At 39.4% G+C, this 112,320-nt stretch overlaps 4 protein-coding genes across 6 annotated transcripts; all 4 read left to right on the top strand.

Moving 5' to 3' along the window:
• The first annotated feature begins 20,961 nt into the window (after positions 1-20,961).
• Positions 20,962-75,334, top strand: LOC115026489 (ephrin type-A receptor 6-like). Its single transcript, XM_029459339.1, is given in 21 exon segments — positions 20,962-21,203; positions 27,795-27,859; positions 40,752-40,880; positions 41,517-41,666; positions 41,761-41,922; positions 42,011-42,239; positions 52,622-52,777; positions 53,840-54,190; positions 62,767-62,891; positions 63,145-63,261; positions 63,263-63,308; positions 64,742-64,847; positions 67,788-67,858; positions 70,805-70,930; positions 71,768-71,953; positions 72,070-72,131; positions 72,304-72,513; positions 72,617-72,766; positions 72,856-73,049; positions 74,030-74,179; positions 74,532-75,334. Coding segments are annotated over 21 exon segments (2,979 nt in total). The 5' UTR covers positions 20,962-21,124; the 3' UTR covers positions 74,647-75,334.
• Positions 75,335-76,796: 1,462 nt separating this feature from the next.
• arl6 (ARF like GTPase 6) lies at positions 76,797-83,772 on the top strand. Its single transcript, XM_029428698.1, has 8 exons — positions 76,797-76,986; positions 77,998-78,151; positions 78,521-78,582; positions 78,717-78,785; positions 78,874-78,968; positions 79,232-79,361; positions 79,469-79,524; positions 81,350-83,772. The coding sequence occupies exons 2-8, from the start codon at positions 78,032-78,034 to the stop codon at positions 81,373-81,375; spliced, it is 558 nt and encodes a 185-aa protein (XP_029284558.1). The 5' UTR covers positions 76,797-76,986; positions 77,998-78,031; the 3' UTR covers positions 81,376-83,772.
• A 1,934-nt stretch (positions 83,773-85,706) lies between these two features.
• On the top strand, positions 85,707-91,931 carry slc5a7a (solute carrier family 5 member 7a). Of its 3 annotated transcripts, XM_029461891.1 has the most exons (10): positions 85,707-85,829; positions 86,610-86,835; positions 87,145-87,258; positions 87,599-87,754; positions 87,862-88,010; positions 88,308-88,451; positions 88,850-89,003; positions 89,647-89,864; positions 89,982-90,680; positions 91,638-91,931. In XM_029461891.1, exons 2-9 carry the CDS (start codon positions 86,652-86,654, stop codon positions 90,651-90,653), a joined length of 1,791 nt encoding a protein of 596 aa, XP_029317751.1. In that variant the 5' UTR covers positions 85,707-85,829; positions 86,610-86,651; the 3' UTR covers positions 90,654-90,680; positions 91,638-91,931. The 3 variants fall into 3 exon arrangements, with proteins under 3 accessions (XP_029317751.1, XP_029317734.1, XP_029317743.1); XM_029461874.1 differs by having other exon boundaries at positions 89,982-91,931; XM_029461883.1 differs by having other exon boundaries at positions 85,744-85,829; positions 86,607-86,835; positions 89,982-91,931.
• A 10,324-nt stretch (positions 91,932-102,255) lies between these two features.
• Positions 102,256-103,971, top strand: LOC115023516 (BTB/POZ domain-containing protein KCTD12-like). The gene has a single exon (XM_029454553.1). It carries the CDS (start codon positions 102,371-102,373, stop codon positions 103,178-103,180), a length of 810 nt encoding a protein of 269 aa, XP_029310413.1. The 5' UTR covers positions 102,256-102,370; the 3' UTR covers positions 103,181-103,971.
• The last annotated feature ends 8,349 nt before the right edge of the window (positions 103,972-112,320 follow it).

The following is a 112,320-nucleotide window of genomic DNA, read 5'->3' as shown; positions in this document are numbered from 1 at the left end:
AAAGGTAGTTATGTGTGAAAACCCTTATATCTTCCTCCCAAATACATAACGCTGGTGAGTCTGTCAAGGATGTGATTGCTGAAATAGGAAAGCTACAATAACCTTGCACCGGATTTAACCAACTGCTCTGCCTGGCCATAGACACAAGCCGTATTAGGGTGCATTTGTATGGCTGTTTCTATTGGCTGTCCTACTTTCGCTCCACGTCTTTGAAAAGTAGGTTCAGTCTCTGATACGAGTGCAAATCATTACTCCACCATCAACACAACCTAAAAGTAGCGAGATGTGTAGAGGAAGTGTGGGGCTTCATTGAGGTTAGCCATGTTGCTGACCTTTGTGTGAACTCTGGTTTGTTGCCGTTCCCCCATATTGCAGTGTTTCCTCAAGGGGAGAATCTCTAAGCAGCTTTTTCTCCACTTCAAAGGCAGAGAATGTAGGCCTGCTTTGCATAATCAGGTGGGGAACAGCTTTTTGCCAGAGAGGCAGGAATTAATTTGTGGCACCACCAGATGTAATCATTAAAACCCTAGTCATTGACAATAATGGGAGGTGGAGGAAATGGAGGTTTGGAATTGAGAATGAGAAAGAGATACGGGGCATTGGATGGCCCCGAAAGCCAGAGGATACTATAGCTAAGCAGCCTAATCTGGCCTGAGCTCTGCTGAACCCGAATGGCATTTGTTTTTAGTCTGGCAACATTCAGCTCTGTCACTTGGTTTTTTATTTCGTATGTGCATTACAATTTTAGCGGTGTGCAGTGACAGAGACACATCATTAGAGCCCATATTATGCAGCATTAAACAGTATGTCAGTCATTCTGAGAGCCATTTAACAGTATGTGTAGGCTTTAAAACTCCACTCACAGCTTGTAAATGTACTGTAGGGCTCAGTCGCACTGCTGTCATTAACCCCGTTTCCAGCAGCTGGCAGCTGTTTTCAGAAAAAAAGAAAGAAGAAGAAGCTCTCAAACCCACTGTCCTCTAGTCAGTCAGTGACTAAGTTAGTGAGTTCGTTGGTGACTTTTTGCAATATTATACACATGATATGTTCGTACACAGGATACTCCATAGAGCATCACTGACTTAGAAAAACGTATTCATTATTTGTGCAGCTTAAATCAGATTCAGATTCAACCCACAATTATCATACTGTAACTCGGATCATTTCCCCCTTGTGACAAACGTTTGACTTGAAGCGTTTGACACTGCATATGACTGACAGTTAACAAGTGGGTTTATAGATTTAGTCATTTTAGGGGTATCCATCACTCATTTCAAAAGTCATCATTTGTCAATATTCCATCAGAAGAAAAGAGAGACCAGGATCGCTGCTCTTGATTGATTGGCACACCACTAATCTCTGAGGGAAAAACACGTCAGAGAAAGAAAGTACAATTAAAGTGTAAGTTTCTCTGTTATCCAAATGCAATATATTACAGAGGTTTTGAGGACAGACTGAAAGAAAAGAGAAGAGAATATTTAATGGGAGGGGAAGTGAGAGGGTAACAGAAACAACTTGAAACATTTGCATCCTTTTATCTACTGTTTGTCTGGCATAAACACTGACTGCAAATGCAAAAGAAACTACAACGAGTGTTTTGTTTTGTTTTGTTTGTTGAGAGATTTAGCGGAGAGGGCAGTGATCCCGTCTATTTCAGAGGATTCCGACAAATTGTACTTAATATAATTGTATATAATATTTAAAATAGTTAAAGGCAAGGTGGCTATTGTTTGTATGACCTAGTTTTTTATATGTTTTTTTTTTTACTGCATATCTAATTTTATTATTATTTCAAAACTAGACTCATGGGTAAAACAAAAAGCACTCAAGCATCAAGAGCACTTCCAGATTAACCGCTGTGCGGTCCCCGATGAGCTGCACCGAGAAGATGCGTGTATTTGTTCCTCCCGTAGTCTGCGAGCCTCAGCAGCTGCGAGGAAGGACACATCCATAACAGCTGCACCAGAAGACAAAGCACAGGCTCAAGTGTATGGGGGGAGTTTTCTCTAAATTCCTTTTCGCCCAATACTAGATTCTGCTTCTTAAAGAAAATCAGTTTTTGTCTCATTGTGCACATGCAACATGGAAGAACAGGAAGAACAATCTAAAGCTTACACTTTTTTCCTTGAGGCCATATACATTGTTAATTGATTTTGCTTTATTCTAAATGAAGTCTCAATTCGGTACTTCACGTGTTAACCAGCTCCATAGCGGCAGTTCATGCAAATGTGTTCCCACCTTACCACTGAAGCCCTGTATTAACACTGATCTGACCCCTGCATGGATCCCTGCATGGTGTTCCCCAAGACTAAAATGTTCATCCAGAAATGTAGTTGCCTCATCTTAGTTTTTACTTCACTTCTGTTAAACTTCCCGACTTCAAACCTTGTTGGAGTGGACACTCCCCGAGTGAAGGAAAAGCATGAATAATAGATTTTTAACCCAAAGGGGAAAAAAAAAATGGAAAGAAAGTCAGAGAGGGGGCTGAGCTGAGGGGGGATTTAAACTGATAGATTTCATACCAATACTTTCAGTTTAAAACTTTAACATTAACGCAAAACACATTAGGGGGGGGTGTTGTACAAAGGATCAAATAGGTGGCGCTTCCTCAAATTAAGAACATGTTCGCAGAGTGGTTTGAGGTAATTCAGAAATAATGGAGTCCTCCTGGAGCCTACCTTTAAAATGCTTAGATTGGATATTCAATAGTCTATTCATCACATTTTATGTAAGCACTTAAGCACTTATACATAATATATTTATTATTCAAATTCAGCCGGTCGTATTGGAATGTGTGAAGCAGGATGCCATCTTCATCCTCCCTAATATTTCACAGTATTTATTTGTATTTGTATTTGTATTTTCTTTTCAGTTTGCCTTTGAAATCTGGCACTGATAAAATCACACTGATTGCCAGTGCTACATTAAAAAACTGTGCTACTTTGGGAAGGTTGATGAAATGCCAGAGGATCACCAAAGTTATTAAAATTCATCATGAGGGGAACATGCAGGTCTAGACCACATTTATTGACAATTTATCCAAAAGATGTTGAGGTATTTCAGTCCGGACCAAAGTGGTGAATTGACGGACCGTCCAACAGACTGAGATTGCCATTGATATTGAATTAGCCTGATCAAGTATTCAGTGTGCTGACCAGGTTGAATGCCTGCCTTGTTTAAGGGTTTCATAAGGCATACTGAAGGTGACACCGAGGTCAATGCAGCGCATAATCTGAAGTCAGCAATAAGGCAGGTGGCAGAAGGGAAATGCCTCCTATTTATCCTCCCTGTTGAATTTTTTTTTTACCTGCCTCCCTGTCCCTTCTGTGCTTTCAGAACTTGCTATTCTCTCGGTCTCCTTGTCGCCCGATGACTTTTTCTCTCCCATCCTCTGCGTCTATGTATCTGGCTGTCTTTCTCTACCCCCCTACCCTCTCTCTCCCTCTGTCCCTCCCAGAGTAAGCCTTTGATCTTGCCAGCCCTAGCACAGAGGTAGACAGTGATGCTGTATAGCTTTTCTCTGCCTATTAATGTCTTAACTCTTGCTCTGCCTCTTGCAGGAGGTCTACTGAGACATAATTTCCCACACCGCACACTCTAATGACAGGCCTGGACATCCTTTATCAAGCATACTGTGTGTGTGTGTGTGTGTGTGTGTGTGTGTGTGTGTGTGTGTGTGTGTGTGTGTGTGTGTTTACGTATATTTCCACAGGTCTTGGACTTCGAGCGTGAGAGTGAGTACATCCTCGTGCTCAGTGCTCAGTGCTGTGTGTGTGTGTGTGTGTGTGTGTGTGTGTGTGTGTGTGTGTGTGTGTGTGTGTGTGTGTGTGTGTGTGTGTGTGTCCTTGAGAAGAAATAAAGTAAATTCAAATGAAGTGAGGAACAGGTTTATAATTCATATAAGCTGAAATGAATAAGGTGACAGCAACAACAGCTCTCCAGTGTCCTTCTGAGAAACAAACCAAAACATACAGCACACACTGGCCTGATTTTTCTGGCATAATATAGGTAAATAATACATACAATATAATGACGCTGAAATAAAAAAAACATTGAGGGACATATTATAACTTTAAACATTAAATATGATCAGGATAGATATTTTATATGAAGGTATCAGAAAGATCTTGGACTGAAGTCTTTCAGATCATCATTCTGTTTTCCTAAATTCTCAATCATTATTGCTCCAGGAAAATGGGAAGAAACTAATTTCTCCGTGGCAATAAAGTAAACTGGTAAATTAAGATAAATATCCATTGTGCTGGAAGTCAAAATTGCTTTCCAAGTGTCACACAAAAATAATGATGTCAAGAGAGCACAATCTTCACAGTTAGAGGGTTGGAGATGAAACAGCTTTGAAAATGATGCTCAGCCACACTGAGACGTTTACTTTGACACTTTGCGGTGGCTATACAAAGAAGACTCGTTGACTAATTGTTTCCGCTCTAGTTTGAGGTAAACAGCATTGAGCATTTTAAAGATCCCACAGTAGACATGGGCAGCGAAGGAAGTCTCTAAATGAATCACAATAAAACTCCTTATGCATAATAATTGAAACCCCTAACTGTGTCTAATCTTACTCTAAACCTAACAATTTACAACTTCTACATTTGAATTGAATCATCTCAAGGAATTTGCCTACACATAACTATTTGTAATCAATACAACCCAACCTCACCACCAGCATTGTTAATATTTCAACATGAAGAAAGTACAAATATAGTTGATAGATACGCTTGCTTTGCTCTCATCTCTCTCTGTGAACCAGTCACTCATTGTTCCCTCCACTTGTCTCTCCCCCAAATGTCTATTCATCTTTCTCTCTTTTCTGGAGTGATGGCTCAATTACCATTCCTCACACTCAGGCTTCAAAAGGGAGAAAAATGGAGAAGGATTTCTTGACCATGGAAAAAAAAAAAACTTTTATTTCCCTCTCTGTCTGTCAGAGTTCACTTTGCTTAGTGGCTAATAGTGACACCTGTATTTTAAGAGGTTTCTGTTCTGCAGATGCGTTTTGGATTGATTCAGTGAACTTAGTACTTAACAACGGAGGAGGGTAAAACCTATTGAATGAATGTATGAGAGAATCAATAAGTCATAATCTGATATGGACAAAGCAATATCATGCAATCTAGCTTTTGTATTAAAATATCTTATCAGCTGGTTTCAACAGTATGAAATGATTGAAAGTGATTTATCGCAACCTTTCCATGCATCTGCTGCATATTCTTCTTCTGCTCCCCTCCCCATTTCTGAAGTCCATTTTTCTCTCCCCCCCTTAATCCTTCTCTTTCCCTAAGTGCTAGCTCCCAGCCTCAAGCCTTGGGGATCCACACAACTTGATTGTGTTTTGATGTTCTTGTGAAACGTACAAGTGCACTCAGCACTCAAGACCCATAACATACATTTTGAAGACCGTTCACCCAGAGGAAAAGAGATGGAGGAGAAAGGAAGAGTATTTACGATTACCCCTGTCAGTAAAGTGTACACACTTCGCAGTTGCATATATATATATATATATATATATATATATATATATATATTCACACACAAAACCATGCATTGCCATACATGTGAGGGCAAAAAAAACATGTTGTTGGATTTTGTAAGAATTTGTAAATCTTGTGAATCCTTGACTCTTCTTGTGCTGTGTCATGACCAAAGTGCCCTGGACTGACTGACCTGTGTGGCAATTGTCTCATTTTTACTTCTTTTTCCTGTCTTGTCATTTTAGCTGTTGTTTTGGTTTGGTCTGTTTTACTTCATTGTTTTACTGTATACAATTATCAATTATTGTAATTGTACACAAAAAAAGGTTCTAACAAACACAATTGGTGGTTGGAATACTTTGGTTGATGTTGGGAGAGTTTACCAAACTTTAGGTGATAGTCAGATTCACACAGGTGCAGGAGCAAAACAAGAGAGGAGGGAGGTGTCAATCAAGAGCAGTTGGTACACGCCCACACAGTCCCGAGAGGAGCTCCAATCAGGCAACATAAGTGAAAACACCTGTGTGAGTGGGTTAAATCTATGTAGGGCCTTTAATCTTAATATCACTGACAAAAAACATTAACACTGCCCCAAATATAAAACCCAACTAATGAACACAATGTAATTAATAGTAAACAATAACAATACATCATTAATAACTCCAATCATGAACTAATTAAATGTTGAGTTCAATATTAAAACTGTACAATATATTATTGGATTATTACAACTGGGGTTATATTCTTGTAGATTTGTGATAACAATGTCACCAAAATAAAAGACATTTTACACAGCAGATATTTAGGCTAGTCTTAATAGGAAAATCACAGGTGATGCTAATTACATTATATGTCTTCTACTCAAGTGTCCCAGTAAGCCATAACAAAGCTAAATTGAATTGAGCCATCATTCGTTTTATTATTTATAGGCTACCTGTACCGCAACATGCTGCCCAATTAGCAACCATTAGTAGCATTGCTAACCATAAGCATTAACACTGCCTTAAATGTTAAACCCTAAGTGTTCGTGGAACTTAATAGTAAGTATTATTATATAACATTGATACAACTTAAAAACTGCCACACATTTGAAGGATAGGTTCACATTTATTCAGGACTATCTTAGGTTTAATGACTCGTATAAGTACAGTATGTTGAAAGGTTTATTAGTCGCTGTGATCTCTCCTCAGTTCACATTCCTTGCTCTGTTTAAAAATGACTTCTTAAGTTCTGCTGAATCTAAAATTAGACTTCAGCAGACTGAGTTAGACAAATCGATCGAGTACCTTCCAAAGCTGTCCACTATAGTGATTGGGGGTCTATAGTGTATGCTGAGAAGACAGAAAGGTGGTGTTTGTGTTTTCATATTTCTCTTTCCTGGAGGTGGATCACATCGATGTGACAGGTGGCTATTGGCCAGAATATCAAAGCTGGACTGAATGAGGTCTTCTTCTCTCTCCCTGAAATCAATAAGTACTACATTTGAGGAATAAAGCTTTGGGAATTCAATATACTGAAGTTATATTTAATAAATCTTGTAAAATAGCTACTTTACATTAATCTTTTGGAATTCAATAAAGCTATTAACATTGTGCATTTTTCTATGTAAATCACACTGTAGATAATGAGTGATTGGAAAAGCAAAATAGCTGATTTGTGCACTTGTTTCCTTGTTAACAAGCACCAGGAGACTCTAACTGGTTGAGCCAATAAGGAGAATCATGACTGAACATTTAACTGAACTACAGACCGTGGACCAGAAATGAATGTTTAATTTCCTCATGTCTCAGAGGGTCTTTTTCTTGGAATTATTGTGTGCGTGTGTAGCATGAGATTAGACAAACCACAAATTACGCACGCACGCACGCACGCACGCACACACGCACACACACATGCACCTTTGCTTGTTTTTCTTTAACATTTTAGTTACCATCCTTTTGTATTACTTCCTAAACAGATACATAAAAAAGAATGACAGATCATTATTTGAATTAATACCAGTTGAAATATGCCAAAAGCAAATAAACATAAATGTCAAAGTGTGAAAACATAAACAGTCTTTTGTGTTTTTGCTGCTTTTCCACATTCATTATGCAACGCTAGTTTAAATGAATAATGCAGGTGACTAAATGGTTCTACAGAAGTAGTTCAATTATAATCATGAATTATAAATGTATTATTAAAAGGTGCTTAGAGATGTTAGTCACACAGTGAGGCGATGCATAATCACTTTGCAAGATTTGTGTGTCAAAAAAAACTCCTCTTCAACGCGACCTAATCGAAGAAAAAAAATCAGTTGTCAGTCAGAGCGGAACACTTTCACAATAGCGATATCAAGTGTTTACTTTGTACAAAAAATGCAATCCCACTTGATCAAGGTATGCATCTTGAGTTGTTTACAGTCAGAAGCAGCTCAAATGAGCTCAGGAACAAAATGTGAAACACAACTGAAGAAACTGAGTCATTAGCATTTCTGAGGCAAACAAAACATCTCATATCTCACGTCTTTCCACTTGTGAGAAATTATCATATTTTCCTCTCCTAATTTAATAGTCACATAAAAACTTTAATCTTCTCCTTCCACTTCACCCCTTTTTCCCGGCCACATTTCGTCCACTTGCCTGTCCATCACTCAGTTTGAGGAAACGGACAGGAGTACAGGCAGTTAGCTTAGCAATGTACTGATGTGGATGGTGCAGCAGCAAAACTAATTTTTAGCCACCTAAAAAAAATCAATATCTGTTTAAGTGGGCACTATATTTGGAATATTTTTCACTTGCTTTACCTCGCTGTTTGACAGCCCTTTCCGACTGGGAAAAATATATTACCTCGCAGAACATAGAAATTATACAAGGAAATTAGAGGTAATTTGAATTATTAATGGGCTTTAAGATCCAAATGAAGCTTTAATAGATGCACTTCCATCTATCCATATTGCATACTGTACATGATAGTGCATTCAGTGTTAGGGCTGCAATGAAGCCTTTCCCATCATTTGGTAAAAGGAAGGGGAAAACCCTTGTCAGGCTATCGCCAAGTCAAATTCCAAACACGTTTTTCTGTTTCAGCTAAATCCACGAGAAACTACCAGAGTGCACCTGCTCAGACTACAAGGTGCAGGGGAAGAGAAATCTGGTGTGAAAATGTCTGTGAGACAAAATAAATTCAGCTAATACAAAGCTAAACCAATATTTGCTGTTTTGTTATCTTACATTTACCTTTAAGGACAATTAACAGATAAACCAGACTGATGTATTAAACAAATATAAAAAAAAGTCTAAAAGAGAAGTGCAAGAAGTTTCTTTTTTGCTTTGTTTCATTTAGGTAAATGGAATCCAGTAGGTAACATACTAAATAAACAATTGGATGTCTTTACAAAAGTGCTATTTTGATACATATTCTCATTCCGACATGGCACTACGTATGACACTTGTTGAAGAACATTGTAATTATGTTAACTGACGGGTAATGAGGTGGAAGATCTAGTGGAGATAACTGGCAGGAAGTAGAAAGACACAGCCGGTCAAATGAGGCTTGAACCTTTAATATAGGTATGATACTGATGGGATACGAATTGGTGATATATAATCGATAGATACAATGTGCTGGATGGATATGGTAGATACGTTCCATACAGCAGATACGATATGGCAGATGGATATAATACGGTAAATACATTTGTAGTGTCTTTCTTAAAAGGTAGACCATATCAACCATTATTACCTCATTGCAGATATATATATATATATATATATATATATATATATATATATGTCAGAAATTGCAGTACAGAAAAGCCAAACCTCTGTAGATTTGAGGACATTTAGAAACATATTCCGACAGCTCATCTCTTGTATCTACCAGGTACAGAACTGATATATAAAATCTTTATACCTCACTGTGTAGCATGAGGCCAGAGATTACTGTGGCAAGAAAAACAATGTGAGTGGCCCGCCATGAATGAAATACAACTGAATGTGCAGTATTATATTGGTTTATCTTTAGTAGATGGTTGGGTAACAGAAAATCAATCGGCAGCTAATTGACTATTTATTACTAATTTATTTCAGAAATTTCAAGCAGAAATGCCAAACTGCTTCCAGCCTCTAACACCTGAGGAATTAATGCTTTTCTTCGTCAAATATTAAATTAAACTGAATATATTTGGGATTTAGACTGTTTGTACGATAAAACAAGCAATTAGAAGACATCGACTAAGGCTCTGGGCATTTTTCACTATTTTCTGTAATTTTATTGAAAAAACTACTTATCGATTTTTGAGAAAAATGCTTTGCAGATTAATCAACGATAAATTCAATATAAGAAAAAACATTTGATAATACAGGGTTAGTTGGATTCAGTATTTATTATTATTATTATTATTATTATTATTATTATTATTATTATTATTATTATGTATTTCTAAAGAAATAAAAGCATTTTCCCTGGAAATGTTAAGTCAGGTTTTCTTTATCATATTAAATATGTTTAAGTATAAAATCATATTAGACGTCCGCCTGATATCCAATAGACAATATTCTCATTTTAAGTTGAGTAGGAACACAGAATCTATAAATAATTCATGATATATAATAAATAGAGTATTAACCAAAAAGACATTTCTGCGAGCAAAGAGGTGTGTTACCCTTGAGAAAATAAAATAAAATATCCACACTGTGTATCTGTAGAGTATTTAAAGCAAATACATTTATTCTGCTTATGAATAAACTTAAGTTCAAGTTCACCAAGAACCTGGAGGACAAGTTCTCCAAGCACCTGGCTGAGACACACCACAGCTGGAAGACCAAAATCAAGCTGATGGAGGTTGAGAACAAAGACCGGGAGAACAAGTTCTCCAAGAACCTGGAGGACAAGTTCTCCAAGAACCTGGAGGACAAGTTCTCCAAGGACCTGGCTGAAAAACAGCTCAGCTGGGAGACCAAAATCGAGCTGATGGAGGTCGAGAAGAAAGACCTGAAGAAAAGGTTTTTCAAAAACCTGGCTGAAAAACAAGACAGCTGGGAAACACAACTCTCGGAGGCAGAATTAAAAGAGGTGGAGGACGAGAGGAAGGTCCTGGCTGACAACCACCACAGCTGCAAGACATCAAAAGATCTGATGGAGAAGAAAGCTAGACAGACGGAACACGATCTCGCCAACCTGGCCAATGAAAAACAGAGCTGGCAGGCGGAAGCCAAACAGGTGGAGAAGGAAAAAGACGAGATGATGGAGAAGTTCTGCACAGACCTGGCTGAGAGACACCACAGCTGGGAGAGATCAATAGATCTGATGGAGAAGAAAGCTCAACAGATGGAGGACGACCTCGCCAACCATGCAGAGGAAAAACAGAGGTGGGAGGTTAAAGAAACTTAATGGGATAAATCCAAATAAAATGCACTTAATGGTAACCAAGTAACACACGGATTGACTATCTGTTTGCCAAACTCCCTTAACAAATCAGACATTTTAATGCTGGTATTCTTGCCAAAAAAATAATGCTCATGGTAAAACATACATTTTAAACCTGATTGCATTTAATGGGATCAATGAGCTATAAGGGGAAGGATGGCAGGTGAGAAGCTGGTATCAAATTAGACTACACATGGACAGAAATGAAGAGAGCGTGAAGGAAACGAAGAAAAAATGTTGGAACAAGGAACAAGGCTAAGAGTCTAAGAGCCTCTGTGAGGCTGTACTTTGGCACATCGTTTCTCCGAACTAAATGCTAATGCTAGCAGAGGGAAAGTGCTAACATGCCGATGTTTGGCAGGTATATGTTCTGCATCTTACACTTAGGTCGCATACTACTGTTTGCTGATTTGCACTAAACACAAAGTGAAGCTGATAGAAATACTTTAAGTTTTGCTTGTATTTTGTCTTAAATTAAAGCATTGGACACATTTAAATCATCAATGTCTTATAAATGATTCTGAGGCTGTCATGATCGGGATTTTTTGTATATCCTGTTTAATTTTGAAGTGTTCACTCCCCCTTATGTCATGTCTAGTTGTACTTCCTGTCTGTGTGCTTTCCCTCTGTGATTGTTGATTTGTTCCTCCTGTGTCCATTCACCTTGCCCTTGTGTTTTAGCTTCTCTCCCCAGCTGCATCTCGTTCCCCTCGTTTAGTGTCTGTGTATATCCCTGTCTGTTCCAGTGTTCCTTGTGAGATCGTCATCTAAGTGTCACCCTTACAGATGTCTCCTCGTGCTTCCTGTGTCATCCTGGTTTGTCTTTTCAGTTTACTTTTTACCTTTTGTATTTTGTAAGCTTTTTGGAATAAAGCCCTCTTTTTGTTAATCTCCTCGTCTGCCGTCTTGCATTTGAGTCCTCACCTTTTCCCCACCGTGACAGAGGCTGATGTGTCATATACATGTATGCCACATTTCATGACAACCCTCCAATAGTTCAAATAATTTCAATAAAAACCACAAATGTCAACCTCATGATTGCATAGATTACTTAATTAAAACTTTCCACACCAACAGAGTGAAAGTATGTGCATCACCCAAGTCTGTAGGGTTCATCCTGTGCCTTTTGTACACACATTGAATGTCTGTATACAATTTCAAAGCAATCTGAGTTGTTGAATGACAGACGGACATTGCCATTCATAGAGCCATGGCTCTAGCTTCATGGTTAAAAATAAAAGACCTGCAAGCTAGAACACAAGGATTAAGGAAAGTAATATGCAAGCTGAAATGTAATAACCAAATGTTCAACAAAAGTGTGATAATTTCACGTAGCCACAGGCAATAATATGAAGGTTTGCTTAATTCGGATTGGGACACTTATTTTTAAAGATGATAAAAACTGTAATGTGCAAATAATTCACAAATCAGACATTATCAGCTATGTATCACCAGGCCTGAGGAAAGTATTCTTGGATGGATTAAATTGTAAAGTCCATTGCTCGAGCACTTCGTGGGAGGATGTAGTTGCCGAGAGTATGTTGTGCTGGTTGTCTTTGTAGTCAGCGAGAGGGCAGCGGCCTAGTGCCACCTCTTTAAAATCTCCCCTGGTGGAGTGATACATGGGTCTCACTGACTCATTTGATCAAACTGGGCCTGAACGTAATCCTCATCAGGACACTTTGCTTCAGAGAGAGAGTGAAAAAGAGAGAAAGCTGCTACAGGACCTTTTTTTTTTTTTTTATACGTGTCAACTTTTCTTTTGCTGTTCTTCCTGGTGCAGCTTTGGGCTTGAATAAACATACTTGCATTATTATACAAGAATATGCAGGCTGCTGATCCTAGAACACTACCTTTAATACAAACATTTTAACACAGACCACTTCTTTTATCTGTTTGAAGTGCGGTTTTGTCTTCACAGTGTTATGTCATGGATTAATTTAGAAGTGCCTATAGTTCTTTCGAATAATAGTGTGTGCAGACCAGTAGTTATAAAACACTTTTGAAGGGCATGAAGCCTTTCACATCCCTTAATCACAGAGAGGATTCAACATCCCACAGGGCCATTTATATGCAGCCTCAATCGAATACCTAAACCACAAACCTGGGCTTCCCCTGCTACCACTGAGATCGATCTTATAACAACAGTTGTTCACAGGTGTTCAAATTTGGTCATGCATCGACGGAAAGCCTTTCTCAACTGTAGAACAAAGGAAATCAGGGAGGGGGGGTCGCAGTTTATGTGATGTCCTCTAGATGTTTGTTATGTCAGCTTCTCTTTAAACTGGAGATATAGGGTTGAATACCTAAAAGGTCCTCTGACTTGAAGTAACATATAGCGGATTTACTTTTAAATTGAAAGATGGTAGTCTTTACAGTGACTCTTGTGTTCCCTACCAAAGAGCGCCTTCATTTCAATTGTTTGAACTTCCAAACACTCCAGACCTTTTCTTTTTGAAAACAATTTCATTGGATATCTTAAGAGTAAAGTCACACTTAGAGCATGACTAGACTCGTTTACACCCTTCTGCTTAAACTTTGATTTATTTATTTTTTGGCAATGTAATGATGATATTGACTCGTCAATGATTGTTTTGTCTTCGAAGAGATTTGAATGTTTGTTATCCGGATTGTTTAGTGTGTATCTTTTCGGTCCCCTTTATTTATTTCACGGTTCATGGGGATTAAAAGAAAAAAACACTTACATTAACAAAATGTTAATTGTGACCTTTTTGCTTTTGAATAAAATGAAACTTCCCTGAGGGAAAATAAAGTTTAACAATCAAACACTACACGCCTGCAAAAGGGCAGAACGAGCCTAGAATGGATATTAAACTTAACATACGCACAACTTAATTTTCATATGGCCCATTTTCCCGTTCAATGCACACTGTTCCATTTAATAGCAATGAAGTTGTGGTTAATAGTCACAGTGGAGGTGGGCTTAGTCCACTGGACTGTAATGTTAAAGTTAGCAGTTCCTGCTGACTTCACAGCTTTGAAGCTGTTGTGTCTTTAGATAGATTATGTTCTCATTTTTACAATACAGCTACTTGAAAGTTCAAATCCAGGTTTTTCAAGCATATCAATTATAATGCATTGTGAAAGGAATGAATGCTAATAGTAAATCTTAACTTGTAATATGCTGTTGTGACTCAAAATGAACACAATTTTGTCCCCCACAAAATGTGATCGGTGTGCTAGGTGTGATACGATGGTACGATGGTATCACACCTGGCAACCTCAAGATCATAAGACTTGGGTGGCTATGCAAAGTCAGTGAGCGCGGCTAGTATTTGCCAAGATATTGTTCTAAAACGGATTAAACAACTAAAGGATTGTCTTAATTAGTGAGTTTAAGAGCTGTTTTGCCCATGACATATTTGTTCCACTTTGGGGTTAGCCAGGCTAGCTATTTCCCAACGCTAACACTCTTGTTGCCTCTCAGCTCCTACTTTATGTTTTTCAAGCTAAACGCTGTTCGACATCTTAGTTTAGTGCATGGTTAGCATACTAACATCTGCTAATTAGCACTTCATGCTAAGTACAGCTGCAAATATCATTAGACCAATGCTGTGGACGGGGCAATGGACACAGGGACTGAAATAGGGAGAACCCACATAATTATTTTTTTGACTTACAGCCACTCCTCACAATCTGTCAGAAATTGATGGTTGTGTCTGCACACTTCAAACAAGTCCATGCATAGTACATTTCAGAATTAGTTGAAAATTAAATGAGCCTCTTTAAATGCATTATAATTCCTATACATAAGAAATGATTCCATGTGATGAACAAGCTTAACCTATTCCCATTCACACACATACACACAATTCCCTGCCCACTTTTCCTCTAATCGTAGTCAATAAAATACAATTAAGTGTCTGTGTTTCTCTGTCTGCTTCCCGAATATCTTACTTTCGTGTCCTCTCTTTACCGAGCTGTCCTCCTTCCTCTAGCTCCACATCTTCCCCTCGCTCTTCTGCATGACCAGTTCCATGTCAGCACTTAATTGTGTTTTGATGTTCCTCCAGACCTGCAATTGAGCTCCATTCTCGCCAACCAAAACAGAACAGACATTTGTCAATGCACAGGCACCGTGAGAGTTCCCGCTCTCCCCACATTTTCAGCTGTTTCGGCTCCATTTCATCTGATTTCTCCTTCCTTTCTTCTGTCCTACTTCTATCCAGAGCCCCCTTATGTTTTTCCTGTCTGTCTCTCTGTCTGTCTGCCTCTCTCTGTCTGTCTGTCCTAGAAGACTTCAGAGACTGTGCAATAGAGCAGTAACATCAATGTAGGAAGAGACCAAAGACCTCGTTTCCCCTCTGGGGCCCATGCCACATGAAATCACTGTTACTTATAAGACAAACACACACACTGTTAGTCTGTCCTAACACTGAACTAAGCTCAGCTCAGAGAGTAAATATTTGTGGTGTGCAAGCTCTAGACAGAGGAAGGCTTCTCACCTCAGCACTGTGCCACCAAATCATGAAATATTCACAGAAAGAGAGAGATGGGAGGAGGGGAGAAAGAACGAGAGAGTGAGATGACTAGAGAGAGAGAGAGAGAGAGAGAGAGAGACAGAGGTCACACATAGCAGAATAAGATGGACGGAGGGAAAAAAGTGCGTGGGTAGGTGGCTCGGTGTTATAGCAGAAGATCTGAAGGAGAGGTATTGGTTGTTTGCGGAGAGTAAGAGGAGAAAGGGAAGAAAATGCAGAGGATGTGTTGAGCATGGCCGAGGGAAGGAACGACAAGGTTGAAGAGAGAGAGAGAGAGAGAGAGAGAGAGAGAGAGAGAGAGAGAGAGAGAGAGAGAGAGAGAGAGAGAGACAAAGCGCAGTAGAGAGGTTGAAGAGTGTGACAGGACAGAAAGGAGCAGAGAGGGAGAGGAGGGATTGGTGCTGTAAATGTGGAGGACAAATAAAGATGTAGACTGACAGGCAGACCAAATCAGGAATAATCAGGCAGCACAATGTGTAGTGTCCTACAGCAGAGGAGATGTGTAAGAGTTAATGGTTTGCGGGAAATGATGCTCTAAAGCTCTTTACGGTCCCAGTCAGTCTGCAGCTGAAGAGTGATTATCCCTATCCAGCACTTAATGAGGGTTTATTCTTTCACAGGTCATTCTGTCCTGGTTTCTTGAAAGACTTCTCACAGGTGGAGTTGCTCTTTATCACTTCCACTTACTTTGCAGCTTTAAAGGATTATTTCACGGTTTCTTGTTAATGTAATTGGGGGGAGTTTACTATGAGTTCCAAAGCCCATCTTTGCTATATTTAAAAGCTTTCTGTTTTTATCTGCAATTTTATTGACTTTTATAAACATGCTAGAGCATTGCAATGGGTGGCGATGTCGGTACAGAGTGATCGTGACAACTTTATAACGGAAAGCCGAAGAATTTTGTTTCCCAGATGATATGCCAATGACTTCAGTGATCTTCTGGTTGACAGTTTTGGTTCCGAGTGGCACAGCTACTGGAGCTATTGTAAGGATTGCCATGAAACGTGGTGCATGCATTCATGTTCCCCACAGAATGAACTGTAATAACTTTTTAAATGATATCTTACCATACTGATCTTCCTGCTTGCATCATCCCCAAACAATTTATCTAACTTTCTGATACTGACACTGTGAATTCTCTAACAAAAAGTAAATGTGCACTGTTATCCCCATTTGAATGATCATCGTGTCTTTCCCCTCTCCGTGACAGCAGGTTTTTCGTCCCAGCTTTGAGTGAGGCCATTTGGAACAGCTATAAACACTTTTGCTTTCAGACGTGATCAGATCTCACGCTGTTCATTGTTCATTGTGTTTGTTTCCAGCATACCTCTGCCTTTAATTTTGGTTTTTCTGACGGTCCATTTCGCATATAGAGACATCTCACATAGGTGCGGCATTATAGTAAACAATCACGTTTCACACAATGGCGTATGTGGAAAATTCCATCTATAGTAAAGTGTAAGAACAAGAGTGGCTTTTGGGGGCTTTTGTAGCCTTTGTAAATAATATGTGCAAATGGAAAATCAGCCTTAAGTCACACAGGGGAATCAGCCTCTGTGTTTCAGTATCTGGAGCAGCAAGATGTATCAATTTTCAATACAAAGATGCACGAGAACTGTGTTCTGGTGGGTGGATTTAAAGTGATTGTTGACTGGAAAGAAGGATAATCGATCTGGCAGTGCTGAGATATTGCCGGTTGTGAAAAGAGCATTTGCACTCTATACATCTGATGTGTTGCAGTTCTTTTGTTTGTGTCTTTGTGAGATTTCTGTGACAAAGGCACTTTCTTAAATGTATCATTAAACTGATTTGCATGTTTCAGGTATTGATGTTGATACAGGTGTAAAGATTTAAATAAGTGCAACTCACAAGTGACGTAGGAGCACATGTTGAGAAATTACAGAATCAAATTGTGGATAAAAGATTAATGTTAAAAAGTTTTATGTTAATGCAAATACTCCCACGCATGCTGATATTATTCCGTTTATTTAGTTCTGTTCATTTGCTGCAAGATCTTCCCTTTGAAGTGTTTTTCGACCTTTCTGCATTGCATGTATTGTGACACTAATTAATTTCAATATAAAATAAAAATGTGGAAATAATTTAGAAATTTCTGTGATTATTCACCTTCATGTTTTATTTTGTTACAGCTCTATGACATTCCAAATATAATTTTAGACCTTGATTGAAAGACAGTAAAGGCCAAAGCCCTGTACCCACCGTCATTCATGAGCATAATTAGTGGGTAGTCCAGGCATGATGCAGCTGCTGTGCACCATCCCTCTTAACCTTCTCTCTCCGTGGCCCCTCAGCAGGAGTCCATGACATCCTTTTACATTATGGATACATAGATATTATAGATACATTAGTGTATAGAAATATCTGAAATAGCCATTACTGTACGTTCAAAAATACAGCCAAGAGTTGCGTGTCATGTTTTAACACTTGGCAGACGCTTTTGTCCAAAGATGTACTGCAGTCTTTTTGGCTTTAAGTTGAATGGTTGTATGTTCAATGCTTTGTCTTTAAAGCATGAATGTACTGGTCAAATGTTGATGGTAATCTGTTGCTTAACCTTTTTAGATACCATGTGTGGTAATCTGACAAGTTGTACTGTAAGTAGCTCGTTGTCAAAATGTTAATGAGTAATCCTCTGGGGAGCCCAAATGCACTCAGTATATTTCATGGAAATATGTTGATGAGAAAGCCAAAAAAGGCTTTACACAACTTTTTTACTCACCAAGAAGGGAAACAAACTTTGAGATGTAAAATCAGTGGAGTTCCTCTTTAAATTCAAGTGGAACGTTTGGCCTGAAAGTGGGGCTAGGACAAAAGGTCAGATGGTCACCTTGAACATTAGGATCAGAACCTTCTGTTGAAAATGAATATCCACAACAGTGTTCGTTGAAATTCAGCCACTGATTTTGACACTAAACAAATTAAAAATCATCTTCCAGGAAATCATGAATATTCACACCAACATCCATGGAACAGGCCAACTTTGTTGAGATATCATGCTCAAATGTGTTACATGGACAGATGGACAAACAAATTAAATTGCCATGCTTCGGACTAATGCTTGTAGGACAAAAGTAGAATTATGAAACTATAGAAAGCTGTTATGCTCCATTTACTCTGCAGGAAGTAAATGGCTTAAAATTGACCATTATAATCAATAACCACATAGTCTTTCAAACAGCAGGTAGAAAGGGCGGAATCAGCCGAGAGTAAGACAAAACTGAAAACAAAAATTCATAAAACAAAAAGGGGTTTGTGGTCAGTTTATAGTGAGAACAGTCTGGACATGGGCATTATCAGTGATCCAAAATATCTAGTTCTGCTTTTTATCTTCATCATATCCTGCCAATTTTAGCAGAGGGCGGAAACACTGATGGAAGAATGGAAAGTGTCCATGGACTCATGAAGCAGCAACACCAGAACACTTTGATTTAGTTAGCTAAATTAAATATTTGGAAGTAGAGAAAACACATTTATAGTAATTATGTCTCTGCGATACAGATGGCACACATATACCCACAATTGAATTAAATGTCTGATCACTAAGACTTTATTTTAAATTAAGCACGGCAAAAGGCAAACTCCTCTGCAGTCCGGTGTCCCTGTCCATGGTGCTCAAATGCTGTAATATGCTAGGTGCCAACTGAGGTGTATTGATAGAAGAGATGAGCCCTGTTTCCTTCATTGGTAGAGGCCTTTATCTTTTTAGGCCCTAAAGAAGAGAATATTGAAAATTAAAATGACTACAGTGGTGTTTGGGACACCCTGACACCGCCCTTCTGAGAGAACTGGCAACAAAAAGCTTCTACTAACATTTGCCGTCTACTCAAAAAACGACTGAATTATCTACAACCTGGATTAAAAAGGTGAATGCAGCCTCAGAAACACAACTAAGAATGTAATGAAAGACACATCTTTGCACATGGGCGGCCCTGGAAGACAGCGAGGCCTCAGGCTGCCTATTTTGCCCATGTTACACGTCAGCCTCGACAACCTGGAAGATGTTAGTTCGACAATAATGTTAAAACTGTTGCAGACGAAGAAGGCAACAAAGTTAGGTTTAGGGATCATCTTGGTGACTCACTGTGACAAGTTCACTCTGAGTATCTGCAAATCCATTTATTTTCTGTTCAAGTCCATAAATAACATACAGGAGAGAGCATTTCTTGTCAGCAACCACATGCTAACATTGTTGAACTGCATGCCCTACCTAATTGTTGCAATTCCATTGTCAATGCAGCCAGCAATTACTTGAGCTATCACTCAAACAGTCAATGAGTGACTGATCCCATCAGTCCAAGCAGCACCTTTATCTTCCAACTGCCGAGCTGTGACCCTGGAGGCAAAACGGTCAATCTCTCTTCTCCTTGTGCACTATAAACAATCATCTTCACTATTGTGTTACAGATTAAAGCTCACAGGCCATTAGTCCGGACAAGGGAAAGTGTTTGAATCAAAGATGAAGCTCTACAGGAGGTGCTTTAAACAAAGCTCAGGTTCGTCTCTAACGAGCAGGTACCCAATGCCGAAACATCTCAGCCATTATCTGACATAAATATGGAATAAGGAAACAATTTTTAGTTTAATTCCCTGTTTTCTGTACTGAGTTCTTCAAACAAACTGCTGTTGCTAGAATCACATGCATCACAGTATGTGCATGAACACAAACACTGGCTGTTTGGACAATATAAGAGAATGTTCACTCACGAGAATGAAGTGACTCATATGAGCATGTAAATTAATATGTGTGTGTGCACCTTCAACCCACCATGCCCCATATCAACTTATACTCTATTTGTCTGCTCGCCTTCCTCCCCTGCCACCATAAATAGAAACTGGCCCAGACACATTACTATTCTTACAACATAATCCAATGCAGGTATAACCTACATCATGGCACAGATGGGATACACCGACTTTAATAATGGCTTCTTATTTCCTTCCATCTCCCCAGTGTCTCCCCCTGAATCAATAACAGAGAAGCACATTCCATCTGATGGAAACGTCTGACACGCATTTCATATGATGCAAAGTGAGAAATTTCACATAGACCAAGTTAAATGTGCATTCATGGATTTGTGATTTAAACATCGGGTCCTCTGCTTGCGCCAGATTATTCCCTCCTCTCGTGAAGAGAGAGAGAGAGAGAGAGAGAGAGAGAGAGAGAGAGAGAGAGAGAGAGAGAGAGAGAGAGAGAGAGACGCAGGGTTACAGAGACACAGTGAGGGATGCACTGGTTGAAAGTGAGGTGCGAAGTCTGGGATTTTCCCTTCTTTCTCTCTTTCAGGGATAAAAACATTAAATGTCAAACTAACTGACAAACACTCATCGGGGAAGTTCGCTTTAGGACACTTTTGGGATAGTCTGCACCTGCCGATCTGTCCGTGTTTGAGGTTTCCAGACAACTACTCCTCCATGTATTTTTTATTTTGGTTTTAACTCGCTAAATCACAAGCCGTCGGGGTCTTTGTGCGCAATGGCTGGGTGTTTATATCGTCTGTCTGCCCGTCTTCACACAGCGGGGTTCGGAATGGCTGAAGAATAAATAAATACGAAATCCTATGGATCCGAGAGTGACATTCTGAGTCTGGATACCGGGACGATTTCAGTAGCCTATCACATGAAACCTCTTACCTTTTCCTTTTTGGGATCTATTTAGGAGTCTGTGCAGCGTTTTAGTTGAGCGCACTTGTGTCTGACTCAACGATGTGCTCCGGTGGGAAATACTGTGTGTTTTTGTTCTTGCTTAGAAGTATCCTGTCGGACCCGGGAACCACAAACCAAGGTGAGTACAAAGAGCATCTAAAACACAGACTTTAGAACAAGGATGGATGCACCAAATTTGACACATTTAAGTATTTTCCAACACCACGGATCCTCTGCCCTCTCCATTGCGCACATGCACGCTCTCACGCAAAACATAAGGAAAGTTAATGTTTTGCGGTGTAGTCTCATTTACTGTCTGCAACCATACAAGTGTGTAACACCATTTGCGTAACAACATAGGAATAGTTGAAGAATGTAATGTATTCACTTATTTTACATGGGTCGCATCGTTTCACAGCTGATATATAGTATATTAATTGTATCAATAATACTATAATCACACTGTGTTGTACTTCAGGTGTGTTGCCGTTTCCCTGCAATGTCAATTTATTGGACACAGATATATCAGTCTCTTGGTTTCAGCATGAGATGACAGCCTTTGCTTCAGTATCTTACCTAACCATACTGTATAGCTTACACGACACCTCTTTGAAAGACTTAACATGGCAGTAATAATCATTTCTTTGTTGCTTTTTCCCCACCTACTCTCTTTTAGAATAGACTAATCTGGCTCTAAATGTATAGAACACAATGCACATTTATACATGCGAAGCCTCAAAATGCATCTGTTGTCCTGATAACTGATGATGTCAAGACACACATCTCTAAAATAATGAACATGGCAGTATTAATAATGGCATTTTTAGATGTTTTTGGTTCTGAAGTTTACAAAGAATACACATTGAAAGATTTACAGCCCCAACATGTATGTGAAATCAGCAAATTGCTGGTTGAAACACAGATGTCAGTCTTTTGGTTTTAGTAGGAGCTCACAGTATCATGTGATTATCAGTAATCATGTGTTGGTTACTCTTTTGGAGATTCTGTCTCAAAATATATCAATCTGTGAATTTATCAAAAAGTCTTGGTTCTGGTATCTAATCTAATCCAATCGTTGGTACCGTATGTCTTAAAACACACATCTTTGAAATACTGAACATGGCAATGTTTTAGCAACTTTTTCAACCCACTTCATCTGAAAATAATATTTATTTAGCTTTGAATCTGACAAAAAATACACATTTAAAACAGATTTACCTAGAAATGCAATTTGTTGGCAGTTTTCTGTGCATATAGGTTGTCTGTAGTCCAAAATCATTGATACTGTACAACCAAAAGCACCAATCTTTTAAAGACTAAACATGTCCATGGAATGTGACAGTACATACGCACTGGAATAAACTATATGTAATATTGTAAAATAAAATAATTTGCAAAATGCAAAATGTCATACCTAGGTTATTTGTGCTGTTCCAGACTAGGAGATCCATCACCAAATGATGGAAGAGGCTCTTATACTTCACCTTCAGAGTGCACAGACACATTGCCAGGGCTAGGGATCACAGTGTTACAGCAAATGTCAGCCTCTGGCCGACACTGTCAGCTATCGTGATACTTTTGAGATTCCAGTTTGTACACTCAGGGCTGAAAATATAACATATTTTGGCCCATACAGGATTCCTCACAGACACTTGTGTTATACTTACTTTAAAACATTACATACTTATTGTGTTGGACCAGTGGTTGTTACAGAATCATTTCCCACTTTTCTAAATTAATTTTCCAGTCACATGAGCAGTGTGTGCAATGGCTTATTTATGAGAAACGGGAACATTTTATTTTATCTCCCGCCAGTCGTTATCATAAGTCACATGGGAAATGGTTACCATAATGTAATCTGTTCTTGACATCTTCCACTTCGCACATTTGCAGGGGTCAGTTTAATATTCCTTCCTGAATGTTTAATGTTTAGGGTACACATTTTCAAAGACTACAGGAGCCAAATGTCAAAGTCGTCTTCACTTCATTTTATGTGTGTGTGTGCGTGTGTGTGTGTGTGTGTGTGTGTGTGTGTGTGTGTGTGTGTGTGTGTGTGTGTGTGTGTGTCTATGTGTGTGTAGTGTGCTCAGATTTCCCCACAGTATGCCTGTCTGCCTGTGGTGGTGACAGGTTTGAAGGGGAGGGGATAACACAGGGGAAACTTGAAAAACAACAACGTGAGGAGTTTAAAATGTAGTGAGAGCAAGCTTTTAATATGTTAGCCGGGTGTAATTTATCTGAGTGAGTTTTCTAATCACTTGTGAATGTTATCTCAGCCGGAGAAAGTGAGAGCAATGAGATGGAGTTTGAATATAACAGGATATTTATTGCTCTTTTAGCTGCTGTGACTGCAGTCAATATAAAGATCATTTGGTACAAATTGTGTCAAAAATAATGGTATATTTCTTTCTAAACTTACCTTTACTATGTGATTTCTTAATATCGACAGCTATCTGAGCTCCCGAACCCCTTAGTTACTGTTGCTATGTTCAGTCAAGCATGTAACACATATATAGTCTCCAATGATAACGGGGACGTACAACTCAGAATTGTTAGTTATTTCTTAAACACTGTGTCCTTCATTTCAGACATATTCCAGCCAGCCAGACATTTTACTGGCTGGCGCTAGGTAGCTAGCTAATTAGGCTAACGTTAGCTCCATCAATTGTTTGAAAAAGCCGTCACTGGTTTCCTGATGACTTGTTTCACAAGGAGAATCTTTTAAATAGGGTCAGGTGGAGTCAGCAACTCTGGAGAAAGACTGTATTTGAACTCAACACCCAAACAAATAATACATTTACCGTCCCTCTCGCTCCCGCTGCCTTGTCTTTATACTTCGATGGCCTTTCTCCTGTCTTGTGCACAAACATGAACTGATTGGCTGTCATAGTGTCGTGTGTCTCGGTTCGAGTCACTTTGTTGGTTTCCCATTTACAGAGCCAGCTCTGAGAGAAAAGATTAACCAATGTGTTTGGCAAAATGTTATCTCGCTGGTTGGAGTGTAAACGTCCCTGTAAACTCCTAGTTATGGTTGTTACGATCTAAATACGATCTACGATTGGACAAGTGTGGTTTGGGGGAGGGGTTTAATAAAGGGCAATTTGGGTATTTTGTCTGAAAGTTATTCAGTTCACGAGCAAGCAAATGCTCACATCTGAGAAGCTGTGCCTAGCAAATACTCGGTGTGTTCTCAAATGGCTCACACAAGAATCAACTATCAGAACTGTCATTAGTCAATCATCTAATCACTTAATCGACTAAATACTTAAACATTTCTTTGTTATCCTGTGTGCATTTTAAAAAGAGAGGTCTGGCATCCCGGTCACAATTCATTGCGACACAGCAGTAACATTGAGGCAGACGCTGCACTGTTCCCTTATTTGAATACATCATCTGTATCATGATCAGGTGAATCTAATATAGAAAACAAGGATTCTTGCTCTCCCAGTGGCCTTCTGAAACCACACTCTCTCTCTCTGGAGATTCTCAATCAAGTGCTGTCTACTTGAATAGCCTCAGACAAATAAGAACCTAATGTCTAGCGTTTGAGTGTTCATGAGCCTTTTGTAAGGAAGATATAAATGAAACCTTTCCCATTCAGCTCAAGGGCAGATGTCACCCACAGCAATTACCTAAAAACTACTGCTCAATTCATTGTGTACTGAAGTGATCTGTGTAGTCATCGTGAATGTACAGTAGTGGTTGTGGTGAGAATCATAGGTCAAAGAAGTCTTTAACAATATGAAGGAACAACAATAGACATATACCAAACTGTATCATAATATCTCTGTAGGATGAAACCTTTCTTTAAAAGAAATAGTTTGACATTTAAGGAAATGCTTTGTTGGTTTCATCGTGAGTTAGGTGAGAAAATGTTTACCACAGCTCTGCTGAGTCTCTCCAATGTTCATCTTTCTAGAAGCCCCTCTAACGCTCACTAATGAACAAGGTACACGTCTTTGTTTAATCTGTACACGAACAGAAATGCAAAAAGCAACAAGTCTGTTGTGACATTGAAGTCGAAACCATGCCTATACAATCACTTAAGCACTTAAGATTAATAGCTCAGCATCCACCTATGTACAGCCAAATTCTCACATCGTGATTGTTTCTGTGTTTCAGGGAGCTTTTAAACAGGTAGCAACAAACTGCATGTCACGGCTGAGCTGAAAACGAGGATTTTAATAATGGGAGCCTCAATGCTGAAAGCAACTGAACACTGTCTGCTCAGCTTCAGGATTCAATGTTAAACATTTGTGGACGTACTGAACAACCGGCAATATTAATGCAAGTGTATTAATGAGCTATCACATGAGAACATGTAGCAATTTACTGCTAAAGATTAGCCCACCTTCCTCTCTGAAATGTGATCATTTTCCGATGGTCCTATAGAAATGATCGTTGTAGATTATTATACTTCCAGACACAATACCCAGACAAGAGTAATACGATTTGTTTCCTCCTGAGTGATACAATCTGTGTATCAAATTCAGCACCATGGTCTTGGGTCATCTATTATTTCCTGGCTGCAAAGACAGTTGCAGGAATTTAATTATTGTTTGACTACGTTACTGTGTATGTATGTTTGTGTGTGTGTGTGTGTGTGTGTGTGTGTGTGTGTGTGTGTGTGTGTGTGTGTGTGTGTGTGCATGTGCGTGCGTGCGTGCATGTGTTTGTATGTTTGTAAGAAATGGCCAGACAGATAGTGAGGGTAGTCGATGGGAAAAGTTTGCTGCTGTCCAACATGGTATTGAACATCGCTCATTATTATGAAAGATTGTTTTTTCTAATTTAGTCATAAATCAGTATCTCTCTGTCTGTCTTTCTATTTCTCTCTCTCTCTGTCTGTTTCTCTCTCTGTCCTCCTTTTGAACAGAAGGCCATCTTATTATAATTCAGCCCTTAATTACCAGCAGGGGATCAAGGCTAAATGAAGTCTGGGTAAATACTGCAGCGGTTCATTTAGTCTCACCAAAGTGTATCTTCTCTTGTTATCTGACTTGTTCTCAAAACAGTAGCAACCCCATTAAATTAGTCCAGATTTGGCAAGTCCACCGTACACTGGAGTGACAGGTCGTCTGAAGGTGCGACTCTTTCATCTACAGTGTCGACCTCTTAAGTGGTACGCACTTTATTGATAGAGATTGTAATTAACTGGATTTGTGGAGACAAAGGAAATTGCACATTCATCCTATCAAATTGGCTCAGGGGGCTTAGCGAGGGCCAGATAATGGCTCTCTTCATGCCTGAGCCGTGATCAGAGTGCAGACAGCTTGAGAATGTTACACTCGTATGTACACAACGTGGTCACACCAAGAAACAAAGCTGTTAACGTGCTCACGCAAAAACACCACCGAACACTAATGCTGAGATTAGATTACACTGTATTTCTATTTTTGGAAAGGATCCCTGTGTCAGATTACCTATTAAAGTCATAACTTCTTGACGTGACCTGCCGTGTTTTACTCTTGATGCACAGAGGTGACCTTGTGTAGATTGTGAGAGAAGGCAAAAGAAATTGGAACATGGTAGTCTTTTTGTCGGGGGTATAACAAGGGGTCCCAGATGCTGCGTCATTATGAAATCATGAGATTCCTCCGTCTCCATCTTTCTATCCATCCACCTGTCTGTCCCACTAATAAAGTGGTCACATTGGCAACATGTGTTTCCTTGTTTACGTTCGGGGGAATAATCTTCCCACTGCGAATTTGCATTTTCAGAACAATGAGGCCAAGATCATCTCAGGCATGTGTTCACTAATCCATACTTTGTTCCTACACAACACCACTGTCCCGATTTGACAAATGGTGTTTACACATCTCATTGCTGCTCTCCAACCACATCGCCAGACAACAACGTTAATATTGGATGATTCAGCAAAATCCCAGATTACATTCAGTGAAAACATTTTGTGTCCGTCTCACTGTGTTCTTTAAAATGTATTCACTATAACATCTAGGCACGTCAACTATGGTATGGTTAAGGTTAGATTTTGTTTATGATTTTTAGAGTCAGTCTGTGAAGGGAGGCAAATTCTGGTCCAGCATGAAAGATGTGCCACACGCTCATCCAACATCCCAACCTCCACACCGTTACTTATGTCCTCCCTATATATAGGGTACACTACTTCCTGCATTGGGACTTATAATTGGAAATAGACAAAAGTGACACAATGATATAAATTGGTTCAAGGGGAAACTTCAGTTAACAAATGATATGATATTTTTACTGAAAGGGTCATCACCATTCATAAAGGTTAGCTGTATTTGCCCTAAATGAGTTTTAACAAAGTAATATTTTGTTTTGTTGAATATTTAAAGTTTCCATAGTCCTTCCGTCTTTCCCCTTTATTCATCTTTGGCTCAGGAAACTCATGACCTTTGAGGAGGAGAGTACTAATCTTCCACACTTCCAGATGGAGGGCGGATCTGTGTTAGTGTTGTCCCGGACTTTCCTAAGAGCTGTTATTTCATAGGTGGTTGACTCTGATAAGGGCTTTACAGCTCTGTCTGTTCCTCATTGACAGCTTGATAACTATTGTCTGCTCTCTTCCTATTTTGTCACCTCCATCTCTCTTCTTTTTAAATTCACCGTCCAACCTCTCTCTCTCTCTCTCTCTCTTCTCCTCTCCTGTCACTCCTTGTGCAAACACTGTCGTTCTTTCACTTTTCCAACTGTTCGTCTCCATTTTACATGACTTTCTTCATCACCACCCCGCTCTCTTTTTTAGTGGTTCTTTTGGACACTACGACAGTGCTAGGAGAACTGGACTGGAAGACCTATCCTGTCAATGGGGTGAGTGACTCTAGTATGTTTCAAGACTATTCCCTGATTTTTTACAAACTTGCCTACATTTACCAGTCAAACAAGTGAGCAACATTAATAATAAAATAAAATATTTTAGTATTGAATAGCTCAGACCTAAACATCCAAGCTGTTATTAACCTTACCTACAACTCTCTCTTTTTAAAACTGAGAGTAAAAGTAAAAGTCAGATACAGACAGGAGACAGGACCTTGGGAAATATACAGGCAGCAGGTTACATATTTTCCATGACAGTGGTCAGACCAAGGATGTCATCCAGTGAGCAATGATTTAGTGATCTACGAATAAAACCTGTGAATATATAACCTCTATATTTCAAGGTTAAAACTGGGATCAAAATGGTTTGAAATGGGACATTTTTTTAAAGGTGTTCAAGTTACATGTAATGGTTTCAACAGTATTTCAATGCTTTACTTCAACATGTGCTTCTCATTGAAATATAGCTCAGTCAGCCAAGTCGCGTGGAATGGATGATTATGTAAATGAATATCTACAGCATTGATGTCTTGTTTCTGACCTCGCCAACACAAGGAAGCACCGAGCATAACACAACAGGTGGATGCTGGGGTGGAGGTGGGGTTTTAGAAATGCTGAACAGCGGCAGTAGGAGCAGCAAGTGACAGCTTAGCTTTCAGGTGAGCAGTGTGGCAGCTGCCACGCAGAATGTGCAGAGCTTTGATGGCTTTAATACACCTCCATGATTAAACGTGTGTGTTGGATATACAGTATGTTGCAGTGATTGAAAAGTAATGAAAAGCTGTCTAAACAATAGCTAATATGTAACATCAACATCTTAAATAATTCACCTTTTAACACATTCAGCCCAGTTTTAACCTTAGATGTGACGTCATCAAAAATGTGCAGGTGTTGTACATGAATTCAATACAATTTAACAGATAATATTGCAGCAAATGCAGCTTTTTAAAATCCTGTTTATATGTTTGTGCTGGAAAATATGTCCTTGTTACAGAAATCCAGATACATCATTATCTTACTTTTGAGAAACCAGAATGTGTCAACCTGCTTTCTCAAAGAGAAAAAAGGGAATACTGTGGCATGTAAATACTCAATCCAGCGCCAGCTTTTCTGATGGCTTTCTGAACATGCTCGTCTTTGACTCAAGTGGCAAAATAATTAGCCAGAGAAACAAACAATATGATGATTAACAATATCATGGTCTACTAAAAGCCGAAAAATTGTAAGATGAGGACACACAGAATTTCATGTGTCACCCATATCATATATACAGTCCCCTCCAAAACTATTGGAACAGCGAGGTCAATTCCTTTATTTTTGCTGTACACTGAAAACAATTGATATTGAAATGATGAATATGAGAAAAAAAGATCAGTCTTTCAGCTTCTATTTCCAGGTATTTACATCTAGATCAGTTAAACAACTTAGGAGATAGCACCTTTTGTTTGAACACACCCATTTTTCAAGTGAGCAAAAGTATTGGAACATGTGACTGACAGGTGTTTTTTGTTGCCCAGGTGTGTCCTGTACATTGATAATTCAAACAATAAATAGTACTGAATGTCTACTCTCAGTTTCAGCTTTGGGTTTTGCCTGTACATACTGCATTTATAGCTTTAAAGGTGTAACCAACATGAAGACCAGAGAGCTGTCTATGGGAGAAAAGCAAGCAATTTTGAAACTGAGATGGAAAATCAATCAGAGCCATTGCACAAACATTGGCCATAACCAGTACAACCATTTTAAATGTCCTGAAGAAGAAAGAAACCACTGGTGTACTGAGCAACAGACGTCAAACTGGTAGACCAAGGAAAACATCAGCAGTTGATGACAGAAACATTGTGAGAACTGTAAAGAAAAACTCTCAAACAACTGTCAAGTGACATCCTCAACAACCTCCAGAGGGCAGGAGTGAAGGTTTCACAATCCACCGAAGATATTGGGAACCAAAGTACAGAGGCTACACCAGAAGATGCAAACCACTCATTAGCATTAAGAACAGGAAGGCCAGATTAGAATTTTCCCAAAAGTACAGAGACGAGGCTCAAAAGTTCTGGGACAAAGTTGTATGGACTGATGAGACAAAGATGAACCTTTTTCCAAAGTGATGGAAAGGCTAACGTGTGGAGAAAGAAGGGATCTGCTCATGATCCCAAACACAAGGTCATCAGTGAAACACGATGGAGTTCATGTCATGGCTGGGGCTTGCATGGCTTCTTCTGGGATGGGCTTATTGATCTTCTTTGATGATGCAACACATGTGTGGCAGCAGCAAAATGAACTCAGAAGTCTACAGAAACATTTTGTCTGCCAACTTAAAGAGAGATGCAACCAAACTGATCGGGAGATCCTTCATCATGCAGCAAGACAACTGACCCAAAACACACTGCTAAAACAACCAAGGATCACCAGGGGAAAGAAGTGGAAGGTTTAATCCAATCTCCAGACTTAAATCCTAATGAGCATGTATTTTACCTGCTAAAGAGAAGACTGAAGGGAGAAACCCCCTGAAAAAAACAACAAGTGAAAGAGGCTGCAAAAGAAGAAGAAGAATGCATATGTTTGTTGACGTCAATGGGAGGCAGGCTTGAGGCAGTTATTAAATATTAAGTATTATTCACTTTTCACACTATTTTAAGTCTCTGTTCCTATACCTTTTCTCACCTAAAAACGTGGTGATCCGTTAAAAACAATGCTATCTTCTAACTTTTTTATCAGATCTAGATGTAAATACCTGGAAATAGAAGCTGAAAGACTGATCTTTTTTTCTCACATTCATCTTTTGATGTCAAACTCAATTGTTTTCATTGTACAGCAAAAATAACAAAACAGCGTCTGGTTGAGTCACCTTGCATGTGAGCTGTTTGCAGTTTCCACCTGAGAGACATTTGCCCTCTAAACTTCACATATTAATTTAGAGGTATAATTATTCAATATCCCCCAAAAAATAAACACAAATTTGTGTAGAAGAATTTAGTTGTTCCTTCTTTCAACCCCAATAATCATCTAATCTCAGATTGAACTGATCTGACTGTATCTATAGTAGATCAATTAGCTCCAGCTACAACCAGCTACAAAAGTAAACTGCTGCTTACACAGGATTGCATCAGTGGTAGAAATGTAATATTGTTATACTTGATCAGTCACAGGGGACATTTTGATAATACTTCTGTACTTTTACTAAAGTAGGATTTTGAATTCAGGACTTTTACTTGTAACGGAGTATTTTTGCATTGTTGCATTGGTACTTTTACTTAAGTAAAGTATCCGAGATTAAGTGGGTTTAACCTGAGTTGAGTACACGCCTCCGCACACAGTGATCAGAAACTTGGATAATGTTCAGGGATACGGACAACTGTGTTCCTATATGTCCTATATACAGTAAACATCATAAGGACTAAAGTGACTCATAACAAATGTGTTCATGTAAACACTCCAGTCCTGAAAGACTGGATTTCCAAAAGCATCGTGTTATGCTATTTAAATGTCAGGTTCTTCATCCTGTTCTCCCACTTAACTTGAATCAGGAATAACTTTATCGCAATTAAAATGTGAATAAGAATTCACAAACAACACTTTGAGAGAACATTTCTGAAACATAAAGGCAGAATAAAACACAAACATCTTAACTCAATAGTCTCTGGTTGTCTACGCTGGTAGTTTTTTTATTAAACAATACGACAATGTTAACGTGCCATGAATACAGATTTGAACAAGCCTTTAGAATATCCAGATGCTAAACTAATTTAATTGTAGCATATCATTCTTACAGGGCTAAGCGTGAAGTTTAAATGCTGTATATTTCATTCTTGCACATATTTCAGCTGGGACTCAGCAACCATCAGCCACAGCAATAATGTTTCCATGATGTTGTGCCTAATTCGGGACACGAGGTGGTAGCGGGACTTCCAGGCTATTATTAAAAGTGTAATAAATCCTCTGGAGCAAAACCAATAAATATAAACAAAATACTGAGATATTTTCAGGGCCAAATACCAATATTGCAACAGCCTCTCCCTTGCACACAATCTTCACAGATTTTTGCTTTGGGGAGCAACAACGCCATTAATTGGTTGAACAAAAACACAACGCCACCATCCAGATTCACATCAAATCAATAATTCATTACAACTACAGAGATTTAATGATATTTTCATAACACCTCTCTCTCTCTCTTCCCCTTAGTCTGACAATGACAAATTGTGTTGTTTTAATCAAAACTTCACACTTCTTAGCCTCCACTATTGTTGCTCATGCAACAGTATCTGTCTGTAACAGTCTGTGTGTGTGTGTGTGTGTGTGTGTGTGTGTGTGTGTGTGTTTAACGGCCTAATGATTTTTTCAACACCTAGTGACAAGAAACGTTAATACTCAGATTGTAATTTCACTTTGTAGGAACTCCACATTATTATTTTGTTCCCCCGCTGTACAAAAAGGGACTTGTTGGCGTGTTATGTAAATACAGGTGAACACTGGCTAACCTCCTCTTTTCCACTGAGAATATAATGATAGTTGTCGGGGTAGCCAATACCAAAAAAGGGTTTTTTAAAGTGAGTTGAACTGTAAATGGACTTAAGTGATTCACTGGTCTATCATCCCCTAAGCTAACGAAACACAAGGCCAACAGTGGCTTCAGGTCCAGGAGGCACAAGCTCGGCTGTAGGTTTAAACAGGTAACACACAGGGACCTCCTTCAATGGTGAAAGTGTACTTAGAGATGTCGCTTTTATGCTAAAATGTTATATAGCAGCCATGATAATGAAGCAAACACGGATTCAAAATGTAAGTTAAATATTAGGTCGGTCAATAAGAACAATTGTACAGTGCTTTTCCAAATCATTCAAGTGTTCTAATATGTTCTGGATGTACACAGAGCGGCATTGTAAAGTCTGAAAACACCCGTGCAGGAATGATCTCCTGTAGCGCTCCTGAATATTAAGAATAAGTCTGTTGCTGAAGGTGCTCTTTAGCTTCGCTGTCATGCCGCTTAGGGGGTGGGAGGTGTTATCTATGATCACTGGCAGTTTTGCCAGCATTCTGTCCTCCGCCACCTCCTCCATTGTGAACAGCTTGGATATTAAGACAGAGCCAGCATTCTTTAGGACTTTATCTGTTTGCCTGTTGTCATTCAAAAGACTGCAACATGACTCTCTACATGTTTTATCAGACATTGAAGGACCTGAGTCTTCTCAGGGAGTAAATCCGCTTAGGCCCTTCTTGTAGATGTCTCTCCAGTGTGTCGTTCCGTTGGACGCCCAGGTGCCGGTGATCAATGTGTCAAATGTGTCTCTGTCCAGCCAGCCTCATGTGGTGATACTGCTTTATTTGTTCTCATATGAGCTGACACTGGTTGATCAGATTTGAGTTAATACTGATTGGTGTTTATATTGAGTTTTGTTTTTCTTTGCTGAAGCTGACATAAGTAAATGTTTGTTTGTATTATCTGTATTTGTGGTTGTGAATGACTAGAATGGATACTCTACCAAAATGACAGAGAGACTGACCTATAGATACATCTACTACCTGTTTGTGTAGTATTATTAATGTAGCTTTATATGTTACCAGAAGTCTAGTGAAAGGTGTAGTGCTTGTTTCCCCTAGGCAGAGAGTGGGTGGTTAAATGTTAATGAACCTGTCTTGGCATTGGCTGGTATTTAACATCTGTGTCTCACAGATTTTGTGAGATTGAGACAAGTAATTGTCCAGTGTCAGTGTGTGAGTGTGAGTTATTAAAATGATCACATACTGTAGTTTATAGGTTGAGGCCAAATTCAAAAGCTCTCCTGAAGGGTGTAAGTATTGTTCAGCCTTAAAAGCACTGAATTAGCATTAAATGATCGCATTAAACTGCACCACTTTGCTCCCTTTCTCTTGCTCGCTCTCCTTTCTCACAGTTCTTCCTTTGCCACCCCTGCCAGTGTAGTTAGTTTAATAACATACATTAGCCATTAGTAGCCTTGGAAAGGCAACTGGCTGGGGAGAGCAGTCGAGTGAGGCAAAAGTAGAACGTACTACAGCCGACTTTTGTCGAGCTCAGAAATGAAGCTAAAGTTCAAGTCATACTTTCTCACCTAACTCTACTTCCAGCAAAGTTGTCAGAGAAATAAATTGTCAAGAAATATTTAATGATGGCGCTAAATTAAGTACTAAACAACTTAATTTAATGTTGGCTTTAAAAACTGACACATGCATTAGGAATTATATTATTATTATGAAGGTGATGTTCAGTTGAAGTCAGGTCAAACCCCGCTAGTGAAAGCAGAGGCTTCTGCTCGTGTTAGTGAGCCTGGTCTCTATAAAGATCACTGATTTGGAAGATGGTGTCTTTTTCTACAAGGAAAAAAGTTTTATCTCTTTACCTCTATTCAGTGAACAACTTTCCACTGACTAACTTCAGTGGCTGTCAAAGATTCCTGTCAGGAGCTGAGTGCAGACCTTGAGCTGCCGGGAGCCAAGGTGCAAAAACAACCCAGAAAACATCCTAACAAGAAGAGTTAGAAACGTTAGAAAAAGTTGGAAAGTTTTCAATGTCTGCACGTCTCTACACAATTGATAAGGCTGTGCAATTGCTTCTGAGAGTCATAGACAAGGCTAGCGTGTGTCTCTGTGAAGTCAGTGAGGGACTCAGCTAGCATCATCAATTTTCAAAGCAGGATGCAGAACGCTACTTCACCTAAGAGGAAGCAGTCCTCTCTGAAGCCCAGTCCAGAATAAACATATTGGGATTTATATGCACAGGTTGCAGCTTTTCTGTCCAGGGACAAAAACTGTAAGCAATTAGAGAAAACAGGCTGGACTGTGCTCCAAAAGCTTCCAAGCCACACATTGGACATCATCGTTTCTTTTAAACTGGTAAAGGCAAACTATCAATTTAAATCAATAACATGACAAAAGGGATTCTAAAACATTAGTTCTGAGCGTGTCGTAGAGGATCACAGAGCAGTTGACGCACACACCTTCGAAATAATAACATGTTGTGCAGCGCTGCATATCAAACAAGCTGATTGGTTCATAGCGCTTCCTGTCACAAGGCATGTTCAAAGCAGAAAGAAACAATGTTCAGCTACGCAAATGTCTCTGAACAGCACAAGTGTACAGTATGTATGTTTGCCTACCTGCAGCCCAGATAAGCATTTTCCACTCTTGCGGATGCTACATATGAGAACTGATGTAAACTGGGCAGCTGCTATGTGTCTGCCCACTTCAAGTCTGAAGAGGGACGGAGACTCTTAAAGTACATTTTCATCCACAAAGCAATAATTATGAAGCATTCCATGATTCTCCCACTCTCTTCTTCATCTGTATGCAAACAGCGTAGTCATTAATTGCTTGTGTTGGCTGCAAACTTTGTTAAAATCCCTTTGGACAGGTTAAAGTACAACCTGAACAAGCACAAGTCATTAGGACACTTTGTATGGGCAGGTCTAATTGTAGTGCAAGTGTCATTGTGTTTTTTAATTGCTTAATGAATTAAGTGAAGACATTTTTTAACAAACTCAAGGGTCGTGATGCCACACTAACAAATTAGGCCCCAAATTGTTTTTTGCATCACTTGTAGTTTTCCAAATCATTAGTATTTCATCAAAGTCAACCTCCACACAAAGTTAACAGTGGGACTTTTATACGGGCCAGTTTTAGAAAACCTGGTATTGCATTCTCATATCACAATATTAGTGTCAGTCCAATACAATCGTTTTTTATACACCTTGTAGTCAAAACCTGGTTGCTGTCTGCTACAGTCTGCTTAGCTTGGGGCTAACAGGCAGAGCGATTAGCAGGTGCATATCTCATTGCCTCAGAGAGCGTGGGCTGCAGCTCATCTTTCAAACTCTGGGTTTGCATTAGTTGTGTCTGCTCTGAACCATGCCACATCCCAACGGGGCATTTTAGAACACTGAGGCACAAAAAGTGACAAATTACCATTTTCACTTGTTTGTATGCGTAATGGAACTTCAATTACTTAATGCTGATCTTATGCAAACCAGAAAGCCTGCATTCTTTAACGACACTGAGTTTCTGTTTCTGCTCTGTAAGAAGGACACTGAAGAAACCGAATATATGAATGAAGAGAGTGAATATGTTGAAGGAACTTCTCCCAAGAGTCTTGCTTGAACTTACAATTCCTTTCCATGACTTCTACAGCATGTCCAACTTTATACACTTGCAGAACAATTCAGAAATGACAGGCTGACTGGCATGTGACAATGCACTGCAGGGGCCTTGCAGTCTTATAAAACACACTTCTCACTTTAGTGAACACAGAATGAACGTTTGAATTTTAGATTTTCAGCTATGCTAGCGGCACGGCGCCAGGGATGGCAATGGCAGTTTGTCAGTCGGTCAAACACTTTGGTCCAGTCTGAAATATCTCAATAACTAGCGGATATATTGCCATGGGATATGCTACAGATATCCAAGTTGCTCTTAATGGGCGCCTTGGTAGTTCCATGATAGAGCGGGTGCCCCGTGTCCCCAGGCTGAGTCCTTACTGCAGCAGCCCGGGTTCAATCCGACCCGCGGCCCCTTGCCTCATGTCGTCCCCAATCTTAATCTTAATGACTTTGGTAATTCTCTGACCTCAAGCACCACCGGCAGGCGGCCAGATGATATGTTACAACTTGGACCCCCTGACTTTTCATGTAGGTCAAAGTGTAGGTCAAAGTTTCCATTTATGCAATGCTTTGGTTTATGACCAAATACTGTACATGCAAAACAAATGACATTCCCATCAGCCTTGCCTGTACAGTATGTTGTGTTTATGCTAAAAAGCAAGTGTAAGCATTGTGACACGCTAAACTAAGATAGTAAACACTAAACATCGACTTGCTAGCATTATAATCGTAAGCCTGTCAGCATGCTAGCATGAGCATTTAGCTCAAAGCACCACTGTGCTGAAAAAGGATATGTTCACATTTCTTCAAGTCTGTCCATGTGAACAGTCTGTCCATGTCTGTCACTTGAACATGTCTGTTCAAGTGACCATGTGAACATAAAACAGTTGTTTGCTGTAATAATTCCTCCTGTTCATACTGGCCATAAAGAGAGCACTTCCACTAATACTATAATGACAGAAGTCTCTCTCTCTCTGTGTGTCTGTGTGTCTGTGTGTGTGTGTATGTGTGTGTGCGTGTGTGTGTGCGCGTGTGTGTGTTTTGATTATCTCGGTTACTGACGCGCTGGCGGGACGCTGTTTTAGCAATAAACAAATGTCACTATGTGATACTAACAGAAATGTTTTAAATTGCAATTTTCTTTCTCTCTGGGGGACGACCCCCAGACACCTCCAATATGTATCTTTCCAAGTTTGCTCCCCTATTTTAAAACTCAACCAGGCGATCTTTCTTATCCTATGTTTTGACAAAATATGTGTAATATCTGGAGTGTAAAGTGCTATCCAATAAACGCAAATTAACAAAAGAAAAAGTGGTCATAAGGCCAAGGAGAGTTTAAGTGGGTCAATTTACCCCCCGAGAATAACAGCTCAGGAAAATGTCCGGCTCCCGGGCACTTTCTTAAAATGTGGCCCCCTGAACAATATAGTTGAATAGCCCTGGTCTATGGTGTCGGCTAATCTGAACTTCGACTTTCTTGATCAAACCTGGGGCATGTAATTGGGCTTTGACTTTATTGAGGCCATGCAACTTTCATAGAAGCTTTTGCACTGCGTAGACTCTGGCGTTGCTACCGTAAACGCATGCACAGACTCACTCCGAAACCCAACAAGCAGCAGCACGAGCAAATCTCGACACTGCACTAGTGCTTCTATCCAGTTTTCATTCAGTGCAAAATTGTATTCCAAAGTTTATTTGAAGGTTTTTGAAAATATGGTGCTTCAAATGAAGTGGGTATCTTCCACAGTTACAGCCTTTCTAGTACACAAAAATCCCTCTTTTTGTTTCCACAGTGTCGCTCTGCTGAGCCGCACTGGAGGGATAGCAACACAAAGAGGACATTTTGTACTAAGAAGACTGTAACTTTGAAAGACACCCGATTGATTTTTATAAACTAAAACTGCAAACTTTAGCTTCAGCTAAAATTCAGAATGAGTTTTTGCACAGAATGAAGACTTTCTCATTTCTCACATTAAATGCATTTCTATGTTCATATGAGTATCTGGCTATTGTCTTAAGACACTCTCTTTGCAGCCTCACAGACCAGCTAGCATGGCTGTGGAGGCTAAAACATACGAGTATAGTTAAATGGTAATAATGTAATTAATCATATTATATTCATACGCCAATGGAAGCCATGTTTACATATACTAATTATATTAAAACAATAATTATATTAATTATGAACATACAACTAAATCCTATACCACAATGTGTTCTCCATTTGTAGCTTTTGCTCATTTATTCCCCACAGCAATGATATATGGATGATTACATTCTACCTTAGAGACTACTTAACATCATAAAGGCACGACACAGCGTTACTGTCTGGCTGGAGTTCCAAATGAAGGAGGATGTGATTATGATTGATTTATTATTTAGCCTGTGGCTGTCACATAGAGCTAATTTAGATAGCTTAATTAATATTAGATTAATTACTTTTGCACGCTCCAGTCAAGGTTAAAGTGTTATTTAATCATTTATATTTGAGAACACTCTACCTTAGTTGTTTGAATTTCCTCTACGACTCAACTCTGTCTGTCATCCACCATCATTGGTCCTGTGTGTAGCACGTATAACATACTTATCATTAAGGACTGTGCAGCCGCTGTGTGTATGTGTTCACAAATTCAAATGTATGCATATCACATTCAACACAGTAGCTTTGAATAATGTTATTCTATTGAACACCACATTTTGCAGATATCACAGGTACATAATTACATAATGTAGGAACCAACTTGGTGGAAAAGTCAAATCAATAAGCAGTCGCAGAGTGCTTTCCATTTAGCTACTTATGCTTTCTCACGTCCTCCATGCTCTAGTCTACTGAAAATTATAGTCTGCAATCATGCAGGAAGCTTCAGTCTCCTGCGTCTTGTAGTAGACTGGGAGAGAAAAGGCTTCCAAAGGAAAATTACATCCAATGTGATTTGTAATGTCAAGAAAGGTCACATAACAACATTGTATTTATCCCGAAGTTGCTCTTTTTCACTGGTCTAGTTCATGTAATAGAAACATCAGATGAAATAGACCAATGAAAAGGGCAAATGCTGTGAATAATGGAGGACAGGCATAAATGATTCTGTTTGTTCTTCTCTGCAGCTTGGATATATTGTAAATCACAGTGCTGTCGAGTGCAACTTCTCTCTGGCACTCTAGTGATAAATATGGCCATAGGAAATTGTGGCCTTGCTGATGAGCAAGACACAAATGCACCATTAGGTTTGGTCTACTGGAACATGTCTCAGCAGGACAAAAGGCCTCCCTCTGTGGGTCATATGAATATAAACTTGCAGCTGTTCAGAGTCTAAAGAGAGAGCTGGTGTGAAACTGCTAAAGGGTACCTCTGGAATTAAAAATATGCTGAAAGGTTATTTTGGAACTTTTGTCCAATGATGCCAAAAAATACTGCCCAGCCCAGCTTTCATATGACTGCAATACTGTAGACTAGAGACAAAAAGCAGGGACTTGAAATCTTCCGATGGTTGGTTTAACCTTGGCTTTGATTATAAAAGGTAATGTCCAGGAAATTCATTCTCCATCAGTTCCCAATGAAACAGATGGAACTAAAGGCATTAAACAAATAGAAAGCACTCAACAATTATCACATGTATGTCATGTTCTTGAGATATACGTATGTGCAGCTTGGTATCGACCAACCGTCTCGCTGCTCCCTCACTGCGAGTGGGACCCAGATACCCCTCAAATAAAACCCGCCTGTTTGCTATCCTGGCTCCAAAATGGTCGAACAAGCTCCCCATTGATATTATGTCGGCGGAAAGTCTTCACACCTTCGCAGACTGATCACCCACCTGTTTCAACAGCACCTTGGCCAATAATGAACATTTAAAAAAATCTTATTTCTGCATGTAGCACTTGGTTAGCTTATTTAAAGCTATTGTACTGCACTTAAAATGATTTCACTTATTTGAAGCTAATGCACTTGTAAGATTCTTGTTGTTCGGAGTTGTATCCTCATGATCGTTTGCACTTATTGTAAGTCGCTTTGGACAAAAGCGTCAGCTAAATGTAATGTGTAACTGACACAATCTCAGCTGCCCATTTGTTGTCACAGGAGTTGTGAGAAAGAAGTTCAGTAAATACTCGGTAGGGCTTTTGAAGCTCTGATCATCACACCTTTAAAGCGAAGCAGGCAAATGAGAGAATCTGGCTGATGTAACAGCTTGAAAACATTGGTGAGACTAACTCTCAAACATCATGTGTCTATAGAAATTCCACTACAAGTAATAGAAGGTGCACAGGTTAAACATTTTATGGAAACACTCTGAAACCAGATCATTCTTGAGTACTTGTTTTGTAATCTAAACATAGTTTTCATATGAATATTTTTGCTACTAATCTGCAGCCTTTAAATTACTGTCTTAAAGGGTCAGTTCAGCCAAATGACAAAAATGATAATGGCATCAAGTAATGCCGGTAGGACTGTCCTATAATTGCACACAGGCCAGACATATTTAGCAAACTAAACTGTCTACATTTTTGTCATGAAAATCTTACAAACTGTAGGATAGACGTCATAACCTTTCTGCGCAAAAATACACTGTAGGTTAAAACTACTCGTGAGCTGGCTAACAAATAAAATTGTTCAATGATATTCATTATCTGTTTGTCTCTTTTCGGATGCCATGTTGTGAGTGATGGAGCCAAATACATTTTTTTCAGATTGTAGGCAATAAAGTAACTGACTAAATACTCTGCTTGCTATATGGCAAATGCGCCCATACAGTACTTTCTTCCTTTATTGTTTCCAGTGGGACGCTATCACAGAGATGGATGAGCAGAACAGACCTATTCACACCTTCCAGGTTTGCCACGTAATGGAGCCAAACCAAAACAACTGGCTGCGGTCTGGTTGGATCCAGCGGCAAGCAGCACAGAGGGTCTGGAACACATCACAACATTTCCACAGACACACTGTACTTTGTCAGAAAATTTGAATAAAATGAAGTAGTCTTGAAGCATAGCTTGGATGTCACATTTTCTCAAGGTTTGGAAAGAACCGGAGGGAACATAACATGAGGGGAAAGAAATGACAGGCTGTACTGTCAAGTAACAAAAAACTTGACTTCCCTCTGACGGAGAGGTTTCCTCAAAGTCAACACTGAACAGTCCATGATAAGTCAAAGCTGGTGCAGGATTTCTTCCTGCACTTTGCCTGGAGTGCAGCTCAGTTAGTCTAAAACAGAACTGTATCACCAACTGCTGAAGACCCTCCGAGTCTGGCTGGGCTGATGCCACCATATATGATTTTCAAATAGTTTTGCACAAATTTGATCAAACAGTTTTCATAAGTTGCCTTTTATCCGTTTGACTATTTCTTATTTGTAATTGTATACTTTCTCTTTTGCCTATTATAATTACTTTCTATTAATTAAGGCATTGCTCTGATGTTTGCCCTTAGTTGATTCTTGAATAATATGTAAACTAAAAGCCTGCCATAGAGCGGACTGCAAAATGTATTTGTAATGTCTAATGAGCTTGTGATCATTTATTTATTTATCTATATTTTAACTCAGGTATACGTGGAACTGCGTTTCACACTGAGAGACTGCAACTCCATTCCTTGGGTGTCTGGTACCTGCAAGGAAACATTCAACCTCTTTTACCTGCAGACAGAAGAGCCGCTCTCTGCAGCGACACGGTTCAGGCCTACTGACTATGCCAAGGTTGGTTATCGGAGCCGTATCATGAAAAAGAGTTCTCTGCTATGATCCAATAACAATGAACTTTGCTTATAAAATGTTTGTTGTTGGCTTTAAGGTGGACACCATAGCAGCAGATGAGAGTTTTACACAGACAGATCTTGGAGATCGTGTTCTTCGCCTCAATACTGAGGTCAGGGAGGTGGGGCCAGTGACACAGAGGGGCTTCTACTTGGCCTTCCAGGATGTGGGAGCGTGTATCGCTCTCGTGTCTGTCAAGGTCAGTGAACAAATGTGGTGCGACCTATATTTGACTTATATAAGACTGGCAGTACTTCAACTTCCTTACTTTTTCTCTTTCACATAAGGTGTTCTACAAACGCTGCCCAGCGACTTTAAGGAACCTGGCAGCCTTTCCTGACACGGTGCCACACATGGACTCATCCTCTCTGGTGGAAGTAAGGGGTGCGTGTGTGGAGAATGCAGAAGAGAGGGACACACCCAAATTGTACTGCGGTGCTGATGGAGACTGGCTGGTACCACTGGGCCGCTGTGTCTGTAGTATCGGCCACGAGGAGATGGATGGCCAATGCCGGGGTAAGAGCAGAACACTAACTATGTACTAAAGCTGGAAATAGAGAGAACAAATCAAATATAAATATATATATATATATATATATATATATATATATATATATATATACATAGAGAGAGAGAAACAGGGAGAAGGGGAGATAAGAAAAGACATTGCATTACATTAACAGATCTCTAGGGCCTCTCCAGTCAATGCAGCCGTTTGAGTTTAGAGAACTGCTATTTTTCTCCTCTCTCTCTAAGATCCTGCATCCTTGTCTGATTCTCTCCATTCACATCTCTCTTCATCTCTTCACAGCTCCACCTCCCCCTCATCATTTTCTCTGCTCTCTTGTCCACAGTGTTTACACTTTACTTACATCCTCCCCGTCCCCTTCTTGCTCCTCCATGTCACTTTTGTTTTTGCTCTATTTTCATTCTTCCCTTTTAAGTCTGACTCTTGCTATCTCTCATAACCACCCTTTTCTGCTATGAAAAATATGAAGAGATTAGTGTAGGTCACCAAGGATTTCTTTGACTTTTCAAAATCATTACTTCTGCTCTCACGAGGGACTCTCTGGACTCTTTCAATTATTTGGTTCAAATGGGAAAGTCATTTCCTGTAATATCAAGATGTTTTGTCTGTAAATATCTTTCTGTGGTCGATCAATGCAAACGTTCGCTCACATAACATTTATACAAACACTCTCAAATCTAAGAACTTTGATAAATACTTATCTGTAAAAGGCTTTTATTGGGGGATGCCTCCTCTCTAATTAGTTTAGCCAAACACATTGGGAAAAAGTTAAAGAAACTGTTGAGTTTTTCCAGAAATAGTCTTTGGCCTGGTTTCTCACTCAGACTGCGGACAGACTGGAGGCTAGCTGTCTAATTGCCTTCATGTGTTAGTTTCACAGCTGATTTAGCTCACACCTAGTATTTTTTAAAACTCCCCCAACCCTCTCTTTCATTGACGAAGCTCAGACTGACTGTTGTAATTAAGGCCGGTTCTGAATGGAGCCACGCTTCTCGATTACAAGTGAAGAGAACCTCAAGTTACTTTTTGCAGACTTACAGAAGACTCAGCTGGTTGGGGTGATATTCATGTAGTACCCCTGTGGTGAGGTGGTTACTCAGGTTATTACAGAGAGAACTCCAACAGTCATTAGTGCAGCTGATATGTAGGCCAGGCTGTAAAATCTCTTACATTTGCTCTGCGGGGGTAATTTTTCTTTTTATCTTCTGCTCTTTTATGTTCTTCTTATTTATCCTTTCTCTCTCTCTCTCGCCCTTAATCATCTCAGAGATGTAGTTAAACAACACAGAAGCCTGTCACGAGAGATTACTGATGAGGCGGCAGCTTAGGAGCAGCACTCTCACAGTATCCCTTGTAAATGTCCTACATCTATATTCTCCCTGTTCCTCCCCTTTGGCTGAGAGTAGTTGCTTCTCTTGACTGTACTGTAGCTGCAACAGTGTCGAGGGGATCTTGGCATCCGCTGCAATGAATGGGTCAGTAACTCATGTAGCAGTAACCCACTTGGCACGTGGAAAACACTGTGCGTTTGCATATTTATTCATACGCGTACTGCATGTGCTTACAATGTGCTTCACACGTACAAACCTAAGTTGTCAGACGCCTCAAGTTGACAGTCGGTGTTATGTCATTTTAAATTGCAATATTGATACATATTGTGATATTATATTTCCTCAAAAATGAATTTAGAAACGGCACATGGATTAAATAACCACGCAGTGATGTCCGTTTTCACTTTGATGTAAAAATCAGTAATATTGCACAATAATACTGTATGTGATTACACATACTAGGGATGCATCATACACCAGATCAGTGTCGATGCTTTATTCATCATGTCACTATAACATTAGGTGTTTCCACTACCAGCTGTATTCATTCAAATCAAATCAAATCAAATTTATTTGTATAGCCCAATATCACAAATTATACATTTGTCTCAGTGTGCTTTACAGACTGTACAGGTTACAACATCCTCATTCATTCAGTTAAGACAATCTGTGCCACAGAAATCTCTGGTATTATAATGAAAATACTTCCATTGAGTTATACAGATATAAAATATGCAGGGCATCAGGATTGCCCTCTTGCCCGGGGTAAGTAAAATGCCACGTCAGGCTAGGTAATCTAGAAACTCACATCAGGCAGGTGGTAAAAAATAATTATAATCGTTTTTTCCCTGAGCTGATGATGGAGTGAGCCATCTCGATTCCTTCTCATCTCTGTTGAAGGTTGCAAATGCCCCCTACCGATCAAAAAATTTGTGATCGGGTAAAGTCAAAGTAAACGAGCTGAAGCGCAAGCAAGCATTTCAATTATCCTGGAAACAGGAGATTAGTTGGGTGGCTTTCAAGGATGGGAGTGAAACTCCAGATTAATTAATTTAAATAAAGATTAAACATGACAATTAACTTTCGTCTTTGTTGGTATTTTATAACCGCTAATAGATAAAAACAACTTGTAAAAGGTGCAAAGTAAAAATTTGACTCCAGCCAAGCAGATTCCTGACCCAGTTGCCTGACCGTGCAAGTGGAAGAAAACATTAGCGTTGAACCCTGAAATGCGGTGATCCGAACTCGATATCGGCACACACCGACAGAGGTATCAGAATCAGTGTGTGGAGAGAAAGATCAGAGCATCTCTAACACATACTGTATAGTAGCGTTTAGTTTGAAATGAATTACAAACAGATACATGTAATCAACCACTATAATGATGTTGTTCACATCATCACTTGTGCACAGGCAACAGTCATACTGTGCTGTATTACGATCTATTAATGAGAATGCTGAGGGTTGTGAGTTGTAAACAATTACCTATTTGATTGTTGTAGCCAGTTACTACATAGAATACAGTCTCTGTAACTGTAATAACTGAATTACTTATACATACTCACTGCTTCTACAATGTCAACAAAATACAAAAGAAATGTTATGAGGCCTACAGTATATTTTCACTTTTGACAGAGCTAGACTAGCAGCTTCCCTTTGTGTTCAGTCTTTGTGTCTGCTAAACATTTCCCAGAGAACTTATCATTTCACTGTGTCCGAAAGAAAACGAGCGTATTTCCCAAAATGGCTGTTCCTTTTGGAGTCACCCTCTGAAATATTGTTGTAGCATCCTGGGGAAAGGAAACCAGAGATACTGCTATGCTCTCTTGTTTTGCTGTACACGAGTTATAGTCGGCTTCAGACATGTCAGGTAACATCTATCGAGTTTTATCTGCTGTGCATTTCTCAAAACAGCATCTTTGAACTCATTGACATTAGGGTAGAAGAGGTTATCGATAGTAAAGACACATTATTGACTCGCAATTAATGATTGATGGCTTTCCATAGGCAATGCAGAGCTTGAGCTGTGATGAAGATGTACACTTGGCAAGTAGTTGCAGGAAGTTTAGGCATGAACTTTCGTTGACTTCTGCTTTCTCCTCGTTTTCATTTTGGAACACTGCTTCAAAGGGTGCTGTGATCAAAGCTGTCTGAGAGGCAGCATGGGGAAAGAGCAAAAGAGTGAGAGAGAGAGAGAGAGAGAGAGAGAGAGAGAGAGAGAGAGAGAGAGAGAGAGAGAGAGAGAGAGAGAGAGAGAGAGAGAAAGAATAGGGAAAACCCCAGAGCTCCCAAATATAAGCAGAGCTCTGCGCTAACACGTCCTTCTCTCCCTCCCAGCTGCCTAAACAAAGGCATCAGCGCTTATCAAACCCTGCTTTCCACCCCGATAGCATTCTGCCAGACTGTTTTGACATCTCAATCGAGTGCTTTATTATTCCATTCCTTTCATTCAGTGTCAGCCACAAGAGGATTACTCAGAGATAGGTTGGTTATATCATGACCTAGATAAGGCTACATCATAGTGCTAATGCTATTTGTTCCACATCCTTTCGTCACACCATCATATTTAAAAGGACGCAGTGTATTGTGGGGGAAGCTAATAGAGACGTCTTTTTGAATTTCATTTTAATCAGAATAAATATGCAGACGAGACCAAAAACCCATCAGTAAGCTAATTGATTACTCGAGAGATGCAAAATCTTTTATATTCTATTATTTTGGTTATAACATTACCTTTTGAATGATAATGTTCTCCTGTCCTCTTCTGACTGAAAATATGAATTATGAGGAAGGAAATGAACAGATTTTTCAGAATCACACATCTCTTTTCTCTTTTCCCCTGTGATCGATCCGTGCCAGAGTTCTATAGAAATCAAACCAAATAAAACACGGCTTGTTCATTGATAACCTCTGCTGTCTGAAGACACAGGAATGATCAGGCAGGAAAAGTACTAATGTGTGACCTTGAATTCAGGTAAAGTGGAATAGGCAATGAGGAAATCAATACATTCTCTTAGTTGTATCGGAGCCAGTGCCCCTCTCCTGTCCATTAAAGACTGTGTTTACTCTGGCCTCTATCGCAGCTCAGCCAGACTAAAGCATCACTCATTCTCTGTGAACTTTCCATCTGCATATCAAAGCTGAGAGTCCAGAGTAAACATAGTCTCTGGCTCCATCTGGTTATGACAACATAAAGCCAAGAGGAAACTTCCAGCTCTTCACACCAAAACAAATCAAAATCTCTTAAGGCCCTGTCACACATATCCGTATGACAGAAACGTATGCCGGCGCATAAGAAATATCGGCAATAGGTTGATATAAATTAAGGGTAAGTTGTGATCGTTTGAAGGATGCAGACGATACGCCGAACACGCCAGACATACACAGTTCCGTATGGCAGAAACATATGCCGGCGCATATGAAAATTAATGTGTCAAAATGTGTCAGAGTCCAAATACGTCCAACTTTTCCACAGCGGTGTTGTAGCTGATGCATACATAACAAATACATAACAAATTATTATACGAATGTCAAACATTGATAGCGTATCACTTACTTATTTAAAACGTATCAGAGCGTCTGGCCAACGGAGCTGGAAAAGTGCTATTTGGTTCACGTCATGCGGCTAGAATGCTGAATGCTAGCTTGACTGTAGAAACACGTTTAATAAGTTACCCCAGTGTTTCCCCCACCAACGGAGCCCAGCACCCTGCCTGAAATTCAAGTATATATATTTTTTTATTCACAACTCACTTTCACATTGACAGGTGCTCTTTTATTAAATAAACTAAACGCGTATGCTATTGATCTAATTTATGTGCACGTTTCAATTTGTGCTGTCTACATTGCGCATTCACATTCTCTCCTTCGCTCCGTTTTGCGAAGGGCGGGGCTTCGCAGCTGACACACACACGTGCGCACACACCTACAGAGCGGAAGAAAGGAGAGGGAAGAACTAAATAGAAACCGCGCCACGCACGTGCACGCAATCTCCCGCGCCACGCACGCACAGCTTGTATTTTTTACCCACAAGTGGCCAAAAAGGTCTTTATTGCAGGTTTATAAGAGTGCACATTTAATAACAACGAGACACTTTACCGCCGAGTTCCTCTCAGCTCCGCCAAGAGCTGATCTGCCCTCAGCGCCTCCACAAGCATCTCTCTCTGTCACTCATCCACACACTCATTACTAGTAATGGAACGGACCGTTGTTACTGCCAATCCTTATCGTCTGATATTCAGTTATAAACAAATGCGATCTGGAGATCTGTATTAATGCTCATCGCCGATCCCTAATGCTACATTGTTAACAACAAATCCATAATAAATCGGCAGGATAAGAGCTAGTTTACATTAATGGCTCAAGTGTAGCTGTATCAGCAGCAGCAGGATGTGCCATTCACTTATATGATGATACGTTCTGGCTCTATTCAGTAAAAGTGATGATTGGGCGAAGGTCAATTATAACGTTATCATGAGGCGTTCAAATGTAATCTTGTAAAATTGTTTTGGGGAACTTGAATAATTACAGCTGTTTGAAGGAGATGTTTTCATAGCAATATAAAATAGATATAAGAGAGAAAATTATGACCTGTTTAACTTTCTACCACTAGCTCTAAGCAACTTAAAATAAATAATTAAAACTATTAATGCCAAGATTTTTTTTAATTAAAATACAATCTCTCATTTCTTTATAATTTGAATTGTGTGTTTTGTATGCAAATAACCACTATAGACAAAATAACAAAATTAAAGAGTAACATTTAGACTTTTTGACGGTTTACACTGACTTGATTCGTCAAAAAACACAGATATTATCGGGTGCCTCCTTAAGTTCCCTGGGACCTACTCAAATGACCAGCTGTGGTTCTTGGAGACTCACATCAACATCACTGGTACAGCAGTATTTGCTCTGAATGGAAATATGTATTTGTGCCAATAATCTTCCTTTCATGAATAAGAATGAGTTTCATGACAAAAAGCCAAACAACTGACACTGATAGTGTACAAACAGGATATCATTATTAACTGATGTGTGTGCATATGTGTGTAGGGGATGTTTTCAAACCTTTTCATAGAAATAGTGGTATGAGAATTGTAATTGCTTTTTGGTGGTGATCTTGCCAGCGACTACCAGAGAGCAGGGAACAGCTGGAAATTCAAATGAATCTGTGTGTTTGTTGCCTTTGGCAGGAGCTCAGCATCGCAGTAAAATAATATCCAAGTGACTGAGGTGCCTCAAAAATTGGAAGCTAGGTGACAAATTACTCTTCCCATTAGGAGCTAGCAATGTCATTTTGGCAAGGATTTCTGTCTGTGAGTCAATCTTTTACATATCTTTATACTAAATTATGTCCACCTGTTTATGCAGATTGTTTTTTCCTTGAATCTCTTTCCTTCTTGCATATTCCATTTTCGCTCTACCTTGAATGTCACATACCTCTCATTTAAAACCACGGACCATAGCTAGTTAAATAAATATACTGTAGTGACCTTTGACCACTATGTTTCAAGAAAGTATAGCTGTGTAAAATAGAACAGAATAGAATAGAAATAAAAAATTAATTGCCAATTAATTTTATTATCCAATACTTGTTGAAGTGATTTACTCAGGCAATAATTTCAATGTTAGGATTTGCTTATTTTCTCTGTTTTATAACATTTAAATTCAATATATTTAAGTTTTGGACTGTTTGTTGGACAAAATAAGCTATTTTAAGATGTCAGCTCAGGCTTTAAGAACTTCACATTTGTATCAAAAGAATTATTGACAGATTAATCTGTCGCAAAAATGATTGTTAGCTGTAGCACTAAATCTGATGGCAAGGTGAAGCCAGATTTGGCAGTAAAACGTATTGTGGTGAAAAGTAGTCAAAAGGAGAAGTTTTGCTTTGAAGTCATAACTAATAAAGGTTAGAATTCCAAAAGTTCATAAATCTTTTAATACAACAAGAATAAAACAGGTTGGACATTTTTGAATTATAATTGATAATAAGGTTGTGCTTGAGGTGTCTTTATATACAATTTAGGAACGCCTGAAAGCCAATCAAAACTGAGTATTTTTCATGGCCTCTGACATGATAAAATGATATCATTTTAGATTGCTGGGCGCAAGAGATGAGTTTCTTTCCACTCGCTCATATTGGTTATATCATTGATGAAACATTTTGAAGGACAAAGCTCAGCGAGATAAATCTCTGTGGGAGGGGAACGAGGGGAGACATATTCAAAACAGTCCTTTTTGTATTTTTATCAAAATAATTGTCCAGGCTGGTGTGACAGACTGCACTTCTACAGGTCTCGACACAATGAATTGTATTATCAGTCGAATGAACAACGGAACTGTTGATGGTATACAACTGAAAATATATACTCCAACAAGTTTCTAGCCTCGGGTTGTCTCACAAAACAACAATCTAGCCTGAGGTAGGAAATATTATCCTCATTCAACCAGTACTCTCCCGAGGGTCTCCCAACCTGACAAACATGTAGATGCTAGAAATACTGCATCAGTTGAGCCACGTTATAATCTGAGGGATTTAGTCGTGTATCTACATCTACTGAATGTATTGAATCTGAATCTCCATTACTGCATGACTATAAGTACCCGGAGCCATTTAAATCAATTTACTATATTTCAGCAGGACAATCCACTTAGTAACAATAATGTTTTACAAGGAGTCCTGTGTGCAGTACCAGATGCTGGGTAGCAGCTGGACATCATTCATGAGACGCAGTATGAAACTTATTACTGTATAATAACAAAAGGGCTAATATCAAAAGAAGGATTACAGTGGTAATGTCTCTCAATGGAGGCAATAATGCATCTGACAATAACAGATTTATGTAATATTTGATGTCACTGAGGAAATTAGAAGAACAGTAAATAAATGTGGCTCCCTACTTATAATTGTGGGAAAATAAATTATCTTTTTTTCTATCATTAAATTGTCTGTCTTATAGCTGGCATATTTATTTGATCATTTTTAAATTTTCCCACCCCACCCACACACATATATTCTCATAGAAATCACCCTGCAATAAAATTATCCCCTAGTTCCCAGAATATTATATAATCACAAGTTTAGTGCTTTATTTCTTCTCTGCTGCGATAAGTCTGGGGAGAAGGAGGCAATCTGCAAGGGTTTTGCCATCTTCTGATCAGCCTAAGGGAAAGAGCGAAGGAGAGAACAGTAGGAGAGATGGGAAAAGGAAAATATTGGAAGAAAGATGGAAACAATCAAGAACAGGTGAGAATTGTGGCAGAGCAAAACAGTAAAAATAAAATTGGAGAGATAAGAAAAGAAGAGTTGGTTGAATTGATTTAGGAAAAAATGAAAAGGTCAAACAGAAGAGAACTGGAGGACGTAATGAGGTAGGAGGGTGAACCGGGGTAAGGACAGAAAAGTGGAGAATACTTAGGTCAGCAGAATGGACCAGGTAAGTGGATGGAGTATTGTACTGAAAGCACGCTTTGCATTTTCACGATACATTATTTGTATGTTAATAGCCTTTTTAAACCACAAACAATACAAGCTTTCCTCCCTCTGTTTTCAAGGGAATCTGGGAGTGGTGACTTTATTAAACCTGCTGATTAACTAGCTTAATGTATAGTATCCTTACGCCCCACAATTTCAGAAATCCCGAAAATGTTGGCAAATGCAGAATTACTTTCAGCATCAGCTAGCTCAGGACAGTTTCCATGCTAACGTTAGCTAGCTAACAAGCTACTGCCAATTAACGCTAACATGACGTGACCTGCGAAACATCAATATGTTAACATCCAGTACTTGCTAATTGTGTAAGGTTGTACGTTAATGTGATTACTGCAAATGTGTAATATAATGTTATGTTTGTAGTTTGAAAACTCACTTATTGCAGTGTTCACTCAACATTACTTCAACATTACTTCAACATTTTTGGAGGGTGGCTTGATAAGCTCTCTTACCGGGAGTTGGGTGCACTCATCGGAGAGACTGGTCCAGAGGGGCATAGCATGGAGAGAGGACTTCGATGGTAGACACCTATTCTCTGCCAAAAGAGGAGGAATATTAATATAGAATAATGCATTGAAATATTTGTCGCTTTCCCCGGATAGTTTTTTTCATTTGAGTTACTGATCCGGGAAGTTTGAATCTGTCAAAATCTTTCAAAATGTACCTAAATTAGTTTTTTTTGCTTGTAGTTTCTCCTTAGCTAGCTAGTTTCTATCCAGTAACCTCTCGGGTTAGCCTAATTATGGGTCTGAATAGTGTGCGAATCCCGGCGGCTGAGGTGAAGACGGCACTGGGGTCACCGCCGGTGCTACGTTAGCCGTTAATGGTCCATTAACAGCTCCAGTGCCTTTCGTGTGCTCCATAAACCCTATGAATAAACCGCAACGTCTTCGTTTTATATGTTGAAACTGAAGATATGACTCTGGCTTTGGCAATTTTAGAAGAAACCTGTTGTGTAGCTGTAACGAAACTGTTGCAAGTAAAGTCAGACTAATTTACCTCCTGTTAAGTACATTTTTAAACTAACGTGTTAATGTGATCGGATACTTTTTGATTAACGCTTCAGTTTTCAGGTAACGTTTCTAACAATCTTGACTTTTGGATCTTAACAGGAAACCTAACATGAGCAACCATCTGCTGATCAACCTCTTTACCATATAATACATCAAGGAAAAGCCTTTCTAGACCGCAATGAAAACAACTAACTTCATAATGTGGTGCTTTGGAAGTCTGCCAGCACACACCTATCCGATGTTTGCAATGTTTTTATTTCAAAACATATTTGTGTGTTGTGTAAGAAAAGGTGCATTACAGGTGTGTGCCATTTGTTAGACTGGATAATGCACAGCACCATAAGCATGTGGTTTAATGAGCTATTAGGTGACAATAATCCATAGTACCTCAATAAATAAGGTCAGACCACAAGGGAGGAGAGAAGCAACTCAAAATGTAATTAAATGTATGTGTGCTGATGGAAATGCAATCAAATGAGGATCATTAACCTCGTGTAACTGGTTCTTCCTCCCCCTCTCATTTTATCCAGCTTGTAAACCTGGCTTCTTCAAGGCATATGCTGGGAACACTCAATGCTCCAAGTGTCCACAACATAGCTCCAGCCATGACCAGGCCGCCACCATCTGTCACTGCGAAAAAGGCTTCTACAGAGCTATCAAAGACTCCTCCATCATGCCTTGTACAAGTAAGTAAAGTAATTACAAAAACCCTCGCTTTCACCTTCGACTTTCGTAGTTTCTGTTTGCCTGTCCTGTTATTCCATCTTTCCCCCATCCATCTGCTCTTTTTTATTTTAGCATTATGATTGAGCTAAATTTAAACATATGTCTCCATAACTTTGTTTCTCTATATCTCAACTTTTTTATCATAATAATAATAATAATAATAATAATAATTATAATAATAATAATAAATTGAATTTATATAGCGCTTTTCGAGACCTCATAGGGTTATGCTGTACGTCATTCATGGCAATGATAAATTCTGACAGGAGCATCCATGAAATTGTCAAGAAAGATGCTTAAATTAAACACTTAGGGCACTTTTAAAGCTTACCACTCTCACGCCTACACACAGATATTTAAAGACACATTCGTAACTTCAGTACTGATGATCACAAACCAGACATTGTAGGGTTTTGAAAATTGGAAAAAAATCTAAATCTGTGTAATATCCAGGAAATTGGCACATCAGTTGTTGGAATAAAATACTGCAGACTAAGTTGAAAGCCAACCACCCACCCACACACCTACCTACGCACGCACACACGCACGTGCGCACACACACACACTCACACACACACACGCACACACACTATAGATTCAAATTATGTTCACTTGCTACTAAAGGTCCTTCAATTGACAGCTTTTGGTAATCATGTGTGCACTTAAGCTTCATCCTCAAGGTCAAATGAGTGGTGTATTTGCTGATATACTTAATACTGATATTTGCATACAGACCTGCATTATTGCATAGTAGTATGCCACAAGCAAGATGCTATTGCTGCTCATTTCATCATTTTATGACAAACTGTAGACTCATAGTGGCTGCAGAGCCTGAAATGGTACCAAATGATCATTGATAACGTGTGTTGCCCAATTTTGTAGTCAATCGGACAATAACCATACCCTTATGTGTTATGCTATATTGATTCAAGGGTATTTTGTTTTTTAAAACATCCCTGACAAAGTGATCAATGAGTTTTCAATGAGCAATCTCCCTCTAAATACCCTTCCTCTCTCTTCAGGGACTCCGTCAGCTCCCAGGAACCTGGTCTCATTGATCAATGACACGGCTCTCTTCTTGCAGTGGATGCCTCCTAGCGACACAGGAGGCAGGAAGGATGTCACTTACAACATCCTGTGCCAGCGCTGTGATGAAAGAGACAGCGACAGTGGCGTGACACAGTGTGAACCATGTGAACCAGACCTGCGGTTCATCCCGCGGCCACTTGGTCTGACTGGCACCTCTGTGGCAATTCTAGATTTTGCGATGCACGCCAACTACACCTTCCATGTTGAGGCAGTGAATGGCGTCTCTGGACTGGGGGTGTCTGCACGCCCACTGGCGAATATTACCGTCAACACACACCAAGCTGGTGAGTTCCAGAGTTCTTGTTCACTTCAGTGCAACGTTCTGTTTGATTTACTGTCTTCAGAACCAACTGTGGCAATGATGACAAGCCTCCCACAGAATTATAGGATTGATTTGTATTGATATTCGTGAGTTGAGTTTACAATAATAAAACAGATAGGGATTGATTAATCCATCGACAGACAATTAATTGCAAACATTTAAGATAATTAATTATTCGTTAAAGTAATTTATTAAGCAAAAGTTTCATCATTTGCCAGTTTCTGGTTCTAGCTTCTCAAATGTGAAGATTTGCTAATGTTCTATGTTTCTCATCACTGTAATTAAATAACTTTGGGTTTTGGACTGCAAAAAAAGCAAATCAGAGACTTCCCATTAGATCCTCGGGATTTTATTCGAACACCTAGCTTCTGATTAACCTATGGCTTTAAAAAATATTTTAAACATTATCAATGAAAACAAATGTTAGTTGTAGCCATGAATTTTATAATTACAGAAATACATTTTTAAACATTTTGCAGGGCTGAAATAGTACATAGGCTACAAGGAAATTGCAACACATTCATCATTTTAATCCTGCTGGCACGAGCAAAATGTCCAATCTGGAACGGTGGGATTTTCCCCTGTGGACCATTCAGCCCGTGGGATGGCAGGGAGCCAAGCAACACCGGTAAAAATGGTGTACAAAATTGTAAACGAGCATGTTGCAAAAACTACCACAATTAGCCAAAAAATGCACCGAAATAACATGAGCATTAACAAAAAACGATGTGGAAAAATAGCCTGCGTTTCTTGTAGTGCTCTGCTTCTGCATTGGTTGGAGTATCTGTGGACTGGATTTGAGGGAAAAGTTTAGATTGAATGCTTCTAGTCACTTATAGTGATTACCAGTAATATAACTGTCCACTGTATTTAATTAATTAAACTGTATATCAATACATTGAGTTGATTTATTCCATAACTCTGGTGCATAGTGGCTGTAGGACGCTGTGGACCTCAAAATGACAGATTTTAGTTTACAATACATTTGCAGTTTATATCCTTTGTGTGGACACATTGTTGAGGGTAACGTTCAACTAGCTATATTTAGCTCTAAAATATGAATTATTAAAAATTTGATTTACATGCTTATGCTTGACATATGCATATACTGTAGTTACATACCTCATAAATATTGTATTTGCATGGGAACAGGTTGAGATATTTATGCTACAATAACTTATTATTATTCTGCAGCTAGATTTGCCTTTCTCCCCCCTGATCACCCTCTGTCTTATTCCACAGTCTCTGTCTCTCCGTCCATCTTAATGTGTGAGTAGGTGAAGCACATCTCTGATCCTTCAGTAGCTGACAGAGCCATTGTGACCTTAACGTAGTCCTAATTAGCAGTATCCGGATGACCTGAGATCAACTACACAGAGACGTCCTCAAGGCAGCACTGTCTTGGGCTTGAATTGGGACATTAAGACATCTGAGTTCTAGAGACTACTGAAACCTGAACCTGATATTTTAAGGGCAGGAATATTGATGGAATAATTGATAGAGAAGGTTGAAATGAAGGAAGGAGAGGAAGTGGATAAATAATAAATCATACTGGTATGTATGTGCACATTTTCTCTGCTTGCAGCAAGTGCAGCAAACCAGTATTGAGATGAAATTCTGATGAGTACAAGAAAGACGCTCATCAGTGGCTCAGTTATAAATAAAATAGGGATTTGAGTATATCTGTGCTGAATTGTCTTTGTGTGGAATAATAGGCTGCCATAATTGTAACAGTAAAGATTGTCACAGTTCATCTTTTGTATTTGAGTTTATCAGAAAGAAATCTGAGAAATACTTTTGGTTGATAATGAAACTGAGGCGACTGAAAGGTCGCGCAAAATACAATAGTTTATCATATTTTTCACTTTTTAAACCAAAAAACAGAAATGACAATTACAGCAAATATGTGGGCTTACTGATGGCTATTTCTTGAATTAGATGTACAATACACGGCGGGAGCAAAGTCTCTTAGATAACAGTCTCGGTTTTGTGGTATCTTGATCAGAATGACGCCGTGTGATATTTTACCACCACTAAGAGTTTTGACAATGCTTACATGCTTATGTTTAGCAAATATAACGTTGACCATGTTCACCATTTTAGTTTAGCGTGTTAGCATGCTAATATTAGCTAATTAGCACTAAACACAAAGTACAGCTGAGGATGAATGTCCTTAGTTTGCACTTATTTGGAAGTATTAGACAAAATGATGGTGGCACTAGAATAAAAGCCAGGAGATCACCAAGGTCAGCAAGATTCATCCTGAGGGTGATATGTCTGTACCAAAAGACATGGCAATCCTTCACATATTTCATTCTGTGGATGTGGTTCAAGCTCCAACTTTGAATTGATCATATTCTTAATAAATAATTATATTTTTTTTACTTACCGCTCTGTGTTTATTGTCTGTCTGTAAAGATTTAGTTTAGTTGTTTTTGTGCTTCTCTCAGTTTTTAGGCAATAAGGCTCGCATGGTTAGTGGGGAAAATGGTCCTAATCATCATATCACCGTCAGAGATGTCTTGAATCAAGCTCCTTCTCAATCAAGAATAATGAATACCTTTTGATCGAGTCTAATTCTCCCCTAGCATACACAGACAGAATATTGTATCAAAGTATTATTTTTAGAAATGCTTTGCTCATAGGCTGACATCAAACCATGGAAACCAGATGTCAGGTGTGCATGTGTCACTTCATACCCATCTCTCTGGCAAAGGCAGCTAGACTGACAGGAGGAAGTTGGAATGCAGAATAATCTGTGCAGAGGGAGAGAAGCAGCCTGCGGTGATGTTTCCATTAGGATGTTTATAATGGATTAACTTGTCAAACTGCCTTTCCTCAGTAGACGCACTGCACTGTATGCACACACAGCCAGGCACGCATGCAAACAATCAGGCAATATAATCCATACACATATGACATTTGCACAAACTTTTGTTTCACCTATGAATCAGACTTGCATATGGTCTGTCAGCTATTCCCTGTGCTCGCTCTTGCTTTCTCTCTCCCCCCCTCCACACACACACACACACACACACACACACTTATACATACAGGATAAATATAAAGGAAAGTATTCTATAAGTTTGCACACTATACACCGTTCATACTGTCTGAATGTTTTCTGTGGCCCATTATCTGCAGTTCATAGGACTGAAATGTTCACTACACATAGGTATCATGCAAATGCTTAATAAATAACTCACAAATGTAAGTGAACAAGTGGCATTTAATATATCATTTAGCTGTACATAGATGGAAAAATCATTCGGGAAACTTCTTGATGATGCCTTCCAATGTTTTAAAACATAGTTCAAGTCTTCAGAGCACCATATGTCTTTTGTTAAATGCAAAACATTTGTCAAGCGATCAAAAACATACTTTACATTCAAATGAGGTGGCACAGTCCCTGAGTTGAGAGAGAAAGGCTTGTTGTAAATCTGTGCTTGTCTTAACTTGTGTTTGGATGGACTTGGGATGGAGCGGCTCATTTCCAATCAACGCAGATGCTGCAAGGTGATTCATGTAATTGATTGTGATATTATGTCAATGATGGAATAATAACCAATCAAAGGCGGAATTAGCAATTAACTGGATTTTTCATTGAGAAGAAGGGGGGGGGGGCCGATTTATTTTCTGTTGGCATGCTATCTGTTTGTAAATTGCATATTAATGCCTCATTATGCTTTTAATTATGCTAAACCTATTAATCAGGCATACTTATCATTTCTCTTCCCTATCGCCTATGTGCTTGTTTAACCTTGATAAGTTATAACGCCCAGTTCAGCATCATCACTCTGTCTTTGAACAGGGTGAAGTGTTTTCTTGCCTTGGATCAGATATACTGGAGTTGCCATTCTGTTTGGTAGCTGTAAGAGCTGAGCAGTATTTGTTTAGTCATAGATTCTCAGAGGACACATTTGATCGTCTTGAATGCCTCTTTGTGCACACTCTCCTCCACACTTATTTTCATTTCTTAAAGCAGCATGCTGGTGTTCTACTTGTTGAAGCTGATGAAGGTTAGCTGTTGTTCTAACGCCTCTTTAGGCAACAATGCAGAGCAGAGTGAGCGGGATGATCTCTGTGTTCATGAACGGTAAACTGCACTCCGCTCAAAATACACTGTAGTTATTGCTCAGCAGAGCGTGTCTCACCGACGATTCCTCCCACAAAGTTCACTGCGGCATTCTTTTAAGAGATTTGTGTAAGGTGTTTGTTGCACAGAGGAAAAGTGAGAACAGAAGCAGAGAGACAACCACAAAGATTTAGACTCACTCTGTGATAAAAAGTCATCCTTATATAAGATAAAACATTGTGAGCAGAGGCTGAAAATGTCGCTACTGACACTTTGAAAGTTTGAACTATAGATGACATGTTTTTGTCGGTTGTACAGGTTAGGTTTTATATTTGTGAAGCCCCGAAGAATCTAAATGAATTGAATTGCATATCTAATCGAATCGAATATATTGCAAAATGTGAGATTTAATGATGTATTGATCCTTTGCTGAAATAATCTAAATGAAATAGCTGCAGGTTTAAATGGTTAAATCCCTACAGAGTTGTGCTCAATGTCTTTCAGTTTATTTCAGACTCGACGCCTCTGCAACTACGCCACTACAGAAGCTTTTAAATCACATTCCATTCATTAGTGTGCTTATATATATATATATATATATATATATATATATATATATATATATATATATATAGTACGTAGTGTGATTAGCTTCACACTGTCATGAGTTCATCACCATGGATTGTATCTATGGCTGACCAAGGCATACCGTTTTGGCGTTGTGTCTGGCTTTGTTGGTGCTGTTGATCATTTAATTCTTAATGTATTACTACCTTCATCCTTTCTTCTTACAAAAGCAAGAAACCACAAGCTGACAACACCAGTGCAAGGCAAACAACTACAGTTCCAGTTGCAGCTTTTTTGGATTTGTTTAATCGGTTTAACAGTGGCATAATAATGTCGGGCTGGTTTATAGTGTTTGTCTTTCCGCAATGATTTGAAATTAAGCACCCAGACTTCCAGGTAGTTATTTTCTCTGACAAAAGATCCACATTTTTGTGAACGAAGAATTCAGTCAGTTTTTGTTAACCCTCGAGTTTGGCTTGGAGATTTTTTTTTATAACCCCTCTACTGGCATACAGACCAGCGTTGATGAACAATGTTAAAGAAAAAGTAGTGCAAAGGATTTATTCAATGTACATATGCTGTGTGCTTTTTCTTCCATTTCCAGTGGAGCCAAAAAAGGTCTCGCTCTGGTCGTGGTCATCATTATTATTTATTTCACAAAACTATAACAACAAGAGTCATTCAAATTGCTCACATGCTAAATCCACGCGTGAACATTTCCCACCGTTTGGTCGTGTCCTGAATCAGGACACTTTTACTTTGCTCTTTCTCCTGGTGGATTCTCTTGTTTTCATCTCCTTTGCTCTGGGAATAAGGCTGACGTCTATTTATATGCTCAGATGCTGGGGAGATGCAAGCTCATGGGATTTCTTTACAGCTCGCCCTGTTCACTCTATCTCTCTCTATCTTCTCCCCCCTCTGTCCTTTCTTTATCTTTTTAGCATCAGTAGTTGAGGGTTAACCTATTTTTACATGTTGACAATAATCCAACTATAGAGCTAATAGGCTCTAATTTATCTTCTAATGTGGGAATTGCGGGTGAACTGTATAAGTGGTTTCTTTAAGCCACTCATACATATTGATAGATTGTATAACCAGTGGATTGATTTATCCTGAACCTAAAATAGCTTCTTGCATAAGAGTTCAGAGAGTTTTCAGAGCTTTCTCACATTACACAGAAAACTCCACTCCTCAAGCACAGTGATACACACACACACACACACACACACACACACACACACACACACACACACACACACACACACACACACACACACAGTGATAGATGCATAACATTATACTGTGTGCTGCAGACCCCCTCTGGTAATGGGATTCTCACGGACATTTTTATCCAAATGGGTTATGCATATTTATTTGCCTGGTTACACTGGTGCCAAATGAAAAAAACCTAATTTCTTATGAAAACATTTTTGCTTAGATTTGTTTTAACTGATTCATTCAAATCAGAAGCACATTTTATGCAAGGAATCATTTTGCTTGGTTTTAAATACGTGTAAAACTAGTAATAAGTCATCACAAACATAGTTGTGATCTTTGTAAAAAAAAAAAATTGATAATAAACTACAGAGTGACAAAACATGACTTTGGACCTGATTTAGCCTGTAGGCGTCTCTGCTGGCCTTACATGGACCAATGTGTATTTTGTAGCTGTTCTACTTCAGATAAGTCGATGTTCGCGTGCCTTTACTTGCATCCACATCATTTTTACAGTGGATAACTACAGATGTTTCTCTACCTGTCAATACTGTGCACTAAAGATGATAAAACTAAAACTACTAGTAGTTAAAAAGGTCGACAGAAAATGAATCTTCTGTTCTGTAACCTTCATCATCATCCAAGTAATATTTCAAGCAAAACAAGCGAAACATTACAGAGTTCCTGCTCCTTTTCTTTGCTTTACGAGATGACGATAAGATTTAATATTTTCCGTCGATTAGAAAATACAAGTAATTGGAAGATTGATTGGCATTTTTCACCAATTTCTGATTTACAGAGAAAATAATCAGCAGATTAATCAGTGAAAGTAATTGTTAGCTGTAGCCCTATCGGCACCTTTTTAATGTTCTTTTGTTTAGAATTACAGTGTTCACATTGTATTGGCAAAATGGTCAATCAGACAGAAACAATCAAACATATCCACAGCATAATCTGAAATACTTTCAGCTACCTGTAATGTATTTCACCTTTTGTTAACTTGCTTGAAATATTTGTGTTGTAATAACGAGTGTACACCGTACCGCTCATTATTAAACTAAACCTTTCAGGTATGGCACGGATGACATTCGCAAAGCAACTCACTGGAGTTTGTCCTTGCCTCGCTTGTGCACTTTTGCACTGCAGTGTTCTGTCAATACATGGTGTGTATTGTTGTTGGAGTGTCTGCTGTGTGCCATTAGTACCTGCAGCAGGCAGCCAGACAGAGGCTTGTGATTGTCTCGCTCTGTTCAGCTCAGGCACCACCTGCCACCAGGAAAGAGAGGGCACATGTTGCCTGGAATAACATGGCTGACAAGGCACATGTGCGATCTGCCTCTGCAAACTGTTTAATACACAGTGCAGTCCACTGATAATCCTGTGAGAAGTGTAAGATTTTAATTAATATGACACACCTTAGTTTTTCAGTTGTCCAAACAAGGTTTTGTGGCTCTAACGAACGTTTAGGTTCATGAAGAAAAGTGTGTTTAAACAGATTTGAGTCAGCGGATTGAGTTTGTGCATTGTAATATGAAAAATGGACATGAAAGTTGTGTCACCTCAAGTGTGCATTCAAGTGGGAATCAAACTCTTGCTTCCTGTGTGCACCATTTTTCTCTCTGCTCCTATTTTTTTTTATAATACAAGTCTGCTGGACTGTGAAGTGTTGTGTCTTGGCCGAGCTGCTGCGAGAAAATCCTCTTGACACGATGTGAAAGTCACATCGGAAGTTCAACACGTCCAACTTTAATTCAATGATAGGTCACCTTTCAGAAGTGCCCCATCAGGTATGTGGCCTGCTGTGTATAGTAGGCTATCTGCCTCCCTGAGCATGAGGACAGTTTAAGACATCAATCTGTGCTTGAATTTGTATTCTATCAACGATCTCCCAAACAGCACGCTCGAGGACAGAGGGACTGGATCTAGTAGTTTGCCAAATCATATTCTGTTCAAGCGAGGGCTTTATGAATAATTGATGGTAAATATTTGAATCTCTGCTGGATGATTTTGTGTCTCCTCAGCAGACTTGTGCAAAAACATTCCCCCAAATTCAGCATCAATGACAAACATGATAAACAGTTGCTGTAGGTCTAGTGGTTTGGTTAACAAAGATGTTCCTCTCAGGCCGCCCATCACAGCGGAGCTGGACAGTATAATGGTTGTTTCTGGGATTCCTTTCTCTTTGGGTTTTCCTATGACACTGAAATCATTTCCCTTCCAAACTGCAACAAGGTTGTTTAGCTTCAGATTGTCTTCTGTAAGCTGGAAACTGGAGTAGTTGTATGCAGCACGCATTTTTCTCAGGCTCGATTTCAGATTTCCGTTCCAGTTTGGAAAACTTTTTTGTTAAATTCTTTATTTCGTGATGGCTGAAGATACAAGAAGAAAAATGTGTTTCGCTGCCGGGTCTCTGAACTCAGCGGTTACACTTTAGCAATATATGACTGGAATCGCTCATTTCCTCATTCCCTCCAGGCCTTCTTGGACAGGTGACTCTGGGTATCTCAGTCCTGCTGCAGTATTTCCATTTTTCATGCTCATGTTTTTTTCCCAATCCTTATATTTTTATGTATCACTCTTTGGCCAACAACCCTTAGTACATAAGTTAGTCACTAAGTCAAAATAACTCATTATTTTGTTCTCACAGCTGAAAACACTGCACTCTTTGACTGCATCCTCAGGTCCTGCTCTGGTGGGTGTCGTGAGGAAAGACTGGGCCTCTCAAAACAGCATCGCCCTCTCCTGGTCAGACGTGGAACAGCTGCCTTCAGACATAATGGACTATGAAGTCAAATACTTTGAGAAGGTAAAATCTTTTATCATACTAAATAAGAGAGTTTTGACATTTTTGTCTTAGACCATGTTTATGTAACATGCGTTACTCGCTATCTCCGCTTTGTTCACCATCTGCTGTGATAGTTAATAGGATGTAAATTATGTGCTTTGCTCAAACGTTGCTGTGATAATGGGTCTATGCAAACACTGTTTTTCTGTGCTGCCGACACATGCTTTTGTTTATTATCTCTAGCAATCTGCTTCTGCAATTTATTTATTTTTAGGAACAAGAGCAGCTGAGCTACTCATCAACACGGACCAAAAACCCCAGTGTGGTGGTGACGGGCCTCAGACCGTCGACTGTCTATGTCTTCCACGTTCGCGTTCGCACTGCAGCTGGATTACACAGCGTACAGCCCCAACTTTGAGTTTGCTACTGCAGCTGAGGGTACGACTGCGGGGGAGTGAGCATGAGGCAATTGGGTCTTAGTTTGTGCTCGTACTGGCTGCGTTTCATGGAGGAACGGCACTGATATTCAGTCATCCAGTCACTTAGATTTGTGTTGAAATTCTTATGGACATAAAGTTTTGTTTTAAAACAATGCACAGGAGAAGAAGGGAGTTTTTAAAGCCAGAGATGTGAAGTCATGGGTGTTGATCAACAACCTTATAAAATCCCGAGAGACATTTTATGGTCATCTTTTGCTATGGTTCAGTGAAACTCATCAGTGCTTCTTCAGGCGTGAGCCATTTATTTAAATGTTTATAAACTCTGTAAATTCCTGATGCACACACTACGCTCGGCTGATTCTAATCCTGAAATATGCAGGAATGCACATCCTCCTACAAGATACACACTTTAGCTGATGAATATGTAGATGTCCACCTACACATTCTCATACTCCCATATGCCAGTGCAAACTAACGTAAATCCATTTATATATTCGGATCTTGCTTCTACAAATGTGCCCTCTTCTCTCTCACCTTATTCAACCCATTCAACGTTCACGCCCACATATTGTCATATTATGCAGATATTTAGTTTTTTGACAGTTCTTTCCGATTTGTCTTCATTTTATTCATTATATAACAGGTGGAGGAGCTCAATGATATTAAAAAGTTAGACTCAGTTACATGTAAAAGGAATGTAACTTCTCAAGAGAAATGGTAATATTTGCCAGACACTGATGTGCAAAAATGCACAAACAAGGAGACATGATTATTTTGTAAGCTTTGTCATTACTGTGTCATGTCAAGTTTTATCACAAAGAGTAAAGCAATGTGTCACTAGGTTGAACTGTAAGGACCAGTTGTTAAAACCTTCTTGATACTTATTTTTGTTGTAAACATATTTTTCATATGTATATGTTGTTGTTTGCTCGCAGGCAAATGTGCAGAACAGTTGTTGTTATAAATAAAAAATGATAAGAAGTCACAGGTGTGAAATAGATTTACAGCCACATTTCTCAGTGAACATGATGAACTCATTTAGGCTCAGAAGCAGAACAATAACAGTAATTCAATTATTAAATGAATTAAATAATATGAATTAGCTTTAACAGGATTTTTAGGATTAATGTGATTAATGCGGTTGCATTTTTCATATGTTTCTAAAGGGAAACCTGAGCGAGCATTAGCATACTATAAACTGACTGAACGCATTCTTTTGCAGTTTCAATAGTGATAAATACGGAGAACGTTTTCAATTTAGCCACACAGAAACTGAATAGAATTTGTTATCCACTCATTATGTTCAGTAAATTGCAACAGCTTCATATCACCAAGTAGTGCATCAGATCTCTGGTTTGAACTCTGGGAGAGAGCTGGTTATTAACAGGTGCTGACTGTGTTGGCTTCGCTTTGTTTCCTCACTTTCCTCAGATCCTGATATCGCTGACCAGGGTCAAGTTCTGGTGGTCGTCACGGCGTCTGTCGGAGGTTTCTCCCTGTTGGTCATCCTGACTCTCTTTCTTCTCATTACTGGACGGTAAGACAACACCTGTTTGTCTTTGATGCTGACTGATTGTTAACAACACACATGGACACACACAACCCTCTGTGTTTCTCATAATCTCCAGAGCGACGCTACAACTAGAAGTCTGGATTCTTTTTTTTGCCACCAAGCAGACGCTCTTATTTTCCAAGTGGCTGAACCAATTTTCTGCCTAATTACTCAGCATGTAATGCATGTACCAGCAGTTTGCTCCATTCCATTAACTTCCACAGGTTAGCTCAGATCGTTGTCCTCGGTCCGCCTCTGATTCACAGGGTTTTGCCATTAGAGTCACTTAATAAACTATGAAAAATGGCCCAGAATCTGTAGGTGATTTGTCTGGATTTATACCTAATTATGATACAAGCTGAAGTGATAATATTTGATAGCACAATTTGCAAACATCATATGCTGCATGCAGGTAAACAGTTAGTGTGGAGAGAAAAAAAGGCGGAAAGTATTGGGCGAAAGGCAATCTCGGAATCGTACATCGTTTTTTTGCCAATTTAGTTTGAAATTTGCTCGTAAACTGGCTGCTTGTGAAACAATCCAGTGGTAACCTTGGCCCGGATATCCGCTGACTACACCAGAACCCCAGATGTTGGCTGTTACCCCAAGAAGCTTATCGTCGTCAATCTGATATCCGATAAGTTCCTAAATTATTTCCCAGACAACAAAGGTAGACAATAGGCCAAATGCAAGAACATTTTGTAGTCTTATCCTGAATTTCTCTTGCGTTTTTCCTTTATGCTCGTGCAAGTGTTCCAAGTCGGATTTACAAAACTCAACTGCACACATTTGCCTTAAAGGTTCAATGTGTAAGATATGCCAGAATTTAAACTTAAAACAATAAAACAATGAACTAACAGAATGTGAAGAGGTAACAGTGTTGGTGTTATGTCAAAGACTACTGACATTAGCATGCTAACTAATTAGCTGCGCTCCGTCCAGTCTGTAATACTACTTCATCCTCTGGAGGCGATAAGTGAGTCACTGTAGCTCCAGTCTGCCCTCAATACAGAGGGAGAAGAAGTGCAGCTGTCTGACTCGCTTGTAAATATTACAGCGGTGTTCCGTTTCTGTTTTATAGTTTGTTTATTGAATTACATTCAAAGTGGCGGAAACGAGAAAACCACCCGCACCACCTCGCCTCGTCCTCACAGCTGTCAGGAGGCTGTTTCACAGAGTGTCTTGCTGTCGGCAGCCCCGGTAAACGGCGTAGCTTCAGTTAGCAGTTAGCTCGCGTTCAGCCACAGCACCGGGGGAACTGCAGACTCCCTGTTGCTGCTGTTACACAGGTCCAGCAGCCCGCTGTGTGCCGTCGCTGGGGCTTGTTCTGGCTGAGCTCAAGTGTCTTTGGCCGATGACTGAGGCTCCGTCTGACTGAGGCGGCTGCCAAGTGTCGGTTCTCTCCTCCCCCGGCGGGCTGCTCTCCACTGGGAATACGAGACGAATATGAGGGTCGTTTTCTAGTTTTTGCCACTTTAGTCCAATAAACAAACTAATGTAACATTACATGGACTACAGCCCCGGTTAAGATTACTGCCCCAGTGAACACAGATGATCAGCTCCACGTGAAGATTATAAAACAGCAGTGTTTTTTGACCGGAGGTCTTTGGAGGCGGTGGCTCAGAATTACACATTGAACCTTTAAATGACTTTTTCTATTGGATGAACGTACTCCCCTTAATGACAAGGTGCATGTTCGTGGAGTTTTGATCCTTAGCATAATCAACGCCACTGAGTTGCAATATAAGACTTACCAAAATTGGTGAATGTGACAAATTCTGGAAAAATAACTTGTACATGCCTCATAAATCTGTTCGTACGAATAGTTTTTGCATGAGGTCGACTAAGATATCAGTTTTCAAAGACGTGCTCTAAAGATACTGAACATATTTCAACATATATTAAATGTATGTCATAAATTCATTGACTGTAATTTGGGAATGGGCTGTATTTCTTGGCAAATGTCAGATATCCACTCCTGCTTTTTCTGGATTCTGGCCCTTTTGCCTGTCCGTAGCATACTTCTAAATGTTAACAATCCATATGCTTGCGCAGCAATATTACTGTATGTGTGATTCCACGTCACAGCTAACGAGATTTCTGTAAGAAACTTGTCCCTCCATTAAGTGTATTACATAGATGTGTATGCTTTTCATATATTGTTTCAGCCTTATCAGGTGCCAAGCATGGGCCACATAGGACAATACAGAGGCAGAAAAACTAGAGTATTTAAATTAAACCTAACAATGCCTGCTTTATCTCTAATTTATCTTTGACCCAGGTTCAACTGAGTGTAAATGTCATTAAAGGTTTGTTTTTTTAAACTGGTGTCTAAACTATTTTCATATAAACCTTTCTGAAGTCAAAAGTTTCAAAGTATCAGTGCATGTTGATCCTATGAGGACATGATAACAGGGCAGCCTTCTTCTGTATGGTTTGTACATTGAGGATGCAAATGTTCTTTTTTCTGAATACTCTCCCTCTCTATGAAGAATGAACCTTGAAAGCTTTGGATTTGTGGGACTGTGAATCGGATAAAAGCTGGGAAATGGAAGAAAAATAAAAAGCACTACATAAAGGCAAGAACAGAAATTGCTTTAAAGAATGGGTTGTAAAAAAGAGGCAAAAATGTCCGTCTGTTTCCACCAGAGACTTCTACGCAAACCAAGAGGTCGGTGATGTGGCAGCAGTTTCTGCTGTTAGAAAAACAGTGTTCACATATCCACTTTTTGTCATGAGGGCAGTAAATCTGTTATATGTCATATTTGTCTTTGGCAGATAATGTCAAATAATTTATCTGGTGACAACATTTGAGATGGTGAAGACAGTGAGGAAAAAGACTGAGGTGTCAGCTACACAGGGATGTTTTATGTGCTGATGAAAGTGATTCTTGATCTGTGGCAAACTGTACATTCACCTGTACAGGTGTCAGGGGTACATTAAAGCCAGGATGAAGTCAGAGGAGAAGAGGAGGACTCGCTTCCACAGTGGACACGGTACTGTGTGTGTGTGTGTGTGTGTGTGTGTGTGTGTGTGTGTGTGTGTGCGTCTGCGTGTGTGTGTTCAAATTGCTTGTATGAGTTTTCACTAATGGTGGACCGATATGGGTTTTTCAATTTATTTAGAGAGCAGGGCTGCCGATGGCCGATATATGATGACGATATATAGTTGTTGTTTATTTGGGGGACATTTTTGTATCTGATAATATTCAACAATTTAATAATAATAACAAATGAGACATAACATTGCTGAACTTGTATCTTACACTGTTACTGTCTGCATTGATTCGCACTCTGTGCAGTGCACTTACTTAAAATAACTACACTTTGTGTAAAAAAAGCCATATCAATGAAAAATAATTTTAGTTTAGTGCACTTAACAAAAGCCTTTATCAGCAGATAGCAGCATCTCCCTGTTACTTAGAGACTACGAAGATTTGCATACATAAAAAATAAATAAACAATGTTAGTGTAGCGGCCTCCCCTGGTGTTTGTTCAGTGAAATACTTTAATTAATAAATGATCTTGTGAACGAAGTGGTAGTTTTCACAACTCCCCTGGCTTTAGTTAAGAGCGGTCACAGTTTGCCTCGAGGTTGCAATTTTTCAATACCGTTTTTTATCATGATCCACCACTCACAGTATCTCCTACACCCATTATTGGATTGTGACAAAACTTGTGTAACTGCTGTTCCATTTTAAGAATTACAGGATTGACCCAAGTGTGCTTCTACAATTACAGATAAAAACAAGGTTATTGATTGGCCCCACAGGGGAGGCTTATCCTTCTTGGGGAACAAAATGGTGTCCTGTTATTTACTAAGACAGTTCAGTGACATCTCATGTAGGTTTTGATCTGCAGCCTGCAGGGACACAAGTGTTGCTCTTAAGACAAATCCAACTTTTCGCATCTGTCGGCCTGATATTGTAACATGCTGACATACCGATACCGCCACAGACACACGCGCACACGCACACAAACACACTTGCATGTTGTGTCTGTATTTTGCCTCTCTGTATGTGTGCACTACTACTGTTTGTGTGTGTCTTCATGTTTTCTCCTTTTCAAATCAAATCAAATGTATTTGCCCAATATCACAAATTATACATTTGTCTCAGTGTGCTTTACAGACTGTACAGGTTACAACACCCTCTGTCCTTAGACCCTCACACCTCACAAGGAAAAACTTCCTAAGAGAAACCCCATAATTAAACGGGGAAAAATGGAAGAAACCTCAGGGAGAGCATCTGAGGAGGGATCCCTCTCCCAGGACGGACAGACGTGCAATAGATGTCGTGTGTACAGGATAAACAACATAGTACACATGAGAGACAGTTGGCAGGTTGCCACTGATAAAGTTTACAACCTGCAGTGTACAAAACGTTTTGCTGCAGAATTATCTAATAATGTAGTTATTTTAATTGTGCACATCTTTTCCTTGCAGCACATGACAAAGATAAAAAATATACATTTATTAGCCTTTTCTTCTAATATCATGAGCATACTTTGAATAGTATCTTTGCCTCCCACAGTCTTTTCCTGTTGTCTGTTCTTTGCTGTTGTGTGCTGTATGGAGGCATCACCTAGACAGGGGAGTCCAACAGGCTCAACAAACAAAAAGGCATTTTCTAATATAGAGCTGAGCTTAGACACCCTGGAGACAGAGGTAGAGTGTAGACCCCAAACTGGAATCTTTCTCAGACAAAGCCTTCAACCCTCTATTTGAGCTGACGCAGCTATAAAGTACATTTAGTCCCCAGCTCATCTGCTCGAGGTGCACCAGGGGCTGTTATCATTTGTGCCAGTCATCATGCACAATGCTCACTGCAGCAACGTCCCCAGCCTCAGCCAGTGAGGAGGATGCTGAAGCCTGGCTGCCTGCGATGTCTTCATACCCTGCTCGGAGGCATTTTATCTGAGCCCATTTTTTTTTCCTTCTTTTCTTTTTTTTGCCGTTTTTCTCCATCCCTTGACAAAATAACAGAAAAGCCTTACAGTATATAATACAGGCAAGTACAACATTCAAATATAATCTCAAAAAGTTGAAGCAAGAATCAAGTTCCCTCGCACAGCTTTAACAAAATTGTACTTTATTTTCTTCAATTTATTTAATTTAATTTTTATTTGTTCCAGTCATGATCGTGCACAATAAAAGAAAGAATGCGATTCACACTCTTATTTACATATTCCACCATCGAAAAGAAGCAAGGAAGAAAAAATGAATCTTACTTTGCCTGCATCTTATTCAAAACATAAATATACAATTGAAGTTACTTACAATGAATACTTACAGTAACATAGGAAAATAAAAGCAAGAAACAAGCTATACACAATAATTCACATACACAAAAGTCTAATTATTCTTACAGTACAGATCAGAATTTAGTGTAGGGCTGTAGTCCAAAGATAACGTCTTTATGCAGGCAAAACCTTCAAATTAAAGATTTATTCTGCATTTTCAATAAATAATGCAAATGACTACAGTGCGGTTCCCAAAACACAAAGAAACGATTCCTTAAGGGTGTAATACATTTTGTAGAATAAAACATAAAACCTTATTTTCTTCATAAATCAAAGTCATGTGTGAAAAGTATTTTACAATCTGGTGAGGGAACCTGTGGTTCAAAACTGCCAACACACTTCTGGGGTTTTACTACCGTATATATGTATATATGATACAATCCAGCTGTATTGTACTTGATTGCATCATGTCTATCTATTTGTACGTAGAAAGGGATGCACAAATAATGTGATCTGCATGTGTGCCAGGTTTCCGATATTTTTATACTATACTTCTCATCCTGTAGGAAGAGCTCACGGTGCCATCTGTAAACCACTTAGTTTTCACCATGGAAATGTCTGCAGAGGATCGGTGTGTTTGAGATGTGTGTGTGTCCAAGTGATATGTAAAATATTGTTATTGTAACATTACTTCTCTTCCAGTCCCATTCTCAGGGATAAAGACCTATGTGGATCCAGACACGTATGAAGACCCCACTCTGGCTGTGGAGGAATTTGCCAAAGAGATAGAGCCCTCATACATATGTATCGAGAGGGTGATAGGCGCAGGTAAAATGGATACACACATGTAAATACTGTACGTACACGTATGTATACACGCATGAACTCATATGGTACTGAACATGTGTTTCCTGCATGTATGGCAGGAACAGCCCAGGTGTCTCCTGTTTGCGAGATGAATATATACATTCTTTATAAAGCACTGATGTAACAGATACAAGAGCTTATCTAGAGCCATTATCTTATACCCGTCCTTGTGACGGTTGTCTACCACCTGTGATAGAGTAATAGTCACATTTTGAGTAACATTTTTATTTGATAAAAAATGTCAAACCTCATAAAGTTTGAATTAAACATTTTTTACAGCCACTGTTAGCATCACTTTTATTGAATTTATAGTATTGTTACCTTCGGGGAGCAAAGGCAGTGCTGCTGACTATGGATAATAATCTTCACTGGTTCATAAATTGAACAGATTGCGTCAGCTATTTAGCACATAAGTAATTATGAAGGTACCTCACATGTGTCTGGTTTCTGTAACATGGGCTCCACCTGCTGGAAGCAGTGTGTACTTACATATGTTTAAATGGCAAGACAACCGCAGTGTACAGGACTGTGGTGCGTTTAAACAATTCTGTCCTGTATAATTAAAAGTTTTAATATTAGCCATCTATAAAATACAATGTTTATTTCTCCTGATTTCTTGAACACAATAACATACATTTATACTTTACAAAGAACAAAATAATGATAACTTATATAGCAATTAGTGAATATATGTATTGTTGTCATTATGTCTTTATATTGCTGTAAATACTATTGGGCATAGGTCTTATGATATATGACAGATGGTGCAGCCTTTAATGAATTCTGCTGTTTTGACAGGGGAATTTGGAGAAGTGTGTAGTGGTCGGTTGCGTGTACCTGGAAGGATGGACATCTCCGTGGCAATAAAGACACTTAAAGGTGGCTATATGGACCAACAGAGGCGAGACTTTTTGCGCGAGGCTTCGATCATGGGACAGTTTGACAACCCCAACATCATCAGGCTGGAGGGAGTGGTCACTAGGAGTGAGATATTTATGTGTATCTGTCTCTGTGTTGTTTTTCATAGCATCAGTTCATTCTTTACTTAAGTCTCTATTCTCTGTTCGTCACTAAATTCCTGCCTTTTGCCTTTTCCTCAGGCAGACCAGTAATGATAGTCGTTGAGTACATGGAAAATGGAGCGCTTGATTCTTTCCTCCGGGTGAGAGGAATACATGTTCACAGATGTTTATTCTAATTAACTTCCATTTGACCAGGAGTAAAAGACCCCTTGAGATTAAAAACATCACCTGTACACCTGTCCTCATTCCTGAGAAAACATTGTCCTCCATACATCATGTTTGTCCTCTCTCTCTTTCCCACAATCACTCCAGACACGTGATGGGCAGTTCACAGTGCTCCAGCTGGTTGGTATGCTGCGCGGCATCGTAGTAGGCATGACCTTTCTGTCAGACATGGGTTACATTCACAGAGACCTCGCCGCTCGCAACATCTTGGTGGATCAAAACTTGGTGTGTAAGGTGTCTGATTTTGGCATGTCCAGAGTCCTTGAAGATGACACTGAAGCAGCCTACACCGCTACGGTGAGTCTGGATCTACTTTGCATAACAGTTACTGCATTACTATGTGTCAGTTATTACAGTTAGGAAAGTTGAATGCCTCCTTATTCTGTTGCTTTTGTGTCAGGGAGGAAAGATACCAATACGCTGGACAGCACCAGAGGCCATTGCTTATGGAAAGTTTTCCACAGTTAGTGATGTGTGGAGCTACGGTATTGTCATGTGGGAAGTGATGTCATATGGTGAGAGGCCCTACTGGGAGATGTCCAATCAAGATGTAAGCTACTGATCACATTACAACTCCATAACCACTAAAGCATGACCAATAATTAGTGTTTGTATTTAACTTATTGATGTTGCTCTCAGGTCATTTTATCAATTGAAGAGGGCTACCGTCTACCTGCACCAATGGGCTGCCCTGTGACACTGCACCAGTTGATGTTGCACTGCTGGCAGAAGGAATATAACCTGCGACCACACTTCAACAATGTGCTCTCTTTCCTGGACAAACTCATCATTAATCCCAGTAGTCTGCTCACTCTGGTGAATGATGCACAGAAGTAAGTATCAACACATACAGACACTTTGTGAAAGGTTTTATTTTATATTTTAGCCCAAACTAACTATAAGTTGTGTAAATGTTGCAACACTATCTAAAGCAGTTATCCCTTTTATTTTAATTAAATATTAGTTTTTACATTTTGTTGTAATAGCCCCCAGGTAAAGCAGTTCCTACATTGTTTGCTCCATCCGGTGGGCGGATCACAAACATTGTTGTTTTACAACAAAACGTTACGCTAAAATATGTTTCTGAAAACATTTAAGGCAAGAAATAAGCAATATATTAACATAACCGTGATTCATATTTGATCAACCTGTCGTTGTCTCTCCCTCCGCCCCAGCCTCCTCCTCTCTCTCTCTTTATTTGACTTTTGAAAATAATCTGCTACAAACAGCTTCATTTTTAGGTATTCTACAACGTTTATGACGTCACGCGCTGAGCACCGCTACGTACACGCATATGCCGTTCAATTAGTCTCAAAAGCCACGCCCATAAAGAGCAGGTGTCTGAAGCAGGGAGCATTTCTGCTCCGCGTGCATTCTGCATGCATGGGGGTTTTGATGAGCCTTCCCTACAAGCTTGCAACTACTCAACACTTGCTCGCTTGTCAAGTTGACTTTTGAGACTTAGCTGGTAGGGATGGAATAGACAGTGGCTGACCTCTCTGCTCCAGCGGGGGCACCAATGATAATGATCATCATGCACTTGCATCAATGCGACCTCATGGAATATTAACCTGCACACTTGCAAAAAATTATCGCATATTTGACCATTTTGGTCCCTGTGTGGTGAACTTCACACCTCTACAACTTTATTAGGGTAAGGTATGCGTCATAAAATGATTAGTAATAATATTGCGTCTAGACAGCTCATTGTTCAAAACCACCGGCATGGTCATTTAAAGAAAAAATTATATTTAGATCAACAATTTGTTCACTTGTGTCTTCGTATTCCTTAACTTTGTGTTTGTCATCTCAGTTACCCAGACTCCCCTGAGGACATGCCAGACTACCCTCTTTTCATCTCTATCGGCGACTGGCTTGACTCCATCAAAATGAGCCAGTATAAGAACAACTTCCTTGCAGCAGGATACACAACACTGGATTCTATTTCAACCATGTGTATAGAGTGAGTGAAGCCAAATTATACTGAGTGCAGCTATAGTATCAAAAAGCACACTGAAAGGAAACAAGCATCAAAGGAACAGAAAAAGGGAAAAATTGTAAGAAAATTGATTCCGCTATTAAGCTTTGGCAAGTACTTATCTGTATGTATAAACTATAATAATGCTAGTGTTACAGTATTTTGTCCTTTTATTCTGAATATGGTTATTGTTCATATTATCAAGTGTTCCCATTGTGCCTGTTGCAGGTTAAAGTAACATTCACAACTTCATGCATGTGTGTTGTGATGTATAAATAGATCTGCTGTTCATATGAAGCTATTAATTCCCAATTGTAAATCTTCTTCTGCCCTACAGCGACATTAGACGTATCGGGATCTGTTTGATTGGCCACCAGAGGAGAATCATAAGCAGCATACAGTCTCTTCGCCTGCAGCTTCACCACATCCAACAGAGTGGCTTTCAAGTGTGAGACCAGAGCACAAAAACAGACTTTGTGTCTGATACACCAAGCCGGAAACAAACACCACTTCCTTGGCATCGTCATTCAACTAATTGCACAAACACCAGACTGTTAAGGTGTAGCAGGTACCACACGCTGCTCATGTGGCTCCGCTGCTAGACACACATGCTGTCTAGGTAATACACTCATCATCGTATGGATCATTATCAAAACAGCCTCCACAACAACCAACCTCTGTCAGCGTTGGCCAAATGCGGTCTCTTTATTATGTCAGCAACCACTAGCATTCACTTGAAATTAGGACTTTATTTTCTCCAGTGTCTATTCAAGTGTTCACCAATACCTCTTCTCTTTCCAAGTGACAATCCAATGGTTTCTATTGACTTTGAATGGTCTCAAGTCAGTTACCTCATGACCAGAGAAGATGTGGATAGGATAGAAGGTATGGTAATAAATGGTACAGTATGTGATTTTAATAACAACCGTTCCAGCTGGTATATTCGCCAGGTATAAAGATTGACAGAATGGTAAATACAATCATGTTTTTTGAACTGAAGACCGCTGAATGTCAAAAGATTTTATAGAAATGTATACGTTCTATCCTCATGATAATGCAGTATGTCTTGTACAAAAAGTCTTGTGAAAGTTCTATGTTTTATTCAGTATGTTTGTTCCTTAATAAATAACCCTATTTTAATACTGTGTTTTCTCTCAGACTCTAACCACGCCAGGCTCGAACATATACCTCTCTTTAAAGCAGGCTGTTAATTGTTACTGTGAGTGGTGGATCATGATAAAAAACGGTATTAAAAAATTGCAACCTCGAGGCAAACTGTGACCGCTCTTAACTAAAGCCAGGGGAGTTGTGAAAACTACCACTTCGTTCACAAGATCATTTATTAATTAAAGTATTTCACTGAACAAACACCAGGGGAGGCCACTTCACTAACATTGTTTATTTATTTATTATTTTATTTGTTTATGTATGTAAATCTTCGTAGTCTCTAAGTAACAGGGAGATGCTGCTATCTGCTGATAAAGGCTTTTGTTAAGTGCACTAAACTAAAATTATTTTTCATTGATAAGGTTTTTTTTACACAAAGTGTAGTTTTTTAAGTAAGTGCACTGCACAGAGTGCGGATCAATGCAGACAGTAACAGTGTAAGATACAAGTTCAGCAATGTTATGTCTCATTTGTTATTATTATTAAATTGTTGAATATTATCAGATGCATCAGATGTCCCCCAAAAAAACAACAACAATATATCGTCATTATATATCGGCCATCGGCAGCCCTGCTCTCTAAATAAATTGAAAAACCCATATCGGTCCACCATTAGTGAAAACTCATACAAGCACACACACACACACACACACACACACACACACACACACACACACACGCACGCACACACACACACACACACACACACACACACACACACACACACATACACACACAGGTATCCATGGATGCATGCTCTTACTCTCAACAGTGTCCTCTTAATTGTCACTCAAGAGACTGACATGTTTTCTGGACATGAAGAATTGTCAGGTGAGTTTGTCAAACGGGTGCTCATGGTAGGTTATAGATGAAAGGCACACAAACCTTAAAGAGCCAAATACTTTTTTACATTACATTTCATTTAGCTGACGCTTTTGTCCAAAGCAACTTACAATAAGTGCAAACAGCCATGAGGATACAACTCCTTGGAATCTTCCAAGTACATTAGCTTCAAATAGGCCGAATCATTTGAAGTGCTACATACAGAAATGAGAAAATCGAATTTGTTTTTTTGGTTATATTTTTATAAAGGTATTAAAATGATAAATTAACTTACAAATGCAGTTGCAGGGATAACTCAAAAACTGTAGAAAAAAAACAACTTTAAAAATTGGTAAATGAAAAGGAAAAATGTGAATAAATACAAGCAGAGCGGATTTGCAATAAGGGTAAATTCCAGTATAATTGACATAAACATATTTATTTATTTTACTTCATAAGCCTAAGACATTTTTTTAATAAGTTGTTAATTTACCATCTATTTTTTCTTTGTTGTTTTTTCACACCATACTCTTTACTTACTCTTTATCCTACAGCAGCAGGTGGGAGGCAGTCTTGTTTGGCCTGCAGGTGGCAGACTTGAGTCAGCACACTGGTCTCCCAGCAACACAGTGTAAATAACTCGGAGTTTCTTCTGTTGGCTGAAGAGCATGAGAGTAGAAGAGCAATGAATTAAACACTAGTTCGACTCATGGATGTATAAAGAAAATCCTGATCATTTAATGAGCTAGTTTAAGGGACGTTTAGGTGAATCCTGGAAGCAAGACCCCGAGGCTAAATTACAGGTAAAATCCAGCTCTACAAAACCGTTTCGGAAAGGACGACATCCTCACCAGCTAGCATGTTAGCTTTAACTGTAACACTATAACGTTAAGCTAGTTTAATTGTTTAGCCTACGTCATACTGTCCCATGTGTGTGCCTGTCTTGGTAGTCGATATAAAATGCTGCAGAGGAATTGTGTAACGTTTTAATAGTGATTGCCTATGTAAACCCAGTAAGCTAAAGTAATTAACCTAGCGGCTAAACGTTAGCTAAGGCTAGCTAGCAACAGTTACAACAAGAGATTACTGTTAATTACGTTAGAACCTGGTAAGAGCCCTCTAAGCACGTTAGCTTAGGTCGACGGGTAGTCCGTAAAGTGGTTGTTATAATACGTTGTTAGCTAATATGAGCCGTAGCTGTGTAGCTATTAAACACGAATACGAACATGCTAACATTACATTAGGTAAAATGTCTTGTTAGGAGAGGGTGGAAGTTTTGGTAATTTACTATGATACAAACGTAAAACATTAGTTAGCGTTAAAGTGTTCCCAATCAAAGCAAAAGTTAATTCAAAGCAGAAAAAGTCAAACAAACAAAATGAAACATAACGTTTTATGGTTGTAATGAGGCTGTATTATATAACGTTAGCCCAATATCACCGTAAATGGAAGTAACCTCAGGAAGAGCAACTGAGGAGATCCCTCTCCCAGGATGGACAGACGTACAGTAGTACAGAATAGACCAACATAATACCATTAAAATATAGACAATCCATATGACACAATGTGAAAGTGAACATATATGAAAAAGATGGATGAAGGATGATGTCAAGCAGCTTCAAGGTGATGCTTCAGACACATATTTTACTCGGAGCAAGAAGCCAGAATAAATAGCCTATCAGTGTAGCAGTACTATAGGTAGCTGCTTCAATAGATGTGCTGATGCAAACCTCTAAGACAATTGAACTGCAAGCTGTGTAAAAGATGATGTTACCAGCTAACTGTTAAGAGTATGCATGGCCTTTTCCCTGTAGATCAAACAGGCAGCTGATGGTTGCTTACTAGCCAATGGGGCTGTTTGACAAGTTGGCAGGATGGCTGGGGTTGAAGAAGGAGGTGAATGTGCTGTGTCTTGGTCTGGACAACAGTGGAAAAACCACCATCATCAACCGACTCAAGCCCTCTAATGTAAGTCTACCCAATGTTTTTTACAGTGATGTTGCACATTTAGGTAATATTGGTGAATTTCTGACACAACTAATGTAAGAAATGTTATTCACTCACACAGATGCACATGTGATGTTTAAGCAAAACGCCTTGAGTAGCCATGGTGTACAGTGATTTTAGAACAGCTAAGGGGCATTGTTACTAAATATACCTGGCCATATTTAGCCACCAAATTAGCAATGGCTGGAGTTGAGCTCATTGTTTTCCTATAATTATCTACATATTTCTTGTGTATATTTGCATGTTATTGGTTAACTGACAAGGCATTTAAGACATGTTGTACTCCTTGTTTTGCTTTTTTATTTACAATATGCTGCATTTGTCTTCCAGGCCCAGGCACAAGACATCGTCCCAACCATTGGCTTCAGCATCGAGAAGTTCAAGACATCCAGGTAGCTGTTGGACATTTAATAAAATTGGTAGTCCAACAAATGTTATGCCATTATGGAACATTTCTGTCCCAAGTAAATTCATATAATCTTGTAGCTATTCGGATACATTATGCTATGTTTTTCTCTTCTTGTAGTCTTTCCTTCACAGTGTTTGACATGTCTGGTCAAGGCAGATACAGAAACCTTTGGGAACACTACTACAAGTGAGTGTTCCAGTGTTAAAAATAACCACCAATCCTGTTTGCAGTTTGATGTACATATTCATTCTTGTGATCTCTTTGTATTTCTCAGGGAAGGCCAGGCTATCATATTTGTCATTGATAGTGTAGACAAACTGAGGATGGTCGTAGCCAAAGAAGAACTGGACACATTACTAAACCATCCTGGTACGTCATGTGCATTATTCTTGAACTCTCGGTTTGAATCACAGCCTTGTTAACGGTTGTGCTGTTGTGTCTATTCCTTGTGCTGTTTTCAGTCTAAACCATGCACTATGCAAAGATGCATTTTGTTTTTGCCAATATCAAATATTCTATATTTTTCTTTTCAAGTTGTCTTGGTTTCACAATATTGTTCCTCATAAGTAGAACTGATTGACATTATTTATGACACTAACTTTCCGACATCGTCCCTCGCACTCTCACTATAGATATTAAACACAGGAGGATTCCCATCCTGTTCTTTGCTAACAAGATGGATGTCAGGGATGCTCTGTCTTCTGTCAAGGTCTCACAGCTGCTGTGTTTGGCGAACATCAAAGACAAACCCTGGCACATCTGGTATGACCATACATGCACAAGTTTGTTTTCCACACTAGTATGCCAGGAAGAGAAAAAGCACTTAGCGGCTTTATCTTTTTTTAATATGATGTGTTGATTTGTTTCAGTGCCACCGATGCTCTGAAAGGAGAAGGTTTACCGGAGGGAGTCGACTGGTTACAAGGTATGGGGAGAGTTCATATGATTTACAGTGAGAATGTAACCGTGTGCTGAGACATTTTATTCACTATTTAAGTGTAGAATACATATATATTAAATCACCGTTTACCTACATTTTATACAAAGAAAAGTTGTTGTAACTGGTACAAACACGACAACACGTTTTGTCTTTGATAAGTTAACATCTAAATGTTATTTAGATATAATGATGGCACGGTGCACACTATTTTATTATGGGTCATTTTTCTGTATTTCTTTTTACTATTTTCACTTTATTATTACTCATAACTCTCATCAATTGGTTTATTAGTTTATTGTTGAATGGTGTAGTGCATTAATTGATGATTTTGAAATGTCCAAGGATACATTTATATTTCCATTATAGTAAAATATAAATCAATAACAAAACATTTTCCCAGTTTCTATTACAAATATGTAGAATGTTTACAAGTCTTCGATTTTCTCTTTGTTTTAATGCATATCTGTGTATCAAACTGCATATACATTTGTAATAACCTGCATTAATTGATTTCATTTTTTATTCACAATATATTTAAAATAATAATAATAAATCTATATATTCCCAGACCATGATGCTGCCACCACCATGCTTGACTGTAGGCAAAACACATTTGTCTTGGTACTCCTCACCAGGGTGCCGCCACACACGCCGGACACCATCTGACCCAAACAGGTTTATTTTGGTCTCATCAGACCACAGGACATGGTTCCAGTAACTCATGTTCTTGGATTCATTGTCTTCAGCAAACTGTTTGCGGGCTTTCTTATGCATCGGTTTCAGAAGGGGCTTCTGTCTGGGGCGACGGCCATACAAACCGATTTGATGCAGTGTGCGGCGTATGGTCTGGGCACTGACAGGCTGACATCCCACTTCTGCAACCTCTGCAGCAATGCTGGAAGCACTCGCACGTCTATTTTTGGAAACCAACCTCTGGATATGACGCTGAGCACGTGGACTCAACTTCTTTGGTCGACCCTGGCGAGGTCTGTTCCGAGTGGAACCTGTCCTGGAAAACCGCTGTATGATCTTAGCCACTGTGCTGCAACTCATTTTCATGGTGATATCTATTTATAAATAATAATAAATGCAGTCTCTTTGTGGCTCATTTGTCAAAAGGATAAAACCGCTAGAGCTTATTGCCATTGTAGTCCTTTGGGTGTAGGTGTAGTCTGTTCCACTACGTCAACATCATTTTCTTTTCTTTCTAATATGTTTAATGCTCTCATTCAAATCCTTACATAGATCAAATTATGCAGTGAGTACTGGGTGTTTTCTAAGTATTGTGTTATGTATGGATTTCAAAACTCCCCTACTTTTTCCTTCCCATGTTTACTGTGTTTTTGTGACTTTAGTCTTAAGGTACCTGAGTGAACCCCAAGGTTATTCTGAGCTCGCAGTACAGTACGTCTAAACCTCCTCCCCTACAGTGTTTTGACTTCCCGTTGCATCCTCTGAATCAAGGGTGGTGCCGATTTCCAATATCAAATTTACAAAGCAGTACTCCACCTGAAGTCTATCCCTTGAGTATCAAATGCTCACGTTTGAAGGCTTACAAAGGTGTCTCTGGAAGGTTTATAGCTCAGTTTCCATTCAAAGCATGTAAAGGAAGTCAAAACACCCATAAAAACTCCTCGACCTGCTCCTGCGATGTAATCCATTCCTCCGCTGTTGATCCACATGCTCAGCATGTTAGTTTCTTCCTTTATGAGAGACAGTGGTGCATACATTACACACAGTCCTTTAGTTTGTTACATAACTTGCTCTATATTTATATATCTGATTAACTGCTTTTCTCATATTTGTCCAGATCAAATCAAAACAATGAGAACGTGAGGGCATGAGGATGGACGCACAAGAAGAAGCAGCATCCGCGGAGGTCTTTCATGAAAGACGGGTTGACCCTGTTTTCAGAGGTACTATGGGATAGTAATGTTTGTAATGGAGTATTTTAGATGGTTTTTGGATACGTATGCTTTTCATTCATTAATAAAAGTAAAAATACATCCACCAACAATGCTGAGTCACTGAGAAACATACAAATTGGCAACTTTAACGCATACATGTTGGGCAAATTCTTATTTTGCATCAAGCGCTATGACTTAAAACTGATAAATACAGCTGTCCGAAGGGGAAGTTAAATGTTCAAGATATGGAAGATTGTATTCCCATGGACATAGTGGTTGGTGCCATCTTTATTTTAGGGAGCATGAGTACCTGGGATGTCTTGTAGAAACGACATATTGTTGGGCAAGTTATTTTGTATGTTTTAGCCCCTCAACTATCCCATGTGTCCGACAAATGGTACGTGCCATCGTCCCTGAAGAGACCACACGCTTCACAGCTGGTAGATTCAGATTGGCACCACATTATACTAGTCCGGACTTTAGCCCGCTTGTCCACAACTTGGCTCACAACTCCAAATATTAGATATGTGTAGCCTTGTGTGCTATGATCATATTCATTTCCGCTGCACGCTTACAGCAGGGCACTACTGGAGAACAGGTGACAGACTCTCCCTGTCTCGAGCCATCATGCATCAGATATATTTGTAAACATCTGTTTGGCAATAATTCAAAGTATGTGTGATCTGCATGTAATGGGCTAATGCATACAAAATTACCTTTTTAAGGAACGTCCTATAGGAATTGTTTCCACCTCTGAAATATGCCAAATGCTCCATTTAGTTTTTTCTTATGTCTCTCAAGGCCTCTGTAGATACAGTTTTATTTATCAATCTAATCTAACAATATTTATCAGTTCAGTTAACTATCATCTTCTTCTTCAGCAGAAGCACATTTTTAGTATTTGATTTACAAATACCAAAAATGTTCACGCATTCGCCTTTCTCAAACTAAAACAAGAGTTACGATATCGTTACTGCAGCTAAAACTTCATGCAGCTCTACTGATGTTTGAGTAGCTGTGAAAATATATTTTGCTTATTGAAGAATAAATGTTTTCCAGGATCCAGTAGATTTGTTGTACATATTGTTAATTGTGGCGGAGTCTACATGTGTAGATAAGTAATAAAAGGATTGTTTTAAAGTGAATGTCAAGTTAATTAGTTTGCTTAAAAATCCAAACTTGTCTTTACAAAGCTATTTTTCAACCCGTGTTTTTATCTTTGCCTTATTTCATTGCCCAAAGAAAACTAATTTTCTAAGTATAATTTACTCGTGGTACTTCAGTGATTCAAAGGTAGACAACAGACCAGACAAACCATCTGCTCAGTCTGCGCACAGTTTTTAATGCAATCCTTTGATCCTCTTCTTTAGTCTCTGACTGAAAGCTTTCATTAAAAACAATTTCTGTTCAGTGTGTTGTTGCTTTTATAGTTCTTGTGCATCACTTCAACCGAACTGTAACGCAAGGGAGAGGTGTTTCACTGTTTTTGAGTCATTTCAAGGCAAAAAGACGACTCGCAAAAATGTACAATATATATTTAAAATAACAGTGTTTTATTTTACATACGCTGTGGTGTCGTGTTCATAAATGTCTTATCTGAAAACCTTATTTTTCCCCCAAGAACATTCAACATGGAACTGAATATAGTCATGAAATATCACTAAAACAAATCTGGGATGTTTGATTGACATTAAAATGGATTTGTTTCATGATTTTAAATATTAACTGTAGAATGTATAACCAGAAAATATGGGGTGGATAGGACTGTGAATGTAGTTCTTTAAGCCGTCAACAGATTTAACAATCCTTCAAGTCCTGCTTTTTTTTGCCATCAGGTTTAAAATAGTTGCATCCTGAAGGTTGTATGTTGTTGTATTTTTATGTTTTCCTTGCAAGGAGATATTTCCAGTGGTGTATGTGTTACTTTTATCCCACTCATAACAGTGTTCCTGTTTAGACTATCACTGGGGGACGCCCAAGTCCTAAAGAAATCTAGTTTGACTCATAGTGGCCTTAAGGTCACCACATTCATTTTGTGATATATTGTCTATTTCTAACTTCAAGACATTTTAGAGTGATGATTTACTGGGACAAGTTTCATATCCTTCAGACACATATTCCATATTTTATACATAACAAGGAGAGGATACCTTGTGAGATCATGTTTCATATCCACCAGACATCTCATTCAAAACCAGGAGCACAAGTTCAGCATCAGAGACGTTATAGATTGTTCTCAAAGGAGCTGTGTTGTTTATTACATTGTATGTGTTAATTTTCAAAGAATAAATGCTGTGGAAAATGAATAATGTTTCATGATTTGGGAAATGTGACTGATGTTCTCTTCGTTCTGTTTCTCTGTGTGTCTCTCTCTCACTCTCTCACCAACATCTTGAGCGCTGCCAGCAACAGCTGCTCATTAGACCTCAAGTCCTCGAGCCCTGTAGAATTGATTTGGTTAAACATAAACATTCATTTAGACAAGAGGACTTCTGTTGTTATTGTTAGTTAATGGTCTTGAATTGTGTTTGTATCTGTTGACCTGATAAAGGAACCGTATGCAGTTAGTATCATCAATCCACAAACACAGAGAGGCTCCACTTCAGTGTTCGTCTTGAAGAAGTGTCAAGGTCACGAGGCAGCCATCTGTCAAACATGCAGTTAGAAACCCTTTGCAGCTGTCTTCCGGACTGTTTTGGATTTTGTCATCAGTATCACACAGAATCACTTGTCGGATGTCGAAAAAAATCACATTCACGTTAACGTTATTCCAACTACTCAACTTTACTTTTGTTAAAATGATCAAAACATGTTCCTTAGTATTCCTTAATTAACACATCATTAGAATAGAAAATAAAACGCTCCTCAGGCAGGGCAAGGTCAAAAGTTAGATTAAACACCTTCATTTATTCGGGCATGTTATTTAAAACGCCGACTGCTTTGAACCTCACAGCGTCTTCATCAGGGCGGGAAGAGTAAAAGCAAAATGATTAAATCTTGTGCTATTTATAGACAAAACCTCACATAAAAACTGCATCACATAATGAAATGTCCAACAGATACAGATAAATCAACTATCGAAATGATGAACAATAACAATAAATAATGACAATTCTTATCACACATCAAGATACAGTCCTATCAATTAATACAACTAAGATAAATTCAAACGTGGTCTAAAAATGTGAAATTTCAAATAGATAAACCTGACAAAGAATATACTGGCCTCTGTCCGTGGTGCTGAAATTATTATGTTGCCACAAGGGGGCGCTGTGTGTGTCTAGCGGTTAAAATAAACGTGTCAGCCTTTCTCTTTATGAGCAGACACCTCAACCCTCTTTAGCAAAGAACTTCTCCTTTACACTGTGTGTGTGTGTGTGTGTGTGTGTGTGTGTGTGTGTGTGTGTGTGTGTGTGTGTGTGTGTGTGTGTGTGCATGTGTGTGTGCATTTGTGTTAGTTTTTCTTTTAAGTGAGACTGTATCATTAAATCTCTCCTGCTGCTCTTCAGGATCCATCCTAATTGGATGTCTGTCAGTTTTGACAAGAGTAGCCCAGATGAAACGACTTCAGGCAGAGACAGCCATTAAGTAGACACAGTTCGTGGATATACAGTATATCCTGAAGGGAAAGTGGCACACACAGTACACTTAAATGGCTTCTAATTGCTCAAAGGTGGGGAGCATTTTAGTCTAAGAATGATTCCCGGTTGCGCCCAAAAACAGGAGGAAAAGAGGACCGTTAAGAAGGTACTGAGAGCCTGAGTGAGATGAAGTTCCTGGAAAAAGCACTTGATGAGTATCAAATTTAAGTACTTTTTGCAAATAAATATCAGTCACGCAAAGTGCAGCAAAATTAATTGCGGTTATAAGGTAAAATGCCAGCTGGAGATAAAGTGACAGCGGATAAAAGGCCACATGAAGTATGGCTGCGCAATTAGGTGGTTGTTACTTACCGAGTTTGGAGGAGCAAGAGTCACTTGAAGCTTAAACTTGCCCCACAAATTATGTATTATTTAAACTGTACAAATGAAACGTTGATATTAAAATTCATGTCAGGCTTCAGTGAGTTTAAAAAAAACAATTATCACTGTGGAGTAAAGGAATCTCTCCCACCGTCCTCAGCCAGTACGCTGTGACGTGTTTCCGTGCAAGGTGCTCATTAAGAGGGACGTTTGGTTACTCTGACGTGGGTATCAGTGCTCTGACGGCACCTGCCCCTTTATAAGCCTCAGTAAGTCACCCGGGAGACCTCTACCACTGTTACTTTTGACTGTGCCTGGCGGTGCAAAGGGGGGACGAGGCTCTTAAAAAACCGTCGAAGTGTGCTGCTTACCATTTTCTGTCTCGGGTGCCCAAAGCACATGACTTTAGAAATACTTTGAGGTAAGTTTTGCATATGTTTTCAAGCTTTTGTAAATGGTTTAGGTCCGTTTATCACATTTTAGAGGATGATATCTTATTCATTTGAGCATGGCCAAAGTGGAGATCTGTATTTGACAGTTTATTACGTCCAATATAAATTGGATAAGGCTGTCTCCAACTTGGGGTTATTCTATTTTTATCGTGAATGCTGTGCGTAATTTGACTTTTACGCACATGTGTCCGGGTAGAAGGACAAAAGGAGAGCTAGACAATAAACAAAGAAATCACACAAAATAACATAAAAACGGATTATTTTTAAACCAATTCTCATAGATTTGTTTGATTACTTTATATTTATGTAGGGGACAATATAATAGGACTATTTGTGTGAATGGAACTAGGGAATGTAGCTGGCACTTATTTTATGTCTCTACCTGAAGGAATGGAAAAGAACAAAAAAGCCTCCATGTTTTTTTTAATACATTTTCACTTTACTTATTTTGATAATGTAGAGTGAGGATTCCCCACAAATGAGCTTTACTGACTTGGAAGTCATATTTCTAAACAGCTTTCAGGACAAAAAGGCGCGCATGGAATCTATCAAATTTGGTCTCTTCTTACTATAAATTTCTATTTCAACAAGTCAACGCGTTTTTGAACCTCTAAAACCTGGTAAAAAATAAAAAATTCTGTAGATTTCAAACTAACCTAAAAGCTTAAAATGCTGCAGAAAATTCCAAATGATCGTTTTTTATTATTTTTACTTAATATCTGATCCTCTCTTCTCCGTGCGCCAAGCAGGTCTCCATGCCCTCCCATTCCTAACGGAAGACCGGTGCGACAATGACCATCCATGTAGAGGGGCTTGTGGCTATCGCGATCTTCTATCTACTGATCCTGGTCGTCGGCATCTGGGCGGCATGGAAGAACAAACACTCCGGGGAGGCGGAGGGGACCGACCGCAGCGAAACTATCATGGTCGGAGGGAGAGACATTGGACTATTTGTCGGTGGATTCACCATGACAGGTGAAGTTCGTATTTATTACTCAATAACACCGGGATTCTAGTAGCACGTACCGTTGAAAAAGGCTTTAAAATAAGCACTTTGGTCTGTTTGGACAAGTTTTTATCTTTTCTTCTTTTCACGTGAAGAATCCACTAATTCCATTTCATTCTAATGAACTATTACTTTTTCTGTATGTAAATATATATATATTTATATGCCAACATTTTCTCCAGATTCTCATTTAACACAAATGTCAAATAAATGTTATTCTTTAATCTGTTTTTCTTCCACTAACATGTTTTGTGTGATTTTATTTATTAATTTTTTAGCGACCTGGGTTGGAGGAGGATATATAAATGGCACAGCTGAATATGTGTATCTGCCAGATTATGGCTTGGCTTGGGCTCAAGCTCCCTTTGGATATGCCCTCAGTCTTGTTGTGGGTGAGTGGTTTAAAATGTAAAATACAGGTTTGATATTACTTGTGTTCAGGAGCATAACAAGGGATGTTGGGTCCTTGTTTCTACTCATTCATACTGAAACACACTTATTGACCACATACCAGATTTAAATTATTAGTTTGGGTGCTAATTAAACCATCACCAGTGGTCCTCCATTTGTCCTTCTGAGGGGGACAACTCTGCACAGGAAAATCCTTGTTAAATTTTCAATTTCAATTTTAAGAAACAGTGCAACATTAAACCATGAATATATATGAATGCACTGTTCTATTTACCGCCTCTGCATGGTGGGTGCCTGTAATGTGTTCACTCTTTGTCCCAGGTGGTCTTTTTTTTGCTAAGCCCATGCGCTCACGAGGTTACGTCACCATGTTGGATCCGTTCCAGCAGATATATGGGAAACGTATGGGTGGCCTCCTCTTCATACCTGCACTCATGGGAGAGATCTTCTGGTCTGCTGCCATCTTGTCCGCCCTTGGTGAGTTCATGTTTCTATCGACGATAAAATAAAAATATTCTTGTGGGCAATAGCATCAAAGTGATGATGTTGCAGTGGCCATAATGTCTGTGTTCTCGTGACCTTAGGTGCTACTCTGAGTGTCATCGTGGACATCAACATTAAGATGTCGGTGGTTATCTCAGCACTCATTGCAATCTTTTACACCCTGGTTGGAGGACTTTACTCTGTGGCCTACACTGACGTCGTGCAGCTCATCTGTATCTTTATTGGCCTGGTAGGTTCATGTTGAGAAGAAGTGAAAAGAAGATGATAGCAACTAGTGAAATTAGATTCCTTCCTTGAGTAGATTTACTGCATTTGTTGCACCGAATGTACTTTGACCTTGGCTTAAAATATGCCAAATTTCTCTAAAAGTTCAAAACAAAATTCACAAATTCTGCTCAATGCACACAGTGACATGAAATGACACTGCAAAAATGGATGTGTGTCAAATTGTCCAGAAGTGACCATTAAGCCTTTCGGTTTTTGTTTGTAACTGTTTATTTCTGGGCTTGTTTTTGGACGTCTACAGTGGATCAGTGTCCCATTTGCTTTGACCAACCCTGCGGTGTCAGACATTACCATTACTGCAGTGAAGCATGTGTACCAGTCGCCCTGGAGAGGCAGCATCAACAAGAGCGACACCTGGGTCTGGATCGACAACTTCTGCCTCCTGGTACAGCCATCACTAGCTATTCCTCCCTCACATTAGCAGAATTGAGTCCACTGAGACCAATACGAGGTCTAAAACTGATTGTATTGATGAACTAAACACCATCATGCTGAGCGTATTTGTAGACAACTTCCACCATCAGTACTTCAGCCCTTATGATTATCAGATCATTTATGTGAACCTTATGACAGGGAGTGTCATGCCCTCTGACATTACTGCGGTAAATTATTTTTTATATTTTAAATGTTTAATGTGTTTTTTGGGAGTTTTCCTTATCTAAATTAAAGGTGTTTGGTCCTTAGAGGCAAACTGGTGATTTATTTTGCTATATAAATAAAACGGACATAACTGATCGCTTGAGTTCTGCAAATGTTATTCACTGGTTTCTAAATGTCCTGCAGATGCTTGGAGGAATTCCCTGGCAGGTGTATTTCCAGAGAGTGCTGTCTGCCTCCTCGGCCACCTACGCCCAGGTCCTCTCCTTCCTGGCCGCTTTCGGGTGCCTCGTCATGGCCGTGCCCTCCGTTCTCATCGGGGCAATCGGGGCCTCCACAGGTTAGAGATCTCACACATGAGCTTGCATATGCACAGTCTGTGTTTGTTTGGTTTTGGGGAGGGAATGCTCTGGATGGGTACATGTTGCCCTTAGATCTGAGAGAGCCTGGTAAATAGCAGCTGGTGCACCTCATCCATAATGAAGCAGGATTCCATTTAATAACCACGCTGGCTGTGTAAATATTACATTAGAGGGAGGCAAGGGAGCAAATTAGAGGTTTGATCTCCAGATTTTTAGTAGTCAGATTCCTCGGTGAACGCCTGAATACACAACTTTGTTTTGTCTCGTTTTAACATGACAATAATAAACATGCTGTCATTACAAAATCAAATTGACAAGTTAGTCTTGAAGTTCAGCCTCGCTCATTCACATCTTAATTCAAATGTGATTTGAATTTCAGACTTTTGCAAAGCCTAAAAATTGTAAAAACAAAGAAACTAAATGAAAAATAAATGTTGCAATTCCATCAAATTTCATTTTCTAATGATTGTGCATGTTGCACAATCATTAGATGGTTGCAGTTTTGAAATTGTAAATTGTATACTGTATGTTGAGCCAGCTATGCTCATCTATGCATTTCACATTATAGTTTAGTATTATGAATTGCAATTGGATGTGTCATATAATCTTTCCCTTGCTCAGATTGGAACCAGACAAGTTATGGTGCCATTTCTCCTAAAGAGAGGGACCAAGCGGACATGATTCTACCCATCGTGCTCCAACACCTTTGCCCACCGTTCGTCTCTTTCTTCGGCCTGGGAGCGGTGTCTGCCGCTGTCATGTCATCTGCGGACTCCTCCATCCTTTCAGCGAGCTCCATGTTTGCGAGAAACATCTACCAGCTCGCCTTTAGACAGTCGGTGTGTATGCGTGTGTGTGCCCTGTAGTCAACTGACAGATTTCTGTCAAAGTTTGAACAAAATCAATGTTCTGCACATGTCACAATCCTTGTTTCCCACTCCTTTCTGTCTCCTCAGGCGTCTGACCGTGAGATCGTGTGGGTGATGCGCATTACTATCTTTGTATTCGGCGGCCTTGCCACGTTAATGGCGCTGGTGACCGGGACAGTTTACGGCCTCTGGTACCTGAGCTCAGACTTGGTTTACGTCATCATCTTCCCCCAGCTGATCAGTGTGCTCTTTGTCAAAGGCACCAACACGTACGGCTCTGTGGCTGCCTACGTTTTCGGCATGGTGCTGCGTATAGGTGGAGGTGAACCCTACCTGCAGCTTCCTCCTTTCATCTATTACCCCGGCTGGACCATTGAGCAGAGGATACATCACATGACTGGAGAAATGGAGGAAGTCGTCGTCCAGAAGTTCCCTTTCAAGACCGTCTCCATGATCGCCTCGTTTCTGGGTAACGTCGCTTTCTCCTACCTGGCAAAGTATCTGTTTGAGAGCGGCAAGATTTCTCACAAATACGACTTTCTCGACGCAGTGGTGTCCAAGCACAGCGGAGAGATTATGGATAAGACGACGCTTGTGACTCGCGGAAACAACATCGGGCTGTCGGAGATGGCGCCCGTCAAACCGCGGCTGAGCGTGACCTTGGCGGCTGCCTTCACACGCCGTGACACACTGCAGGCAGAAACAGTGGAGGAGGAGGAGGAGGAGTCCAGCCCTGATTCCTCCGACCATGGCGAATAATGACAATCTCAGGATGTGACTGAACACGTGAGTGAACTGTAAGTGAACTTACTCTGTCAGATACTCGAAAAAGAAGTACGAGACAAACGTCCTCCCTTGGGACTATAAAAGTACCACATCCAACATGTGGTGATTGGATACAGCCACATGTTGATTGTCCGGACATGAAGTTCTCTTTCTGTGAAGTACATCAAGCATTCACTCATATAGTACTTAGAGATAGTTGGGTTGTACTGCATATTCATCCTTTGTTGAACTGCGCTGGAGATCTACTTAAAGAACACTGTCTTCATTGGAATAATTGATGAGTGAGAGATGCTGCAAATCATTTCTACAGTAGTAAAATATTTGATGAGGAATTAAAAAGGCAGGTACTTAAAAAGAAGCACGTGACAGCACAACCATAGTTTGGAAGGTGGAGGGTTTACTGTATGTACCAATTAGATAAAAGCAATAACACACACTTGAACACCTGTGCAGAAATCTTTTTTTTTAAATATGATTGTGAAAGTAAAATAGATTGACAAAAAGAAAATGATGGAAAACAGGATATTTTAAAGCTGTGTCATATCAAGCCACTGAATTTATGTCGTGTGTAAATGAACGTTTGCAGCTCTGACATAATTGGGTTTTGATTTATGAATGAATTAACACGTTAAATCGACTGTAACGTCATGAATACATCCAATATATTAACCAACACCTAAAACTAGTTTTGTTTGATACAGTTTCAACAGGCTTCTTCATTATTACTGATATAAACACATCATGACTGTGAATCAAGAAACAATCCATGTATCATGCTGAGTAGAAAATATACAAGTAGTGACAGTAGTTGACTTGAAGCATTAGGTAATATTCTCTTTAATGTCAGGTGTAGAAGAAGTTTTAATCTTAAGAATCAGTGTAAATTAGTGTTTAAAATGATCTTGTATTCAACTGCCTTAATGAAACCCATAAAAACAGAAACTTTTATTTCCACAGTTCTGACTGGACTCTGGCGAACAAAGACTTGAATATGAATGTAACCTCTACAAAAAGATCTAAATATATTGAGTAGTGTACTTCTACTGCTGTGTGTGTGTATGTTTTTGTTTGTGATTTTGCAAAGTCAAACAGTAACTGGTGCAGAACAATGTGGCGGCAGGTTCTGCTTCACAAATCTGTTCTTCTTCAGCAGTGTACAGATTGTTTTCTCTGTGACGTGTATGTTTGTATAAATATGGAGAAAAACAAAACAAATTATACTGGTTATAACTGTTCATATAAGATAGAAAGGATGCTGTCTAAATGTTTATTTATTTTTGATGTCATAAAAGATGAAACAATAAAAAATAAAACAATTATTTCAGGAAAATATATAAATTCTACTTTTGGAACAAGATGAAATTGATATTTCACTTTTTTTGGGGGGATAAAAAATACACTGTGAGAATATTGCAAATATGGTTTTACTTCGTCGGATTGTTGTGTGTTTATAATTTTAGAGGCCCGAAGATGTCAACTAAACTAGTAATTCAAAGAAAGAGCAAATATCAGAAAAAATCCAGGGAGGTGTTTCAGAAATATATATCTATCTGCGTTCCTTGTCCGTTATTAATTTGTGACCCCTCAGATGTATTTTACGCCCCCTTTGAAGGTTCTTTGTCTTATAGGAATATTAGCGCTCATTTCAATGCTTTCTGCGTTTTCTTTTACTGTTATTAATTTGAAGCTTTATTGAGGTATATCTTCAGACCTCTAGCTTTCTGTTACTGTAAACAATATATATATTTAAAAAAAAACATCTTTCTTTAGAAAAAAAGGCTCACATTGAATTTGCAGCCGGCCCAAGCTCTTTCTAGTGGGTCAGGCCCTTCAGCTAGCTGGACGGTCGTCGGAGAAAGAGAACATGTCCGGAAACGTGACTGAAATTACAATCGCTTCGCTTGCATCTTTGTCCCCCTCCACGGCCACAGTGAAAGACAGCATCTTAAAATAGCTCTCGCTCTCTGGTTATTTACATTACCTTAAGTGCTGTACTCGCTCTTGTCTGGGACTCGGGGAGGAGCCACCCGGGTGTGGGTGGGGCTGCTGGTGGTCAGGCAGGGAAGATGGACTTGGGTGGGGGTTAGAGGGGGTGTAGCTTACTGGCACCCGTTGCCATAAAATCCACCAACCGTGATGCGCAGGAATGACGCGGGTGCCCCACCCATCCGCCGCACCTCCACCCTCCTCTGCCGGTGTCCTTTTCGACGCCCTTGAGAACTAAGACCAATCCCGTAAAAAAAGCAGAGGGGGGAGGAAGACAGAGAGAGTGTCCCATCTCCGTTCATAGAAAGTACCTCAGAGAGCACTCATGATAATTAACAATTATGAAGGAAAACGGTCGCTTGTCCAAAAGTCAATCCATTTATTCAAGGCTTTACGCGTGAGGAGGAGAACGTTGGGGGATGGTCTTTGCTTTCTTCTAGAGAGCATTTGGATGCGAACCAAAACAGATGCATTCGTTCATAACTACAGGATATATTTAGAACGTCCTAGGACGTCTTTCCAGGAGTCATTGATAATGTGCCAGTGCAGATTTTTGTCCTGCATTTGTAATAATCTCTAATTGACACATTTCTTGACTTTTTTTCCTTCTCTTCTCATCTATGAAAGCTCATATTACCTTTAATTTGCTTTTCTAAAAGCTAAAATGCTCAAGGACTTGATTTACTGGTCACACAATGTGAAAGCTTCCCTTCCAAACCTCTCGCACAGCTTCATTTTTCTTTTTACTTTCCTTCTTGGTCTGAAGGAAGATTCTTTAAGTATCAAATTAGATCCCAAAAGGAGAACCAGCAGACTTTAAGCTCTGAGCCGACGGACAATGTTTAAAAATGTGGAAAAAAATGTCAAACATTTGATCTGCTACAGCTGTCTGGCTTATTTTCCCAGACCAATCTTTAGAGCTAAAAGGGAATTCTGGGAATCAAGGTCCCACCGGAGCACTTTTCCTTGACGTGGACTTGACGAGATGAGATAACAGAGAGCAGACGGTGCATTCAGATAGACATCGACGTGCTGGAATCAAGTATAACCTTAGAGAGAGGACTCAAAGCATGAGACTGTCAAGGTATCTGATCGCTGCTGCTTTGCGGGATCGAATCGTTTTTGTTGAACTTTTACAAACGTGGAACCAGACCCACATTTGCATTAAATTTGCAGTAGCCTGAGCACTGATATGGTTCAATAGATTGCATCTCATTTCAACTTAATTGAGAGAACACAATAGCATCAACCAAAGTACAATGTAATAAAAATCCACTGCGACAACAGCCTCATGCAATGCTTCAAACAACAACAATATCGTGGTAGAGAACAGGTAAATGGGAACCCATGTTGCATGTTTAGTGTAAAGGGGCACTTAACACATTTTAACTCATCATAAGGACAGTTAAACTGTTTGACACAGGAAGTCTCCTACTTCACCGTCCTTTTCATTGTTTGTTACCACATAACACGGGGTGTAGGTTACTGGACCGTGATTGGCTTCCACACTAGTTGTGGCGTCACAAAGTAATGCATAAACTCAGTTTTAAGGTGAGCACGGAGAAACCTTTCCACGTCAGCAGATGCAGACCGCCATTATTCTGCCCTGTGAAGGTCAAACATCTAAGTAAATTGATATTATGCAAAACAAATCTTTGAGTGGAGGGGGCTGCTTTAATATTTCTTATTGTAAGCACAGAAAGGATAAAAGAAAAGTGTGATTTGACTATCTATACTATACTATGATGTAGCGCATCAGACATTGTTTCCTCTGTCTCCTCTCCAGATTGCAGCACACAAGGCAGCTCATATCTCATCTGTGGCTGAGTCACCATCACGTTGGCGGGCCACTATTTATGTCCCTCTTAAGTAATGTCCCCTGTAATGTAATTGCAAGGCATCTAATTGAAACATTGAAAGAGGGCGAGGGATGGAGAAGAACAAGAAGTGGTGTAGGTTTGAGAAGGATATATGACAAAGTATGTGTGGTGTATCAACGTAAATGTAAAGGGGAAAATATTTGACACAAACGTAATGTCATGTCTAATTGTTTCCCACATATCTCTCCATCTTCTCCATTAGTCCCTCCAAGCAGCTGAGGAGCGTCTTTAGCAAAATAAATGTAGCGGCTGCTCTAATCGAATCAGCCACGAGAACCTAATTACAGAACCAGCCCTGTTGTACTCGGGCCGGCTGCAGGTAGAACCGTCTGCGGCTCACCACCAGGATGAGGCGACTGCTCCACAATCAGCAAACCTCACTGATTCCTAATGAGTCAGAGCCATGAATCAGCTTCACTCATGTGGAATTAGAGCTGTGAGACAAACAGTTACTCAGATCCTCCGAGACTAGATTTCACAAGCGGTGGAGCGCCATCAGCTCCGGTGGATCAATATAAATCTAATTGTTCCTTTGGACCTGCATGTATGGAGAGTCAGTGGTGCAGAGATTGAGAAGAAGAAACAGAAAAGAGCTCTAGCATGTGCATAAGCAATTCTTTATTTTTGTTTTGGTTGAATATACAAATTCATTTTTACATTTTTCCAAAGATGCACAATTAATTTATGTTACAGTATTTTTAAATTAACTTGTTCAGTTTATCATGAAATAGTTTCAATGTGCAAAATAAGCCAAATGCTTACCTTTAAGAGTGTCTACAACATTACCCTGATGAAAAGGAGTGCAACGTCATTGCTGATGACTCACAAGTGCAATTTATTTGTTTTTGATCCCTGTCAAAATGTTGCAGTACATTTGTTGTGTAAATTGTAGTTTAATGTTATATACTGAGTGTACAATATTACTGTACTGTAGCTTACAGTGTTTTAGATTCATTAAACTTACAAGGAATTGAAATGTTTGATGTCTTAAACACAAACTTTATGGTTGATGCAGAACGGAGAAGATACATTGATGCAGTCAAAATTATAATGTTGCTTTATGAATGCAGGATTTACTGTGAGGTAAAGTTATACTGCTTTAACTATATGTACAGTAACTCGGCATATTTGACGAATAAAGTGGAAGTCTTTCTCCTCTCTGCGTCATTTTAAATACAAACTTCTGCATACAGTTTTGCATTGTTTATTTAACTGTTATTTGTATAATCTTCCCTGAAATGACTGAGTTTTCAAGGGATTGTGGAGAAATTGATAATGACCATCTTATGATTTAAATTCAGTGATGAACATATAACATTTACTATCCAGTTTGATACAGATGCTTTCTTTTGGTTTGCTATGTGAGATTAAGATAAAGTCAAATTAAGAAGTATGGCATTTTGTGTGAAGGGTTTTGAAAATCCAATGTCTGTGGTGAAAATGGATCCAAAGCAACTGCAACAAATGAGTGTGAGAACGCATGTATTCTGTCTTTATTCATATGAGGGCAGTCCTGCCGTACAACATGTTCCCCTTCAGCCATCTCTTTTCTAAAGAGAGCAAGGAAGGGACATGGAGGGTCATTTTTTCATCCCATAGAAAGTCAGGGGGGAGAATAATGTAGTGGCCACACACACACTCACACACACACACACACACACACACACTCACACACACACACACCCACACAAAAGTGCACATTAGCCCCAAGGGACCCGTTCACTGCCAGAATGAAGACGCTACGGAAGGGAGGGTGGATGGGACCCATGTGAACTATTTCACATGCACACACAAGGGCCCTGGTGGTTGGGGGTGTGTGACACAAAGACGCAGAAGGAAAGATGTGTTTGTATGTCAAACAATTTCATTAATATAGCCTTAAGATTTAGACGAAAGAGGAATTGAGAATTTTTTTTATTTTAAAGCCACCACACATTTGGGATATTGTGAAATTTGACATTATTTAATTGTAGATTGGGTACAACAGTATTACGTTGGATTGACTGCAGGAGGTGCAGCATTATTAATAATCGTGAGGCACAAGAGAAGAAAGAAAGGACAAAAAACAGGAAGAAAATGTTAGGAGGGGCATCGTACCTCTTAGCTCATCACGACGCACATTCAGCCTCCAACCCCGCCCTGTCCTGTGTGCGCGCGCGCGCGCGTGTGTGTGTGTGTGTGTGTGTGTGTGTGTGTGTGTGTGAGCGTCTATAGTATCACAATCAGTGCCCTGGCTGAGTCTAAGCCAAAGGATCCATTAGAGCTGATTGAGGAGCACAAGGGTGCAGACGTAACCCTGAGAGAAGGTGACAAGAACACACACACACACACACACACACACACACATTCACAATCCAGTCCAGTCACATGAATCTTGAGTAAAACTAGAGTCAGAAGCAACACATTTATGTCCAAGGCATATAAAGACTAAACATGCACAAAGACACCCACACACACACACACACACACACACACACACACACACACACACACACACATTTGTACATTTGTTGTGACTGTGTGTGTGTGTGTGTGTGTGTGTGTGTGTGTGTGTGTGTGTGTGTGTGTGTGTGTGTGTGTGTAAATAATTAAATGGACTTGTCATAGTAGTAAAAAGTGCAAGTGTTACTAATAAAATGCACGATGGCTCTGCATACTATCAGGACCCTGAAACCATCGTTCATTGCTTTTCTTTACACCTGTGTTCAAAATGTCTTCTGTGATAAAGGTTTATTAGCTCCACTTGTAATCTTCTGTACAACTTGTGTTGCTGTATGATCTTCAATGACGTTTTGGATAATTATTTTATTTTTAAATCAGGGTGAACAATTCCTTTTAAAAAAAGAATCTCTTAAAGGGACAGTGTGTAGGATTTGGCGGCATCTAGTTTTGCGCTTGCAGATTGCAACTGAATTACCCCTCTGCTCAGCCCTTCCTTTGCAAGACTGTTGTAACGAGCCGTTGAGTGCAAAACCTGTGGTTAGTGTCAGGTGATTATACACTAATGAAAACATAATTATGAATATTATATTCCATTTCTGATAATAGAAAAATACGACACACAAATCCCCAAAATACGACACACGGACCCTTTAAATTGATGACGTAGAAATTTCATGTTTGAAGGAATTTGTGCATATTTACATTTAAAAAAAACATATTATTCAACCCAGTATTATGGCGTTAATTATTTTGCTGTTTTCAGCACAAAGCACTGCACATTACCTTCAAGGCACTAAACGGCAGACAGACACAGGTAGCCACTAGCTGGTGTACAGAGTGAAAGGTAAAGTCTGGATTAAGCCTTGCAGAGACTAAACTATAATTGTATACACTTATAGCATAGTATGAGCAATCAGCCTCAATCAGAAGAAGGGAAGCAAGTAAACATGTGTGAGATATGGTGATGTCTAAATGTGAGTATGCACCGGGGGTTAAGAAAGAACAATCACAATAAGTCAAAGTGTGTTTTGGAGAAAAAAGAGAAAGGACGAGCGTCTGATGACAGAGAAGATGAGAAGGTTTCGGCCTCTCGTCTCTGTTGTTGTGTCAGACGTGGATGATAGGCCGGGTGATGTAGAGAGCACAGAGACAATGGTGAGGAGGTCACACTCCAGCACGCTGCAGAGTGACAGTGTTTGGCTGGGTGTCACATCAGGAGGCTGCCTCATGTCACGAGCAGGTCACATGATTGCTCAGAGTCGCAACACTGCACTGCACACACACACACACATACATCTATAAAAACATGCATATAGAACATGGAGTACAAGTATTGAAAAGCAGTCTCACGAATCTAACAGCACTTCAAAATATTGTCAACAATCCCTGATAATCCTAGAGCTGCTCAGTTTAGATACATGTACAGCTGCTCTGCCCTTAGCATAAAACAAAGGGTTTCAGTATTACACACGTTGAAACAATCACTAGTAGAATGTAAATATGGGATGTTGTGTACTATCTTGTCTCCTTTGTTTTCCAGTGGATACACTGTAAGATTTTTCTTTAATAAAATAAATGATCTATCTTTCATACGCAGAATCTGTTTATAGAGATTACTCTCTAAAAGGATTACCAAACATGAACGCAGCAGGGCAACATTGCTACCCAAATTGACGGCACATACAAACGGGAGAATTGAGCAGTACAACAGCAAACTGAGGAGAACGGGCAGAGCTATGTGCTCATTCAGATTATCACGTGGTAAACTGTGTAAAGTTGTGTCCTTTTCTGTTTTTGCATCTGTTCAACATTTTTGCCCTTTTTTTCCACATAAAGCACTGATTACATTGCACAATAGGTTACTTCTCTGTTGTTTCTTACCTCCTTATGTGTTAGGCCTAAGCCTACGTCAGCATGAAGCCTATAATGTCCCCTGTCAGGGTCAACAACATTCAACACCACATGATGCCGACTGTTCACATACACTGTTTGTAGCTATATCTACGAAAAGTAATGCCCTGTAAATTCCACAGAATAAATTCTTATATATGCACAAAGAATGAGGAATAGCTTTTCGTAGGATATCATATGAACAGGTTGTATGAGGATATGTTGCAGGATGTATGGCCGTAGAAATATAGACCAAAACCAGAGGAAATGTGCATGAATTGTCTAAGAGTCAATATGATGAGTCAATGAGCAGCAATATATCTTAACCTTCATATTCTTGAAACGGCTGAAAAGCTAAACTTCCTTTATCCAATTATCTTCTGCCACACTGAGAAAATGGTAACCTTTAAGGCCATAACACAGACATGAGGTTGGAACTGGACAGAGGACGACTGTTAGGTGTATGTGGTGAGCGAAGAGAGACACTTGATCATTTATTTTATTATAACAAAGTGTTTATTATACACCTGTTTTTCGGTGTTATGAATATGGAAACAAATCACATGTCTCCAATAATTAAACATAGTACTTCTATGTTATACGGTGGGCAGAAAAACTGAAGAGCGTCACAGTTCATTTCTGTTCAGTTGCTTTTCTATTGGTGTTTTCAGTTTGTGGTGGGACATTAATGAATAATAAAACTATTTAACGATTCCTTTAATAACTTGCATGGCCAGTCGTCTTGAAGGTTGGCCACTCAAAGGTTGTACACAACGTCAGCAGTAAAGTAAACGTTTATTTCACAGTTACACAGAAACAACAACCTGCTTCTTCATTTATTGTCCACTAGATGTCGCTCTAATCCAAAGATTGAAATGTCCGGAGTAGGAAAGGCTACATTCATGTTTGTGCTCTGAAACAAAAAGCTCAAGTGTCAGGAAAGCGACACGTTTGAGCTCTCATCTGCAAAAGTTGGACCACTAATAATCATTATAATGTCTAATATAGTGGAGGGTTTGCTGTGTGGAAGAAAGAAAGACACAAGCTTCAAAGTTACTTTCTTTCATTATTGTATATTTAGATCAAAATCCATCAACATAAAACATTTTTAAGTTTGTTTTCTGCTTAGTTTGAGCATCTTTGTATTTTTTGCTCAATTAAAATCTTTTATCATCATTTTCAAATGTTTTGTGTCTTATCCTTGAACACATCACAGTCCTACAAGATTTATTCCATAACCATATTTAACGTACACCTATATCAACAGCAATTTTACTGCAAAACCATTCTGATTGTTTTCACGTACTGTATAATTTCTACTGACTGCAGCTGAATCTCTAAATGTCTCTGTGTTGTTTTCCAGAATACAGATGGATCTTAATCAACATTCTCTCTCATAAAAAAAGCTGATGCTTTTTTATGCATCAAACTAAATTCAACATCAGAGATAACAGGCCAATTACTCAGATAATGAGTAATAATGTCAGCGGTCCTCAGAAGAAATACTGATGTGTGGTCTGAGATATGATACAGCCAACACTGCACTTCAAGACTAGATCAAAGAGCTCTTTGGTGTTAAGCTGAAATCGATCTTAGGTTAAGATTTATGTGGATTTGAGGAAAAGTCTTTTCAACAGATTGTGGAGAAACCATAGATCAAACCAGCTTTATTTTACCCTTTAAGTTTTTGGTACTTTGTGTGTACTGACCTTTGCCTGTTATTAGATTTCCTGTGCAGGGGTGTACACACAAAGACCTCAGACACAATTAAACTAGCTTCAGCTCTCAGTTGTACAGTAAAGTTGGGTTCTTGCTTTTAATCTTGGAGGCAAGGAATTGACTGTTAGCCCAGGTAACGTCTTCAACCGTGCTTTTATGAAAAAGGAACTTGTGCATTCCTGTCAAACACAGTGTAGCTTTGCCTCAAATGCAGTGTTCAAATTCTCAACTAAGACGTGGGAGGCCTGAGGGTGAGTTTGACTCCCTGGGAGCTCAGAAGAAAAAAAATGCTCCAGGGTAAATATAACAAAAATAATGTGACTCCCATGCCACCCGGAACTTTCTGGAGTAAAACTAAAGCCCATAAATAAATCAAATTAAAAAGGCCTTATAATAACAGCCAGCGGACATTATAAATATGTTGACAAAACAATCTCACCTCAAGGTTTTGAACGTATCACACAGTCTTCCAGCAGATGAAGTGTGACCAGTTGTCTAAATATTCAATATTTTTCTGAGCACAGCTTGTAAGCCAACATGGATGAGAAGTTCTTGAAGAAAGTCAATTTAAACATCTACAATTCCATGAAAATAGGCAGACTTCTACCAATGAGGATCCTGCGATATGATCAAAAGCTAAACATCTACAGCACTAAATGGATCCTGAGGTGAAACTGTTGTTTCCAAGGTAAAGAATGAGCTTACATGTAAGTAAGCAAGTAAGAATCACAACTGTTTATAATCACACCACTCCAGGTGACAGGTTGTGCTACTAACACATGGTGCTTTGTGTAAACCTAATGAGTGGAAAGTAGTTTTGGTTACCATATTAACTTATTCTTCATAATAACAGCGTGTCTCTCTCTGCAGCCTAAAGGAATACGTGTTTATGAACTTATGTTACATCTTGACCTTTTTTACTGTTACGTACTGTGCTGCAGAAAGACACAAACATCCTGTTACAGATATAAATACATCCTTACTGGCCCTGTCATAAAGGCATTACAGCAGGCAATAAAAACGTTCATCATCTATTATGGTGACAAAAAGCTAGTAACTACAGTACAAGCGAATGTATTACTTGACCTAGGCTGATACGCGCATTATAAAGACATCATAAGTCATAATGCACTACGTATGTGCCATTATAAGAGTGGGTTTCATGTTCGTTTGTTAAACTCACAATTTTGAAACTCCATTAAAAGTCCTGCATTTATATTATTACTATAAGCAGCAAAAAGTGCACACTGGGCAGCAGAATAGCCCCTATTAGAGTGACATATTACATATTACTGACACATTTTGATGTGTATTTCAATGTCTTTCTACTGCGAAGTTTATTTTAACTGCTTTATTTACTGTTTGGTATTTTAAACGGTAACAGTGCATCCAAGTTTATAAGATATTTTTTTTAATGTAAAAATCGTAATGTGTAAAGTAGGCCTAAGTACAACTACAGTATTTTCTAGTGCATAGTATCAATCTTCTCATCCAACTCTTGGGAATAAAATGTTTTAAAGTACAGTTGCCTACTTGAGTAATGCATGATGTCAAGATGTTTACAAATAGGAAGTTGTGGCTTACATGGGGCCCTTGAATGCACCATTATGTTTTCTCAGAGCTTTCCAGCGAACAGTTAATGTCTCTGGTGGCCGTCCTTTTTCTTCTCCTCCCACACAGCCAGACCAACACACACATTTCTGTACAGTAAGGAGACTCTCACACTACCCGTCCTTGTTAGGGTACCTACAGGGACACGAGAGCGCGAGAGAGATGGCACAAACCGACAGCCAAAGTTCTACTTTCCCCGAGATAGTGGAGCTAAACGTGGGTGGGCAGGTGTATGTGACCCGACATGAAACTCTCACGACGGTCCCCAACTCTCTCCTGTGGACTAAGTTCACCCAGAGCTCCCCGGGCGACCTGCCAAAGGACGGCAAGGGCCGCTTCTTCTTCGACAGGGACGGCTTTCTGTTCCGCTACATTTTGGACTATTTGCGGGACTCTGAACTTTTCCTGCCCGAGTTTTTCAAAGAGAGGAGGAGGCTGCAGAAGGAAGCGGACTTCTTCCAGCTGCCGGAGTTGTCGAGGCGCCTGGCAGCCGTCAGTAAAGAAAGCTTGTACACGGAGGACAGCGGGGAGCCGGAGGAGGCTGAGCTCACCAGCCCGGTCACTTCCTCCTCCTCCTCGGACAAAACCCTGCGCTCTCCTGGGGCCAGCGCCGGCTACATCACCATCGGGTACAGAGGCAGCTACACTATCGGGAGGGACATCCAGGCGGACGCTAAATTCCGCAGGGTCGCCAGAATAACCGTCTGCAGCAAGACTTCTCTGGCTAAAGAGGTTTTTGGAGAAACCCTGAATGAGAGCCGCGACCCGGACCGCCCGCCTGACAAATACACCGCCAGGTATTACCTCAAGTATAACTTTCTGGAGCAGGCGTTTGACCGGCTGGCTGAGGTTGGTTTCCACATGGTGGCCTGCAACTCCACTGGGACCTGCTCGTACGGCAGTAATGACCCGGGGGAAGACAAGCTGTGGACCAGTTACACCGAGTATGTTTTCTCCCGATGTAGCGACTGAAAACTGCTCTCTGGGTGCAGGAGAGCATTCATTCTGACGACTTATGTTAACTAACAATTGAAGCAATCTACTATAGTTATTTCTTTCATTTAATTAACATCCCGAACTGGCAGTTTCTGTTTAGTTTCAGTTTAGTTTGTGTTTGTGTCACTCCCTGCTCTATGCAGTGGGATCAAACCAGAGTTGATATTTTCTGCCATTGTTCTCCTCTGTTCTGTGGGAGGAGCACTTACTCCAAACTCAAACATATATCTCACTGGTTAGGAGGTAAAGACAAAAATACTTTTTCATTGGGTGGGTTACATTTTGTGGGCCAGTTTGCCTTTGAACCTTTATGGCTTTCACAGAGACTGCTTTGTTCTTAGTTAATGACATACATGTTTACTTAGGGTGGCAGAAATGTTAGAAGCTGGTTTCTTTTGATCCTCACTGAACTGTGCTTGCATTGTGGTGTTATTGATGAGAGGCTAACACATTAACTAGGACATATGTACTGTAAATAGCCTAATGTTTAAATGTCCTCTCAAGTCTTACATTTTGGGGATTAATGGATGAGGAACACAGTAAATTGCTTCTTCGATATGTTACCTTTATATGCATATGCATACCCTTTTTTGAAGTCTATTATATCAACCACACATACAGTATCACTGCTTTCAAGATTACACATTGGGACTTCTTCACAATACTATATTGTTATGTGCCATTAATGAGCTGTTGTCATTGTTTTCTCTTTAGGTATAAAGCTACAGCAAATAAAGTGACATTGTAACAGTATTTACCCCATCTTCCCCTTGAGTTCACTGTGAAAACTTATTTAAGATATGTCTTAATACATTAAAGCTTCTTTTCATGCAGGTAAGTTCACACATTCCTTTCTTCTTATCAGGTCACCAGTGTTCGTATTCTCTGTGAAGGCATTTTAGAAGTTTACAAGACCATCTTATCTGGGCTCTTTCATAGAACATTTTATTACACATTTGATATATATATATATAAATATTTGATATTGATATATTCTTGGGATTTCCCTCAAACATTCAGCTAGACTGACTTCACAATCCTTTACAAGATTGGACATAGAGATCGAATCCACGCCCCTGCTGAATGAGAAATGATCTCAGTAGACTGAGAATGGCACCAAAAAATAGTTTGATGAGAATTTGATCTGAATCAAAAGAGAGAGCGATCGAGGATGTCATAAATAACTTTGGTATAATAGAAATGCAGCATAAACTTAACTGCAACACACCTACATTTGCTGCTGTCAAGTCACGAGTTTCCTAGTTAAAGGCTGTCAGTCATGGTACTAAACAAACGCAGATGGTAGATGAGTTGTCTTAATTGAAAACTCCATTGTGAATTTGCTGATTTCTGCACATGTATATGTTCTCGACCATTTCAACTAAATTGCCACTCCTTTTACTTAAGGATGATTGATGTTTATTCAAACTAAAATTGAGATGAACGCATACAAATTACAGCCAAAAGCAAAACTTGCTAGCCAATCTTGCACAGCATAGTAGAGTGTCTCTCTGCAACACAGAAGAGCTCTGTTATCTCCCTGAGCAGGATGGGGAAGAGGAGGAGGAAGGGAGGATTTCTCTTTGGCTGACAAGTACAGTAATCAAATGTCTGTTCTCTCATAGGATCCTGGGGCACAAATCCAAACTATCCCAGGATCAAGTCTAATGAAAAATAAAAAGGCTTTGTGTGGGCTGTGTTAGAGTGAACCAGAATGAATGTGTAAAAAGAAATTGGCAAAATAAATAATTTATCTGTCAGTTGCCCAAGAAAATATAGCATGCTATGATTGCTTCGTTTCTTATGTAACTCTCTATAAGCAAACAAAATCATATGAACATAAACACACACAAAGATGAACACACACACACATATGCACATACCCTTCCAACCAACGCAACCTCCCACACACACTTCTGCCACCAATGAGCTTTTGTAAGAGCGTCAAAGATAGACATGTCTCCACAAGAGACCTTGTATCTGCTGTCAGCTGATGCTGCCATCTGGACAGGAAAAAGGAAGGATCGACTGCATCTCTTCCTCTAGTGCGATCTCCAGAAACAGGACATAGTGCTGCTTCACTGTCTTCACCGTCTGCAAAAACACAGCAACTGGGGCTCAGCAAAATCAGATGCATCTGTCCTCATCCTGTGTCTTTCTTATTATTATAGAAAACATGACTGCTTTAAAATGCTGAGAGGCGAAGAGTCGAAGATGCCCTCCAATACTTTACTTTACATCTACCGCTTTAGATTGAGACCATATGAAACGATGGGAGTAGGGTTGCAAAGGGTCCGAAACATTTATGGAAAACATTTCAAGCGGAAGTTCAGCACAGTCATTTTGGGAATATTGGATTTTTGTACAATTTCATTATAAAAGCAGATCTTTAATGGGGAACTTGTTTTTTTGGGAGGACACACACACACACACACACACACACATAAGAAGGCAAAACTAGCTCTTATGGCATGTTTTGGTTTAAAGTATTCCCATTGAATGAACTGTGACGTGCAGCATTCAGCAGCACACCCTTCCATCACATGTTCAGATCGATTGCCAGCATGCGCAGCCAACACTACTGCATTGTCTGAGCCAAAGGATTACATGAACATTATATATTATATTTATATTACTGGAGTGAATATATTTAATATTTTCATGATATTTCAGTTTCACCAGCACATAGTAGCCTAACGTACACCGTTTAGGCTAAAACTTGAACTCCTTCTGACAGTTTGTACAAGCTAGCTGTTACCATGTGGGAAGCAAATTGAGGAGTATTAATTCATCTATTTCCATTCATTCTTTATTGTAAAACATTGTTTTAGAATTTAGTTTGCACACAGCACACATTGTCAAATGTTTAAAGTAAGCTAGTGCCTTTATCAATTAGTTAACTTGAAGCTGGCTAAATACATTACACATTTCACACTGTATGTATTTGACAAATGAATTGATGTATTTGGCATATTAATGGGTTATGTCTGCTTATTATATGGTAAAATTTGACCACATAATTGGCAAATAGAAACTAATCTTTTACCGCAACAGGTTAGTTTCTATCTGCATATGACATGGTAAATGCAGCCTGAGGATATCCCTTATAATTACATTTTATAACCGTTCTTGTTCATTTCCATCAAATCCCCATCAATTCCCGTTAATTCCCACGGAAAGTTTCCTTCTTGAATACTTTTGGAATTTTGCAACCAGACAGGATATAAAATACTTAATCCAATTAAAATGTACTTTTTTGGTTCCTCTGAGATTAGGATGAGTTTCTCTGACTGTTAATTACTAACTGCTATTTATAATACAGACCTTTAATGTGTGTGTGTGTGTCTGTGTGTGTGTGTGTGTGTGTGTGTGTGTGTGTGTCCTTGATGAAGAAACACCCCCAAAACACATTTCACTCGATATATGCTATTTTATTTCTGTGAGAAAAATCTGTCGGCCACACACACACACACACACACACACACACACGCACACACACACTGAGCGCAGGAGGGAGACAGATAAAGAGAGCCAAATTAGCCAATTTGCAGTGTTGGAGATAACGCAGCTTTCTTCGTATCTGCCTCTATGTGTTAAATCTTTCACATTTCTCTCACAGTGTCTGCCTCCAGCTCACTGAAACCTGCAAGTCTTTAATGGTGTTAATTCTTTTTGTCTCCAGCGCTTCAGATATAGACACATCATACAGAGAGAACAACACATGAATAATTAACTGTATAATGTGTTTAGGTGTGAGAGCCGAAAATAAAACGTGATGGCCTTCAGCTGAACATAAGAACATTCTCCCTTCATTTCCATGTTATCTGAAATGTCCCGTTTACAGTAGAGCTCCTTTACAGCAATGACAGCAGTGGCTGTTTAATTACATTCACATTTATCAATACTGTACTGCAGGATTTATCTTAAGCTTAGTAGTGAAGCATAAGCATAAAACATGAGGGAACCTTTCAGACTTGTTTTGTGTTTCTTTTGCCCTTTTGAGAAATAACTTAAAATTTGGACTATAGATTTAACAATTTAAAAAAAGGACTCATGGAAAAAAGTGAGGATATAGTTTTTACAAATGATGCTATCAGAAGGTTGAAACTGAGAGAAGCTATTTGGCTTGGCTCTCTGATAATCATCTTACAAACATTAGTACCAAAGCCACCATTAGTGTAATACTGTAATAGAGAACTGGCAAGCCAACAGAAAAGCATTTCACAATCCGTTCGCTAAATTGATTGATTGATTGCCATTTAAACTATTTCTATAAACATCAAATACTTGTGGTTACATACATTTGTCTTGTCCCTTTAAATGTCTGTAAAGGTTCTAGTGAAAATGCAGAACAAACCAGAGCTGTTTAGCTGAGCTTGACATTTCATTTGGAAATAGCAGTTGACAAAACAATCCCAACTAAAGGTCCACTTACTTCCTGTTCTAGGTGTTTTAATCATTGGCCCATTAAGCCTGCTCAGTTGCCATGGGAATATGGAGACTTCCCATGATCCTGAGCACCTTTAGGACTCTAAATTTCAACTTGACATTTCAATGTTGATCTTTGAAACAGCAACAAAACAATCTTAACTCAAGGTCCACTTACTCGCTTGTTCTGGAGCTTTTTCATAGCTCTTTAATCTCTTCAGTTATTAGAGCAAACACTTTGAATAAACCCTGAGAAGATTACACCCATTGCGTGCTAATGTAAAGTACACATATTGTAACACCGGCTTACACCACTGCAGACTCATACTGTTAGCATTTGCTAGCCACCTGAACACATAATTAGTCCAGTAAAGTGTTTGTGTTATCAGGCATTGAAACCATTAAGGGTCCCATGCATTCTTTGAATCATTAACAGTTCTCAGAATTGTGTTCAACTATAAAAAATAAATGTTGTTGTGTGTGTATGTGAGAGTCTGACAGCGCCGCCACTAAAACACTGTTTAAACCCACAATCCATCATTTCACAGCCCGGCTATGTTGTTGAATTGTGACACTCCTTATCCATAGCAATTTGAAGATATGTTTCATTCTGTAACATAACTCAGTTTTACAATCTGACAGTTGTGTTGTCGTCATAAGGCATTGCAGCTTCATATTACCTCATTTAATCTTCAATTACAAGCAGTGCAGTACAATCTGGGGTTAATGTTTCTTTATTTTATGTATGTAAGTTTGTGTCAGAGTACAGCATGAAATCAATCCCTGCACTGGAGAAAAGGTAAGACGCAGGACATTAATGAAACTAAAGAACTTTGCCCGTCCCTGCAAGACTCTGTTAAGGGCAGTCTGACATAAGCCTGTTATATCTTATAAAGTGAAATCCAAGCAATAAAACAAGACATAAAAACCTGCAGACAAAAAGCTTTTGATCTTCTGCTATCTTGTCTTTTCTAGCTTATAGCACAGCAACGTAACACAAAATTAATTTATAAAAAAACCCCCAGATCTGATCAGATCATGTTTTTAATAACGACAGCATTACACAAAACCTCCATAAAGTACAGCCTCGATGTATTACTTGCAGCAGCATTAAAGCCTGCAACTGTGCTCAAAATATGGGGTTACATTTCCAATCACACTGGCACCATGAAGGTTGGTGGAGAAATCAAGCTGTAGTCCTGAACCTTTTAAACAAAATGCAAATGACTTCAATCAAGTAAAGCCCATTCATGCTTTCACAACCAGCTTTGTGCAAGACAGTTAAAAACAAATGTGTTTTAATATATTTAGAGCAAAAATGAACAAAACACTGGAAGTACAGTGTTGTCTTTGTGTTATATTTGTTATTGGATTTCTTAAATGAGTTGCATTCCCTGATTATTTAACATAACAAGCGAGGCTCTTCTTCTTTAACAAGGCATTTAACAACTAAACTGGAACATTCACAAATAGGAAAGCATGACATACTGTAGACACTTCAATACGTTTTAGTGCTTCAAATACTTGTAGATAGTTTTGCCTTTCGCATGCAACTTTCTTGCTTTTGACACACTTAAAAGTTGCATGTCATGGTATCAGCCAGGGGGGGATAAAACCCAGGTATAGCTGCAGACAGACAGATTAAAATTTGTGATCCTCCGGTGGCCATGTTATCTGTCTTCTGCAAGGATTCAACCTCAGTATGCTGAGCATAAATCTCTGTTCCTCTTTCTGCTCTGTGTAGTTGTGTTGGGTAGAGGGAGGGTGTAAATGTCGCCAGTCTCCGCTGAGCTGCTCTCAGTGCCCAGCAGCAGACCGGAGATTGGTACAGCTCCCAGTGACAAAGCTGAGCCTTGCACTGCGGCGGTAAACTAAAAGGTAAAAGGCTGCCCGCATCAATCAGCTGCAGGGAACAGAGAGGAAGAGAGGGAGCATCCTCCTCCCCTGCTGTGGCTGCAGCGAGCTTCCTTTCACAAAAAGTGCAACCCCACATCTCCCTCCCTCAAGTGCTGTCTGAAAGGGCAAGATGTGGAGAAAAGTGTGTCTGTGAGACTCTTACTAAGGTCATTTAAATTTGATCTGTAATGCCATTTCATGAATAGTAAGATACTGTATTATTTTTGTCCTTTGGGCAATGGTTCAACAAAACAGCACCTGCAATTTGGATCCAGTAAATTGGCCTTTTTTTAAACAGAGGATGGCAAAAGGATGGCAATGTCTGTCAGTCGGTCACTCCATATCTCAACATCTATCAGTGGTGGAAAGGTGAGGTACTTTTACTTTACTTGAGTATTTCACTTTTATGCTACTTTATACATCTACTCCACTATCTCAGAGTGAAATATTGTTATTTTCACTGCACTACATGTATCTGACAGCTTACTTTACAAGTTACTTTACAAAACATATGATATATTCATAAAATATTCTACTGTGCTACAGATTGAACTATACAGAAGTATATAAAGTAGTTCAAATGTGCTCAACCTCCACCAGCTGTAACATTAAAATGCTGTTTATGTGTAAGCATCAGTGACAATATTCCATAATATGACATAAAATAACTCTCTGACGGGGCCATTCTGCTCAACAAGTACTTTTATTTTAATACTTTAAGTACATTCGGCTGTTAATGCTTTTGTACTTTTACTTGAATGAAAGATTTGTACTTGTAACAGAATGTTATCGCTACTTTTACATAAAATATAAGAGGGCTTTTTCCACCAAGGAAATGATGACATGAATTATGGCCCAAAACATCACATTCAGTCATCATTACAGTGTAAGTGAGGATTATAAAAACAGATTCCAGGTGTCCCGCCTTTCTTTGTGTCCAGCTGGACGTCTCTGTCACTCTTGCCTATCTGTTAGGGCTCTGGACATTGTTACAGCAGTGATGTTACACTGAGAGGACACTGGCCAGATATCTGCGAGGCACAGAAACGCCCACTTCCTCTTTACTGTTTCCTGTGTCAGTTTGTCAGTGTTTAAATGTCAAGCTGTGTTACAGAAGCTCCAACTGTTTAGTGTATTGTTAAGCTGCCTGCACTTGATAGGAAATGTTCTCTGTGCTCACCGTGAGGTAGAGCACAGAGCTAGTTAGTTTTGCTCCTATGGTTTCCTTCCCTGCTTCCCACAGCTGTTACCTCATTGGTTGCATTTTGAAAGGTCAGCGGCTATTGAGGTCAAAGTTGAAATAATTTGAACTTTGAGCGGTGCGCCACACCAAGGGTTGCACTTCCTCCTGGTCGGGCAGCACCACTCTTTATTGGAAAACAACAGCTCGGCCAGCGCTGTTTTACCACTGATCGTGTGGAAGCAGCTTGAAGATATGAATCTCAATAGCTATGAAACAGTTATTAAATATCAAAAAGAGCAGTTCTTTAAGGTGGCACTGAGAGCTCATTGTGGGTAGGTGTGGTTTTACTGTGGGCAGTGTGAGCTCCCACACTAATCCCTTGTGGGCTAGATGTGGGTTGGCCAGCATAGCACAGTTAAAATGTTGCTTTAGAATGACAGTTGCTTAAAGATAATTGTATTCATGTGAGCAAATCACTAAGAGGAAGTCACTTTCTGTGATATCTTAGATGACAATTAAGAAAGAGAAACCGTTTCCTATACCCACACAGGCAGCACTGAAAGATTCTTTGACCAAGATTAGGGTCCCACTTTTCCACTTGGCTGCTCTGCAATCATAAACCAGAAAACAGCAGCTTTTTTTAAATGTCTCAGTGATGCACAAGACAGATCTCTCCCATCATGTCTCATCATGGTAACCTATTCCCATTTACACTACAGTTAGGCATTTAAAAACGTACTGAGTTTCTATTGGAAAAAAAGTTAACATTCTGCAAGTATAAAAGCATTAAATCAGTCTTTTTAACCTTTCAACTCTAGATTTGAAGTAACTAATGTCCCATTCGAGCCTCTGCTTTGTCCTAGTCACTGTACTTGTGATATTAAAATGGTTCAGGCTGGAGTCACAAGAGTCCTCCAAAACAGATGGAGCATGCCAGAAATTGAAAAATGTCTCTGCTTTTGCCTTTAGGGAGCTGAACTCTCCCCTCCAAAATCTATTAGGCCAAAAGCGCTGGATGACCAATGTTTAACATCTCAGTTTGACTGCATCTGCTGCAAAGAGAGCTCAGAGTGTAGTCACTGCCAAGGCGACCTAGATAACATCTTCGTAAAGATTTTCTTGAAGCTCACCTCAGATATGTATCCGACATGTGGTATAAGAAATCGCTGTGACAGAAGAGAGTCAGTGAGGTATGTGCGAGTTGTTGCAAATGTGTGATTTACGTTGCTACACAACTTCCTCATATGGATCAAATACTGCTTTGTGCTGCTCCAGTAGTTTACTCACACACAGGCTTCATTACTGCAGTGTAACCTTCCTCATGCCACAAATAATTGTGATGTATAACTTAGAGCCAACCTTTGAAATGTCCACATTTAACCATAACTTATTTTTTAAACCAGTGAGCACACAACTACAGACTCTTAAACCTATTGATTTAGGTCACGGCACTTCCCCATTTAAAGGTCTGTGGACAGAAAACATTCTTTTGCTTCACCAATTTCCTGTAAAAAAAAAAAAGGTCAATTCATCCTAATTACACAGAACATGCTCTGACTTCCTCACACAACACAATGGAGGTGAATGGGTTTTTTGTTCAGCAGAAAAG

This window comes from Cottoperca gobio, chromosome 3 (assembly GCF_900634415.1).
Source record: "Cottoperca gobio chromosome 3, fCotGob3.1, whole genome shotgun sequence".
NCBI lineage: Eukaryota > Metazoa > Chordata > Actinopteri > Perciformes > Bovichtidae > Cottoperca > Cottoperca gobio.
Note: the sequence above shows the minus strand (reverse complement) of the source record. Positions and strands in the feature narration are given on the sequence as shown.

What these genes read in the sequence shown, in the direction of transcription:
- arl6 (XM_029428698.1), top strand. Translation starts at nt 78,032, where the DNA reads ATGGGGCTGTTTGACAAGTTGGCAGGATGGCTGGGGTTGAAGAAGGAG. An exon ending in CACATTACTAAACCATCCTG is followed by an intron (nt 78,969 to 79,231) that starts GTACGTCATGTG and finishes CTCTCACTATAG; the next exon opens with ATATTAAACACAGGAGGATT. An exon ending in GGGAGTCGACTGGTTACAAG is followed by an intron (nt 79,525 to 81,349) that starts GTATGGGGAGAG and finishes ATATTTGTCCAG; the next exon opens with ATCAAATCAAAACAATGAGA.
- slc5a7a (XM_029461891.1), top strand. Translation starts at nt 86,652, where the DNA reads ATGACCATCCATGTAGAGGGGCTTGTGGCTATCGCGATCTTCTATCTA. An exon ending in CGGTGGATTCACCATGACAG is followed by an intron (nt 86,836 to 87,144) that starts GTGAAGTTCGTA and finishes TTAATTTTTTAG; the next exon opens with CGACCTGGGTTGGAGGAGGA. An exon ending in GGCAATCGGGGCCTCCACAG is followed by an intron (nt 89,004 to 89,646) that starts GTTAGAGATCTC and finishes TCCCTTGCTCAG; the next exon opens with ATTGGAACCAGACAAGTTAT.
- LOC115023516 (XM_029454553.1), top strand. Translation starts at nt 102,371, where the DNA reads ATGGCACAAACCGACAGCCAAAGTTCTACTTTCCCCGAGATAGTGGAG.